This window comes from Canis lupus, chromosome 25 (genome assembly GCF_048164855.1).
Source record: "Canis lupus baileyi chromosome 25, mCanLup2.hap1, whole genome shotgun sequence".
In the NCBI taxonomy this organism is placed as follows: domain Eukaryota; kingdom Metazoa; phylum Chordata; class Mammalia; order Carnivora; family Canidae; genus Canis; species Canis lupus.
The window spans coordinates 7,727,274-7,862,015 of NC_132862.1; the positions used below are offsets into that span (position 1 = coordinate 7,727,274).

The window sequence follows — 134,742 nt, forward strand, 5'->3', positions numbered from 1 at the left end:
TGTTTCTTGTATCTCAAGTCCATTTCTTAGAGCCACCTTTGCTGTAAATTGAATGTTCATATCCTCCCCAATTCATATGTTGAAACCTAAGCCCGAGTGTGATGGTATTTGGATTTGGGGCCTTTGGGAGGTGATTTGGTCATGAGGGTGAAGCCCTCAGGCATGGGATTAGTGCCCTAATAAAGGAACTTCAGAGAGCCCCCTCACCTCTTCACCACAAGAGGTTGTTGAAAGAAGCTTCTAAGAACCAGGAAGCCTGTTCTCACCAGACACTGGATCCACCCGCACCTTGATCTTGGACTTCTCAGCCTATAGAGCCATGAGAAATAAGTGTCTGTTATTTATAAGCCACCCAGTCTATGGAATTCTGTGACAGCAGCCCAAACTGACTAAGATGCATTTTATATTTTCTTGGTTTCTCTGTTTGAATTGCAATGAATGCTAGACTTTCTTAATTTTTATATATCCAATAATGTGTTTATTTTGCCTGCCCACTTAACTAATATTAGTCTGGGTGCAAATTCTAAATCCAAAACTTCAGAATTTAAAAACCTATTATTCCATTGCTATATATGGAACATCTGATGTTAACCTGGTGCAAGTAATCTGTAGCTAAGTATTTTTTTTTTCCTCTGAAGGCTTTTAAGTTTTTCCCTTTGTCCTCGAGTTTTAAAATTTCACAAGTATGTATCTAAATATATTAATTTTTTAGTCATTATTCTTGACACTAACTAGGGTCTTTCTTCAGCTCAGTACATTTTTTACTCTTGTTTCTCAATTATTTCCTTCCTTTTACTCATCCTGTTTTATCCTTTTGGAATTCCAATTAGGTGGCTATTGGGCTTCATAAATACATCTTCCATGTTTCTTAATTTCTCCCCTATTTTTGAAATAAGCAATGGAGAATATTAGTTTAAGGACAAGGTCTCTGGGGTTAGAGTCCTTGGATTTTAATTTCAGCTCTGCTGCCCCAGTAGCTGTGTGATTTTGGGCATGTTACTTAACTTCTCTGTAAATAATAATAGTTCTCAGCTCAGAGAGTTGTTATGAAAATTAAATATGTAACAACTATGGCACTTAGAACAATCTGGCCCATATTAACTACTACTATTATTTCCCACTTTGTTGGCTCTTTACTCATATATTCTAAGAGTTCCTTGAATTTACCTACTGTATCATCAACTTTTCTAGGTGTCCAATTCATTATTCAGACCATTTATTTTTTCATTCAAGCAACTGTATTTTTAATTTTAATTTTTAATTTCAATATTATCTTTCCCATTTTCTGATCGTTCCATATGAATTGCAGCCTGTTCTCATTTTTGGTGGCAAAAACTATTTTGTTTTAAAGTTTTTATTTACATTCCAGTTAGTTAACAGAGAGTGTAATATTGTTTTCAGGAGTACAATATAGTGATTCAACACTTCCATATAACACCCGGTGCTTATTATAGCAAGGACCCTCCTTAATCCCCATCATCCACCCCACCCCGCCCCCCCGCCCCGCACCTTCCACTTCCCCTAATATATATTTTTTTTAAGTGTAAGCTCTTGTTTGTTCACCAAGCCATCTCCTCTTCTCTAGGGTTAGTGTTTCTTTGTTCATCTTGGTTTTTCTCTTTCATGGTGTTGATTTTCTTTAAATGCTCAGTAACTATTGTTTTCCTTTTTATGTTTATGAAGATTGGGAAGTACACATACTGAGCTTGGGGTTCCTTTGTAGTTAGCTGTGTTCAATCTGGCGCCACATTGGTCAGAGTCCAAACAGGAAAACAAAAAACCACACTAACTATTTTAAACATTAATATAGATCAAACTTAATACAGAGATTCTTTGCAAGATTGTTGGAAATTCTGAAGGAGCAAAAGATGGTAGAATCAAGTTACTTGAAGATTAATAACTATAGGAAACTGTGACCATCTCTGAGGCAAAACCTTACCCAAAGGCTAGCTCAGATGTGCTGCTAAGGCTCCTGCTGTTGCCTGAGCAGGAACCCAGTTATTTGAGTGAAAGGGATTATAATGGAAAGGAGGGGAACTGAGTGGGAAAAAATTAGAGAGGGAAACAAACCATGAGAGACTCCTAACTCTGGGAAAAGAACAGCGTTGCAGAAGGGGAGGTGGGTGGGGGGTTGGGGTAACTGGGTGATGGGCACTTGATGGGATGAGCACTAGGTGTTATACTATATGTTGGCAAATCGAACTTCAATAAAAACAAATAAAAAAATAAAATAAATAATTGGGACTGGGGTCTGCAAACTTAAATGCCTACAGGGGCATGGCAAGCCCTGTAATGTATGAAGCCACTGGGCTGGTGAGCATGGAACAGCAAGGGTGGTGGGAACCATGGCTAGCTGGAGAATGCATACCCAACCAAAAGGCATTCTGCATTAATTTTACAAAATATAATACTATTTAATAAGACAGATTTTCAGCTAGATTCTACGTCTATTGGTTTTTCACTCCCCCAAATATTTTAAATATTCACTTTAAAGGAAAACATATTTTCAGATTTACCAGAGGCCTGATGCACGCCTTATTGTTGTAAGTTTACTATTATCTGTGGAGCTGAATATTAGCCACTTGTATTTTACTACATCATCTTGTTAGAATCGTATATCAGAGCATGATTTGGGTAATACTGGGGAAAGCATTCAGTTGTTTTTCTGTTCAGCTCTTTTGAGGGTATAGGAAAACAATTCTGTTCCTTTTAATATTTTATAGTCTGCTTTTCTGTAGTCCTGCCTGACAAACATGAGCTGGAGTATCATTATGTTTTGGATGCCTTCCAGATATGAATATCACTTTTCAGACCGTAAAAGGAGTGACAGGATCCTTGGCAAATGGACTAGAGCTGACCAAACCTCGGAAGGACTGATCTTATGCTGACCGAAACAGTGGAGAAAAGAAAACAAGGAAAAGAAAAATGAATCTGTCATACTGTCATTTGAGTTTTTCCATAGATTATTAAGTTTATGGGGGAAAGGCTCACACCAAGACCAAGCAATTAGCTCCAACATTAGGAGGAAAGAGCATTATGTCAAAGGCAAGCTGTGCTCTGTACATTGTCATTTGCTTTTCTCAAATCAACCACACAAGAAAGGCATTTTAGCCCATGTTACAGATGGAGACTTGAGGCTTAGAGAATTTAAGCACTTGACCAAACAGCTATTAAGTGACGGTGCTGCTATTTAAATATAAATCTGTTTTATTTCAACACTCGGTTCTTTCCTCTACACCATATAATCTCTTTATAAAGTCAGATGTTAGAAATTTCAGAAGATGGTCGGGAAGTTCTCAACAAAGAAGCATTTTTGAGAGCTGTCAATTTTCTGCTAACAACGTACTGAAAAAGTGTTTTAGACATTTTACTGGTTAATTTGCAAGCAGAGCAATAAATGAGTAAACTTATTCCAAATTAATATCTACTTAGAGAGCTGCTGAGCCAAGTCAGGCATTGACCATGACCCGGCAATCTTTGCCTTGTTCCACAAATAGAGCAGTGATGACTCATGAGCACAGAGTTGGTAATAAACCCACTGGCTCACACATGTACCCTGAGCTGTGGTCCCTAGTGACTTAACGGGTCTCTGAATGTTGACAGCCAGCCACATCTAAAATCACAGCTAGGAATAGAAGAGGACTGAGAAATCAGATACTGCTCTCTACTTCCAGAACCCTCCCAGCACATAATGGAAAAACCAGAGTAGGCCTTCAATAGGTGGCTTTAAGTTTAAGTTTTGGGATGGTGGAATTAACCAACCTGAAATGTATTGTTCAAGGGGCAATTGATCCTGTGACTCACAGTAAATAAGATGCCCTTGAAAGCCTGGCAGCTCTCGAACACTGTCTGCTTGTATTCCCTTTTAAGATCAACCTGTTGATACGTTTATGAGCATATAATGGGCACTGCCTAATACCACTAATTGCCACTTAATGTCAATCTTAGACTTATTCTTTCTGTGTGCTTTATGATCCCTTAATTGGTTAATTAGACCAGCATTGGCTGAGTGAGTGAAGGCAGTAAGTTAGTGTTGCCTTCTGTGTCTGCTCTTAAGAGACTAGAAGTCAATAACCGCTGCCCTACAGAGACCACACCTTGCTTTTCCTTTGCCACATCGTGTTTTGGAATTAGATACACCTGGAAAGCCTTTCGTGCTTGTTAATATTAACTCAAAAGGACCTAAATAGCTTCCCAGCATCCTCGCTTGCCTCTGTCTAATCCAAGGTTTCTCCAACTTTGGCATGCGTCAGAATCACCTGCTGGGCTTGTTAAAACACAGACTGCAGGGCTGCACCCTGGCAGCTTCCTAGTCACTAAATCTGAGGGGGAAACCCCAAATTGTGCATTTCTAGTAAGTCCCCAAGTGATTCTAATGCTACCAGCCTGGGGGCCATCCTTTGAGCTCTCCTGCTCCAAAGCTGCCCTAGAACCCAAGGACCTAGCAGAAGCCTATCACGAGACCCGAGCCTGATCAACACTGGAGGTAAAGCCAAACTGTTTTTTCCCCTTAAGTGGGGGTAAGCCACAATGACCCTCTAGTTCAGTGATTCTCAAAGTGCAGTTCCTCAACCGGAAGTATCAATATCACCTGGGAACTTGTTAAGACCACCTGTCTCAGAAATTCTGGAGGCGAAGCCCAGCAATTTGTTCTACAAGCTCCTCGGAGACACTGAAGTGGGACAACCTCTGCTTTAAATCCATTCTCTACAAGGCAGTCAGAGCGAATTTTTTAAATTGAATTTTTTGTTGTGATAACTGTAGATGCACATGCAATTGTAAGGAATGCTATGGGGAGATTTCTTGTCCACTTTGCCCAGCTCCCTCAATAGTAACATTTTGCAAAACTATAGGATAATGTCATAATCAGGATTTTAACATTGAGAGAACGCACCTATTTTATTCAGATTTCAGCAGTTTTACTTATAGTAGTGCGTGTGGTGGGCAGGCACGCATGTGCATATTAAGCCCTATGCAGTTTTATTACTTATGTGTATTCATGCATCAACCACCAAAGACAAGTTCCAACACCATAAAGACCCTTCGGTTTATCCCTTCTAACTGTACCTGCTCTCCTCTAGCACAGCCTGCACCTGGCTTGTCCCTCACCCTTGGCAAACTCTAATCTGTTCCCCATTCCTAAACCTCTCTCACTTCAAAACTGTTAGATAACCGAAATCATACAGTTCGTAACCTTTTGGGACTGGCTTTCTTCACTCAACACCATTAGCTGGGGATGCATCCAAGTCGCGTGTATCAATAGTTTTGTTTCTTTTTATTGCTGGATAGTTTCTAGGGTAAGTATGTACCACAGTCTGTGTAATCATTCCTGTTGAAGGACATCTAGATTGATTCCAGTTTTTTGGCTATGACAAACAAAGTGGCTATGAACATTCATGGAGAGGTTTCTGTGTAAGGATGAGTTTTCATTTCTCTTGGGGTAAAGACTCAAAAATATAATTGCTAGGTGGTACATAGTTGCATGTTTGGTTTTGTGAAAAACTCCCAAACTATTTTTTGGAGTGGTTGTACCAATTACATTCCCCATAGCAAAATGTGAACGATCCAGTTTCTCCGCATCCTTACCAGAATTTGGTATTCTCATTATCTTTTGTTTTAGCTATTCTGTTAGGTATGTAGTAATAGCTCACTGGCATTTTAATATATATTTCCCTAATGGCTAATGATATTGAGGCTTTTTCTGTGTGCTTATTTGCTATCTGTATCTCCCCAGTAAAATGACTACTCGTGTCTTTTGTCTATTTTTTAATCACATTATTTTTTGTTGTTGCTATTTTTACTGTCAAGTTTGAAGAATTCTTTATATATTCTAGATGTGAATCCTGTGTTGGATGTGTAGTTTGCAGATATTTTCCTCCAGTCTTTTCATTCTTTTAGCAGAGGCTTTCACAGAATAAAGTTTTTAATTTTGATAATGTCCAATTTTTTCTTTTATGGAAAAATTGTCCATAGTGAGCTTTAAAATTATTTTAAGACTTTTTAAAAAGTACTCTCTACACCCAACATGGGGCCTGAACTCATAACCGCGAGATCAAGAGTTATATATGATCCACCGACTGAGCCAGCCAGGTGCCCCATGAGGGTATTTTTGTATTGTGGTAAAATATAGGTAACATAGTGACCTTTCAGAACACTTTTCTAGAATGACCTTTCAAAACACAGATCAGATTATGTTGCTTCCCTGTTTAATACCTTTTAATGGTTACCTATTGCCCTTAGGATAAAGCTTAAAATCTCTAATGTGGAGTAAAGCCCTCACTACCCCACTGTGAGGCTACTCTTCTCTGCTCTTTGGCCAGACAGAACTACTTTTAGTTCCTCTAAGATCTCTGTTTTTCTCTCTCTTCTCTCCTCTGGGACCATACTCTCCTATCTTCTTCTCCCCTTTATAAATTCTTTCAGGTTTTAGCTGTTCTACTCTGGTTCCCCTTCTATTTCACAGCATTAGGATCTGTGCTCTCAAAGCACTTATCACATGGACTTAGAAGTGCATGTTTCTCTGTGTTCCCCATTTGCTAAGCTCCTTGAAGGCAACAACTATTATTCATTGCTGTCTGTCCTTTGCTTGTTGAAATGCCTGCCACATTGTATGGCTGGCTAGACCAAAGTCACTAATCCTGGGGACCTGCAGCACTCCTCACAGGACCACCCCTAGGAAAAGAAAAATAAAATCTAAACAAAACCTTAACTCCAAAGTGAATATCACCCACATCATCTCTGATCAACTTTCAGAACATCCTGAAGTAAAAAAAAAAAAAAAAAAAGAACATCCTGAAGTTACAAAGCAGCCTTTATTATTGAGCACTTGTGTGTAGCATGGTATTTTGGCAAAGTGTTTTATAATTAACTCCATTGTTTCTCAAAACCCCGAAGGAGAAATGTTCACCTCCTGTCAGAGATCAGGGAACTGAGCCCAAATAGATCAGAAAACTGCATCTCAAATCACATGGCAAATCATCAGCCCTCACCACAAGTGGTTTTGTCTACTTGGCTTTGACCCTGATGTGTATTGGGGAAATCCATGAAACCCAGGGAACACCCAGAAGGGGTTATCCAATACAACTTTCTTTTTTGGACCATTAACAAAAATCGAATGATGATTATTTTAAATGTGTGTTGAATGTATGAATTGAACAAATAGAAGCCAGCGTTTTAAATGTGGAACTAGCATTCCTTTTTAAAGAGGTAGGCTTATTATGAGTCTTGCTCATCACTGGCTTACTGAATGTTTCCTGGTTTATAGATTAGGTTCCACAGATTAGTATAACCCTTCCTATAGCTTCCATAATACTGAAAGTGGAGAAAAATCTTCACGAATGACAGGAATTAATTCTCTTTATTTTGTACAAATTAATCTGGATATTTTCTTTACCTATTTAGTGGATTTAAAGACAGTCATTGTAACCCACCCACATTGTCAGGTGGACTTGAGCCCTCAATATCAGGTCTTCACAAAGGGAAGAAGGGCCTATTCAAAGGGAATAGTAATTAATTAAAAAAATTCAGGAAGAAGGCTGACTAGCCCATCCCCCATACAGCCTTCTCTATGAGGTGGAAGGTAATGTATTTTGAGAGTCTACTTAGTCTCCCTTGGGGTAGTTGTATTTGGACTGAATAAGGTATTAGACCTCCTTGTCAGACCAAGGCTTGCTTGCTGCTGGATCTCCATCCTTGCATCCCTGCCAGAAGGACAAGACAGAAAGAACAGGCCTGTCTCAAAGTATCAGCCAACCAGTGAGCTAGGTATAACGCAGCCCCAGTCTGCCATGGGCTGAGGTCTTAGCCCCCATCTATATATCCAAGCAGGGCCTGCGCCTCTCTGGGGTGCAGATTCACCCCAGGACTATTGCATGAGGAGCAGAAATTGACCTCTGATAGACATCTTTTCTCCTAAATCCACTCAGTAATATTATAGGCTCAATTTATTTTATCTCGATTATGAAGATAACATTAACTGATGATGAGATTCAAAACATTTTTGTAGTCTGGCTTACTGACCAATACAAAACTCTTGTTCAAGTATTTATTCAACATATACTTACTGAGTACTTCCTTTGTGCCAGGCATTGTGTTTAGCCCTGAGGATAGAGTAGCATAAGCAGGGCCTCTGCCCTCTCGAAGCTTATAATCTAGCAGGGGAAGAGCCTAATATTAAACAGTCATACGAGAGCATACATACATCCTTTAAAGCCAGCCTATGCATGCAGCATCTATTTGTTGTAACACCATTTATATCTGAAACATTTTCCTTCAAAGATACATACACACAGAGCACATTATGTATAAAACACTCTAAAGCAGTGCATTGTGGCTGTGTGTGTTTCCCCCATGCTCAAGGAGAGCCAGTGCAGCCATTGGAGCATCGCCCACCATGCTGCAGAGATCCCCAGCCTGAATGTGTTTCTGAGCAGAAACACTAGGCTGCCTACAACCACATGGAGCTGAATTCCACCAACAACTTGAATGAGCTTGAAAGTGGATTCCTCCCCAGAGTTTCCAGACACCTTTGACTTTGTAGTTCCCAGATCAGAAAACCAACCAGCCGAATCTATCAGATTGCTATGAACTGCAAGACAATAATTAGTGTTGTTTTAAGATGCTGAGTTTGTGATAATTTGTTACAGCAATAGAAAATTAATGAAGGAGTAAGGGCAGGGACACTAATCAAGAAATTATTGCAGAATAGTAACTACATGTTGGTGGCATGAACCACACGACAGTGTGAAAGTGATAAGAAACGGTCAGTTTCTACGTATTTTGAAAGTAGAGCCTGAATGATTTGCTGATATGGTGTATCCTTGGGAGCAGCCGAGGGTGACTATGGGGATTTTTGTCTGAGCAATTGGAAGGCTGAGGTTTCCACTTAGAGTCAACTGTGAATGGAGCAGTTTGCAAAAGTGAATTTAGAGAGGTGGGTAGGAGCTACACTATACAGAGCTTTCTGAGTTATGTTAAGAATTTTGAAAGAGAGTAAGATCCGAAACTTCTCATCACAAGGGAAAAAATTTTTTGTAACTGTATGAGTTGATGGATGTTAACTAAACTTACTGTAGTAATCATTTTGCTATATATATATATTGCATATACATATATGTCAAGTCATTATGTGGTGTATTTATACTTATAAATAAGTGTTGAATGTTAATTATATGTCAATAAAACTAAAAAAGAATTTTTAACATTATCTTAAAAATAAAGTTATTGAATACTTTTAAGTAGACAAAGGCTAAATAATATCTGCATTTAAAAAAGAGCACTCAGGAGCCCTCAGAGTGGGGAAAGATGTAGTCAGGCACATGTACCCAAATGCAAGTAGGTAACGTACACATTTTAAGAACATCAGCAAAGCCAGAGTCTTCCATAGTGAGACAAAGGAGAGTCTCCTATTCATCAGAACAGAATTTCTCTGATGTAAGTAATAAAATAAGAGACTATTTCAGACAGGAAGCCAGGATTGCTTTAAACTAATTTAATTACAATTTTACTAAAATATGTAATAAAATTAAGCATAAACAATGTATAATCGTAGTTCTTATAACACTATGAAAGCAAATAAATTTACAAATTAAACACAGAGAAAAACAGAACTCAGATTTAGAACATTAGTACACTGTTGCAGAAAATACTGTTTTGCAGAACCTAAATTGCCACGGCTTGACTTAATAGTTGAAAGATGCAGTGTCCTTTTTCTCTAAACATCAACAATACAAATGCAAATGCCTGCTCTCTAACATGTTGTAAAAAATGTTATTAACATCGAAGTTTTGCTTGCTAGTTCAAGATTATCAGATGTTATGGTAGTCAACATTTTGCCAATGAACAGTCTTCAAATGGCATTTTTAATGAGGCATAATTTGATATTTCTGTAAAGTTTACATACTGGCATCAAGATGAGATAGCATTGTAATATCTGTAGCATCTTAGAAGTTTTCATTAACATTTAATAGTTTTGTTGAACAGTCACCATTATATGTTTACCTCTCCACTTACTAACAATGAACTATTGTAAATAAATACATATAAAGGTAGAATTTGTGTAACACAGCTGCTTACAACACCACACAGTTCCTTCAAATTTAGCTTGCCTAAATGCAAAGAAGACAAGAAGAAACTAAAACTGCAAAGCTTAGAGAAGAAGAAACAATGCAAATGCAAATGATGTGATTTTGTGCATATACTCAGCAAAAGATGCTTCAGAAAATTGCTAAATAAACTCTCTTATTATTTCTATTAAACTTGCTGGAAATAAAATTTGGCACGTATTTCACATGTTAGCAGTAGTTGAAAAATAAAATTAAAACATACTATTTAAATTAATATAAAAAGCATATAATAATAAAAATGACAAGATAGGCAAGAACTTTCTGGATAAGTGTATAAAACTTAACTGAATGATGTTTAAGGAGGTCTAAGTAAATGGGAAGATAGACCATGTTCACTGATTGGAAAACACAATATTTAAGAAAGGTCAACTCTCTCTAAACTGATTCAGAGAAATACTAATCTTAACCCAACAGGTTTTTCTTTTTTGAAAATTAATAAGCTGGGGCAGCCCGGGTGGTGCAGCGGTTTAGCGCCGCCTGCAGCCCGGGATGTGATCCTGGAGACCCGGGATCGAGTCCCACGTCGGGCCCCCTGCATGGAGCCTGCTTCTCTCTTTGCCTGTGTCTCTGCCTCTCTTTCGCTCTCTCTGAATAAATAAATAAATAAATCTTAAAAAAAAAAAAAAAGAAAATTAATAAGCTGATGTAAATTTTGCATAATGCAAAGAGCCAAAGATCACTAAGACACTTTTGAAAAAAAAAAAAGAAAAAAGAAAAACAGGTGAGGTGACAAGTAGACATCATTTACATAAGGCATTATCAAGCTAAAATAATTAAGACCATAAGGTGTTTGTAGAGGCAGAGAAAAACATAGACCAGTAGAACAAAGTAGACTTCCCAAACAGATGCATTAATAAGTGGGCTATTGAAATAAGATTGAGGTAGTATTGCAGGTCAATAGGGAAATGATGATCTTTTCAATAAGTCATCCTGGGAAATTGACTATCCTTCCAGACAAAAACAAAGTCAGGTGCCTCCCTCACACCATGCATAGAAAATTCTCAGGTAGACTAAACATCTAAATGTGAAAGCCCAAAATCATTAAACTTTATGAAGATAATAAAATAGACTATCTTTAGGACTTCAAGATCAGAAATTATGGATATTAGTCCTAAGTAAATAAAGGTCAACTGTAAATTGTAAACAGAAGTCATGTTGTAAATATTATATAAAGTGCATAAACCATAAAAGATTGATGTACTTAATTAAAGTTGAGAGCTTGGGTTCATCAGAAGATACTCAAAGAGTGAAATGACAATCCACACATGGGAGAGGATATTGATGACACATCAATAAGATGGGAGAGACTAGAGTTTCCTCTTGAGAAGAACCTACATAAAAAGAGATGTGACTGTTAGTAGCTCAAGGTCTTTGGGATGGCAAGATGTGCGCACTCAAGGAGTGCTGTTTTGGATAACCATGGCAAAACTTGTCCGTAACACCTCTGTTAATACAGAAAGGACTCTGGCAAGCACAAAAAGAAACAGCCCCCGGGTGAAAAGGCTGCAGGGGATATGCCACCTGGGGGTTATTTTAATGACGACAAGGAAGTGGAGCAAATGTCCAGGAAAGAAGTCAAAGGTAAGGAAGATTAATGATTATGGTGCAGGAATTCTAGAGGTCACAGGGGTTGGGTAGGAGAGTGAGGAGAGGCTCAGGGTTCAGTTAACAGGCAGGACGTAGAAAACTGTATGGGAAGGAGCCCTCAGGAGATGGTAGGTGACCAGAGATGCCTGCCTACATTGCATGTGACCCTCATAAACTCAACTAGGAGGCATAAAGGAGGAGGTGAGCACCAAGATTTAGTAGGATTGGGCTTTGTCCTTGAAGTAAGCCCAGTGACTATACTGGGAGCCAGGTGAGCCTTCACTGGTGATGGCAGCTACTGTGACCACAGAATGGTCGGAAAAGATGCACAGCAAGTGTGAAGCTGTAGTCTCTCAGTGGGAAAGGGAGTGGGGTCACAGGTGACCCAGGTTATTCTTCCCAGGAATGGGCTTGCATTGTGTATACTTTAAGGGTCCCCTATCTACAAGCTGATAACTACGGTCTTTTCCTTTTCCTCCTTCCCAGGGTGACATAAACTTAATTTTTAAAATATCTCATTTATGTATTGGCGGTTGAGCCACTTAATGTTGAATATGTACATTTAAAAGTATATAAGTAAGGGACGCCTGGGTGGCTCAGTGGTTGAGCTTCTGCCTTTGGCTTAGGGCATGATCTTGGGGTCCTGGGATCAAGTCCCACATCAGGCTCCCTGCATGGAGCCTGCTTCTCGCTCTGCCTGTGTCTCTGCCTCTCTCTTTCTCTCTCTCTCTGTCTCTCATGAATAAATAAATAAAATCTTAAAAAAAATTAAAGTATAAGTAAGCTAATGATTTTCTCTGGGTTAGTAGACCGAGGCTAAACAAGTAGAAACATGTGCTAGTTCTGTTGTTTTGGGGTGGGTGGGAGGACATAATAGGCCCTGTGGTAATGCCCCATAATACAAGAGTACATCTTCATAAAAGACTTCTATATTTTCAGAGGCGCATAATACCATGAAAAGGCTTATGGATGTAACTGGACACGTGTGGCAGCCTTATTGTACCACCAGGGGTTAGTAGCTGTTAAGCAATGAGGCAAACTTTGGTGGCTTTTGACAGAACAGAAACTTAGGGAAAGGAGGGCTGATAGCTCTGGAGCCACGGACAGGATGACTGGCAGGAACGTGCACCTGCCAGATGGGGGCAGATTCTTCTTCGGCACAAAAGGGCCTCCCACAAGCTCTAGGGTAGGGTAATAGATCTCCAAAATGCCCCACTTCCCCCAGGGGGCTGGTCTAAGCCATCAGGACCACCTCCTTGAGCAGGGCAGCCCAGGGGGGGACCAGGCGAGCACAGGCTCTGTCCACACCACCGGCTGTCCTGCAGCTGCTGCGGGAGTTAGGGTCCCCCCACGCAGTCTCCCTGCCCCAGCATTGGGGGGACTCCTGATTTACCCCAAAGGAGGTGAGGAAAGCCAGTCGCTGATATACTCAACTCTAATAATAAGCAGTGTCTGAGCTGCCCAACCAACCCTCAAAGGTGGGGAGTTCTGCAAACGCAGGAAGGGGGGGTGACACGGGGCAAGGGGAACACCGCAGCACGCACTCATAGTTACTGTTTCCTGTCCTTGCTGTTTTCTTTGAACCTTTTATTTGGGCTTCACCCTGGCATTCTAGAACACAGGGGCCATGGTGCCTATCCTGGAGATCTGTGCAAAGTTGAAGGGGGAAGTAGTTTGCAGGAATTGTACCTGCTTCCAGCTACCGATGGGCCTTCTGTTCACACGTGGGGCTGGGAAAGGGGGGGTTGTGTGGCATGGGGAGCCATGGGAACTGGTATGTTAGTTTAAAATGAAAGAGATGCGATGAAGTTTAACTCGATTTCTTATTTATTAACGTCTGACCCTGTCATGTTATCCTAGCTCCACACACGCATGTGGACACTGCTGCATATACACACTTACACACATACAAATGGAAAATACAAATAAGGCATAAAGGTACCGATCTCCATCTTTGCAGCTGTGCTCCGTTCACTTTGCTTCTGTGTCCTCACTTTTAGATTTTTGCCTTCTTCCTTTCTCTTCCCCACCTCACCCCCACTCCATCCCAGTACTGTTGATTCAACGGTGTACCATAGCAACGTGCTTTTCAACCATAAGCCACACGTCCTTGATCCTGGTTCAATTTAATTCAATTTAATAAACATTTATTTGCCTATTATGTGAAACATATGCAGATTTTTTTTTTTTAAAAAACTCAGCAACAAATCTTGTCTCTCCTTGTCTCCCTCCTCACAGCTCGTAACAGATCGAGCTGCCCCAGATAGACATCTCCTGTAAAAACAAACAAAATGAATGGAGGGATTTAGGCAAGATGTGCACAGAATGAGTGAATCCGTTATCTAGAACATATTCGTGAAATACTTCTCTTTGTCACAACCTCTTGTTTTGCTCTTTCATATCTGAAAACGCCCTGATTTAGTACAGCATTCAAGAGGAAACTCCACATACATTTGAAAATTCACTGCAAAGAAGGTAGACCCTGTAGATCAATGAAATAAAGCACTGCTTTCTGCAAGAGAAACATGTGAGGAGATGCCTGTCTTGTTTTTAATTCTCTTTTCCAATATCCAGAAAATATACGCTCGTAGGTTAATGAATGATGTTAAGAAATGTGCACGTAAGATTAAGGGAAAAAAAGTTCCAAGGCACTTATAATTTATAAGACTGTGATTAAAGGGTTGTTGTTTAACAATAGATACCACTGGAGTCACTTTATTGGTTATATATTTGGGGCTTCATCAGGGCTATGGTGCCAATGTCCTGGGAAGGCAATGGTTCTGAGCTTGCCAAAGCCCAGGGGACGAGGGCGGAGTGACTCTTAAGAGTAGGGCCTTAAAGTCTAATTAAGAACCTAATAAGGCCACAGTCATATTGCTTGCATTTATTTATTTATTTATTTATTTATTTATTTATTTATTTATTTTTATCATATTGCTTTTAATCTAAAGGTCTATCCTGTCACTTAACAGTCCTGAAGATAAGGATTGGCTATTCACAGTATGATCACTGTGAATTGAAGATACTTCTGCAAAAGGAGATCCCTGCTGGCAATGCTAAAAGGAGAATGGTGACTAACAGAGTCGAAAGAAAAGGAATTTGCTACACATGTGACATGGATGGCCAGCTTAAAATCAGGCTCTGGGACTTGAGCTTGGAGACATTCAAGCAAAAGGTCTGCGCAGTTCTGTTCCTGTTTCCATGTCCCCCCCCCCTTTCCTGCAACCCTTTTCCCTAACCTTCCTCGTAGCTTTCAAGCCCCCTACCCAGCTCCAGTCCCTTTCCAAGCAAATGACCTTGCCTCCTACCTTTCAGGGAAAGCAGAAGCGCTCAGGGTCGAACTCTCCCAGAGTCCCAACTTCTGCACTGACGCAAGCAAGTGTGTAATTATTTGCTTAATGTCTGCTCATCAATCCTGCTTAGTGGAAAGCTCCCTGAGATCGGGGATGGAGACTGTTCACCAGTGTCCCCAGCACCTAGCAGGTGGTCTACCTGGGGCTCTGGAAGTATCTCTGAATGAATGAATGAATGAACACACTTCTTTCTCCTCATTTATCAGTTTTTGTTTTAAAAACAAAAGCTTTGTTTTTCACATAGTATATTGTCATGGCTAAAAAAACAAAACAAAACAGAATAGTACAGAATCAGATTAAAGGGAACAGTCAAGTCGCCCTTCCTGGGAAATTCCACTGGTTCCTTGTCTCTCCTCCTTGCCAGCCTTTGGCCAAGCTCACTTTCCCTCTGCACTCAGACTTCATCCTCTTGCTGTGAGCTCCTCCTGGAAGCACTTCTCCTCCACGTGGACAAGTCTGGGAGGGGGGCTTGGCAGGGCCTTTACCCAGGGTGGCCAAGAGTTGCAACAGCTAAGGGTGAAGGCAGTAGTGCAGCCAAGGCGAATGGTGGCTGTGTGCCAGACAAGCTAAATCCGTCATCAGATCTTAAGGGTGAGAGCAGGCTAAAGAAAATAAGAGGCAAAGTAAAAGGTCAGGGGAATCCAGCAGGAGGTCAAGAATGCAAATACAAGCCCAGACTAAGAGAGAGGGTCCAGGGCCTTATGGATGAATGGAGAGGGGATATCGAGAATGCATTTTAAAAAAAATTTTGGGGTGTCCTGGGGGCTGATGAGGGCTGGACAAGCACCCTGACGCCTCTTCAGAACTTCAACGAATTAATTGTCCTCTCAAAAAAAAAAAAAATTAATTATCCTCTCTCCCCAGAACACTAATTCCAATTCCTTTCTCAGACTATAAATATGCTAAGCATCTTCACCTAAAAACAAAACAAACAAAAAAGCCTCTCTCTCAACCCTGTCTCCACTTCGCACTACCCCACCCAGTCTCTCCTCTGCCAATTCCAGACAAATTTCTTGAAAGAAGAATGCAAGCTCTCTGTCTGTGTACCTCACCTCCTGCTCCTGGCCTGGCTCAGTTGATTCTGCCTTTAGCCCCACCACTTAGCTGAAAATCATCATTGCCAAAGTCATCCTTGACTCTTGTATTGCTATCATTAGGTACGGAGGACATGGTTTTGTTCCCACCTGAACTGACTCTTTGGAGTTCTGACAGTTGCCTTTTGGTCTCAGAGGTGACCTCAGAGGTCACCCACCCCTCTGCTGGTTCTACCCCTCTGTCTGTGGCTCATCCCTTCCTTTCTTTTGTGAGGCCCTATTTCTCCATTCCTTTTTATCTACAGCTGCCTGTGGACATCAGGTAACAGTAGACAACAGGCTGTCGGAGTCTTCCTATTCTTGAGTGGTTAACATAGCCAAGCTGCCCAGGCACCATACCTGGACCCCAAACCTGCTCTGGATTATTGTCCAGGATTGCTCTCCACTGAGTTTCAATCTTTCATTACCACACCAGCTCACTGCTTCCTTTTACTTACAAGAAAGCATTCTTTCCTGTCATTTTATAATATTGTTATGGTTACAATTCATTGAGCATTTGCTATTTGGGTATTTCGCTTTCGCTAATTTATGCATTCAGTTGTTTCTCTAGTCTGCAAATATTTACCGACTCTTACTATGGTACGGGTGCTGTGGATGTATAATTTTTAGTTATTACAACTCACTTAGAAGGAGCATATTGTTACTTTAGAGGCTGAAACTGAGGCTAGCTGTTGTCCCTCCTGGCTGACACTTAAGAACAGTTAAGGAATTTGGATTCATTGCTCTTTACATTTTACTAAGATACCAAAATATAAGTCTATCTTTCATCAAGCATCTTATGTCAGGAGCTTTCCCTCCTTCACCTTACTATAAAATGGTATTATTTGCTTATGGCCTAATGTTATTTTTGAAACAGTGGAGGGAGAGACCATGACAATGGAAACCCAGAATGCCATAAGTTTGTTTATCGGCACTACCACACTTGTTTCCACTTGATCCAGGCAGGGCGAGACTACCTATAAATTGTGTAGCTTGAGATTCACTTATTTATTCATGTTCTCTTAGATCTTACAATATATTCCTAGGGGATAGGGAGATGGGAAGATCAATTTTAATCAAATAAACAAAAGAGTTTATTATTATATCTGAGAAAAGTCCCAGGATGAAAAGAATATAGTGGAATACAAACTAATATCAAAGAAACTTGACCCAGATTGTGGAGGGTCAGGGAAGCTCCCCTAAGGAAATAATATTGAGATCTAAGTAATGAATAGAACTTAACTCCATAAGTGAGTAAATACATCATAAGGAGGGAACAGCACATGCGAAGACTCTGGGTAAAAGAAGAGGCATATTGCTTTCAAAACCTAGCAACTGGGACATAGAATGAGGGTAACAGAAGAGGCAAAGAGGAACAGTCTGGGCAGCAGACTATGCTGACCATGCACAACTCTTTTTTAGCTTAAGAATCAGAGTCGAGCAGGATGGGGTCTTATCAGATTTGTGTTCTGAAAATCTACTACCATGTGGAGAACCTGCTGGAGGGCCCTAGGAAGGATAGAGAAGAATCAGGAACCTATTGCTATCATGGAAGCAGATGATACTTTGGACTAGGCTGGTGGTCACAGAAGAAGATAGAAGTCAGTTTGATACCTATTTGAGGAGCTAGAATTAGGAGGACATGCTGATGCATTTAGAGAAGTGCTCTGTAGAATAAAGCATCAAGGTGTCTCAGGGGTTGGAAATGCTTAACTGAGCGAATGATGATGCAATTTGCAAAGAAAGGGAAAAGCAGTTAGAGGAAATCATGGGTCTCGTGGATTATGTTAAGATGGAAGGGCTTGTGGCACAACAAGGTGATCTCTGGCTGTACCACTCTGGTATTCCAAAGAGAGACCTAAGTTAAAGATAGGAACTAAGGAGTCATCAGAGTAGTAATCAAAACACGGGCATTAATGGGACAAGTCGAGAAGAACTGCAGAATGAAAAAAAGGTTGGGATAGAGATATCCAGAAAGCCATCATTGAGAAGACTCACTTTCCAGTCATTTAAAAGAAAAACACTTTCAGAAGAAGTTTAGTACCTTCTTGAAATAAAATTTCTCTTGACCGAATTTTAAAATATTACCATCAATAAGAAGATTAAAAAAAAAAAAAAACCAAAAAGCCTACACCTCCTTGGCCCTAAATGAATCTGTAATGTTTTATTTGTTTTTAAAAAAAATTCCAAAGCATGCAAGCTATTGACATTTGGTGAAGTCTAGGGGTGCATACACAGGTGCTTGTTATATGTCTCTGTAATTTTTGTATGAATGACATGTTTCATAATTAAACAAACAGTAACAATAAAATATTCCAGGAACTAAAGACTAAATCAGGCCAAAACATTAAATGCCAGAATCAGTTAAGGGAAAAATAAAGGATTAGAGATATGGCCAAGGTGTCACTTGGCTCCAGTAGGAAAGGTTTAGGCCCTACCTAAGAAGATGTGCTCTAAAAGACTTTGCTGACATATTTTGTAAGAATTTCCAACATTATAGAAACCATAATGAATAAAATCTTGGCTTTATTTATATTTCAGGATAATGAGAAGCAAGAAGTTGGTCAATATTATTTGTGTTGGCTGCACATAAAAGTCATTAGTCTGGTTTAATGAATTGACGGTACCTTTGTGAGCCCTCTATACACAAGAATATACTCAAAATTTGGAAACGAACTATGTCTGAAACAAGACTAGTGATCTTGTTGGTGTCTAATCAGAAATGACTTTGGTATTATAACAGGACAATGAATCCACTGCCTGCCTCCCCAGTACTACCTATTACCACAACCACCACCAACCCTTCCTCTCCACTACCCCCAAGAATGGGTGAGGAAAGAATATAGAAGAATATCACCTTTAAAAACATACTCTGGCCCTTATATTAAGGGATACATGCCCCAGTGATGGACCTTTTCTCGCAAGTACCTAGAAGAATACAAACTCTATTGTTTTGAGAAACTATTCTTGAGAGATGTGGGGACAATTAGAAAAAGAAAGGAGCATAGCTGTAACTCACAAGAGTGGTATATGGAGTGCTACACCCAGTCCTGATTTTTCTACTGTACTGCAGGTTTGCCAACCCCACCTTGGACCATCCTGTTGGACTCATCCTTATGGTGTTCCTCTAGTAGTAAATAACTTCGACTTAGGGAAATGGTTAATAATGACTGGGTCCCCTGAACTACCTGTTGGGGAAAGGGAAGGGCTCTAGGGTAAGGGCAATCCCTGGAGTACTGAAGGGACAGCTGTACCATGAGGGTTTGAAGAAGGAAGCCCTTCTCCATGGTTCATGGGCCTGAGATAGAAGGTCTGTTATTCATGGAGTGATGACTATGAAAGGCTTAATTACTTAAGGAATGTTTTATTAGGTTCCAAAAAATCATAATTAGCATATAGTTGCTTTTCCCTTATATGCTATAGTTCCTTTATATTTTCATCAAACTTCCAGCAAAATCTGATGAACCCACATAACTGTGTGTAATGAATTGTAGAGAGTAAAAAAGAACAGGCTCAATAGGGAAGGATTCCTTCACTTTTTATAGTGGGTTGAATAGTGTCCTCCAATAATCCATGCCACCCTGAAACTTCAGAATGTGATCATTTGGAATAAACCTTTGTAGATATAACTAAGGCAAAGATCTCTAGTTTAGATTATCCTGGATAGGGTGTGCCCTAAATCCAGTGACTAGTGTCCTTTATAAGAGACAGAAAGGAAGAAAACATAGAGATGAAAAAAAAAAAAAAAGACCATGTGAAGACAGAGACAGAGATTAGGGATACCCATTAGCCAAAGAATGTAAAGGACTGCCTGCAGTCGTCAGAAGCTAGGAGAGGAGCATGGAATTCGTTTCAGAAGGAACGAGCCCTGCCAAAACCTTGACGTCAGACCTCTAGCCTCCTGAACTGTGAAAGAATAAATTCTTTGTTTTAAGCTGCCTGGTATGAGACAGGTTGTCACAACAGCCCTAGCAAACTAGCTCATCTCCACAAATGCCCCTGTGAGGGTGGCAACATTTCTTTGACAGGGACTGGAATCCTTCAATTTGGAGCTGTAAAGAGCAGTAAAGTAGACAGTGGCCTGTGACCAAGAGCTCAGAAACAGAGTGGAATATGAGAAGTCAAGTAGACTGCTTAGAAATTGACATAAGTCATGGCGCCTGGGTAGCTTAGTCGATCGAGCATCTGACTCTTGATTTTGGCTCAAGTGATGGTCTCAGGGTTGTCAGGTTGAGCCCCACTGAGCTCTATGCTCACCAGGGAGTCTGCTTGGGATTCTCTCTCTCTTGTTCCCTCTGCACCACCCCCATCCCATGTCTGTTCTCTCTCTGAATAAATAAAATCAGAGAAGAAAGAAAGAAAGAAAGAAAGAAAGAAAGAAAGAAAGAAAGAAAGAAAGAAAGAAAGAAAAAGAGAAATTGACCTAAGTTAAGTCCTCCCACTTCCCCAACAATGCTACTAGAAGGAAGTAATCCAAAGGGAGAGGGAAAACTGATGCTTGAGTTTCAATAGAATTCCCCTTCAGGTACAGGAGTGTCCCTGTTGTCCTCTTCTCTTCCTGTCTTCATCTAATGGCCTTCAGACTTCATGGCAGCAGAGTCATACATCTCACCTGTGTCCACATTCATATTGTGTTGAAGATTATACATAACTTGGGATAAAGCAAGCTTAAATTTCACTTAAGGTCATACAAAACTTCTCGGGTACTGGCAGAAAATGAGCTATCAGGTAAAGTGCTGTTCTTCTGACTTATAACAATAAAACAGCTTTATTGAGATATAATTCTCATACCATGCAATTCACTTCAAGTGTACAATTTAATGGTGTATACTCACATACTTGTACAGCAGTTACCGCAATCCACTTGAGAACATTTTCATCATCCCCAAAAGACACCTCATACCCATTAGCAGTGACTCACATTTTCTCTGCACATTCTTAACCCCGACCCCCATCCACAACTGTTCCCTCACTCACTTTCTCTCCTTTCTGGATGTGGATGTCAAAGCACATAGCCCTGAGAGTAGTTGGCAGCCACCCTTAAGAAGGCGGCTTTAGTATAAAGCTCCTACTGCAGGATGCAACACAGAGACATAGAAAGAAAACCATGATCTCACTAAGCTGCTGAATCACACCAGCCCTGAACTCGACCCTACCTTCTAGATTTAAAAATCATAGAGCAAATAGGGGCCTTTATTATTTAAGCCAACCTGTAAAGTTGCATTTTCTGTTACTTGTAGCTAAAAGCATCTTTGCTGATACAATGACTCATGATGGAAAGGGACAAAGCATAGTAAAAAAAAAAAAAAGACCTAGGATTTGGATTTTGGTTTCTTGTTTGGCAACTATTTCTGATTGTCTGCCAAGGGCCACACGCTTCCACATGCATACTCTGGCCACTTACTATCAGTGTGACAGTAGGCGAAATTACCCCTTTGTACCTCTGCTTCTTCATCTCTAAAGGAAGGGATAATGGGAATAGAGGGGACAGACTTAGTTATTTCTATGAGCCTCTTCCTGCTCTGATGTGTAGACTTTATTTTAAAAATGAGTAAGATCCCTCTAACATTAATTCACTCATCCATTCATTAACTGAAAATAATTGGAAATCTGCAATGGACTGAGATCAAAAGGATAAATAAGGCATGCTCCCTGATGCTAATGAGCCCAGAGTTATTAGGGAGCTAGATATATAAGCAACTTACTATAATGAGTGCCATGAGCGATGCTGAAGATGTAGGTCACAAAGCGTAGCGGTGACTCCAAAGGGAGTGTGGGTCAGGAAGGGTTTCAAAGAGGAAAATCCAACTGGAGCTGAGTCCTGCCAATGCCTAACAAGTTTAGAGGCAGGTGGTGGGAAAGAGAGCAAATTATCTTTATTTGTGTAAATAATAATAATAATATTTAATATGAATATATTATGTGAACATATCTAATAATACAGGAAAGAGAATAGATTTATAGAGTATTAGCTGCAAATGCAAATGTGAGAAAGTAATGGTAATCAATGACAGCAATCAGAACAATAATATTAAAATCTAATGTTTACTGAGTATTTACTACATCAGGCACGATTTTGTTCCATTTTAGGTTTTTGTCTTTCCACCCTCACACAACCCCATGAGGTACACCATTATGATCTCAATTTTTTTTTTTTTTTTTTTTACTATCTCAATTTTATCAAGGAAGCACAGGGCAGTAAAAATGGCTTGCTAGGGTAGTAAATGGTGGAACCAAGCTACGCCCCAGATGGGTTACCCAGAGCCACTGCAGGAGACAGCTGCTCAGAATCCAGTGAGACACTGGATTGGAAGATTCTTTTCAGACTCATAAGGTGTATTTGATCTAACAACCAGTGAAGGGAGAGTAGGTATGTCAAGTATTTAAAAATAGTTGAGATGTGATGGGGTACAAATGTTAAAAGGATGATATCAAAGACGTAGTCATGGGATGAAAGAGGCAGTGATGGGTTCCCCTGGTGGAGTCTGCTGTGTGGACCTTGTAATATGGGACAGTAGAGCTCTTATCTCACAGGGCAGCATCAGGACAAGGTGAACAGCATGGAAAATGTTTGTCCTGGTGCCCAACTCATAGTAAACAGCCAATAAACAAATGTAAATATACATAAGTTCTTGTCTGGGGATGCTATTCAGTGAAATCAGCAGATTTAACTAAAGAAGGTACAGGAAAAGCATTTGGGGAAGGACACAGTGCTCCCCAGAGACAGTTTCATTACTACTACAACTGATTAAGCAGCATTTACAAACTAGGAAACTTATTTTCCACAGGTGTTCTTTCACCTTATTTATCAACAGAACCAAGTCTCTCTCTTTTTAAGATTGTATTGTATTGTATTTTTAAGAGAGAGAGCGAGCGAGTGGGGAGGGACAGAGGGAAAGGGAGAAAGAATCCCATTGAAGGATGAGGGGCTCCATCCCATGACCCTGAGCCCATGACCTGAGTCCAAACCAAGAGTCACACACTAACTGACTAAGTCATCCAGGCTCTCCGCAAGTCTCTTTTTTTTTGCCGTCATATTGTCTTTCTCATTCTAACTTGGCAATCACTAAGCGTAGTGACAAGGTTTTCTCAGATGTAGTTCCATTGCCAACTCACTAAGAAGTCAACAAACTGTATCTGAACTATTTTAAATAAATCTGTTTGATGAAGACACATTCCAGTAAGTGCCCCCTCAAGAAGCAAGAAAAATTATCCCTCTGAACTATAACTGAAACTCTATGTTCTACAGAGAAATATTTGTTCTGTAGAACCGTAGGCTAATGGAAGAGCTTCCTCTAGATTCTCTGTCAACCTTCATCGGTCAGCAAGACCATGCTGCCTTTAATCCCCATCTTTCATGATCCTTCGAGACTCAGGTGTTACTGACTGACTGTGTCTCCCCAAAAGTCATGTGTTGAAATCCTAACCCACAATGTGAAGATAATTACCTCTGGGAGGTGATCAGGTCATGATAGCGGAGACCTCACAAATGGGATTAATGTCCTTATAAAAGGGATCCGAGAGAGGTCACAGGCCCTCTTTCTGCCATAACATATCCCACAGAGAAGTTGGCAGTCTGCAACCAGAAGAGGGGTCTCCCCAGAACCCAACCATGCTAGCACCTTGACCTCAGACTATAGATCTCAGAAATAAATTCCTGTTGTTAACGGGCCACCCAGTCTGTGGCATTTTAGTATAGAAGCCCTCATTAAGGCATCAGGTAAGGACATCTCCTCTCTCTCCCTCCAGCCTCAGGTGAAGTTCCATGTCTGGCTCTGGGTGGCCACATTATACTTAACACATGTCTGTCCCTGCACTAACCCACCCCCCCACCTCCCCCATTAAATTGTGAGCTCCTTCCTCATGCTGATACTCTGGTCATGGTAGAGAGAAGACAGATGTTTGAGAAATAGTCACTGAATGCATAAAAACTTCAACTTTGCACTAAAAAATGAAGTAAATGGGAGCTATCTCATTGAGTTGCTCAGACTCTTCCTTCCCCCCACCCCACACATATTAGTGTATCATTAATACCTCCATGAGCACCGTCACGCAGAAATTTGAGGTGACTACTTGGAACTGCCATCTCCACATTGTTGAGGCATCGTTCACCACAAGGGCCAGGCACTCAGGTAAAGACGTTCCTGATAGAGCTGATCTCCAGATTTCTTGTCAGAGACCGCATGAGAGGAACAGAGAGAGGGGGAGAAATCCTACAGACCATGGATTCTGGTGTGTTTTGTAAGGAGAGCCCACAGAGTGTTGGGTTGGGTTTTTTTTTTAATTTTTAAAAAAGATTTTATTTATTTATTCATGAGAGACACACAGAGAGAGGGAAAGACACAGGCAGAGGGAGAAGAGGGCTCTCTGTGGGGAGCCTGATGTGGGACTTGATCCCAGGGCCCCAGGATCACGCCCTGAGCCTAAGGTAGACGCTCAACCACTGAGCCACCCAGGCATCCCGAGTGCTCTGTTTTTTGTGGCTCCAGTGGCCATGAGTCTTGTCGTTTTGTTCACTGCAGGGCACAGCTGTGCCTACCCTTTAGTGCAGGAGGATAGGGCCTGGGTGTGGACAACAGTGAACATTCAGGGAGATGCCTTAGGAGGGGGTCTGCCCCTGATGGGCACAGAATGTTCACAACAGTGAACATTCAGGGAGATGCCTTAGGGGAGGGTCTGCCCCTGATGGGCACAGAGAGCCAGAAAGTGAGATCTCAGGTACTAGGGGGCCAAGGAGACCCCAAGGACATCCAATGTGAGACCAGGACAGTGGAACTGGCTCTTCCCGCCCTCCTTCTTCAATCTGAGGCACCCCTGGTTCTGCCTTTAACACTAGGGTCCCAGAGAGGAAGGGAGGGCAACTCTCTCTCCCAGACTTGAGATTTGGTGGACTCAGTTTCCTAATGGGAAGACCTTTCTCTCTCAATTTTAGACAGATCACAGCCCCACAAGTGTCCCAATTACGGTGTCAGTTAAGTTGCTAGTTACCATACTTGTGTGTCAGGTGGTAATAGGCAGGCATGGGACCCATTCCGTATGACTTTAAATTAAATTTTAATATCAGATCTTTGTATGTGTTTCCCACAGCAGGAAAAACAGATGATTTGCTAGAAGGACAAAAGTTAGTTAACAAATCATTAGCATCATAAGCACTTCTAATATTCTTCCTTCTTTCCCTACCTCACACAGAGGTAAAAATAACACTTGCCTATAAGCAATTTTTGCCTCAAAGATCATAGGAATGAGAGACAATACTCTTGTTGACATGACAATACAGTGTCATAGGGACACTGAAACACAATGAATTCAATCCTTGGTAGTTGTCCTAAAAGCTTATTAAAAACATGATTATTTTCTCCTGTGCTAGAGCAAATCCCAAGTGTGGGTTTAGCAATTGATAAAGTCACACTTTGGGCTTGGTTGCTATCAATCTAGAAACTTCCAGGTCCCAGCTCCTTCTCCCACCCTACCCCACTAATCATTTCCTGCCAGTAACATATGTGGGCATGGCTTTTATGGCTGGCGGGCAAGAGGCTGAGCTAAAGGAGGAGGAAGAGGATGCTGGGGCTGGTGTGGCCTCTGCTTCCTGCCAGGGCCCAAGGAATAGAGAAGTCCCTTCTTTCCACCACCACCCAACCCATCCGGGCCCTGACAGACACATGGGCATTCTGGAGACCACACTATGAGTGTGGGCCAGGATGTCCTCTGAGCTTTTCCAAGTGGTTCCTTGGACAGCTGTAGTGGAATGGGTGCCGCAGGAGGAAACGAGGAACAGGGTGTTGACTGCGACAGACTACAGTGATTGGTGTGTGGAAATGTGTGAGGTGTCCCCTTTGGACATACTTGGAGGTAACTGGGGCACTTTGAGAGGAAAGGAACCAGCTCCTTCTGTTACTTTGATAGGAGATATATATATGTATACATATGTATATATTGTATATGTGCATTTATGCATACAGTGCATAATACATGTATAAATGTGTATGTGTATATATGTGACATATCATGTAAATAATATAATGTTATGTAACACATGTTATAAAATAGTATATATTATAGTACATATCATACATTATGTATCATATAGTATTATTTAACCTCTACTAAATTTACGCTTATATGGTGTAGATATGATACTATGTCTTAGGATAGATAGGCAATAAATATCTATGAATGAAAAATATCATTTGGGGGATGCTAAAATCTGTCCAATGTTTTTATACATTAGACATGCAGAAGAGACAATGGATGAGTTTATCCTTTTGCTTAATTTCACATTTACTTTCATTATTTTTAAAAGATTTTATTTATTTATTCATGAGAGACACAGAGAGAGAGGCAAAGACACAGGCAGAGGGCGAAGCAGGCTCCATGCAGGGAGCCCGACTTGGGACTGGATCCTGGGACTCGATCCGGGACTCTGGGATCATGCCCTGAGCTAAAGGCAGACGCTCAACCGCTAAGTCACGCAGGCGTCCCTTAATTTCACATTTTAAAAACTCATTATTTAGTCTAATTCCCATAACATAAATTACTGACAAAATTATTTTTTTAAAAAGCACCCCCAGAATGGCATTGTTCTAATGTCTCCTTGTATACTTCTATACTTAGTTATGTACTGTCCTTCACATTCTTTTTTCATTCCTTTTTGTTATTGAAATGGGCAAAAGTTTTGTAAATTAATTTTATTGGCTGTATAAAGCAGCTGCTCTTTATAAGTGAAAGTAGAAATGACAGCTTTTTTTTTTTTTTTTTTGTAACTCCTCAGGGTTCTGTTTTCTTATAATCATTTTCTCATAGGACTGAAACATGAAAAGGTGGCATTCTAGAATGTTTACCCCAGAGTTCAGGGCCATGACTTTCTCGCAGCAGTTAGGGTGCTGTGGCCACCTCCTCTGTACCTCGGCTTTACCAGCACAGCAGGGCCCTCGAGTGCTACCCCTCTTTGGCCTTACGCCTCCCCTTACTCACAGTGGCCCTTTGACTTCCACCTGCAGAAGCCATTTCAGCTCAGTTCAGAGGAACCTTCTATTCAGAGACTCCACCTCGAATCACTGCTGTTCCCAGAGTTCATAGCAAGTTGCTATATTTTTTTCTTCCATCTAAATTCTTCTTTGGGAATCGGCCTTGGACCCTGGCCTCCTTGGAGAGACTGGTGTCCCCCCCAATTCCAGGGTCCTTCTGCTGAGAGAATCCATGACCAAAGTATTTCCTGAATCCCCCAAATCAGGCCTCTCTCCACCCTCCCCATGGCACCGCTTAGAATTTCCTCCTCAGCTACTCCCCTTCCATGGACCCCTTGTTCTTCCACACTATGGTGAGTTGTCCCCAGACCCTTTAGATACTGTATTTGGTCAGCTGGACCTGTCACCTTCCCAACAGAGCCCTCAAATCTGTCTCCTCGGTGGTGAGCCTGGTCTATAACCTCAGTAGCAGCACGAGCCACTTGAGGGATATCTTAAATATGGACTGAACTTGTTAAAATTAGATTCCTGCCCATTCCTGAGATTCTGATTCAACAGACCTGGGGTAGGATTAGGACATTTTTCACAAGTATCCTGTAGAACTCCTACTCAGGTGGCCATGCAAACTATTGATCTGGTCCCAGGCCCCATGCCAGATGGCCCCATCCTGCTGAAGTTCACGGACCAGTATTCTGGAGCAAGCAGCATCCATGAAATTCATATGGACACTGAAACACAATGAATTCAATCTGTTTGGAGCCTAAGTCACTCTCTGACACTAAGCTATGGTCCCAGGAAAGGGAGAGAGCTGGCCTTCCAAATAGACATGCCCCAACCTGGTATAATTTCAGGCATTTCAGGAGATAGTACAACTGTCAAACTTGGCCACACCTTAACACGACCTGAGGTATGTGGTTAAAATATAGAAGCAAAGGCCACAGCCCAACATTACTGAATCAACTTCTCCAGAATGGAGTCTGAGAGTTTCTGTTTTACTCTGTGCTCTAGATAAATCTGGTACAAACCTCTGCACAGACCTGTCAGCGATCTGGGACCATAGGGACACAGAACGTTCCTTTCTGGTATCTGAAATTCAAATTTAGAGGTCCTAGGCCCTTTGGCCTAAAGATTGTTTTATTATTCTGTTAATATTAAACATCATTAAGAAAGAAGCCTACTTCAAGTGCCAGAGAAAAGGAATAATAACATTAAACACTACCATGCTGCTTTTGGGAAGGTATGGAGATATGTTCCTACCATGTCCGAACCAGAACCACGAGGCTGCTTAGTTCTGCATTTCCCCCATACATGTTCCTCATGGGGAGGAACTTTCCACCCCACACCAACGGTTACTCCCATTTATATGAATTATTTTTATAGGTATGACCCCCTCCACTAGATTGCACATTTTCAAAAACAGAGAATGTCTAATTTGTTTGTCTCTTAGACCTTATCCTGCATAGAAGTGTTCAGTAAATCGTTGCTTAATAAACAGAAGAGAGTACTTTAAATTCTCACATCTCAAAGCCAGCAGGTTTATCAGGCCTGTCCTCTGAGCAGGCTTTGATATGGAGAAGGATGAGAAGGTGAGAGCCCTGCCTCACCACCCCACCACCCCCACCACACACACACCAGCACACACATACCTTTCATGGGGCAAGAGAAAGTGGAAGATATATGAGACAGATGCCAAACATTCATCTTTTGAGCCAAGGTCAGCTCCAGAAAGGATGATGCCTCTGAAGGCTGCCATAACAGCTCTTTTCAGGGTTTGCTTTGCAAGGAAGCAGCTCTGTGGGTTTTGCTTAGGTGGTACCTAAAGGCCCTAAACATTCAGTTGCTGATATTTAAATAAGAACAAGCTTCTGATAAATGAGAGAAGGGGCAGTAAGTTTTGATGGGCTGTCCCGAGATTAAGACACTACACCAAGAAGCAAAGTAAGGAGTTTAACTTCCTTTTTGGGCAGAATATACTTTCTTGCCACTTAAGAGATAGGAAATAGGACAGTGGACTGACATAAAGGGACCAGGGGGCAGTCAAAGGAGAATTTGAACAGTGTGCCAAAGTCACATTCTATCCAATTCACTCTTCTTCTTCTAAGACCGATCTGAAGAGGGGTGTGCTTTGGTAAAGAATAGGGACCCTATGTAGTGGGATAATTTTAAAGTGAGAACAAGGGTACAAATAGGCTTCTGAGCAGAAGACTTGGTTTGATGAGGAGACTTGGAATTTATATTTGGAAACCAAGTGTCATGATCACAATGACGAACTTACATATTAGCACATGGGTACATTTATTAGGTAGGATTTTCCCTTTATGTTATAAGTTAAGTTGCTAGCATAAAAATTGGTTACATTAAAAAACACAGAACTCTTATGAATCCAGGAGTCGGTCACAAGAAAAATCCTGGAAGACCATAAATACATGGAGGTTAAATAGCATGCTACTAAACAACGAATGGGTCAAGCAGGAAATAAAAGAAGAAATAAAAGAAAATACGTGGAAACAAATGAAAATGAAAACATAATGGTCTAAAACTTTTGGGATGCAGTAAAAGCAATTCTAGGAGGAAAGATTCCAGCAATGTAGGCCTACCTCAAGAAGCAAGAAAAACCTCAAATAAACAACCTAACCTTGCACCTAAAGGAGCTAGAAAAAAAAAAAAAACAACAAATAAAATGTAAAACCAGCAGAAGGAAGGAAATGATAAAGATTAGAGCAGAAATAAATGATACAAGAACTAAAAAAAAAAACAATAGACCAACAATAGAACAGATCAATGAAATCAGGAGGTGATTCTTTGAAAACAAAATCAATAAAATTGATAAACCTATAGCCAGGCTTATCAAGAAAAAAAAAGAGGGAAGACTCAAATAAAGCTCAAATGAAGAGGAGAAATGACAACACCATGGAAATACAGTCATAACGGAATATTATGAAAACTTACATGCCATCAAACTGGACATCCAAGGAGAAATGGATAAATTTCTAGAAACAAATAAACTACCAAAACGGCAACAGGAAGAAATAGAAAATTTGAACGGACTGATAACCAGCAAATAAATTGAGTCAGTAATCAAAAAACGCCTCCAAAAAACAAAAGTCCACAGCCAGGTGGCTTCACAGATAAATTCTACCAAATATTTAAAGAGTGAATACCTATTCTTCTAAAACTATTCAAAAAATACAAGAAAATGTATTTTTCTTAGAAAATACATTGAGAAAATATTTTCTCAAGAAAATACAAGAAAGAAAATTTCCAAATTCATTCTATGAGGACAGCATTACTCTGATACCAAAATCAGATAAAGGCACCACTAAAAAAAGAGAACTATAGATCAATATTCCTGATAAACATAGATGAAAAAATTCTCAACAAAACACTACCAAACTGAAATCACCAGTACATTAAAAAAAAAAAAAATCATTCACCACGATCCAGTGGAATTTAATTCCCAGGATGCAAGTGTGGTTCAATATTCACAAATCAATCAATGTGATACATTACATCAAGAAGAGAAAGGATAAGAACCATATGATCATGTCCATAGATGCAGAAACAGCACTTGAAAAAGTACAACATATCTGATAAAGGGTTAGTATCCAAAATCTATAAAGAAGTTATAAAACTCAACACCCAATAAAACCAAATACTCCAATTAAAAAATGGGCAGAAGACAAAAATAGACATTTTCCTAAAGAAGACATCCAGATGGCCAACAGACACATGAAAAGATGCTCAACATCACTCATCAGCAGGGAAGTACAAATCAAAACCACAATGAGGGGTGCCTGGGCGGCTCAGTCAGTTAAGCCTCTGCCTTTGGCTCAGGTCACAATCCCAGGGTTGTGGGATTGAACTCCTGCTCCCTGGTCAGCGGGGAGTCGGCTACTCCCTCTGCCCCTCCTTGCCTCCCCCTGCTCATGCTCTCTCTCATTCTATCAAAATTAATTAATTCATTATTTAAAAACCCACAATGAACTACCATCTCACTCCAATCAGAATAGCTACAATCAACACAGAAACAGCAGGTGTTGGAGAGGATGCAGAGAAAGGGGAGCCCTCTTACACTGTTGGTGGGAATGCGAACTGGTGCAGCCCCTCTGGACAACAGTATGGAGGTTCCTCAAAAAGTTAAAAATAAAACTAACCTACAATCCAGTAATTGCACTACTGGGTATTTACTCAAAGAATATAAGAACATTAATTCAAAGGGATACATGCACCCCTATGTTTATAATAGTATTGTTTACAATAGCCAAGGTATGGAAGCAGCCCCAGTGTCCATCATCTGGAGAATGGATAAAGAAGAAGTGGTGTGTGTGTGTGTGTGTGTGTGTGTGTGTGTGTAATGGAATATTATTCATCCAAAAAAAGAATGAAATCTTGCCATTTGCAATAATATGGGTGGAGCTAGGGAGCATAATGCTAAACAAAATGAGCCAGAGAAAGACAAATACCCACATGACCTCACTAATATGTGGGATTTAAGAAACAAAACAAATAAGCAAAGGGGAAAAATAAGAGTCGGACACTTCGAGAAAGACTCAATTACAGAGACCAAACTGATGGTTATCCGAGGGAAGGTAAGTGGGAGGATGAGTTAAACAGGTGGTGGGGATTAAGGAGTAAAGCAAAACAAAATGAAACAAAACCCCCAAAACTCAGAACCTGGGATTGAGGTGTGACTTTGTCCTTTACACATTAAATATTGCAGAATATTGCAACACATCTTTCCTAACGTACTACATGCTGCAATATGTCAACATAAGTTTAAGAAGAAATGCAGGGACTGACTGTAAATCTCACTTCCAAACTGACTTTAGCATTTTTGTTTGTTTAAGGTTCAAAGGAACCTGTGTTTCATGTACCAAATCTTTCTCTAAATGGAGGTCCTCAGTGTCCCATGCTTGAGGCTGATTCCTTATTACCACCCCACTCCCCCATTTTACAGTCAGGCTTTTCACAAGAACCAGAACTTTTTTTGCTCCTGAACTCATCAAAAAGATTCCATCAACCTGGATCTTTCCTTCCGGACAGCAAAGGGAGTAGCCACTGACAACAAACATTCCATGATGTTTACTGCGGTGTGGCTGGCCTGAAGCAGGACAGAAAAATAATCAAAAGCACCGTAATGGGTGGGATGAGAAGCTCTATTATTCTTAAAGAATCAAGCAAAAGGAAAAGTAACTCTGGTTATGTCTAGGTGAATAAAGCACGTCTCTGTGAGATGTGTGGATTCACAGAGGACCAAGTAATAGGCCAGCCAGTCCTTGGCTCTTGCTGGCAGGGAGACCAGAACCAGAATCAGAATCCCACATTTACCTTATTTGGGAGATCAGAGCATGTCTGCCTTGGAGAGAAGTCCTTCTTGCTATTTGAGATGGCTCTGCCCCTCCACCGTCTCAGGAGCACCAGCTCAAACACTGGCATGGCCTTCCCATGGGCATGAAAATGCTAAAGTCACTACTGTCTTAAGAAACAAAAACTTTCCTCAAACTCATCCTCAAGAGTCATTTCCTCAGGCAAGTCTTTCTGTGGGCCCAGTGCATCCTTCCTTCATTGTAGTCTTTGTCATTTTACGTATATTTGTATCACACTTTGATTAAAATAGCTTCTCTCCCCAAATTATACACTCCATGAGGATAGGGATCATGTTTGTTCTGTTTCTGGCACCCAGCTTTAAGGGGGAACCCAATAAGTGTAATTAAATCAGAAGATGAGTAGCTACGGACAGGACTGGGTTTTCTGAGGGAGGAGATGGGGTCACCAGACTTGAATGGAGGGCTACCTGTGGGTAAGCAGAGTCCAGAGGGGAGGAATATTGCAAGTGAAGGTAGCGTTCAGGAGGCTCTGCGTCAGAGCCTTCCTCTCTACAGTCGAATTAGTCGTGATTTCAACCTTCAAACTTCCACTTTGGAATCACCTTCTGAGATGTGCCTCACTCTTCAGAATTTAACGTTACCTACGTAGTCCTGTGGAGGCGGGTGCTGTTGAGGGCTGACCAGGTAGAATTGCCACAAAAGAGAAGGGCCCAGACCTGCTTTGCTCAGAGGCTCATCAGAGAAGGAACTGGAAAAGCACTGCCCTGGGAAGAATAGAAAACAGAATTACCCCTTGCATGGAGTGAGACAGACGATGATCTCAGTAAGACTCCACTTCTCCAATGTCCCATATAGGTTAGGAATATCCTCCTTCCAGAATGAAGTCACATAGCCCCCCAGTAACACCAGGTTACAGTTTTAAGACCAGAGAGTTCCAAAGTCATCTTCACAGTAGTATTTTAACCTGAAATTCTCCGTTTGGTAAAAGTCCATTCTTCAAATTATTACTCAACTTTTCAACCTCTTGAAAAACAGGGAAACACCAGTTGATTTACCCATCCGTTCATTTATTTATTCAGCAAATACATCTTGACAAAACAGCCACAGAATTTACAGTCTCAAGAGGAACCAGGCAAACAAGCGATTATACAATGAGAAAGAATGAAGCAAAAATACAGCATTGGGACAGCCAGATGCTAGAGGACAGTGCACAAGGGAGCGTACAATTCTGACCTCTTCCACACCTCTCTCTCCTACATTTGAAGACAGGAAGCGAAGGGCTTCCATGGAACTTTGCAAGTTTTATTTTGTCTTATTTTGGATTTAGTCTTCTGAAAATTAAGAAGTAGATTCATAATTGTTTCCTGTCCTCCATCTCTTCAGAGGTCAAATAGGAAACTGAGGTTTTGTAGTGGCAGCAAGGGAATAAAAGAACACCCAGAAGCTAGTCATTTGTAGAATGTAGATCACACAGGACGCAAGGATCAAATAGTCTGCCCTCTTGTACTAGGGATGAGGAAACAGGCCCAGGGGAACAGGGTTCTGGGGTAATTATAAGAATTATTCACTAACAAATGATGTGACTACTATCAGCATTTTCCATTTGAAAAGGATATGTGGCCTAAGTGACTTAATTAAGCTTTTTTTTTAACTTTATATATTTATTCATGAGAGACAGAGAGAGAGAGAGAGAGAGGGAGAGAGACAGAGAGACAGAGACACAGACAGAGGGAGAGGCAGGCTCCATGCAGGGACCCCCACGTGGGACTCGATCCCGAGTCTCCAGGATCACACCCTGGGCTGAAGGCAGCGCTTAACCACTGAGCCCCCCAGGCTGCCCTGGGGCAGCTTTAAGCTTTTTTAAACAACTCTATGACTAGGTACAACTGTTATCCTCGAATAACAGATGAGAAAACTGAGGAATAGGGAGGCTAATAATTTGCCTAATTATTATGTAAGTAGTTTTTAGCTAGTAAGTGTCAGAGCTGGAATTCAAACCTAGGATATCTGGTTCTAGAAATCAGAAACCAAGTGTTTAACTTCAAATGGCTGTCTCCTGTACATCTGACATTTGTACAAGTATGTACAATACATTTTTGCACCTATATTTGTACATATAAATGTATTTAACGTGGTAACTGCTATTAAACATGTCTGGCTTTGGGTGATAAGTCTTTTCATTTGGTTTATCCAGACAAAGAAAATATGAAGTTAAGATTGACATGAATAAGTTTTTAACTCTCAGAGGAATGTCACAAAGGGTAAAATCTGCTTTTAGAGTAACTTGGTATCATTTTCTGAAAAGCTGTCATGCTACTGTGTTACCTGGCGATGGCAAATTAATGTCAGTCTCTGTTCAAACACCAGTTGTGCAAAGCACGTCAGAGTAGCAGGTAGCCTGGGAGATTTCATCATTGTCTCTCTGGGCACCAAAACTGGAGCTGGCACCTAATCATGATGCCTCTTGACTTAGGAGGAAAACACTAGGGAAAAGATACAGATTATCCTTAGGGATAAATCACAGGTAATTTTATTTAATGACTCAGGAATAGATAGTGTTTGGTACAATTGGCAAATCGTAGGGCATTCTTCACCCACTCACTCACTCACTCACTCACTCACCCACTGGATATAGACGTGCTGAGTACCTAGGGGTCAGGTGCTATAGCGAATGCCAGGAACACAGATAAGAATAATAGAGACTGGCTGCTGAGGGGCCTAAAGTCTAATGTATTATGATATATTTCCGGAACCCAAATGAGGGCAAGTTTACTCATGGGACAGAATGAGGAGAGCTTTGGGATCTCCTACATCTGAGTCCTAATTCTAATACTGCCTCTTGCAAGCTGCTTAACTCAGTCTCTGTTTTCTCATCTGAAAAGTGGGGATAAAGCATCCACCTCACAAGGTGGTTGTAAGTACTAAATTCCATGTCCAGAACATGCTGGTTTTCTTTTCCCATCCTTCTTTGAACTCCACTTCCCCCACACCATGTCCCCAGCCTGCCAAGGAAAAAGATAACTGGAGTCAAGAAGGGTTTCATTCACTGAAGTGGTGACATTGAGCCGGGGCTTGAAAGATGAATAAAAAGTGAGGATGACAGGCAGAGTCAGTGGCAAGGGCTTCTAGAAGGTGGGCGTGATGCATTCAAAAGCACTAAGGCGTGGAAGACCATGGTGTTGGGGAGTCAGGGGGAAGTGAGTAGTTTAGAATGTGAGCTGTATAGATGGGTATAGTTGATTGCTTCCTTGAGTGGCAAGTTGGAAAAGGAGTGTGATGTCTTGGTGAATATGGCCGGTCAGATGCCTGCATATAATGCCATTTCCAGACCAGACCAACAGAAGTTGACTTCCCTGGGGCTGGTGTTGAATGTTGACCACACAGTGCACTTTCTCTTCCCTGAGCTATCCGCGTGTGACACGTGGGCTCAGCTCTCTCTTTTCACCTCCTGGATGGGACCCACAGTCTGGCTCCTGACTCCCCATATTGGACACTAGACTTGGGTCTTCTAAGATCCTAGATCTAGTTTGATATTTTGTTTTGAGATCCAGTTGCTAGTTGTTTCATCATGTGTGAAACTGAAACGGTGAGTGATCTACTCAGGTATCTTTTTCCTAGTACTAGTGAGAAATAGTAGCCCGTTTAGAGAACGTAACACTAAAACTCATACCATAAATACAATCCTGGGATTACTCAGTTTCTCACATAAATCAAATTAAAATTCATATAAAATAAAGTCATTATACTGACATTAGAATTTATAGAGCCTCATGCAATTATGATAGATAATTGCTTTTATAATAATTATTTTAAAAAATCATAATTTTATGGCTGAGCGTGCCATTCAGGGTTGGTTACACTGAAGGTAGGAAAACAGTTCTCAGTCTTGGAAAAGAAAAAGCTCAGGAGTAAAGGGAGGTGAGCTGTGAGAGAGAATGAATTTGAAACCAGTGGTTCATGCTGAGTCTGTCAATTTATTTGTTCTGTGTCTTTGGGACAAACTACCTAAAGTCTCTGAGTTTCTTTTCTCATTGAATGGGGAAAATAATAATTTTATGGCTGGCTTATTTTAGTATCAAGGGCCATAATATATATTAAGGTGCTTTGTAACCTACAGCCATTTTACTAGTTAAAATAATTATTAAATGGAGAAATAATCCATGTCAAAAGTCTGCTATCAAAGGAAAAAATTTATACAAATTCTACTAAAATCACTGCTATCAAACTACTCAACAATAGTCTGTGAACCAAGGAACTATATACACTGTCATGCAGTGTTAAGTAATAATTGTGTTCCATTTCCTTCATCAGGCATTCATTCATGCTAAAATTTGGTAATGGATATACTCTGGATCATCAGCCCTGAGAGATGTTTCTCCAAAAAGGGCTCACGGTCATGGAGAAATGCTGCAAGCTCCATCCCAGCTTAGAGAGACTGGTTAAAACCTCTGAGGAATCCCACAATAACTTTCAACACAACGTTTTCCAAACCCCATTGGAGCACAGAAGTCTGTTTTCAAGTATTAGCTTTGGTTCAAAAGAATATATTTGGGGAATATTTTTTCATATAGACTTTTCTTAAAAACAACAGTATTCATGACAAAACTAATAACCATTCTAGGTTGATGTGATTTTAGAGCCGAGAGCTTTGATGTGTTAATGTGATTTTGTATTAATATCTGTGCTAATGTGTTCATGTAATTTTAGAGCAGAGAGTTTCAGTCAAGCCAGCTTTGTCAAAATGGTAGTAAATGTTATCTGCCCTGTAAGCTTTTTTCTCAATTGCAAACATTTCATTTTCCTCCATCACTAGGCGAGTTTTTAGTACTGTCTGAAAATAGGAAACCAATGTATCAAGAAATGTTCTCCATTTTTCAGAAGGACAAAATGATTCACGAAGAACTTAGTGATTTGTCCAAGGTCACATAGCTCTTGGATGGTGGCTCTGACATTCAAACTTGAGCTAACTGCTCCGGAGCCAGTGAATGATCTGATGATAAACCAGAATGTGTTTTACACCGTGGTCTTGTAGGTGTATTCACGTTGCTGGTTGGGGCTAATTCTCATTGTTTCAAAGACTGGTTTAGAACAGACATTTGAAGATTGTTGGGAAGATTCAACAGAGACGTCATTGGCTCAAGGTTTGGGTGGTAGCAGGGAAGATAAAGGGGGGTCAGTTGCCTCATACTATCGAGACATGGTTTGGAGCTCTGCTTAAACTCTGCTGGGTGTTAGCTACAAAACATAATACACTTGAACTTTGTTCAGCGCTTCACTGATTCACAGATGAGTGCAACTCATTTTACCTCAACCCACACCTGACGTTAACAGTTTATATAGATGAGTAACCTATTGGACTCCAGCAAATCAGGCAATGAAACACCGTTTTATATCTTTTCTGGACTAAGATATAGATGCCAAGGACTGATTAAATAAGCAGTTCATTAAAAAGTTGAGCAGTTGCACAGTTAACTAGTATCTGTCGTAGAATTGCATGATGCCATCCTCATTTGGTTTTCTCTGGAAATGGCTTTTCACTTTAGAAATCTGAGTTTTTACTCAGCCATTAGAAACGACAAATACCCACCATTTGCTTCGACGTGGATGGAACTGGAGGGTATTATGCTGAGTGAAGTAAGTCAATTGGAGAAGGACAAACATATATGGTCTCATTCATTTGGGGAATATTAAAAATAGTGAAAGGGAATAAAGGGGAAAGGAGAAAAAATAAGTGGGAACTATCAGAAAGGGAGACAGAACATGAGAGACTCTTAACTCTGGGAAACGAACAAGGGGTGATGGAAGGGGAGGTGGGCCGGGGGGTGGCGGTGACTAGGTGAGGGGCACTGAGGGGGGCACTTTACGGGATGAGCACTGGGTGTTATTCTATATGTTGGCAAATTGAACACCAATAAAAAAAAGAAATCTGAATTTTGTCTTTAATATATGTTAGGTTAGGCACAGAGAAATGTACATCTGTCCTGCTCTGTCTACTAATCCTTTCTCAATCCTACCAATTTTGACACTTTAGTAGCTTTTTAAAATACCCTCATGTTTATTAAGTAACAATCAATGGAAAGCGTGATAGTGTAAAAATAACCTAATTTCAGCAAGTTTAAAGGGACTTGAAAATTATTCTGACATATTCTAATTTCTTAGAATGGAAACTTCTTATTACGACAAATGAAAGAGGTATGTCATTATTGGTCAGGCAGCGGATAATCAGCTTTCATAAAACAAGTATTTTTTTATTTTTTATGTTTTTTTAAGGATTTATTTATTTTAGAGGGAGAGAGAGAGAGAGCACAGAGTAAAGGGTGGGGGAAAGGGAGCAAGAATCCTCAAGCGGACTCCCCGCTGAGGAGGGAGCCCTCTGTGGGGTTCATCCGGGGATCCTGAGATTGTGACCTGAGCCAAAACCAAGAAGCAGCTGCTCAACTGACTCAGCCACCCAGGTGCCCCAAAACAAGTATTTTTTAGATACTGAGTTTTATATATGTTTAGGCTCCAAAGTGGTCATTTATTGCATCATCTTTCTGTTGAATTTGCATTGTTGGATGGTTTGAGTACAATCTGGTGTGTACGTATGTACATACGCATGCATGTGAGCTGATAATTTTTTAAGTGTTCCTGGTCATTACGCATTATCTGGGTAATTCTTGTCCTTATCCTGTTTTTGTTTTTGTTTTCTTTTAATGTGCTAAGGTGCCGCTGGTGTTTTTAGTCAATGGGAACCCTGAGTAAGATAAGATGGTTCTAGGCTTTCATGGTATGATTAAACAGTGAGACTTACCATCCTGAATACAGCGATATTGGACATGTCAGAGTTCAGAAAGCAATTCGTATTGTCTGGTGAGTTTGCTGAACTGTGGGGTCAGTTCTCCATTGGAGAATATTTTTTCCCCAAAGAAAGACAAATGAGTACTAAAATAAACAGAGGGTTGTGAACATATTTGTTACACAGGCCTTCTCTGAAACAAAAATTTTGCCTAGCATCAGAAAATAGTTTTACTATTTTACTGTAAACAGTGTCCCTTAAAATGGTAGGCTAATGCCTTTAATAAACAGAATTAAAATTACAGTGCTATTTATTATATCCTAATTCCTTTTCCATAAATACTGAGGGTTGTGTTAAAATTGAAGTCCCTTAAAAAAAATTCCCACCAAGATCCCCACTCATGGTTAAATGCTACCAAGTTATCCTCAACTTCACGGAACATAAAGTGACTTTAACTGTGAACGACACGTTTTTCATTTGTACCCCCTTCCTCAATATTTTTTTTGCCCCTTTATGTCAAGCTCGGGTTTGACATCCATAAACCTGGAGGCAGTTTAGAGTCAACCTACCTGAAAGGCTTTTTTTTTTTTTTTTTTTTTTTACAGACTTCAAAGTGAAGATCAACAGGTAGTCCTGCATAGAGGGCAGATTCGACAAATGCAACCTTGACTAATGAAGACACTTCATCACAAAAACAACAACCAACCAAACAACAACGAAAACCCCAACTCACACCAAGATCTTCTCTGTTTCAGGGACCCAGAAAAGAGGGAGCAGGGGCTGGCGGCTCCCAGGCTTCACTCTGGCAGGACAGCTGGACAAGTCAGCCCACCTGGGAGGATGCTTTTGTTTACATCTCAGGTTGCCGCCTGACGATTGGTGGCTGGGCTGGAAGGGAGGGTCCGCAGGAAACGCGACACTGGGGATGCTGCCCCCTATCACATGATGGAAATTTCCACTCTTTGGAAAGGCGAAAAGAAAAGAAAGGAGGGTCTCTCAATCCACCCTTTTCCGATACTTCCCTTGGGTCCCAATCGGCAGAGGTGGAAAAAGACGCAGGTGAGTGAAACTTTTCTGTTTTCTGCTAGGCTTAGAGACCTGTCAGTGTGCAAACTTGTGGCTGGATCCCAGCCCGGATTGGTGTTTGTGCGTGTGTGTGTGTGTGTGTGTGTGTGTGTGCGTGAGCGCATAGGGACACGCACACGTGTGCAGTCCGGCCTCTCAACCGTCTGGGGCTTAGGTTAGGTATTGAGGCTCTTTGTCACTTGTTTGTTGATTGACCCCAATTCTTATGATTTTCCAAAGGATCGCGCTTTGGATGGGTTACTGCAGGCTGATGACCGGATTGGCTAGAAATGAAGTCAACCGGGGCAGAGTTAGGGGGACCGATTGGGAAGGCTCACGTGTGACTTTGCAAGAGAGGTGGCAGGGTAGCCACCTACCCAAGAGGTTGGCCAGGTAGCCCAATCCCAGGAGGGGGGGGGTGGGGGAGGGCGGGCTGGGGGTTGGCCCCCTCCACCCCCACCCCCCACCCCAGGCCCCAAGCCCCGGGTTCCCTCCCCTTGGATTTCCAGTTGGGTGTCCCGGGACCACCGTCCGCAGCCGTGGCCCCGCCACCAGCCTAACTCGGGTCGGCTTGGGGATCAGTGCTGGCAAGTGCTACCCAAGTTGCGGGCCCGTGTCCTCAGGGCGGGGACATTGGGTGCTGGACCTAAAATAGACCCGCTGTCCCTGACAGCTGGGCTGCCTGGGCCGGGCCAGCCGGTCCCTCGGGTGGGGGGCTGCGGCCCCGGGAGTCCCCGGAGAGGCTCCTTCGGGGGAGGAAGGAGGCGGGAGCTGTGCTGGGTCGGGGCCTGCAGGGGGGCGCGGGGACCGAGACCGCAGCGCCGGGACGGGGACGCCTGGGGCGCTGGACCCAGGGCAGGGCGAGCAGAGGCGCGGAGCGGGAGAGGCAAGTGGGGTCGAGCGCACGGGGTGGGGGGGGGGATAGAGAGCGCGAGGCTGGGGGGGAAACGGGGAGAGGAGAATGAATGAAGGGGGGGAGGGAGCCCGACGCCGGGAGCCCCGGGGGGGGGGGCACGTGGAGCGCGAGAGCGGGGCGCGCGGGGAGCAGCGCAGGGAGCGGGGTGCGCCCCAGCGAGAGGGGGCGCCCCCGGAGAGGCGCACTCGGTTACGGGGAGAGGATGGACTAAACTGGGGAGGCTCGGTCCCCGGTGCGCCCGGGGGTACCTGCCGGGGAGGGGGCAGGAGCTGGGACCTGGGGCGGCTTGGAGAGGCCCCGGACACCCCGAGCCACGCTTCCAAGCACGGTGTTCAGATACCCGGGCCTGGTGTCACCGCAGGATGGGGTGGCCGTTGACGTCCTTCTCTCAGGGCGAAAGTGCATCTCCGCCCGTCTCGGGGGCATCTTAGATTCCGAGAAAAGAGGCGTCAGGGCAGCGGCGGCCGTGCAGGTGCTGCAGGTGCGCGCGTACCTGTCCGCCCGGCGCTGCTCCGCGCCCCTGCACGACCCGCTTTCTTTGTTAAGCACTTGGAGCGCTGGGACCTCGGCTCCTCCGGGGAGGAGGGAGCCCCGACGGCCAGTCCCCCAATTTCCTGGCTTCTCCTAGTCCTTTATTAGACTTAGTTGCTATGAGTGAATTGCCTCATGTTGTAAAAAGCACTTGCTACACCGGGATCACGATTTCCAGGGCCCGGTTCGCTAGGGCTCTCTGGTCTGGGTCTGTTCGGTTATTGCCTTTTTAGGGACACTGACTTCTGGGAGCGGGAGGGTGGGAGGAATTAGCCCCACTGCAGACTAGTCCCCCAAGAGGCACAGAGATGGGTGGACTCTCTCACATGGAGCACAAGAAGTGTGTGCGCACACACACCTGTGTAATAGAGCTTCTGAAGGGCTAAGAGAATCTATAGAAAAATCTATGATCTGGGTAGAAGCTTGTAAGGACAGAGAAACTGAGGAGAATATATATGAACTTTCCAAAGTATTGAATACCACGTGTTCGGAGACAGAAAGCTTTTAGTGGGCTGATTCTGTCACAAAACATTAAAAAGCAGGGAGATGGGTGAAAGGGGACAGATAGTTTTCAAGCCTGCGGCGGTAGATGAGCTCTTCCGTCAGAGTATGTAGTGCTAGGTGCTCCGAGGAGGCTGGTCCCCACTCGATTAATGGTAACAATCACACATATATATCAATTATTACATTTCTTTTATGTTAAATCCTCATAACAACCTCATGGGACAGATTCTATTATTATACTCATTTTACAGAGCAGGACAGAGACATAGACAGTATGAGGAACACAGACGGTCTTTGGAAGCCCTACGTGGTCATTAGTTATTCTTAAATCTAAATGAACAATTCTCTTTCACTTTGTATTTCATCAGAGGCAGAACTGGACAGGTGACTTTTAGGGAGCCAAAGCTGACCGTTTGGCCTGTGACAGACTAATCCTATGCTAAGAAAGCCAACACATGGTCATTTAGCTATAGACTGAATCCCCACAGCCCCAGAACTAGATTTTTTCAATAAGTGACATTTGGGAAATGCATAGTATGCCTATGGTTACCCATCGGTTTATCGAATCCTCAGGCCAAGCATAATAAATAGATCAGATGCAGACTTCTTGGTTAAATGTTTTTCTTCTTTCATGTCATTGCCCTTGTTTGTTTCCTCAGTGTTTTTCAGGAGTCTTTTCCTTTCTCTTCCTCCTTCTCCTTTGTACTGACTTACTGATAATTTCCAAGTATTTTTTTAAAAACAATTTAAGCCTTTTTTTTTCTTTTTTAATTTTAACATACCTGAAGCATTGATTTAAAAAAAAAAAAAAAAAGCCCACAAAGGTTTAATGGGGTTTATGGCCACTTAGGTATTTTTAGATGTATCAAAATAATATGGTCTTTTAAAATGTACTTCATATATCACCTGAAGTCATCTTGCATGCCCCTGCTGCCCTGGTGACATCTTGTAGGAAGGGTATGAGGTGGGAGTAGGGGAGAGACAAAGAAAGGAAAGAACTCTCTACGAGCCAGACTTTACGCTAAGCCCTTTACAAATGTGAAATCTATTTAATGTTCACACACTCCTCCTTGTTATAGGTGTTTGTTATCTCCATTTTACAGAGGAGGAAATTGAAGCACATAGGAACTAAGGAAAGAGACAAGGGTCACCCAGCTAGTAAATGACAGCGCTGGCATCAGAGCTTTAAGCCCCTTCTATGCCAGAGCTCCTGCTTCCAATAGAGCTGGCAGAATGAAAGTTAACTAGGAAAACAAAAACTTAAGGAGGAAAGAGGCTTACGGAGATGTTACACAACACGGTAGGATGTGCCCAATGGGAGGAATGGAACTGCCAAATGTCTTCCCTGTGACTGCTCATCTTCCTCTGGTCTTCCCTCTATTTTTGTAATGACCTAATTCCATTCGTTCATTCCCCAAACAATCACTCAGTATCATTATCTTCCAGGAACCCTGTTAGGGAGTGTCTTTTATCCCTGTTTCCCTAATACCTACCGAAGTCCTGGGCAAATACTAGGTGCCCAAGAAACATTTGTTGAATAAATGAATCAGTCTAGAGGAGGAAAGAATAAGCAAGCAAATGGTTGTACTAACAGCATTTTGAGGGCCAGGAAAAATTCAGATTTGAGCCCCTGAAGCTGGCTTGGGAAGGGGTCAGAGAACATTTCGAGACTTGGTAATGAAGCAGAAATAAAAGTCAGCCAGGCAAAGAAGTGAACAAACTGGGAGAGAATTCAACAGAGACCTGGAGAAAGGAGGAAGGAGAAAGTGGGAGCCACTCTGGGAATTTAGGAGTTCAGAAGTGGGAAGTGGAACTCCCATGAGAGGAGGTTGGGAGGGAGGTGTGGTCTGGGAGGCTCCCAAAGCTCTGGCCCACCCTTGAATTTTCAGAAGTGACCTGTGCTAAGGAGGAACACAATGACTGAATACAGAAATTAGCACCTTTTATTATTTCATCTTTCTATTATACACTCCTCTATTAGAGAACGTTAGTGTTTCAGACTCTTTAACACGTTAGGGTTTTAAACTCTGCACTCAAATGGAAATAGTAGACTTGGCTGTCCTCTGTTTGGGGAAATCAAATTATTTTTCTCATTCTCAAGGGGGATATTCTATTTTAACAAAGATACAATTGACACAATCACAAAAAAATATTCCCAAACAAATGCTTTTCTGTGTTTTTCTGGTTAGGGAGGGGTAGCTGGGGAGAATTTCTCTCCTTATTTTAGTTTTTAGTGGCTTTGTTTATTTTAGTGTGTTACAGAAGAGTCTGGAAGGAAAAAAGCATTTTAAAAAAATGAAGTGAGATCGGGCATGGAGTGACAGTAATGATGTCAACCTCTTAGCTCCAAAGTAGATGTTTATGCCAGTTAAGATTCTGGCTTTTGATAACAGACTTGGAAAATGCAATTCCCAGAGTCTCTTGTTTTTTTTTTTTTTTTTTTTAGAGATCTTTTATACCAGTTTTCCATCCCAGGCTCAGAAGTCTGCATGCCTCTTCACTATTTCCACACTTGTAAAATACTCTCGTAGTTAAACTGTTATTTGGAAGGGAATTCGAACGGTAAATGAAATCCACAAATAATCCAAAACCTAATTTCAGTTAATACACTAAATCCTCCACTTTTTAGCGTTATATCCTTGGGCAAGTTTTTAAATCTTTTTTGAGCTTCATTGTCTTCAGCTATAAAATTGAGATCATACTGGCTCCTGTCTCATGGGATTATTATGAGGATTAAATGAGTTAACACATGTAAAATGCTCAGACTAATGCCTGATTCATAGTGAGCACTCAATGTGGGACAGCCATTACTGTTAATGTCATCACTTGGACACCCAAAGCATTATTTGAAATGTTAACGAATGTCTATAATAGAGGTTCTTTGGTGTTTTCCTCTGTCAAAACAAAAATGAAGGAAACAGAAGAGAGGAAATGAAAAAAGAGATAAATAATACTCACAAAGGACAGTCCAGCCCAGAATAACGTCATTCCCTGTATAAGAAGATTGAAATGTTCCCTTCCTGTTGGCTATTTGCCCCTATTTCTTTTGATCAGTCTAGTGTGTATCCATCATTAAAATACACACCATCTCCAGTTCCCTTGCTTTCTCTCCTTTTTCCCTCCTTGGTCACTCCCGTCTCCATGGTGCCACACACAGTGCCTGGTGCAAACAGATACTCACGCATGTTTGCTGAGTGAATGAAGGAAGGAGCACCTATTGTGTTCTTTATAATAGTGTTTATTCTTCAGTTAAGCGTGTTTTCACTGCAATATTAAAGGCCTTGGCAAAGTGAATTTATGCACTACCGGCAGTCAATACAAATATTTTTCAATTAAATTGTTTATCCAGTGTGCATTATTGCACACAATTAAGCATGCGGGCTGGGGAATCCGGGTGTATGGATACCAATCCCTGTGCCACACAGTTGGGCTTCCTGGATTCCGATCTTGGCTCTCTCACTGGGTGGGACTTCCAGGCTTCCAATTTGGGTCTCCCGCTTTCTACCTGAGCGATCCAGATTGAGCTAGTTACTTAACCTGAGTGCTTCATTCTCTTCAGCTATAAAATGAGGGACACATTTCCTACTTCATGAACATTTTTTTGAGGATAAAATGGAATTATATATGGCTCATGGAGAGCATTAGGAGTGTTTTTTAAACAGTTAAAAGAGTCTTGTTTTCCAATTAGGTGCAATACGAATGCCTACCTTATAAAATTGGTGTGATACCAATGGAACGTAATAAACTCTCAAAAATGTTCCTATTCCTATTGCTTTTATTGCATATCCTTATTTATATTTTTCACAAAGGAGTTAAGGCCGTGATTCGGCTTTTCCATTTTTTTTCTTTCCTTCCTTCTCCGCCTTCCCTTCCCTTCCTTCCTTCCTTTCCCTTCCTTCCCTTCCCTTCCCTTCCTCTCCTTCCTTTCCTCCCTTCCCTTCTTCCCCTTCCCTTCCTTCCTTCCCTTCCCTTTTTCCCTTCCTTCCTTTCTTTCCCTTCCCTTCCTTCCTTCCCTCCTTCCTTTCCTCCTTCCCTCCCTTCTTTCTTCCGTTCCTTTCCTTCCTTCCTTCCTTCCTCCCTTCCCTCCCTTCCTTCCTTCTGTCCCTCCTTTTCCTCCTTCCTTCCCTTCCTTCCTTCCTTCCTTCCTTCCTTCCTTCCTTCCTTCCTTCCTTCCTTCTGTCCTTCCTTTCCTTCTTTCCTTCCTTCCCTCCTTCCTTTCTTTCCCTCCTCCCCATCCTTCCTTCCCTTTCTTTCCTTCCTTCCTCCCCTTCCTTCCTTCTCTATCCATCGAAAGTCGTATTGATCCTACCTGACGCTTCAGGGTCACTTTTCCTCCCCACCCACCCTGGTGTTTGTCCTGTCATTTTGCCTTGCGTCATCCGCGCCTTTTACACCGCATACTCCTCAGGACAAGGACTTTGCTCTTTGTTTTGGCATAATTCTATAACCCCGGGTACACTCCTGGCGCTATAAAAATGTTAAAGAAGAAAAAGAAAAAAAGAGGGGAAAAAAAAAAAAAGGAGGCAATCCCCCAGGAGGCCAGCCCGGCGGGCGGCGGGTGCTGTCCAGCAGCATCTCCATCTCCGGCCGCGCCTGGCGGCTCGGGGCCCGCGTCCTGCTCTGCGGCCGCGCGCGGGGACCTGCGGGGACCTGCGGGGACCCCCGGGGACAGCCCGCGCGCTCCGAGGCTGGCGGCTTCTGCTGGGACTTCGCCAGAGGAACCAGTGAGTGAGTGAGACGTGGCAAGGACCTGGAGGAGGAGGAGGGGTGAGGCAGGGCAGCCGCGGGGCTCTAAGAGGGGTTTCCTGCGTGCGCCTGTGGCCCCCGGGCCGTGGCCTCGGGCTCTGGATCGTCCCCAAAGGGCAGGCGCGTGGGCACGCGGGCGGGATGCGCCTGAGGCCCTATGCGCCAGCCGATCTGGACCTACTAACCGGAGAGCATTTGTGTTTCCAGCCTGGCTTTGGGAGCGTCTGCAAAGCCATCAAATGGGTTGCAGCCCTGCAGACCTGGAGCGATTTTATCTTAGGCCCGAGAACACATCATCCCTGTGTTATTCCTTTTTTGGGTTCTTGAGGCAATGGTGTAGAAACAGCACACTTAAAAATATGACGCTTTGTTGGCATGTGTCACGGTGCTGATTTTAATTATACTTGCAGTACAGAGGAGTCCGTGCTATCCGTGGTGGACTTACATATATTTAAAGTTTTTATTTTGAAGTGATTGTACAGTCACCAGAAGTTGTAAAGGTGGCACAGAGAGGGCCCCCCCCCCTGTCTTTCACCCAGTTTCCTCCAGTGGTTACATTGGGCATGATTTTCATATAAGATCAAAACTCAGACTTTGATGTTGGTACTATATGTGTGTACAAAACGTATGTATCGTTTCCACGTCATTCGATCACACGCGAAGGTTTGTGCAGCCACCAGCACAACCAAGGTACGGAACTTGCATCACTTGAAAGATCCCCCTGCTGGGATTCCTTTACAGCCACACTTGCCTCCTTCCCCCTTCCCCTGACAACAGATGTTTCCCTGCTCTATATTTTAATTGTTTTTGCAAATATTATGTAAGCAGAATCACACTGTGATCTCTTTGAGACTGGTTTTTGTCTCTTTTTGACTGGTTATGCTGAATGCATAACATTCTAGAGGTCTAGAGATACGTTGCTGTATCCAAAGTTGGGTCCTTTTTATCACTGAATAGTATTCCAGTTGCTTCACCACATTTAGTGGTAGCGTTTTTCTTCTTCCCCTTCCCCTTCTCCTTCTTCTCTTCTTCTTCTTTCTTTCTTCTTCTTCTTCTTCTTCTTCTTCTTCTTCTTCTTCTTCTTTCTTCTTCTTCTTCTTCTTCTTCTTCTTCTTCTTCTTCTTCTTCTTCTTCTTCTTCTTCTTCTTCTTCTTCTTCTTCTTCTTCTTCTTCTTCTTCTTCTTCTTCTTCTTCTTCTTCTTCTTCTTCTTCTTCTTCTTCTTCTTCTTCTTCTTCTTTCTTCTTCTTCTTCTTCTTCTTCTTCTTCTTCTTCTTCTTCTTCTTCCTCTTCCTCTTCTTCTCAATTGATATATTTGTCTAGAACTTCAGTTGGATACTGACAGTACTCAGTAAGAGTGTGAGAACAAAATTTGAATGTGTTTTCAACTTCAAAATGACCTTTGTGTGTGATAGGGCCAAAGGATATATAAGCTACGTTTTAATTTAAAGCAGAGACCACCAGAGGAGTGCAGAGGAGAAAAGGAATGTGGCAGAGAAAAGGATGTATTTAGACAGTTAAGATCCAAAACCTGGCACTTTTTAAGATTTCCACACCAATAGGACAATCTATTCTGTGATTCTTATCTTTAGTTAGGGCAACTCAGATTTCTTGAAGCTGATTTTAAAAATGCTTCTGCAATAGGGAATCCCTTGCCAGTCTGTGCAGTCAACATAGCTGATAACTCAAGGACACGGCTGGAAATGACCATGAGTGACTCTAGTTTGAGGAGGGTCACCAGAGTCAAAATAACATCTTTAGCCCCAGGGCAACTGTGGAGGGTCCTGAGACTCTCCTTGGCCACTCACCCCACCCACCAGTGGGAGGAGCATCACCCAGAGTTCACTTAAGTCAGATTTTAAAAGGAGGCTGTGACTCTTCACCCGAACACCCACAAGTGACTTGAACCTGCACTCTCCAAAGGCTGTAACTAGCTAAGGGAAATGCAGCCCTTCTGAATAGTACCTAGAAGAATTAGGCTCAATCCCTGGCTTCAGCCAGTACCTACTGGAGAGTTCTCTCCCCCACTTTGTCCTCCCTGGAGGAGAGAACAAAATATCCACTACTATCTGAAAGTATACTTTGTGTTTTTAGAATTTCACACCTTGGGCTTTCAAAGACATGCTATCAATTCACAAAATAACTATCAGTCTCCAGCCCTGCCTAGATCCAAGTCTAAGTGAAGACATTGGGCTAAGTCACCGTTTTCATGATTTCTGTTACCAGAAAAATATTCCTTATTCCAATCCCTGCCAGGGGATGGAGGGTAGGTAGCAGATGCTTGTTCAAAGCCTACACATATATAGAACTGCCATAAGCAAAATAATGTATAACTCCTTTCATGGGCAAATCAGCTTTCCTGAATCTTTCCAAATGAAACAGCATCTTCGTACTGGGTAATTTATTTTATTTTGTGTAAATGATGGGAGCCATGCCAAGGTTGTGATATGAAGTGCAGACAGAGGCCACTATTCTCAACATTATAGGTTTTGTTTTTTTTTTAAGGGGTGATGAGGCGGGGGTGGTATTTGTCTCTCAAACTTTTTCTTTAAAAAGAAAAAAAAATAGAGCTTTTCTGAAAGAAAAATAGAATAGAAATGCTTCATGTACTGTATCAATGTAGGCAAAACCCAAAAGCTGTACAAGTATTTTCAAAAAATTTTGTAATACTATAGCAATGTCCACACTGAAAAATGACACCAAATATAATGCTTTGCATTATTCTTTATACCAGAAAACTTTATTGAAAAATAAAGTTCAAACTCCTTAACTTGGCAGTCAAGGTCAACATCAGCTGGACTGTACACAAATATCCTACGTGAGCTAAAGTAGACAATAGTTGTTTTGGTATTACTGGAGCCAAACTTCTGATCCCATTTCTTTCTTTCTTTCTTTTTTAAATCAATTAATTAGCATATTGTGTATTATTAGTTTCAGAGGGAGAGTTCAGTAATTTATCAGTTGCATATAACACCCAGTGCTCATCACATCACATGCGCTCCTTAATGTCCATCAGCCAGTTACCCTACCCTCATCAGTCCCTCCAGCAACCCTCAGTTTGTTTCCTATGATTCAAAGTGTCTTATGGTTTGTCTCCCTCTCTGATTTCATCTTGTTTTATTTTTCCCTCCCTTCCCCTATACTCCTCTGTTTTGTTTCTTAAATTCCGCATATGAGTGAAATCAGGTGATAATTGGCTTTCTTTGATTGACTTATTTCACTTAGCATTATACCCTCCAGTTCCACCTATGTCACTGCAAATGGCAAAATTTTATTTTCTGGTGGCTGAGTAATATTCCATTGTGTATATATTTACCTATTCTAGTGTACATGAAAATCTGGGCTCTTTTCCATAATTTTGGCTATTGTGGACATTGCTGCTCTAAGTATTGGGGTGCAGGTGCCCCTTCCATCTGATCCCATTTCTCTAGCCTGGAACCACCCTCTTCTCTCTGAAGTCATATCATTCTTCCTTCATGAAACCTGTTCTCCTTGCCCCAGCTCCCATGCTGAGCTCTCTAGCTGTCTTGAAGACAGGGATCTTGTTATGAATAGTGTCCAATGAAGAGTAGGTACCCAGTGGTGATGGAATGTTGTTAGGAGCTGGGTTCTGCAGTTAGATGTGGGGCTGTGAGTCCTGGCCCACTCACTTGTTCACCAGCTTTGGTCTTTGGGTAAATTACTTAATCTTCTTGAGCATCAGCTGCATCACTTATAAAATGGGGATGATAATATTACCTACCCAAAAGGTGAGGGTATTACTGATACGATACATGTGATATGCTTAGCATAAGGCTGGCTGTAGTGAATATGATTATTACTAATGAGAACATTAAAAATGAGATTTCAGACTTTATAAAATTAACAGGTCTGAATGGAGGATGTAGACTAGAAAACTTGGTTGTTAAAGCTTCTCTGTGTCTCTTGATCATAACTGCTGTCATAAGAAGGGACAGGGTCCCTCTATGCCTATCAACCAGGGAGCCAGTATCTAATCCATACCTACTAAGATGGAGCACAGACTGAAGCAGAGAGAGTATTTTCTTTTTAGATCTAACAAAAATGTGTGTGGCTTGGCACAGATTTTATTTTTGGTAAGAAGTAATCAAATGATGAATAAACTTCTATGAAGCAGGGAACAAATACTAGATATTGGCTTCAAAGAGTAATTAAAATAGTCTCATGATGAGTCCTCTATCCTTGAAGCTATTACAAATACAATCTGTAGCTTTAGAAAAGTGAAAAGTTCAATAAATTAACTGGTTGTTTGATCTGCATAAAACCAAATTAGTAGGTTTTCTGATATTCTCCTACAAATGGTTTCACTGAAGCATAGCTTCAATCCAATCAAGGGCATAACCATTAGTGCTCTCTTGTTTACAATGATGTCTAAACAAACTCTTTTTGTGTTCTGAATTACAGATCTAAAATGATGTGTTCAGACTATAGCATGCGATTACAAACAGAATAGTAATGCTTTAAATAAATAGCAAAGTAGGTTAGATTTGGGTTGAAAGAGGGGGGTCACATATAGATTCTGATTTTATCTTGTTCCTGGGGCCATTTCTTAAATAATTACTCTTTGTCAAGTGATTGGACTCTATGTGTATAAGTATTTCAAAATAACAGTCCCTCAACCTCAAAGATATCCTCAAAAATTTGCTGAAGCACATATGTATGCATGGCTATTCATAAATTTCAGAGACACAGAACAGAAAATTTCTGCTCAAAAGTCTCATTTGTTTAGCTAAGGATATAGAAAAACTCTGTTACACAATTAGAGAGTCCAGTGTTCTGGTTAGGAGGAAATTATACCTGCCATGGCTTGTCAATTTTCAAAGAACTAGAATAAAGCAAGATCCATTTTAAAATCAGAATTTTATTGAATATGATTTAATGTTTTAGCATGCCTTAGGCTTACTAACTATCGTTAACTTCATGTATCAGGGTAAAACTAAAAAATGCTAGGCAATAGAAGTTTCTGGTTGGGGATCCCTGGGTGGCGCAGCGGTTTGGCGCCTGCCTTTGGCCCAGGGCGCGATCCTGGAGACCCAGGATCGAATCCCACATCAGGCTCCCGGTGCATGGAGCCTGCTTCTCCCTCTGCCTGTGTCTCTGCCTCTCTCTCTCTCTCTCTGTGACTATCATAAAAAAAAAAAAAAAAAAAATTTAAAAAAAAAAAAAAAAAGAAGTTTCTGGTTGGTTGAAAGAATCTATAGGTCTTTCTTCTGCTTTTAAACTTTGGGGAGGACTATCAAGAAAAATGTATGTTGAAGTTCTAAACGAGGGAATTTAAACTTTTTTAATATGGAAAATTTCTAATGTATTCCAAATTCTAGTGTAGTACAATGACACTCTGTCTGCACAAAACTTCAACAATTATCAATACTTGTCTGTTATATTTCAACCCTTCCCATGCCTTTCCTCCCTGCTACCCTTACCACAACTATTACAAAATTATTTTGAAGCAAATCCAAGTCATCATATAATTTGATCTGTACATGAGCCATATGTATCTCAGAAAGATAAGTCTTCAAGAATAACCAAATTATCACACCTTAAATAAACCATTTTGTTAATATTATCAAATATCCCAGCAGTGTTCAAATATATCTGATGGTCTCTTTATTTTACCTCTAGCTTGTTTGAATCAGAATCCAAACAGGGCTCATACATTCACTAGCTGATATGGATTCAAACAGACTTTAAGCCTCATCTCTTTTTTCTTCTCTTGCAATTTATTGGATGGTGAAAACAAGCCATTTGTCCTCTGGAATTTCCCATATTCTGGACTTTGTTGAGTTCCAAGACTTTTAAAATGTCATTGCCAAGCATCAATAGTCTGCCTTCTTAAAATCTAACCCTTATGAAGTTGCCTCTCTTTCAAAGAAAAATTATACCTTGTCATTCCTTTGCCTGGTTCCTTGAGGAACTTCCAGCCTATATCTTTCTCAATTTTGTCCAATATTTTTCCTTTTAATACCTATGATTTACCTAATGCTTCTTCTTGAGAACTTGGCCAATCTGGAATGCCCTTCAGTCAGGTTTTAAAATGTGTACTGTCCTCCCCCAAGTGCTTACTCAGCTTTCTCTAATTTATCTCAAGACATCACCAGTAAACACTAGGTTGTTTTGATTTTAAAAATTGTGCCACAAGACTACTTTTTAAAAACTAATTTTTGATTACGGACATACACAAATATATTCTCTAGGAAATTATACACTTGGGATTTGCTTTAACATAATGCGGGAGGGAGAGTGGTGGTTTGGATGTAATAAGATTGGCCATGGTTGATAACTGTTCAAGCTAGATAATGCATCTGTGAGGTTTCACTTTATTATTCTATCTACATTTGTATAAATTTGAAATTTTCCATAATAAGAAATAGAAATGAGAGGTGTCCGGGTGGCTCAGTCGGTTAAGCTCAGGTCATGATCCCAGAGTCTGCTTCTCCCTCTCATTCTGTGTGCGCACTTGTTCTATCTCTTTCTCGCTCACAAATAAACACATAAAATCTTAAAAAAAAAAGAAATAGAAATTATATACATTATATTACCTAAGCTAAATAATGAAACATTTCATTTAGGGGCCTATGTTGTTAATACCTTTGCTACATCATCAGAAAATCATGCCTAAGGAACAATCTACTTGCTTTCCCATTCCATAAGTCTGGCTTGCCTAAAAACAAGACTTTTAAAGTAAAATAAAATCATCATGTAAGTAATATTTAAATAAAAGGGGGACATGGCTTGGAATGACTGAAAATAGGAATCACAGTTGTGTGATTTGTCTAAGTTGCCTTTCTTAAGACTCTATTGTGGCAGAGCTCGTGGACATGCCCTTGTAGTCTACTAACTGCTGACAAAAGACTCCCAGGAGAGGAGTGATTCAAACTATTTGATTATCCCATAAGAAAAAGATTCTAGAATAGATTAGGAAGGTCACACTTACTAGCTCTCCCTGCTACTCTACCAGAAGAACAACATGCAGGTCCTGTTTTCCAAGGTGAAACAGACCTTTTTAGAAACTTATCAGCATTTAACTTTAGTCTGATTGCTCTTTGCTTTGTTCAACTGTTGAAAAGATAAGAAAATTTAACACCTTATGCTTACATTAGCCATACATACTAGGAAATGCTTTTTAAAGAACGTACAGCCTATATTAATAATTTTCTATTGTTTCATTAGCATCATATTTAAATAATACAGTTAAAACTGTGATCAGCCATGCAACTGCAAAATTCATCACACGTATGGACCTGACTTAATCGCATCTTCTCTAAAGTCGGGTGAATTTAGCACCATACAGTACATACAAGTTTCCAGTCAGCCCAGTTGAGGATAATTAAGGGGAAAAGAGTAAGAACTGAGGCTGAAAATGGAAAAGGAAAGAAAAATAGATGCACAGTAAGAAGAAATGCTTTTGTGTGAAGCCTTGGAACACATCAGTGGAACTTAGGGTTCAGGGGAAGGCCTGTTGGGTTCTTGCTTTGACAGGAGGGACCTGCAAACGGTGCACAGAAGGGCTGGCAGCTTGTGCCTTATGATGTAGTTTTCATGTCCCAGATTAGAAATACCTGCTTTGAGAGACAGATGAATAGGCTTGAGAAATATCTACTCATCTAGGCCTAGTAGGTTAATGAAGGCTTCCAGAAGTTTCTCCATCTTAAGCATCTATGTTAATCCTGTATCACACTGGGAGATAACAAGCAGGAGACAATGCCTCTAATTCATAAGATGAAAAAGGCATTAGACCTTATTGGAATAAGGTCATACACTAGAAATGTGCTCTGGTAGATGTGTATTTCTGTACAACAAAGCAGTATGAGCTTGCAATTGTTGGAACTCTGGGAGAGGCTCTGAAGACATTTTAGTGAGCAAAAGGTGAGAAACCTAAATTTAATTGTCTTTGTTAATACCAATTTAAAATATGTAATAACATCATTGGTAATATTTTTTACTTTCTTTTTTTTTTTAATATTTTTTACTTTCATGAGTGCAAAAATGTTGTACAGATTCACACAGTCTTGGCCCCAACCCCATAAACTATATATTCTCCGTAAGCTCTGTAAGCTATTGAGTTACCCAACCTGGAATTCTCCTGTCATAGACTTTAAGAATTTGATCCTCTTGTCTGGTGAGAGGTTATTCTATACTCAGATCCCCCAATGCCTCTGAGCTGTTACTTCCTATATAGTCATTTTTTAAAAATTTTAATCAGAATTGAAATAAAAAGCCAATTGGTGCCCCTTTGTAATTCTTTCAGTAAAGTTATTATATATATATTATATATTTATATTATATATTTTTATATATTTATATATTTGTTATTATATTATATATTATATATATATTTCTGAGTTTATTGATTTGTAAACATTTTAAATTTTGCAAAAAATGTTGAAAAACTATTCAAAAGCCCAAGTGAGTACATTTTTTATTATTCTTTTATGCTCCACCAAAATTAATTGAGAAAAATAAATTTAGGGTAGTACACTTTTGAATAGGAAAAGTGAAAAAATAGTCAGGCGTGATGGGATTTGGGTCACCAAATACACTAATTGAGGCCAAAGAAGCCCCAGTCATCTGCCCATCTGACATACAAAGTATAAATAATATTCTCACAATAAGAAAAGAAGAAATGTTTTACATTTGCTCCTCAGAAATTAGTATAGAGTGTCTGGGTTCTTTTTGTATTCTTTTTAACAAGTAAGCTTCAAACATATATAGAAAATATCAGACAAAATAAAACTAAGGCATATTTACATATCATGTTTTTAGTAAAATGATAGTCATTCGCCCCAATTCTTACATTGCTATGATTATGTCTTCTTTGCCAAAGTCACTATTATGTACATCTAACATATTTTTGAATGTTCCTTTAATAAAAAAAGTTCTCCTTATCTTAGAAACACATATATGCTTTGTGTTGCAGTGGTTGCCATGGCAAGTCTGTATATTTTATTAAATACCAGACCAGAGTAAACAGATATTGCAGCAGACAGAGGTAGTGCTGGAGGCATCAAGACTTTGTCAGCATTTCTGATATAAATATATTTTCTTCAGGGTTTCCTACCTGAAATGTTAACTCTATAACAAGTTAACACAAGACAACGAATGCTAATGCCCAAGTGACTGAATGTTTCAAGGGGCCCTAAAACAGGAAATAAAAAGAAACCATTTCTTCTGGAGATCTGTGACTATTATAAATAACAGAAGTTTGAGACCATTCCTGAAATGTTTATCAGTAGGCCTAAGAATTAAACTTGCCATTTGGTTTGTAGCCAAGAATACTGACTAAAATTTTTGAATTGTGGTTTGGTTGATATAGGAGATAATTCTTCTTCTAAATCAAAAATAGTCTACTGCTCAAGAGTAGGTTCTCATAAAAATTGTAAGTGCATAGGCTATTTTATGTGGCTCACGGTTTTAAAAATATACAACCAACAACAACAATAAATAATATTTATCTAGCTCTTGTTATATCCCAGGTCCTGTTCTAAGCCCTTTACATGTTATTATCGGACTTGCAGAAAAGTAAATAAAGAATACACATACCTTCTTTAATAAGTTATCGTTCTGTGCAAAAATAAGGAAGGTAGGGACCAAAAAATAAAAAGAGGTCTTAATTTACTCATCTACTTAAGATGTAAAATGAGGGTCATCTCCATAGGATTCACAGAGCAGTAGAGAGTGAGATAACCACTCTAACCACTAAGAAGTCTTGAACAATTATTTTTGGCCCAAATCTGGCCAATACAGGCATACTTTCTTATGTATCAGTTGTGCCAATTATTCTCAAATGATTTCAGTGACCACAGCATAGAATAACTAATTGTGATTAGGTGAGTTAATGAGATGCTTTAAAAGAAAATCATATCTTAAACATTTTAGGCGAAAATTCAGGTGCCACAAAACCTCATCTATCTCTGCATACTAAAAATGAATCTATTTATACACCTGAATATTCCTCTTGGGTATATCTAAACATCTGTGATAATGTCTATAATAAAAATTGAATGCTTTCATTTGCTGAAATTCCAGGAAAACAAATCAACAGAGCTCCCAGTTTTTCACTCCAGCTGGAATGATTTAGTTTACTGAAGTCATCATAAGGAGAGTTCTCTAAGACATCTGAAAATGTTTTTCATCTTTTGGCCACATATTTCTCAATCCTTATATTAGTGTAATAAAAATAAGCTGTATTGGATATTTAAGAAATATTTAAATAATGTTTCTTGTAATCCATGTTTTGGACCAGAACATACTGAGTAAAATCCTAGAGAGTCTTCCAACAACTCACTGCCGCCTCATTTTCTCTCCTCTTTCATATTGTAGTTCTTGCTGCTATTGTTTCTTTTCTTAATCTTGCTTTGATTGTTACAATGGGGCACAGAAGTGATAAAAAAAAACACCGTTTACTTAACAAATGCCACAGGAAAACCAGTCTATACATTGGACAGAGACTAATTCAGCAGACTAGCTATTGTTATCCTACCACCAAATAGCAGGACTGATTTTTTTTTAACTAAATTTACCTAAAACAATTTAAAGTGGGTTGTTGAGACCATGAATCTTAGTAGTTTGGGCTGGTACCTAAAGACATCTATATTTACGTAATAAATATACTTTGGTATTATTCTGTTTTGGAAGACAACGGGGACTTGTTCACATCAGTATATTCACACTCGTGTGAGAAGAGCTCAATATGTCAACAACTGGAAGACCAACTATTTAAGAGGGGAAGAGGTGGAAAGAAAATAAATACCAGAGCACACATCACCAGCTGCCATCAGCGGCACACTCATTCACATTTATACCCATTCCACCTAATGGGTTAAAAAAAAAACTGGCTTGTTTCCCAAACAGCGTAAGAATATTTTATAAGAATGTTAAAGATTTTAATCAAGGTTATTTTTAATTTCTGTAAAGAGTTCTGTTTGAAAATATTTGCATGTATGTTTCCTCACGTCTAAATCACAAAGAATGAATTGAACTGGAATTTTTTTTTTAATTTTTATTTATTTATGATAGTCACAGAGAGAGAGAGAGAGAGAGGCAGAGACTCAGGCAGAGGGAGAAGCAGGCTCCATGCACCGGGAGCCCGATGTGGAATTCGATCCCGGGTCTCCAGGATCGCGCCCTGGGCCAAAGGCAGGCGCCAAACCACTGCGCCACCCAGGGATCCCTGAACTGGAATTAATAAAGGATTTGACAGCACAGTCTTTTAGACTTCAATTCAAATTCCAAGCGGTTGCATCCAGGTTAACCTTCCAGTTAGTGAGAAGTAGCATCTATGCATGCTTGTAACACTTTTGTGTATGTAAAAGATGGAAGTTATGGGGTCCTGTTGGAACCAAGAAGCTACCTCAGAGAGCCAGTCATCCATTCGTGTTGCACTCTTATCCATGCACTAATTGATGATGGTGAAAAGGGTCTTGCAACTGAATTAAGGGACAATGATTAAACCAAAACTAGGACTGGCCAAGTTGGGAATTAGTACTAAAATGTCCAGCAATCTCAAATCCTAGAGTGGAAGCAAAATGTAGGCCACTTACTTTGGCATTTGAAAAATGTGTTCTTGGTATATCTTTGGGTCTTCACGTGTTGTCAGTCTCACCAAAAGGAAAAATAACCCAAAGCAAAGCCAAACCAGCCCCCTTCCCACCAAAATCTACAAGTATATTTACATGTTTAAACACTGGCTCTGGGGACAGGTTCAGGGATAAATATGTACCGTGGTACTTTTCAGCTTCACAAGTTGGTTAATGTTAAACAAACACATATTGCAAATCGTGTCTTCTTACGAGGTTGTTTTCTGAGATTCCATGGGTCAGGGTCAAAACCTCCCGTTTTCTAGCTTTTCTACAGTGCTAAATCAATAGTTTAACAAATGGAATAACGGTCTAATTAAACAGTGACAATACCCTTCCAAAGCAACAGTGCTGAAACTATTTCATCATCGGTTTTGCTGTCATATTGCCCTTATAAAACAACAGCAAAAACAAACCAAAACCAAAAAAAATCCAAACACATATGCCTTTTCTGTTTATAATGATTAAATATCCATGATCACAGTTACACCTCACAGTAACCTGGCATAATGGTTTTTGTTAGACCAGTTTTATTTTTTTTTAAGATGTATTTATTTTATTCATGAGAGACAGAGACAGAGAGAGAGAGAGAGAGAGAGAATGGGAGAGACAGGCAGAGAGAAGCAGGCTCCCTATGGGAAGCCCATGTAGGACTTAATCTTGGGACCCCAGGATCATGCTCTAAGCCAAAGACAAATGCTCAACTGCTGAGCCACTCAGGCATCCTTGTTAGACCAGTTTTAAAGAAAAAATCGAGTTCCAGAATATTTACATGACTTCCCTTATTCAACAAAACTATATTAAGTAGGTACCATGCTAGGTTTTAAAGTTGAGACAATTATTTAAATACACGAATACTTACATAATGTTTACTATGTGCCACTCTTCTAAGGCCTTATAAATATTGAACTCGTAATTCCTCACAACAGCAGCGTGAGGTGGGTACTATTATTACCTCCTCTCTACAGTTGAGGAAGCTGAAGGCACAGAAATGGCAAACTGCTTGCCCCAAGTCAGACAGCTAACAAAGGACAGGAATTGGATTTAAGTAGGCAGTCAAGCCCCACAGTCTATATTAGCTGACCCTGTGCTATGCAGAATAAGGTACAGCATCTGCTCCCAAGGACTTCAAAGTCTAACAGTGTAGACAAATGGGCCAGTACAGCTCATAGGAAGCAGAGAGCACAGAGGAGGGAGGATTAAGTCTAACCTGTCTAAAGGCTCTCAGCTGGCAGGGAGCAGAATGGGAGTCAAACGTGAATCTGTGAACTTGGACTCCAGAGTCAACGTGTTATCCATGACACAGGGCAGGCCCATATTTGATAAGAGTTTGGAATGACAGTGAGAAAACAATGCACTTATAGGAAACGGCCTATGAGCCAAAAGATAAAGGCTGGGCTTCTTTGGGGACAGAAAAAGCACTGTGGTTCCTAACAGATATAAATGTAGACAAGGTACAGGTGAGCAGATCTCCCTCTTACCTTCGTCACAGGGAACGCATACCTGCGTAATACAGGTTAAATACATTTAACACGTAACTTAATATATATGTAGTTACCAGCAGAACTCTTCTGTATGGCAAATTAACTGAAAAGCTTCACAGTCATTCTAAGGCTTGTGGTCAATCAGAAGGAAACAGAGTCAGATGTTCCGCTCACAAGTAGGAGGAAAGCCCAGAGACATGGAGACAGTGATGAGCATCATTCAGGGCATATAATAGATACTCAGTGATTACTGCCTCATTGACTTACTGAAAACAGGAGCCAGACAAAAAAGACTAGAGACGATGCATTCTCTGTTGCTCACTTTTTAACTTGGCTGAAAATTTTGATGGGGGGAATGAGTTCAACTGAAACATTTAGAATCAGGATTTTATGTCAATATATCAGTTTTAGGTCCAACAGGTCTCTCCTGGGCAACCATTTTGATATTTCTTTGACCACTATATAAGTCCGACTACCAACTACTTATATTTCTAAGTTTTATAGTCCAAGCAGAGGCAAAAGGAGCTACACAGGAAGCAATAAATAACTGTTTGGCCAGTTTGAACTATAGTTGTGTTTGTAAGTGTGTTCCATGGCACATAGTAGGTCCCCAGTAAGTGAATGGGTGAATTTCATTTGGTCCTTCCAGTGGTCCTTGTTATTTTTTTAATAATAAATTTATTTTTTATTGGTGTTCAATTTACCAACATACAGAATAACACCCAGTGCTCATCCCGTCAAGTGCCCCCCTCAGTGCCCGTCACCCATTCACCCCCACCCCCCGCCCTCCTCCCCTTCCACCACCCCTAGTTCGTTTCCCAGTTTTAGGAGTCTTTATGTGCTGTCTCCCTTTCTGATATTTCTTACCCATTTCTTCTCCCTTCCCCTCTATTCCCTTTTACTATTATTTATATTCCCCAAATGAATGAGACCATATAATGTTTGTCCTTCTCCGATTGACTTACTTCACTCAGCATAATACCCTCCAGTTCCATCCACGTTGAAGCAAATGGTGGGTATTTGTCGTTTCTAATGGCTGAGTAATATTCAGGATTTTATACTTTTTATAAATGAAAAAATGAGGACCCAGAGAGTTTACTTGTTGATAGTGCCCATAGCTATAGTGAAGGAGTTAGAACTTGAACCCAGATCTCCTGAATGGTACCCCAGTCAAGTGTTAGCATGACAAAGGAACAAGAACTTGTTCAGCCATCAGATCCTTTGGGTGTCAGAAGACTTCTGGTGTGGATTGAAAGAGATGAAGGGGGACAGTTACAAGACAAAAGAAGGGAAGCTCCTTTTAGGCCTCCTTTGAAAAAACTAAAGTCTTATGCAAGATTCAAAGGAAATGCCATCAGCCTTTTAAACTCAAGAGCATAAGCAAAATTATTTGAGTTACTGTGGTTGTCTTACACACATGTCAATATCAGATCCCCCCAAATTAAAAAGTATCAGTCTTCAAGTTTTCACTTATCACGTTACACTAGACACTATAGAAAAGGAAGTTGACTATAGATGCTTACAAATTAAAGTATTAATATCACTGGATAAATTACTCATAATTTACTTAAGCATTGATCTTTACTTGGGTGTATTTTAAAATAATTAAATTTAAATATATTGAACTTTAGATTCTAACTTTAAAGATAATCTTCAAATACCTAGGAAAGAATAGAAAGAGTAAAGATTTCTATACCTGAAAATTCAATTCCTGTAAAAGTTGTAATTAGCTCCTTTCTCATGTATTTTACACTATTTGAAGCAAAATACCTCATAAGCCTAAACTTTTCTGTTCTTAGCCAAATTATGCTACTACAATCCTTATGGTCCAATCACAAAGCAGAGGCCCCAACCCACCTGAACACTCTCTCCAAGAATGTAATGCAGGCAAGAATTGCTCCGGGCCACTCTGGTGGTTTTGGGTTTTTTTTTTTTCCTGTTTGCAGTAAATCTTTATTATCACAATTTCTAACACATTTTCCTGAGATATCTCAAGTTTTGATACTGCTTGACTGCTGTTTTTTATGAGCTCATTTGCAACAGAACGACTTTAAAAGATATGGTACCCCAAACCCTGTAATCCCCTCCGAACTCCCCACCCCTCTTCTCCCCCCTTCCCATCACCTGCCTCAAAATCCAGGAATTTGGGCAGCCTGGGAGCTGCCTCTTGCCTCCTTTGTCTTTGCTCCTGCTGTTCCCCTGCTGGTGGTCTCCTCCTCATCCCTCTGCTCCTGGCCAGCTCCTGTTTATTCTTTTAGTTTGAGCTCAGCTGTCACCTCCAGGAAGTCTTGTTCATCCCTTTCAAACAGAGTCGGGAGCCACACTTTTCCTACCCCTCACTTCCTACAGGCATCTCACCCACTACCTTATGGTGTCATAAACAATGGATTCCCTTGGGAGACCAGGGCTTTTGAGAGTGGGTCTTCTTTTCTTACTGTCTCTATTGCCTTAGCTCCTACCACAAAGTACATAGATGTTCAATAATATTTATCGAGTGAATAAATGAAGATGACTTCTTATGCTGTAATAGAAATTGAGTATCTCATAGCATTACGAAAAAAATATTGATGTCTGTTTTTTTCAACAACATTTTGAGATCTATTAGTGTATGTACCTCCTGCTGGTGGGGGAGAAAAATAATCCTTCCTTTCAGAACAAACTGGACATGTATAATTTTGTCTGGACTCTAAATAACTCATAAGTGCCCTTTCAGAATCAAAGATTTTTTTAAGAGAGTTGATTGTTGCTGGTCAAGCACCCAAAATATTCTCACTAAAAATAGACATTTAGCTAGTGGCTAATATCCAGGATTGATTAACATTTGTTGCAGAACCGAGGAGAGAACTATTTGGTTTTGTTGCTTTTGTTTTTAATAAACGTTTACGGTTTCTCTCAGAGGGAAAGTAATCCATAATTTTTAAAGGTTAGTTGCAAATATTGATGGGAGGGGAAAAAAAGATTACCTACATTTTAATAATCAGGAAATAACCACTTATTCATTATTTTGGTAGATGTACTTTCAGGCACTTTTTTCTTTGGATACATATGTTTATGTTATATATTCATAATTTTAAAAACATAGGAATCGTATTACTATTAGATTTTATATCTTGCTTTTAAAACTTATAATTTTCCTGTGCCCTTATTATGCCTTGAATATTCTCTGAACACATGATTGGTAATTATTGCTTTACATTTTTGCAAAGGAACTTAATGCTTCCTTCTGAGCAGAAGGAACTAGTGCAGGATCCATCAAATGAAATAATTATTATAATGTTTCTTGTTGTAACCTCATATATAAGTTCCAATGAGAGGTTTCGGATGCACATATCGAATTAGCGTCCTTAACAGAGATTTTCATTAATTCAACATTTACACAGTACCTATTAAAACCCAGGCATAGGCTAAAATTAATCAAGGTAAACAAGCAAAAGAGATTGTTTACAACTAATCTACATTGCCTGTCTGGACATACTTGAATATATCCCCAAACCTCCTAAACCATCTGACCAAATGTCTCCAATCTGCTGCTAAGTAAGGTCAAGACATTTACTTTAACTGAGTCAATTTTGCTATATTTATTTTTAAAGATTTATTATTTATTTATTTATTTATGAGAGACACACAGAGAGACAGAGAAATAGGCAGGGGGAGAAGCAGGCACCTTGTGGGGAGCCTGATACTGGACTTGATCCCAGGACCCTGAGATCACGACCTGAGCCAAAGGCAGACTCCCAGCCACTGAGTCACCCAGGTGCCCAATTTTCCTATATTAAAAGAAAGATTGATGCTACCAACTTTACACTCAGCCCTCCAGGATTTATAAATTCTCACTCAAGTGACCCATAAAGTACAAAAAGCTCAAGTTGTCTTGTTGCACTGGGCACTGCTAACCCCTGTATTCATCAAAGGATGAATACATCAGCGTACAAGTGCCTTATGAAGAGCTCTGAGGTCCACTGCCCTGTGGTGGAGTTGCTCACAGTTGCTTACAGGAGAGATGAGCATTCCTGGCAGAAACCTGTCCCTCTCTTTTTCTGCTCAGACCTGACTCGGGAAATCCTCTGCATTCCCTAAGAGCAGTCCATTAAGAGTTGTCCCTGAGTCACAGCTCGAGATACTTTGGGGAGTCCAAATTCAAGCAAGAGGGCACCTGGTTTACAATCTCCAATCACTGATGATATTACAAAATCAAAATATGTAGAATTTGTTCTGGTAGAGAATTTGCTTTTATAGGAAAGGGATTGATGGAATATGAAAGAGAGCAATGGAAGTTAATGTGTCGTGCGCCACCCAAAGAATATAATTTTTAAGCCATCCATTGCTATTCATTAGACAGGCAATCAACTCACGCTACCATTGTGTTAATACTGCATTCTGTACAAAGAACTGGAATTAGCAAGGTGATTTCGCTGGAAGTGTTGTTATTATACATCTCCTTCCCAGGGCTGTTTCCTCAAGTAGGCATCATAAAGGGTTGGGATCTTTCTTTAAAGTAAACTTTTAAAAGCTCTAATTTAACATTTAGAATTTTGATATATTATTTAAGTTGTAATCAGGCATAAATAAGCCTCACAGACCTTGTCATTCTTCTTTACCCAGATAGATCTGCATAGGCAGAAACTTGGCATGAACTTTTGATATGTTTTTCTCTGCATCATATCAATGTGGAATCAAGACATAAAATTGAGTTGCTTCAAAGGCAAATGGCAGAGAAAAAATATCAAGACATGAGCTGTCTCCTAACTAAAATTGTGTTTTTTTTGTTTTTTTGTTTTTTTTTTTTTTGTCAGCTGAGGCTCAAAGGAATTTTCTATTTAGGTCTGTAGCAAAGCCAGTAAATTTGTCAACCTGAACCAAACTTGTTTGCTAATTTTGCAACATAGTATTTGACTATTCAAACATTTCCAAAATGCTCCATTGTATAACTGTAAAGGTGCTTTTGGCTGGGTTGACGAGAGGGGCATGCCATCAACTAAGCAATTTCCTCACAATGCATGGGTCATTGCATTTTTCTTGGCCAGGAGGTTTTTAGAGCAGAAAAGCAAGGCCTCCCCCAGGGACACGGGCTGGGAAGCCCTTTGGGGCCTCATATTTGGGAATGTCCTGAATTTAGACTTTTTAAAAGTATCCTCACACTAGGCTAGTGAAAGTCATTTGTATTATATGTGCATTTAGGTGTTAATTTTAAGTAGACATGTTGACAATGTACTACAATTTAGTAGCCCTGTTTTGGATTTAAGTACATTTTCTAATATATTTGGAGCCTCAAAAAAAAAAAAAAATCGAAGTGGCCTAAGATTCCACAGATATCTGAGAGGCTGTGCTGAAGGAGAATTAGAAAAGCATTAATCTTTACTTTGGTGTCTACAATTAACTTGGCATGTGCCTCTTTGGGGTAATATTCAATTTTACCTTTTTTATTCCATATTTTTTATTCTGTAAGCTGAGGTTAGTAATTATATGACTGTGAAAAGAAGTACCTATAGCAACCCCTAAGTTTTCATCACTCTGCAAATGATACAGAGACTACAATGGCACAAGTATGTAAGTACTCAACTCACCTTCAGAATAACATGAAATTCAGTTATTTGAATAATTTGGGAAGAGTTCTGTACCATTTCCATATGGAATTTTCTTTTTCTGCATGTATCCATTTTAAAAGAGATAAAGTGAAGAATTTGGAATGCCAAAGCATGATATCAAAAAAAGATCAATTTCTTTTCAACACTGTAAGCCTGAAAATCAAAATCCAAAGCATAAATCCTATGTCAAAAAGAAGTAATCAAGATCTTGTTTCTAACTGCAGTGGTGCTAAGTATCTTCCATTTTGGGGAATGACTTGGTAGATCAAGTCTACCAAGTCTGATTTACCTACAATACAATAAGAAAATAGTTGGATCAACGTAAGTATCCATATTTGGAAGCACTAGCATTGACTGTAGAATGACAGACATATCATCTTGGAACTTAATCTACTTCCTTAGATTTTGCATTTATGAAGCTAAAGGCTGAAAATGATTAAAAAAAAAAAAAAGTAACTCTTCTTGAGGTGCCTGGGTGGCTCAGTCAGTTAAGCGTCCTACTTTTGTTTTCAGCTGTTGTCGTGATCTCAGGGTTGTGAGACTGAGCCCTCTGTTGGGCTCCATGCCGGGCAGGGAGTCTGCTTGAGATTCTCTCTCTCTCCCTCCATCTGCCCCTGCCATAAACAATGTGTGCGTGCTCTCTGTCTCTGTCTCTCTCAAATAAATAAATAAATCTTTTTTTTTTAAAGTAACTTTCTTGGAAAATAAGTCATCACAAAAAGAATGTAATATAGAAAAGTTAAAGAAACAGAGAAGAAAAGAGATAGAGGACCTAAAGAGAAGTTGAAGTAGGAGCAAAGAAAAGGAAGTGAATGCAGATACAGACACAATATGAAAGTACTAAACATTAGGTAATTTGGTTTCTTAGTCATTACTGTTCTTACCCATCTTCTTCCAATTTGGCTGTATCTAGATCCTATTTCTAAGTACTATTTTGTCCCATAACTAATGTTAGAAATTTTGGTGCAGTCCCGATGAGAACAAGAGGTTATCTTTCCCAGTGTCATTGCAAAATGCCATGATGGTCTGGCTAAGGCATTTTTTTTTTTAATTGTTGACTCATGTTGACTTGATCCAGATGGAACTTTGTCTTTGAGGACATCATTAAAGGTAGAAATTTTAAACAAGACGATCAATGATTTTAAAGATGAGCAAGAAAAATTTTAATTCAGTGCACAGGTGTGATCTGAATTTATTTTGAGCCAACAATTACGTACTTTCAAAAGATAACATTTTGGGATATACACTCTTATGAACTTCTCTGTACTATTCAAAAATTATAACCACAGATGGATGGAAGGGTGCTGAAATGGATGAGTTATCACCATACAGTCTCTTTTAGTATATAAAGGAAAATACTTTATTGCAAGTTTCTTATTTTTCATAGAATAGTCACATGGAATTCATGGACTGTATTGTGAGCCAGTGAAAGTGATAAATAGAAGTAATACTACAAGAAAGAATCAAACTACCACGAACTACTATTTAAATCCTTTTGATCTGCCTTTTCATTTGCCTGAGAATAGAGGACCTAAAGAGAAGTTGAAGTAGGAGCAAAGAAAAGGAAGTGAATGCAGATACAGACACAATATGAAATTATTAAACATTACGTAATTTGGTTTCTTAGTCATTACTTTAGGTCCTCTATCTATTTCATTTCATTTTCATTTCTACCTCTATTCATTTAATTTGTCTGAGAATAACAGCAAAAGTCACCAGAGCCAAGCTACCATTCAGTCTCCTCACCATCCTCCAAGTCCCTACCTCCATCTCCATCCCATCTTCCTACCTACATCTCTTCTTTCTCTGCTGATTTCATGATTGTTTTTTTCAGAAGCTTTCAAGAGATCCTTATCACTAAAATTCTGTGCTTCCTAGACTTTTTGGCTTTCACAGTCTGGACTATTCCATTTTATTCTACTTTTTCCCTGAAAGTGTCTGCTGCAGCCAGACTGGTTCTCACTGTTGCCAGAATATGCGTTAGCTCATCTACAGTTTTTCCCCCAGGATGCCCTTCCCATTTCTCTCTACCTGTTGGGATCTCATGTAGACTTTTAAGGCCTTCCTCAAGGTCTATGGACTTCCTCATGCTTTCTTGGATTGCCTCAGCCTCAGGAGACTCTTTATCTCCTGGAGTCCTGGGGAATACTGTGCAATTCTGCTGACATTAACTGTGCTATAGTCTGGGAAGTAAGACATATCTTACCCTTTGCCCCCGCCACCCCCTCCAAGGACCAAGCCTCATATACTTGCTCCTAGTGGCACTTATATGAATTTCTTATATGAAGGATCAGTTAAAGTGTTTGTCATTTTCTTGCTCAGATTTGCTTCATTATTCACTACCTGCATATTTTTCATTTTATTCATTTTTTTAAGTTGGTACATATTCTGGTTCATTACTTCTTTCTATAGTGGTACTGGAACCAAATCAGAACTAAATAAATATGTTGCATTTGCCATGCTTTAAAAATCAAAAGAGCACAGACCCATTACCAAATGAAGAAATATGCAGAACATTAAACTATAGTGTTTTCTGTGTTTTCCTTATGAATGGAAAGTTACAAGAGTTTTGTCAAGACCAGACCATACATTTTTTATCAATCAACATATCTAAACGTATCAAAAATTAAGGGAAGAAAATAGTCAACAAACAAGTTCCTAAGTTATATTAATTCAGCTGACATTTGTCAAATTAATTTTCATAGGTCTATATTTGATTTTTAAGTGTGTATTAGGAAAGTTTGTGATAAGAATTTTGCAATTAGAATAGGCTCAAGAGAAATATAAGACTTTGTAGAAGTCTTTTAAGTGTACATTTTATTTTAATCTAATATTGCTAGTTTATAATTTAGTATACTTGAAGATCTAAATTATGAAGAAATCTAAACAACATTTTAAGAGAGGTAAAAGTATTTAGACATTTATCTCTATCCTTTTTTATATGGAGATCATAGTATGAAATTCACATATTAGAACCCTTTTCTTCTCAGTTGACCAACTATGAAACAGAATTTTATTAGAATACCGCTATTTAATCTTCTAACAATTAGTGCAGGTTTTTGCTTGCTTCATCTGTTAACTTTGCAAAAAGGAAAAAAAATCTTAAATTGGAAACATCACAATAATGGAAGTTGAAAAGGAATATTCTTTAAATTTTTCTGAAATGAAGATTAACATATTTGTTACAATTTTTTTCCTAGGCCATAATACATTTCATCCAATAAAAGACAAATCTACAGAGTAATTTTGAAAAATAAAGAACAAACTAAGAGACAAATACAAGCAAATACACCATATAAAAGTTAATAAACCAAATGGGCACATTTGAAAAGGAAATAAGAAATGGATAACTGGACATTTTACTTAATATTTAATGCCTTGCATTAGCTTAAGAATTTCTTACTCAAAAGAACAATGTTTAGTTGTGTTTTTATGGAAATTGGGAGTTGACTCACCTGTTGTAATCTAGAATTTCTTCTGATTGGTCATCAGCTTGTTCACTCGTGTCATAAATATTTAAAAGGCAAAGAATGTTTAATTCTGGATTGATTTTTAATCTTTTTCTCACCTAACTTTGATAAATATAACTGATATATTTTCACAATAGCATAAATTATATGCCAATACATTTTAACTCTTTCTCTGATGTTTGAAAAGCCAAGTAGATTTCTTTGAAAAGGACAAATTGTTCATTTAGAAATTCTTTAAAAACTCCAAATAGCGTTTTGCTTACTCAGCACAGTGCCTTTGGAATGGTAGCAGTGGCGGATAGAGCCGATGATTTTCAATCTTGCGGTTCCTTGAGGAGTTGGTGCCATTTGTAAGTGTCTGTCATTCCCATAAAATTTCCTCTGAATAAGCCAGCAATCCAAAGAAAAACAACTCTTCTCTTCTATAATTACTATTTTCTATGCATTCTGATTGTAATGTTTCATTAAACAATCTGACTCCATAACTATTGTTATTGTATTATTATAACTTTGCCTTCAGTTCATAAATCTAGAAATGTTAATTTTCCAAAAGCTTTATCAACCAACCTATAGCATCTTGATACAGAAGGATACCAATCAAGAGAAAACTTTCAGTAAGTATTTTGCTGTATAAAAGCCAAAATTCTAAAAACAAATAGAAATTGGTGTAACCGATGTTTAATCCAAATGTACAACAGTAAACTGAGTTAGCTTCTCTCTATTTTTTTTTTAAGAGCTGACGCAAGTTGGACAGAGGGAGGTGTTGGGGCAAGGTGGTGGTGGTGTGATTGGCTTGTCTCATTCACGCCCACTGGTCTTTAAATCATTGTCTAGGTCCCCAAAGGTTCATATAAGTCAACACTGTTACAGGGGTCTGCCATTCCAAACAATTCCAGAAAGATTGCACAGGACTGGATAAATAATTAAGGTAAAGCTCTTTTTACACGAATAGTTGTAGAGTTAAAATAATGCTTCCTTCCTTCTTTTTATGGTGTAGAATGTTTATTTATTATAATTTAAATATTTGAAAATACTACTTACATTTTTTCTCATTAAAAAAAATGAATTCAGTATAATGTCAGACATTGAAATTATTTACCTAGGTCTTGACTGCAGCTTTCTTTTGCAGATAATTTTAGGTTTGAGTATAAAATCAGGACAGGGGATAATAGAAAAGAGAGACATTTAGTAAAAAAAAAAAAAAAAAAGGAAGGTAACAAGTATTTAGTTATTGACATCTCCTGGTTAATCACTGAGTAAAGGGTGGACACAATTTGTCTTAGAGAAAAATATAAGGTTTTAGAAGTACATTCTCAATGCTGTAACATTAAAGATTGTCTTTATCGTGAAAACAAAAATACTCACAAAAACTAATGAAAGGAGGAACATCCCATTACTGCAGCAGATATGAATAAGCTAAGTGTATGGGCTGCACCATTGTCAAATGAAAAAGAAAAGACTTGTGTCCCCTTGTCTTCTTATGTGTCCATTTTAATGAAGGAGTATTTTTAGAGCAGATTTGCTGGAAGAAACTGGGAAGTTGAATAGAATATAAACATAGTGTTAGATTTGGAAGGACTAGAATCAATTAGAGCTGTACTCCTCAAATTTATCAGTCAGATGGGGGGTGGAAATTCTCAGTGGATTTTAGTATCGCCATCTCTTGGGTACCTTACAGAGCATATCGTGATGATTTTAACTAAACACCTAGCTGACAGCAAAGAGTGTTTCCTAACTCAGTAAGAAAAATATTTAAACTGATGATATATATCACATTCATGGATAGTTGGCTGAAAGTCTGATTTTTGACATACTAAAGATATTTAGGGGTGTTTTCTAGAAAAGAGTACTATTTGTTCTGTAGTCCAAGATCCTCCAACTGTTCAGATTTATATGTAGATGATGTTTAAAGGTTTTTTTGAAAGTCTTTATTTTTTAATCCTTAAATCAGTAAGGTTTTGAGGACCAAACTCTCGAGTTTTCTATAATTACGTTATACAGGATGCTTTGTGGATTACTAAAGTTCTTGTTTTTAATACATGAGTTACTTTAGAGAAAGTAAAATAATTTATTTAAAAAAAAATAATATTACCTCTGAAGGTGGTCCCGTATCTATTATACAGGATGTAGACATTTTAGAAATTGACTGTATCCACAATTTAGGTTCTTAAATATCATGTTTTAATACATGAAGCATGAAGAGTTCACTATGATAATATCCTATGTGGTACATATCTTTCTACATTTCTGGAAACTACTGCTGGGGAAAATAGGAACTGAAATTTATGTGTGAATTTAAGATGTTTAAGATGACTAGAGAATCTAGGTTGCCTTCTAAGAACAGAGCTAGAAATGTTATTTTGCTTATATTTTATATTTACATTTATTTTTTGTTTATATTTATATTTTGTATGTAAAATATAAACAAAATAACATTTTAACATATTCAGATTTAACCTTTATACCTCATCATATGGCTGCTGTAACTCATATGAGCAAGCATTTAATATTCTTAGCAAAAGGAAAAGACCTCAATATAGGGTTATTTCTTTTAACTTTTCTGTTCTCCCTAGATATTATTTCTAATATATTAGAAATATATTATTTCTAAGCTATATCTGAATAAAGGAAATTCTAGAATATTAACACCAGCAATAAGACGTGGTCAGGTAAATACAGTTTTGCTGTCATTGGCAGTATCTTTTCTAAGATGTACCTCAGGCTGAATGATACTGAACGTTTTTACAGAAGCTAATTTCTGTGAAAAATCATGCCACAGACTAACAAACCATCTGACTCTCTGTGTGCAACTAGAATGGCACCATTGGGGAAATTGTTTAAAAGAATTTAATATAAAGTTGATATAAGATTGACTTCGTCTTTAAAGCTGTGTTTGTTTACCTAAGGCACATTTGGGATGTGGATTTAAGTCAGTTCCTAGGATGCAAAGATCATTTGGCTTTTAGAAGTTGTATGACCAGCTACTTCCCACTTACTCAACCAAAAGGTAAATGACATGGGAGGAGATCTACTATCTGAGCCCAGATTTCAGAGTAGATTCATCAGAAATAGGTTGGCATGAAAGAAAGACAGACTAGGATAGTGGGAAGTGCTCTGCCAATGTCCGCTTCCTTTTCACATTCACTTATCAGTAAAATAAATGTTTGCAGTCACTAGGGAAGGTCATAACTTTTGCCTCTTGACTCAAGGACGGTTTTGCTTTCCAGATTTGAGGTTTTTCTTTGGAGTTGAACCACCTAAGTAAGTTCTGAGATTTCTGAGATTTCTGAGAATCTCCTATCCTACATTTCTTGGGTACGTCTTCAAAGAATAAGACATCATGTTTAAGAACTAGAATTTGGATATAAATTAGGACATTTAGATAGCTCTTAACGAATATGAAGAAACAAAGCCTTCTAACAATGATAGTATTCTAAATACCTTTGTTTCAAGTTCTGATTTATCTTCATGCATAAGTGAATCAAAGCAACAGTGCAGATGACCAGTGCATTGAAGGTCTCTTCATATCACAAAGAAACTTCGCTTCATCGAAGAGCAAAGCTAGACTATACAAAGTTCTGTCAAACCAAATTTGCTTTTTCTTTTAGAATAATTTTGGACAATCCTTGTGGAACAAAGCTGTTCTTCCTCCTGGTGGCCAGAGGGAAATATTTCCATTTCACTTAGAAATACTAACCTATAATGGTAATACAAGAATGCATACTTGTATCTATGAAGGGGAGCATATAGAGTGGCCATGGTCGTAGTCGACTATCACACCAGGCACTGTGCCACGTGCTGGGAATCATGTAACGTTTACAAACCCAGCACTCTTCCCACCTTCGTGAAGCTCTCTACCTAGTGGAAGAGATGGTCATTTATCAAATAATTACACAACTTAAAACCTAAGTACAACGTGTGATAAACATATGAAGGAGAGGAGAACATGGTACGAGAGCATATAACGGATGATCGAGTTTATATGATGGTGGTAGCTGGCCCCCTGGCATTTAAAGATTTTCGGGTTCCTTTTACCTTGGGAGACACCTAGGTTTAAGAATATGGAGAAGATTTTAAAAATATAATAAAATTCTTTTTTAAAAAAAGAATGTGGAGAAGAACATTCCAGGCAGAGAGAACAGTATGTTAATGGGTCCCAAAGTGGCAAGGAAAATTTTAAAAAGCCTAGTTTATCCAGTGAGAAAGGGGAGGTGTGGTTCAATATGGACCTAAAAAGGTGTGTGTGGGTTAGAGTATGTGGACCCTGAAAGCATATTAGGAAATTTGACTTTATTCTAAAAAGTGATGAAAAAAATCATTTTAGGGCCTTCAGCAGATAGTCATTTGGAGTTATTGGTCATGGAGACAGAAGTGAATGAGTTGTTTTTTTTTAAAGATTTTATTTACCTATTCATGAGAGACACAAGAGAGAGGCAGAGATGTAGGCAGAGGGAGAAGCAGGCTCCTCACAAGAAGCCCGATGTGGGACTCGATTCTGGGACTGGGAACACGCCCTGAGCCGAAGGCAGACGCTCAACCGCTAAGCCACCCAGGTGGCCCATTTTTAAATGTTGAAAGGATTGATTGGACTTGGTGATAGACTGGACATAGGTAGGGAGATTCAGGATGGAGAGTGAGAAGTGTCGATACCTATAGCCAGATTCCTCCCACCAGCAATTCGGTTAATGAAGGTGATGGATAGCCATAGAAGAATCTCCGCCTATGAACATTTAATTCTATTATAATGTTACATTTAATATATCATATATATTACATGTAATATATTATTATATTTTTCAATCGAAGTGTATGCCAACATCATTCTTTTCTAGCCTACCCATGCAAAGATTCATCAATTTTTCATTAAGTAGCTGTTTAGAGAAAAAAATGTAAATTATGTTATAATAGAATAGTTCATTCAAAATCTGTTTTTCTCTACCAAACAGTTCATTGGGTGCAGGGATTCTATCTTTTTGTCTTTTTAAAAATATTTTATTTATTTATTTATTTATTTATTTATTTATTTATTTATTTATTTATTCAGAGAGAGAGAGTGCGAGTGCGGGGAGGGGCAGAGGGACAGAGAGAGAGAATCTCAAGGAAACTTCATGCTGAGCGCCAAGGCTGATGTGGGCCTTGATCTGATAATCCTGAGATCATGACCTGAACCAAAACCAAGAGTCAGTTGCTGAACTGACTGAGCCACCCAGGTGCCCCGTGGGATTGTCTTAGTCATGCTCCATATTTTATAATTTTTGCCTCCTATTTCATTTTCAGTATTTGTTGAATGAATAAATACCAGTATAAAATATTCCCACGCTTAAGTATAATCGTGCTAATAAATTTTAATAGTTATGATACAGTCTGAATGTCTCAAGGTATGTATGTACTTTGTGCTGTAGGCAAATGGTACAGAATATCTAGTTTCTCATAATATTCTAATTCCTCTTAAATTTTGCTTATGGCTATTGTTTCCTTAAAATAGGTCAATAATGGAATCTTCAGAGCTAAAGATATAAGCTATGAAATGTGTTCCAACTTTTACGCGAAGAAGCCCCTTGGCCAGGGCCAACATTAGGATTTGGGGCTGAAATCTTAAACACTGTTTTATACTTCATGGGCTATATCATGTCATCTTCCAAAGAGAATGTAATGTTTTATATCTGGCATAAACAGCATAAGATTAGGTCCCAATTTCCTTATTTGAGAAGTGTACCCACCTTGCTTACATTTTTTGTGAGTTTTGAGAATTGTAAAGTCCTCTTTTATAAAAGTTGTATATATGCATATAAAATACTATATGGCTTGCATGCAGATAAAGACAGCAATTAAATTCTAATTATTAAAAGAAAGAAGGGGGGGTGTCTGGGTGGCTCAGTCTGTTAAGTGTCTGCCTTTGCCTCAGGCCATTATCCCAGAGTCCTGGGATCAAGCCCCTAGTTGGGTTCTGCACTCAGCAGGGAGTCTGCTTCTCCTTCTCCCTCTCCCTCTGCCCCTCCCTAACCTCTCTATGCTCTTTTGCTCTCTCTCAAGTAAATAAATAAAATCTTTAAAAATAAATAAATAAAAATTTTAAAAAGAAGAGGAATTTAAATTTACTACTACATACCAAACTATGAAATGCATAATATCATTTAAATCCCTGGGAGCCTGGGGTGGCTCAGTCAGTTAAGCATCTGACTGTGGCTCAGGTCATGATCTCAGGGTCCAGGGCTCGAACCCCACATTGGGCTTTATGCTCCGTGGAGAATCTGCTTGTCCTTCTCTTTCTTCCTCTGCCCCTACTTCCCCACCCCACTTGTGTGTTCTCTGTCTCTCTCTCTTGCAAATAAATGAAATGGTTTTTAAAAATATATCATTTAAATCCTTGAATGCTGCCTTGTAGTAAATGGTATTACCCTCATTTTACATATGGTAAGACAAAAAAGTCAGATTTATACCCAGTTATATTTATCACCAGAGCCAGAGTTTCTGTTCCCTGTAGGCTTTAGTTCTCTGTGGTGGAGACAGCAGAACAGAGGTGGCATAGCAGAGAGGCCAATTTACCTCTCTGTGCCTCCATGACTTCATCTGTAAAATGGGAATAGAACCAAAATAGTACCTATCTCAGAGGACTGCTGTGAGGATTAAATGAGTTAATAGATGTGAAGCTCTGTAACAGTATCTGGCAGGTAGGTACGTAGTGAGCACCACCATATTGGCTATATTTTTCAATACCAGGTTAGCCTGCCTTAATATGAATGAGATCAGTGAGGCTCCTTTGAATAAGTATGAAGTGAAATGGTATTTAACTGAAGCCCCCAGGCCTACTGCCATGTATATTCCTGTAACCCTCTAGAGGGGTTAATAAACTAAAGCATGGAATGCAGAGCATTCCAGGCACCATGGCTCAGGTGTGCAAATGGCCTGAGGCAGTAGAACCTGGAGAGTTCCTGAAATTACAAGAGAGCTAATATAGCTAGAACATTGAGGTAGAGTGGAGAGGAGACCAGAAAAGAGGGTGAGCCATGCAGAACTGCATGGACATGTTGAGAACTTAGACTTTCTCCTAAAAACAAGGGAAAGACATGAAAGGGTCTAAGCAAATAAATATGATCTAAATTTTGTTTTCAAAGGATCATTCTGAAAAATAAAATAAAATTTAAAAGGATCATTCTGGCTGTTGTGTGAAGAGTGAATTGTGGGGGACAGGAGGCAACAGTTGACAGGGCAAGAAAAATGATGGTAGCTTGGACAAGAGTGCTGGTGGCAGAAATGGAAGATAGTAGATTAACGAGAATATACTTTGATTACTCATAAAATTCAACCTGACTTTGTAAAGGACTGGATATGGGGGTAAGAAAAGAAAATTTATAATAGAAGATTCATGCTTCTCAGATGGTAACAATATTGTTTGGATAGGAAACATTGGAAGAAGAAGAAACTGTTACAAATTGGATTTTGGACATGTTAAATTTAAGATATGCAAGCATATACATCAGTTAGGACACTGGACATATGCAGCTGAGGCTCAGAGAAGCCTGGGCCAAAGATGGAACTTGTGATATAAAGCCTTGGGAGTAGATGGGAAGAATGGGGGATTGGGACCTAGTGTTGAGGAATTCAAGCAATGAAGCATTAAACAAAATAGTACTTTTTAAAAAATATTTTATTTATTTGGACATTGCAGTCTGTTTGGGCTGCCATCTTTGCTCAGAGGATAAGGCTGTGACTTAGTCTGTAAAGAAAGCCCAACTTTACAAAAGGCATTAGGGCCTCCACAGCAGACAAAGAGGGGATTACAAGCAGGAACAGAAGCTCCACCCAAGAGGAAAATCCGTGACAGCATTTTGCTCCTATAGAAACCTCTCTGAAAGTGCCAGCTGCCATCTGGGAGTTGGGTTCTCCAGGATGCTCCACACATAGACATCTTCAGAGAAGCCACTTACAGAACCTACAAGGGAGCAACCCATTAATGAAGTGGGCCTGCAAGATTTAAGAGAATCCCCAAGTACTACCTAAGTTAACCAACATACTCTTCATTCATAAAGATGAACAGAAAACCTAGAATCCCTAAGAACTTAAGGAAAACCAGGAAGCATGAGAAGCACCAAGATGAACAAACAGAATTAACTCCAGAAAAAAAAAAAAAAAACTAATTTACAGAACAAAAGGAGCTTTTGAAAACTTCTAGTCAATGTCCTTGGGAAGAGTTGAGAAAATATTGCATCTGTAAAATAGAAAGGTTAAGATGAAAAAAGAGGAAGATTAAAACCAAGTTATTACAAATTAAAAACATGATGGTGAAAAGCAATTAGTAGACACATTGAAAAATAAAATAGATCTAGCTTAAAAGTAAACCATGCTATACATGGACTATGACTCAGCCATAAAAAAAATGAAATTGGGATGCCCAGGTGGCTCAGTGATTGGGCAGCTGCCTTCAGCTCAGGGCATGATCCTGGAGTCTTGGGATTGAGTCCCACATCAGGTTCCCCACAGGGAGCCTGCTTCTCCCTCTGCCTGTGTCTCTGCCTCTCTCTCTCTCTCTGTCATAAATAAATAAATAAATAAATAAATAAATAAATAAATAAAATTGTGCCATTTGCAACGACATGGATGAAGCTAGATAATATATTCTGCTAAATGAAATACATGAAATACATCAGTTAGAGAAAGACATATATCATGTCATTTTACTCGTGTGGAATTTAAGAAACAAAACAAATGAGCAAAGGGGGAGAAAAGAGAAAGAAGCAAAACAAGAAACAGACTCTTAATGATAGAGAACAAACTGGTGGTTTCCAAAGGGAAGGTGGAAGGGGTCTGGGGGAAACAGGTGATGGCGATGAAGGAGGGCTTGTCATGATGAGCACCAGCTGATGTACGCAAGCGCTGAATCACTATACTGTACACCTGAAGCTAGTATTTTACTATATGTTAACACCCTGGCACTTAAATAAAAATAAAAAAAAACAAAGTAAACTATGTTTTTCTACTCTACTCAATACTTTTTCAAAGTTTGAGGGCAAAGTAAATTTTTTTTTTCCAACATGAAATAACTCAGAAATTCTGTTTACAAACATGGACACATTGTATGAAAGGAGTCATTCAAGGTGGATTCCAGCACAATGCAAAATGAATTGAAGGAAAGTAGATGCAATGATGTTCAGAAGACATTGGCAGCTGAGTGAGACCCAGAGCGTGGAGGAGAAAACCATTTAGAAAGTAAAAATATGGAAAATTCCCTTGCAAAGTTTTCCTAACAGAGGACTTCTCTATCATTTATTATGTAGTCAAATATACCACGTGACTTTTGGAGCATATCATTTACACAATCGTAACATTGTAAATGTTGATAGTTGTCTTTAAGCGTTCAAAAACAATTGATAGAAAATTATGAGAGATGTCATTGTTTTACAGAATAGTATGAAAGTATCATGCATGTTAACATTGTAGAAGTATTTCATTAACTAAAACGATTAGGAGCTGTGAGAAGGACAGTTGGGACTTATGCTAATTTCCTCATACAGATCTAGAATTGATAAACCATGTCAGAGAAGTTTTAGTGAATAGTTTAAATTTAGAAAAACTAACTTTAGGGATGCCTAGGTGGCTCTGTGGTTGAGTGTCTGCCTTTGACTTAGGGCCTGATCTTAGGATCCAGGATCGAGTCCCACATCGGGCTCCTTGCATGGAGCCTGCTTCTCCCTCTGCCTGTGTCTCTGCCTCTCTCTGTGTGTCTCTCATGAATAAATAAATAAATCTTTAAAAAACAAAAACAAAAATAAAAGGAAAGAAAGAAAGAAAAACTAACTTTAAATAAAGAACTACAAATAGAAACAGTAATTGATAGTTCCTGCTCTTAGGTGAAACTGGTCTGTGTGATGGTAAGAGAAATGTTACTCATTTAATACAAGTTTTTATTTTTTTCTTTAACCATATGCTTATTTTCTATCCTCTCTGTTGGCTTTTATAATTTTTCTCTTTATCTTTGATGTTATATATATAGTACCTCGTACCAATGAATTTATTCCTCGTATTAATGGAGTACTATGTGCTTTTTTTTTTTTTTTTTTTTTAATCCTGAGAGCTACTATCTTTTTTTGGTTCTGGACAATTCTCTGCCATTATTTCTTTCTATTTTGCTTCTCCCTGGCCTCGTACTTTCTTCATATTAGGAGGCCTAGTAGAGTATGCTAAGCTTCTTATTCTTGCTCTCCCCATTCCCACATCTCTTAACTTCATATTTGTCTTTCTTTACCTATTTGTGATATAATTTGAGTGATTTCCATAGATCTTTCAGTTTCATGACTCTCCCTTCAGCTGAGTACTCTTTATTTCAATGACTACTTTTTTTTAGTATTTAGAATTCCTTTTTTGACTCTTTTTCAAACCAGCCCGATCTTCTTTTACACTCTTCTTATTTTATGGATGTTATTTCTTATATCAAATTTCCTATTAGTTTTTATTATATAGTTTTAAAGTCACTATTAGTTTGCTTTGGTTCTTGTTACTCAGGTATGCATCTTATTTCTTACGCTTACTGACACTCACCCTGAGTTTCCATGTGTGTTTTGTGTCTTTTGTAATTCGGGGCTGTGACCTCATCAAGTGTGAGTTGCCTTCTGCAGATTTGCTGTCAGGGCACCGGATTGGGTAGGCATTCCCACGTGGTTGTTTTAGATTTGCCAGAGGATTTGTGGATTTCATTTCTAGAGCAATTTTCATGTCGGTTTCTGTGCTCAGGATTTTCTTACCAAATGGGTAGTGCATATTCCAGAACCACACCTTCCAAGAGTGATAGTATTACTCCCACTATAACACTTCAACAAGAATTGACCAATTCTGGTAGTAAAATTTGAGAAGAAATTGTATCAACCACCCATTATGGAGTCATAGCTTTTTTTTTTTTTTTTTTTTTTAATCACAATGTCAGTCCACCCCTTTCCATGTTACAGTTGAGGAAAATGAGTTAAAAAAAAAAAGAAAAGTTAACTTGTATTGGGATCCAATGAATTAAAAGCCTAACAGAACCTAAAAATTGAGCCTCTTTGTTGTTAAAATGCATTTTAATTTTATATGGATGATGACAGATGCTGGTTCAAAGATAAACCTGGACTACCTTTTGTTATATTCTTAACTTTGGTTTCATGATCCAAGTGCCTGGAAAGCAGTTCCCCTAGCAAGAGCCTCCCCTGTGTTGCATGTTATCAGGTATTCTGGTGATGTGAAATCTTTCATACCCAATTAGCAAATTCAAGCAGTAATTGTTACTTCTAGTAGAGATACTGTTAGATTCTGCTTTGCCAGGTCTTTGTCAACAGTTTTACTTTCATCTTCCCTTCTTTTAAAATCAGGCAATTTGCTTACAAATAGGAAACCTTTTTGCAAATCACTTCTAGGTCTTTTTCTTTCTTTTTCTTCCCACAATGCCTAGCAAAGCACCTGCCATGTTCAGATACATAGGCACTTTATAAATATCTGCTGATTCAGCAATTTGTTAGTGACTTTCTTTCTCTTTGATTTTTCATTTTTGTATTGGGTAAAGGAAACATGCCAGACATAAATTTTTATAGGACATTTTCAGGAGCTTACTTTCTTTCCATGTTTCTATAGAGACCATATGCAAAGTATGTGATTCATATTCATTTATCTAATTTAAAGAAAATTATGATTTATTTCATATTCTGCTTCCAGAAAAGAGTGTTCTGAACATCACCCTGACGTCGAAGAACCTGAAGCTGAAGGAGCTTGTGTGTGGACAAGAGGCCCTGGCAGCTCAAATGGATCCTATGGAGCTGAGAAATGTCAACATCGAACCAGATGAGGAGGAGAGTGTCAGTGGAGAAAGTGCTCAAGATAGCTACACCGGGATGGGAAACTTAGAAAAGGCAGCAATGAGCAGGTATGGGATTAAAAATGACCAGGTTCCATGGAAAAATGTCAGGTTTATGGATGTGTAAAACAAGGGTTTTGTCAGGAAGAATTGGATTCATTACTTACTTGCGAGATAACAATGGCATCGATGCTCACACATCAACTCTCTGATCCTAAAGTTCATTATTATATCATTACTATATGTCAGTCTGATTTAGATTGTGTGTGACTAATTTAGAATTGAGGTTACAATGTTCTTGTCCCCATTAATACAGAACATTTTAAGTTATATTAGCTAATCATTTCTTTTACCTTTTGGACTATATTCCCTCCGACTCCTCTTCCTTTGACTGCCCTGTAAATGTTGCTGCATCTCCAGAATTCTGTAGGGATTCCTTGGTCACTAAAAGTGACCAGTGACCAAGCTCATTCACAACTATCAGGGTTTCACTCACTGAACGTGTGCCACATCTTCAGCCTGTTAGACTTCTCAACTTCGTTTCAGAGCACTAAATCCAACTGTCAACTGCACATCTTTACAGGGTGACTCATGTGTCTGAATTGCCTTATTTATAAAGTCAAACTTGTGGTGTCTAATATTGAACTCTGATATTTCTCTTCAAAATCTACTCCTCCTCCAGTACTTGCCACCATGGTGGAAGTCACCACTATCCTGTAGCAAGTCAGTGAAAAGACCCTGACTGTCAATCTTGAATCATCCCTTCCCCCAACTACACATCCAGTGTTCGATTATATCTAGTTGGTTCTACCTCTTTAATGTTAAAAATCCACCCTCTTCTCTGTACCCATTCTACTGCCATCTTTCTTTAGGAGCATATCATCTGTCACCTATCTATTAAAACAGCCCTTCCTGTCCTTGGTCTCCCTATCTTACATTTTGCTCTCCTCCAACTAGCTCTTCCCATCCCTGAAAAAGTAATCATTTACAATTGCAAAGTGACTCGGATTCTCCTTTGGTAAAAGGTGGTTCCCTATTAGCTGTAAGACAAAAATGGGGCTATACATTGCTTGGCATATAAGGCCTTTCATGATCTGTCCCTGACCTGGCTCTCCTGTCCATCTCTTGCTCTGCTCCCTTTTTGTAGGAAAGCCTTGTTGAGCCACTCCCAGCTCCCTGTACCTTCACTCATTCAGCTCCATCTGCCTAGAATGCCCTCTTCTTGTGTCACCCACTCACCTTCCCCTTTCTCTATTGATACCATTCATCCTCCAAAACACGGATCAAAATCAGAACTCCCATGAAGCCCTCCCTTGAGTAGAAATGACCATTTCCTTCTTTGTGTGTCCTCTCTCAATCTTTATTCCACTACCAACAGGGTAATGGCATCTGTGGCCCCAGCACGTATCACACTGCCTGGAACATAGTAGGTGCACATAGTCATTTGATAAAGTAAATTAATTTCTCATGAAATGGCATAGAACACAGATGATGGCATAAAACATAGAACACATAAGACACTGAGATGGAATTTTTTTACTAAAGCTAGACCTGAAGTAGAGAATATTACCCTCAGACAAGGACATCTCATTTCATTTCACATCATCCAGGAAAGATCATCAGGAGGAGCACTATTCTTCCTCCACGGAGCCAGTGCAGTTGACTTCCGTGCTGTTGGACTAGAGAGACAATGGAGATGTAGATCGTGGTATTTTCTAGGTTGAGCAACTCTCGAGAGGGCACAGTGAGGCAGAACACAGGGCTTTGGAATCTACAGAGTGGTTGCCTGAGTTTGGAGAAGATACTTATCTTCTGTGAGCCTCGGTGAAAAATGTGGAATGACAAACTAGCACCTACTTTTCTGAGGATTACATGAATGCCTGAAAGAGAGCTGATACCCAGTAAACTCTGGTTCTTTTACCTCCACTTTGTTACTGGGGTAAAATGACCAACTCTGAGGGCTCTTGTTTCCGAGAAGGCTGCACACAGATATGAACTCCTGCAGAGGTGGCCAGGCTGAAGGGGACGCCATCTCGAGAACAGTCCTACAGGGTCATTCAACTTGGTCCTCTTAAAGCCGCAACAGAAAGATAGGAATGCTTTTGTTAAGATTCGTACAATGTGTTCTGGACGGCTTACAGTGATTGAGCTTTTAACTCCTGACTCAAACACAGGTCATCTTTTTGCAATCTTATAATCACTTTTAAAAGATGGGTTTTGCTTATGTTTGGTTTGGATTGATGCCTTAAGTATAAATTTCTAGGAAATTGAACATAATTCACTCATTTGGAGTCATTATACTTATATTTTCAATACATGCTGGGTTTGGTATCAAAACATTTAAGACATTCAAAACATGTCTCATACATTTTATCCAGTCTTCTCATGTTGTAGAATTCATCTCATGCCAAAATAAAAACATGTGAATGCCTCGAGAGAGAATTTATTTACTTTCACATTTTAAATTTTAAAAACTACTCATGGACTAAAGGATTCTAATTTATTGATTGAGATTTTTTAAAAAAAAATAGACTGTTGGCCTTCCAGAGTTTAAAATCCAGATGACACTTTTGTTTTATAGTCCTTAGGCCTGTTTTAGGCTCCATTTCATCTCTTTGTCTATTTCCAACTATGAACATTATGTACCAGTCTCCACACAGCAAGTATATTAACTACAGACCATTAAAATAAAGCACAAAAAGGGAGCAGAGGGTGATAGGGGTTAGTACAGGAATGGAAGAAAGCATCAGAGGGCATTATGCTTCCTAGGAGGAAGAGGGGAACGCCAGGAAATGTTCCCAACTTGTACACAGTGAACATCTAGAAAAGCAAATAAAGCCTAGTAATTTTGTCTGCTGGTTCTACCTACACTTTAAAAATTGTTCTGTACTCTCCCAAAGTAACCTTGTTATCCCTCTTTCTCACAAGATATTTTCAGGATTAGCTGCTGTTATAAAGGATAATTTGTACAGATCTCCTATAATTACTAGTCAAGCATTTTAGAAATGTGGTTCTACTAGATCCATATCCTCAAAACCCCTGGCTTATAACCACAGGACCCATGTATTGTATGACGCTGTGCAGTGTCCAGCCTCTGCCCAAGTAGGCGACAGTCACAATGTTTGCAGATAGTGACAGTGTAATGTCCTGTTTCCTTCCCAGCTCCTCTACCAATTCATAGGTTTCTTTAATGTTTTTCTTAGTTTCTCATTATCTAAACAACCCAAGTATATTTTCAGAGTAGTTAAAATCTACACACTCACAAAAACAACCAAACACAACACAGAGCTGCCATTGAACTACATTCCAGCAAGGGATATGTGATTAAGCAAGTAGTGTCAAGAAAAGAAGAAAACATGAGCTATGGGGTCTTGCCTGGGACTGCACGGTGCCATGGAAGACCCTAGACTTGGGCATGCTACTTCGTCCTTCTGAGCCCGGGTCACCTCATCTTTAGAGTAGGGGCATGAACATTCCTCTCCTCGGGATATTTGAGCATCAAATGAGATGGGGATCACATGCCTAGGCACTTAGTATTTATTGATTAATACAATCATCTGATCATGGTGCAGTAGTATTGAGAAACCTCAATCGCCACTTTGTACCTTTTCTTTTGGAGGGCCCAAGATGAAAACAGAATTAGCTGTAATTATTCTCGTTTTTGCATAGTTCATGAGGGAAAGAAGAAATGTGGCTTAAAAAAATGTTTTCTTCCTTCACAACTTTTTTTCTCCTTCCCAAAGGATATTCATAAATGGAGCTCAATTGTTGGTCTGGAAGGAGCACTGGTGTGAAGGAAGAGAAGAAAGGAAAAAAAAAACAGTTTCAAATGCCTTGATTTTCCTCCTTGATTCGGTTACGTGGATCACCTGAAACATAAATATAATTCAGAGCATTTACTTCGATGTTTTTGCTTTATTTTCTTTTTTGTATGTGCATCCAGTCAATTTACTAATGAAGATGCTGAAAGTCAGAAATTCCTGACAAATGGATTTTTAGGGGAAAAGAAGCTGGCAGATTATGATGATGAACATGTAAGTGAATCTCTGCTTTCGGGTAGTAAACAGGACTTGAGGGTGCTTGATCTACCTAGTCTCTGTGGGAAAACAATGTGACTGAAATTTTCCAAGCCTTGATCAGCACATTCTCTGTTTATTCAGGCCCTTACTGGAATAAGGACTTGTTTTTCCTGTTCGCCATATGGCTACATAAATCATTTATGAAATTCATTTGTTTTTTGGAGAAATCATTCTAACCCAAATGTAATCTGCAATCAGACATGCTTTCCCTTCTTTACGTTATTCAACCTGTCTTTTCTATTTTTTTCCTGAGACCCCTTGCTGAAACCAAGCATTCCTTTGAAAATTATATACTTTTATTGAACTAACAGCTTTTATTCGTTGTGATTTTATCTTATTCTTTGATTTTGAGCTGTAACCTCCTCCAGTAAAGATAATAGTAGAATAAGAATAATTTGGAAAAGGTTCATCCTTTGGCAAATATTTGCTTAAAATGTGCCCTTTTTTTTCTTTAAGCACCCTGGAACCACCTCCTTTGGAATGTCTTCATTCAACCTGAGTAATGCCATCATGGGCAGTGGAATCTTGGGCCTGTCCTACGCCATGGCCAACACGGGGATCATACTTTTTATGTAAGCATATCTGCTTCAACGCCCATGCACACCTGGTGTTCTTTCAATTAACCATCTCTATTAACAATCTCAAGTTTGATCTTTGTGAACAAGAATGATCTGAGAAAGTATTAGCATATTCTCTGGCTTATAGACAGCAATCCGAGGACTAATCAGTAGACTAATCCTGGTGCTTGTTCAACCAACTGTCCCCACCAAATGGCAGAAAGGATATGTGGTCAACCACCCAAAGTACTGGAGCAGCCCTACCAGTTCACAGAAATCATTTTACAGGGTGATTCACCGTAAAAAGATCTTTCCCAGAAGCAGATACAACTGTTTCACACTGTGAAGAAAAGGATCCCATCCCAAGTCAAGCATACAGAGTCCTGTGTGCTCTGGTTCCATCTTGGGCCCCATCCCCTACACCCTCTAGATGCTTGATACAATGGGCACACTGGCCTTCTCTCCATCACAGAAGGTGCCTTATTCCCTGCTCATCACAGAGCCTTTACACGTGGTCCTAGAATTCTTTTTCCTTTCTTCTTCATCTAGTTAGTTAACTCCTCATAGCACAGCTTATCATCACCTAAGTTATGCCTTCGCTGACCTCCATGACTGGCACAAACACCTCATTAGACACTCCCCACAATTCTAATATTTTAGGGTAGTTGTCCAGTTTGGTTAGTATGCATCTCCCTTGCTAGACTGTAATCTCCAGAGGACTGAGCCCATGTCTGTTTTGACTCACTGTATGTCTGTATCCCCAAGACCTAGTATAGTGCTTGGCACAGAAATATTTGCAGAGTGGCCAATGTTTATTCCTAAACCTAGGTACTTGGTCAAATGTTGCCTAAGGGCAGCAGCATCCCATAGCTGACCTGGAGGGTAGATGTCATCGTCTATGACAGACAGCCACAGATGTTTGTGTGCATTATGTACAGCCTGGTATTTTCCAAGACACAGTTGGCAGTAGTGGAATTCTCCACAGGAATACAGTCTAATATTAGTCAGGCATCAGTGTGAATGCAGATTGCCATCCCTAATGCAATGCTGGTGCATTAAATAACTGTCTAAGAATGCAATGCTTATGTTATAAATATATGCTATTTATGTTTTGAACATCATTTATGATTAGATAATCACACAGCTATTTGAGGGATAAGAATCAGGCAGGACTATAAATATTTATATCGTGTTAGTGCTCTGATCTGTTGTAGGTATAATATTTTTTAGCAGAACGGATTTTTATATCAACCACTTTTTTAGGTCATGTTTGAAATAAGGTAGTTTTTTCATTCTTTGATTCTTAATGGCTTAGAGATATATTCATACACACAGTCGTGTACTTTTGTAATATGCACTAAGACAGACTGTCTTCTCCTTATTAATTATACAAACCATTACAATTAGGGTAATACCATCGATCACTGATGAATAGAAGTAAGAGGCTCTTACCCCCATCCTAGGGCCACAAGATTATTTTCATGGGAGGAAAATATTCCACTTTTAAAACCGAAGGCCTCATTTCAGGCCTAAACATTTAAGGGATTAAACTGTCCAGAGCAATTAAACTGTTAGACATCACAGGGCGTGCTCTGTGTATCCAAGGAGCAAGACTGAATTCGGCCATTTCCCTTAATTCACAGTGAATGACACAGGATTTCATTGGTTTTACTTTTAGTATTTCGCCCAAAGCAAGTATGTGGTTAGAATACAGGGGAGGCTCATTATTTTTCCAGGAAACAAAATTATGTAATCTGAATTACATCTTTAAAAACAGGTAAGTTCATGAGGCGTATGGAAACATATATGAGTAAGTCATTAGTTAGACAGTTTTGATAAATGTATTTTGTAGAAATACAAGAGCACAAAATAGCTAGAGTATATATAAACATTTGGAACTTGTGGCCCAAATGTACATTTGCAACATTGACTTCATCAGGAATTACCAAAGAATTAGATCAATTGTGGGGAAAATGTTTAATGTGTTCTGAGGGTGTAAAATAAAGAATAAGTGTTTTTTGTTTTTGGGGTTTTTTTAGATTTCAAATGAAGTTTAGTATTGTTCCTTTATTCATTATAGAGATGCTTTTATCTACACTCTTAATTTTGCTTTCCAATTCTTTTGTTTGGAGAAACACCAATCACTATATATACATAAAGAATCTGTACATGCCTGAGGACATGCCAGAAATGATTCTTTCTGAACACATACCAAAAAAGTCATTTTACTGTACCCTACACTTCCCTTCTCTCTTCTCTCTAGTATACAGGCAACTACCTGACCCTCTGGCTCACAAAGTATCTTGTCATTTAATGTGCAGGATCAGTAGTAATACAGTTAGACTCTTCATGCTTTGGCTTCTCTATTTCTAGATTTTACCTTAAGGCTTAGCCAAGCTGTCAAATAGTCTTGCGATTATAAATGTTGCTGAGAATAGCACATAAATATGATGGACATATAGCCATATGCTGAATAAGTAGATACAGTACTTGCTAATTTTGTTATACATTTAACATCTAAGTTATGGACCAGATTCTACTAGTGGGTAACATTTAAAAAAAAAAAAAAAAAAAGAACATTAAGAACTTCCGGTGGTATGTTTCAGCACATAAAATATAGCAAATTCCAGTTCTGTGACAGTAAAGGGTGTGTGTGGGGTTCAGAAAAGAATTTCTCAGCTTCCCAAAAATCCACATACTTTTAGAAAGTTAATGATTGAAAGGACCAATGCAATAATTTATTATGACATCTAACATGAATATGCCTTATTTATTATAGAAATTTATTTTCTACTCTCTATTCCCTTCCCAGAATCATGCTGCTTGCTGTAGCAATATTATCACTCTACTCAGTTCACCTTTTATTAAAGACCGCCAAGGAAGGAGGTATGCTACACCCTAAGTCCAAAATGTTCTATCTTGATTCTTGTTGAAGTATAGTTCAGTCTATAGGTCTATAACTAGAGGAGGATTTTAGTCAATTTCACATTTCATTTTCTTCTGACCCCAATGACATGGCCTCTCAATGTTTTTAGTAATTTGGGCATCTAAGAGAAGTGAAAGGCAACTGGCTCAGATTCAAGCCAAATAGGAAAAAGGACTCTTGATGGATGACAGAAATAACAGTTCTGACTTGCTGTGCAGAGCGAAGATGAATGAAGCCATTGCTTCTTGTCTGGAGAACATTTAACATATTTTGTATTGGCTTTTGAGATTGCATCTTTGGGGTTTATGATTCCTATGTGGTGTTTATGTACATATTTGAGACTCCAGTGTACAATTATAGAAATATTTTAGTCATTAAAACAATCCTTTTAAAGCGTTTTTTGTTTTGTTTTATTTGTTTTTTTTGTTTTTTATTTTTTATTATAGGGTCTTTAATTTATGAAAAACTAGGGGAAAAGGCATTTGGATGGCCCGGGAAAATCGGAGCTTTTGTTTCCATTACGATGCAGAACATTGGAGGTAAGGGCATATAGTTTTACTACTACTTAAACTTTCTAAAAAATGCTCAATAAATCAGAAAACTCTTACAGTAATGAACAAGCACTTTACATGCAGAAAAACAGCTGGTTTGTATTCAGAAATTTTAAAAATAAGGATTCTTAAGTAGATTTGCTGTCCTTCTTTGAAAATAACAACATCTAAGAAAATACTAAGTAAAATATAGAATAAAAGCTTTTTTTATTTCAAATGCTACTATGGCTTTAATTTAAATGTAAAAAAATTAAGGCGTTAGTGCTTATTCCTGTCATTGACAGAACAGTTGATGTATGACTGAGTTTATTTCATAAACCTGAAAATAAAGTATGTGAAAGGCAGAGCCAAATATGGGAGATCCTTGAGACAGCCTATATAGAGCCAGCCCACTGGAGTATCTCCTAAGAAGCTAGGTAGGCACCACAAGTCTGATAATAAAACCACAAATTCCTTGTTTCTATAAATTTTTAGGATTCCTACTAAATATAATTTTCAGAATAGAACCTATAAATTCACATGTTTAATAGTGTTTCAGGTGATATGTTTCCCCATCAGCTTCACTGGTCCTAATGGAGTCTTTGACCCTCAGAAGGCATCCACATCCACAATTTCTGTGTCCTACTGCCTATGTCCTCTTGCCTGGCCTGGAATCTATCATCACACAGGGGTGTTTACTTCATCTCCTCCTCTCCAGTCCCCAAACCTGTCATTCTACTCTTCTCTTCTTTCTTCTCTCAATGAACAAGCAGCATCCAGTTTCTTCGGCCAGAAATTGTGGGTGTAATGTACTATATGTTGGCTAATTGAATTTAAATTAAAAAAATTTTTTTCAAACCCTTAAGTAGAGAATAGACTTTTGGAATCTGATGCACCTAAATTTGAGTGTTTCTTTCACTGTCTGTGACTTAACTCCTCTAAGTCTATTTTTTCCATCTATTGAAAATGAAATATTCCATTTCACAAGGTCATTGTAAAGATGAAATCAGATAACATATGGCACATAATAAGGGTTCAGTACATCCTTTCCACCCCAGTTCTCGGATTCAATGTCTCTAGAGCCCTACTGATTATTTTTTAAATGGACATTTTTATAATTATAAGGCAAATATATGCTAATTGTGAAAACCTAAAGCATTACATAAATACATATATTATAAAGAAATGTTTATGTAAGTCACCATTAGAAATAACTACTCCAAGGTTTTCCTCTATGCAAAATTTAATAAGTATATTGTTACTGATAAAATTGGATCATTTTATAATACCGATTTGCAGCTTCCTTTTTTTTTTTTTGACAATATGCCTTGAATGAATTTGCATATTATTCTTTTAAATAGCTTTTGGATTTTCCGTTGTACAAATGTACCATAATGGGTTTACTGAATCCCTATTGATGTTGGAGTGTTTCCAGTTTTTCACTATTACTAACAATTGCTGCAATAAATAAATTTATACAGAGATCTTGCAAAGAGGTAACCCTTCTTAAATAAAATCACTGGAGCTATCTAGGATTGCTGGAATGCGGCAATTCTTTTAATAACCTTATCCAACCATACCTGTTCCTGCTAATGGTTGGTTGGTAAGCAGATAAATACAAATCATTAAGATATGCCTGGATTTTATTAATTTATTTCCACGTTTGTATATATTAAGACTATAGGCCCGCGTAGAATTTGGCAGTAATACAGGATTGCTTCATACATTTTACTGGTTTGGGGCCACAAGCTTATAAGCTCTCCATCCCCCATCAAATAGACTGCTTTACATTTGGTTCAAATCTTCAGTCTTTTCAAGACTTAAAAATGTCAGGCATTTAATAGGATCACCTCATAGCTGATCTAATTTATTTGTTTGGGTACCTGAAATAACTGGACATACACAGAGTTAGCCCTAGACCCAGTGAGCTGAAGGGCAACAGCACCGTCTGTTGCTCAAAGTGCAGCTTCCATTATGCTTCTAAAAAATGGAGTGAGCTATAATATGGTCTCTCAGTCAAGATGCACACACATGAAGGAAATACGGCTGTAAGGGAATAAAACAAAATTTCATATACCATTCCTAAAACTGTTCTCACTTTGGTTATTCTATGTGATTAGTAGCTATATTAGCCTAAGAGAAATCACTTGTATTTCTGTATTTAGCAACTCCACATTTAGAACGTTTAATTTTCTCAATCCCCTGAAAAATTAACATTTACCACAGATGTTTCAACATTAGCAGAATAATGTTGACATTACCCAGACAGGCCCGGATCATTCTAAATTTTCGAAGACCAAACACATTAACAGTGGTGACATCACTGAAAGTCAGCAATTAATAGCTCTAAAATTGAATGGTACCTCACTGAGCCAGTTAATCAGAAATATCTCCTCTGTTTGCGCTCTGTAAGATTTAGCTTTAGCCAAGGTCTTTGTAAAGATTAACCAAATAATATTTACAGAAGACACATCAGGTATTGTAAAAATCATTTCACTTCACAATAGAGAGGAAACACTGGCCTTATATTTGGGATGTGGTCTGTTGTTTTCAATCTGTGAGATCTTGGACATGTCATGTAAGCTTTCAAACCTTTATATCCTCAGCTGTGGAATGAAAATAACCTACATCTTGCTGTTTTACGTGGCTTTTCAGCTGATCAAATGGACTAGTCTGCACGACTAAACAATCTAGGGAATTGTCATCACTCTTATTACTATTGTTGGAGGTTAAAGAAATACTTCGAAACTATTAATAGTACAATTTGCAACTTAGCTGCTTTCCATGCCTATGAGCAAAAATTCACTAGACGCATATAGCACGCACTTAAACATTGCAATACAAAACTTGTCAGTTGTATTTTTAATTTAAATTAATAAAATGAATTTTATTTTTAACTCACTGGACCATGTGTCAAATTTGCATTATACTTCGCAGCATGGATAAACTTGGGAAAGAGGTGTTGCATAAATCCCTACAACTTCAGGCAACATTCATTATATGTTATGAATATGCATACATACACATTTTCCCAGGGAGAGGGTTTTATAGATTATATCAGCAGATTTTTCAGAAGAGTACATGATCACACATATATCACTTATGTGGATGCTCAAGGACTTTTGCCATGTTGTGTAATTTCTTATCTGGTCAAAGGGAGACTGGGATATAGAGAAAACAAATTCACTGACCAAGGTGGGAGAAGATGGCATCTCTCACATTCTTTTATCAACCTACTCAGCCTCCAGTTTAGATGATCAGTGCTCTGAGGCTTTGCATGCCCCTCAGGGAGGGTAAACACAGAGGACTAGACTAGCGCCCTCCTGGGGAAGCCAGAGTGGCACACAGTCTACAGGGCACTGGCCTGCAGTTCCGGCCTCTCTCCTCTGGCCCAAGCCTTTTGTTGCCAGGCCCCTGCCCAAGTGATGGATCCTAAAACAGGCGCTCAGTACAGGCCATGATGACTTATAACTAATTAGGGGGGAACTTTGAAAGAGCAACTTCACTGAAAACCTCAGAGCTGGATTAAAAACAGAATCAGCATTACTGTTAGCAGAGGTCCATGTGCAAGAGGGCCAAATATCTATTTTTGAAAAGAACTTGGAAGCAGTACAAAATACACTGGTGGCTTTTCTTTCCGTTTGGGGGATTAGATGCTCATCTTACCAGAAGACTGAATGTCCCAAATGCCGGGACTTCTCACAACTTGCCTGTGACTTTAGTGCTATTTACACCACTAAGCTATCACGTTTTCCATTTTAGCAATGTCGAGCTACCTCTTTATCATTAAATATGAACTACCTGAAGTAATCAGAGCATTCATGGGACTTGAAGAAAATACTGGGTATGTCTTATGTCCTCTCTGTAACATCTGTTAACTCATTCTACTTGGTCTTTTCTGATCCTGATTTTTTTTTTGTTGTTGAGAATGAGGGGTGGGGGGTGCACAGCAGAGGGAAAGGGAGAGAATCTAAAGCAGGTTCCACACCCACTGCGGAGCCCAAAGCAGGGCTTGGTCTCACAACACTGAGATCATGAATCAAATGTCTTACACTTAACCGACTAAGCCACCCAGGCGCACCCTAATATCCTTGCCACTCTTTCTTCTTCAGAGAATGGTACCTCAATGGCAACTACCTCGTCATATTTGTGTCTCTTGGAATCATTCTTCCACTTTCTCTCCTTAAAAATTTAGGTAAAGTCATTTTTAATTTTTATTTTAATTTCATATTCTAAAAGGTAAGCTAATTGTAGATACCGTATTCACCTTCCAGAATTTCTCTGCTAACTTTTAGGTTACCTTGGTTATACCAGTGGATTTTCTCTTACCTGCATGGTGTTTTTTGTCAGTGTGGTAAGTGATTTATTGACACAATCCCTGTAGGTTGGTGAGCACGAGACACTTAGTCCCTGAATTAGTGTCCTCATTTTTATTCAAGCATTTCACTAGCATGAAATATTTCTTGCATCACAAGCCATTTTCTTATATTCTAATTTGGAATGAGGAAAGGACAGTCATGAGTTTAAAAATAGTTGAGTTAGAATGTCAAGGCCATAGCTAATAGCATGTTCTGAGCACACTGGATGTATATTTGGACAAAAGGAATCCTTCAAGCAGTAATGTCACAACGACTTAACATTTAGAAAGGTGGAGGAGGAAGTGAAGAGTCCCAGAAGAGAAATGAGTAGGCTATAGAATTATCCATATCTACATCAATCTGCCATTTTCTCCTGCACATTCCACCCATGAAAAGAGAGTGACCCCAGTGGAATTAAAGGAGAAATCCTTCTCCCCACAGCCCCCACTCTCTACCAAAAGGGAGTTTTCTTTTTTGTAATATCATGGATGCCAAAACATATACAGCATTTCCCCAAAAAGGCAAAAGAAGAGAGGAGAATTTTTGATAACCCACATTATATTAGTTTGAAAAACTAAAAGATATGACATGGAAGGAAATGATCATCTTTCTCAGAAGAATATGAACGATGCTTAGGATGGGTTCATGCAAAATACTGCTCTGTTGACTCTCAGGAGCAACCATTGTTCCAAGTCTTTCCTTAGAGCAGAGGCTAGTCCATTTTCCCTTAGTCTAAAGGAATCCTCAGCAGAGGCCCCTCACCTCTAACACATAAATCACATATATGGATTTTTGTTTCATTGTTTTCCTTAAAAGGCTGATGATTTCTTTCTTTCTTTCTTTCTTTCTTTCTTTCTTTCTTTCTTTCTTTTTTTTTTTCTTTTTTTTTTTTTTATGACTGGGCCTAGGTGATTTACAAGAAATTCCAAATACCCTGCCCTCTGCCCGTTCTGGATCACAATGTTGGAAATCTGACATTCAACAATACCCTTCCAGTGCACATGGTAATGTTACCTAACAACTCTGAGAGTAGTGGTGTGAACTTCATGATGGATTACACCCACCAGAATCCTGCAGGGCTAGATGAGAACCAGGCCAAGGGCTCTCTTCATGGCAGTGGAGTAGAGTATGAAGCCCACAGTGACGACAAGTGCCAACCCAAATACTTTGTATTCAACTCCCGGGTGAGTGATGAGCCTAATATATAGCTGAATCTTTATTTTATAAGTTGAGATGGTTTGTGATTGTCATCTGTGTCAGATGCTACACAGGTGTTGTTACCTTTGTTTTTCAGACGGCCTACGCAATCCCTATCCTAGCATTTGCTTTTGTGTGCCACCCCGAGGTCCTACCCATCTACAGTGAACTTAAAGAGTAAGGCAACCATCATCTTAGCATTTTAATTTGTTTTGCAAATATGCTCATGTGTTCAAAGGTGCTTTATACAGAAGCACGGTTAATGGTTTTCTCTTCATTGGACGTTTGTGGTACATATCACTCATCAGTAATGTACTTTAACCAAAAAGTGTGAGTCACCCCCTTCATTGCACTACCTTATCTGCTTCCTTCACTCCTAGTTCTCCATCCTAATGGTCCACAAGAGGGGTTTCGGGCAGGAGGAAGAAGAGCCAATGGCTAGAAGAATTTTGGCTGGCATGAGGAATTTGAATTTGAATTTCGCTGGGAATGATGTCACCTCAACAGGAAATGACCACACCCATGAAGACTAAAAATTATGGTTAAGGTGGCCTTGCTAAGCCATTGATGTCACTTGTGGTCAGTCCCTAACCTTGTCTAGAAGACATTCACCACGGGGATGTGCCAAAATCTGGCCTTCATTGTCTTATCTGTACAATGGAAACACTGGCTAGACAATCTTGTTTCTTTTAGCTGAAATTCTATGATTCATTAAGTCTTTTCCCTTTGAGGCTGTTGACATCTTACTTAGGTATGAAGTACGCCTGAGCCCATTACCACAGTTTTTCCCTTTACATTTAGAGAAGGGTGTCCTATAATAATTCCCAATTTATTTAGCCCAGAAATCAATGACCCCACTCTTTATTATCCACAAATAGTGGTAACTTGCTTCATAAATTCTGATTTACCTTATAAGAAATTTTTGGAATACTTTCAATTATTTTGATGTCTTTGGTTTACTTGGAAAATCACATGTAGCAGTTACTCTATGCTTGGTTTTAGCCAAAGATCAAGAAGTGATAGCAGCCATTTCTGGGGCCTGATAATTGACTTTAAGCATCTGGGTGCCCTCCAGAATGGTTTCCAGAAGCTGTCCAGGCTTCCTGGTAGTCTGGACTCATGAAAGCTGTTTTGCTGATTCTAGTAGGTTTGTATCCTCAGTAAATCCATCTTACTATGAAATATGAAAGCTTTCTACAGTGAGAGTCAGTTTGATCTTTATCTTAATTACATTCTTGAATATCAGTAGACAAGTATATTTATGAACACAAAATAAACTAGTCTTCTAGGAAAATGATTGTCTCTAAGACTGAAGGAATAGTGTTTAAGAAATATGGAAATGGGGTGCCTGAGTGCCTTAGTTGGTTAAGCATCCAACTCTTGATTTTAGCTCAGGTCATGATCTCAGGGTCATGAGATTGACCCCTGCATCAGGCTCTACACTCAGCATGGGACTCTGCTTGAGATTCTCTCTTGCCCACTCCCTCTGCTCCTTCCTCAGCTTGTGTTCTTTCTCTCTCTCTCAAATAAATACATCAAAAAAAAAAAAAAAGGAAAAATGGAAACAAATCCTCCACAGCTCTCTCATACAAATCTAAATAAGCTATGTTTCTGTACCAGAAATGTGGGTTTATAATAGCAACACAGGCATACATTCTTTCACTATTTTTTTTAATTTAATTATAAAAAGTGATGCTTTCATAAGTTAAAAAAAAAAAAAAAAAGACATAAAGCTTGGTGTTTTCTTTTCAGTCGGTCCCGGAGGAAGATGCAAACAGTGTCAAATATTTCCATCACGGGGATGCTCATCATGTACCTGCTTGCTGCCCTCTTTGGTTACCTAACCTTCTATGGTAGGTCACTCTGTCGGTCATTTTCTTTGTGCAAATCCTAGTAGGACTGATCATTAACCCAAGTAGGTATAATTCTTTTAATTGCCCTCTATAAGCAGCATGATCTATAATATAATCAATTAACATGCTATTTTAGTCTTGTCACTGTGATCTATGGAAATGGAACCTAAACTAGACTGGCTAACAAGTTACAACAATTTGTGAATTCACGCATATTTATAAAAATCAGCCTATTATTTTCCCTAAAGGATAGATTATATTTCTTTCACTTGACTCCCTAGGCCATCTCAAGCTAGAAGCAATGACAATGAGTCCAATCGTGTACTGTGAAACTCTTGATAGAATAACTAGCTACCAAGCAAGTGGTAGGAAAAGTACAAAGTCTTGGAGTTGGAACCTGCTTTTGTTGACAGTCCAGTGGAATCGGGGGGCTTGGAGCACTAGGCGATTTTTCTGGCTTATCCCATTCTATTCTGTGACAGTGAATGGTTTCCTGGAAAAGAAGACAATGCAGAATGCCTTTCAATCTGGGAATGTACTAGCAAAAACAAAGGAAGGTGACTATGGACACATTAGATTATGCCTAAGACAATTTCTCTGTGGCATCTTAATGGATACACACAAGAAATAGGATTGTTACTGCCTTTCATGAAGCATGGCCCTATAGATATATTTCAGGGACTCTAACATTGACCTGTCGCTGCTAATTGATGTTAGCAACATAGATAGATCTTTCATATAATGCTCTCTAACTTTTTAGTTTAGTTTTTTTTTTTCCCCTGATGCAGTAAATTTAATTGATTGCATGACAAATTGTGGAGGAAAAGACTGGGGAGGAGTCACCACTTACTTGGGTTTTTCTCTGTTTGGCTAATACTTGGCTATTAACCAACACTCACTTTAGATTGGGCATTAAACTTTGTTGGATTGTGAATTATAAAAGTCAGATCAGTACCAGTGAAGGTATTTTTACCCCCCTTTGTCTGCTCTGGAGGGGAGTAAAAAGAAAAAAAAATCAAACTACATCTGGTTCTATAAGCATCTCCATGTCATCTGTGTCTAGAATTCTGAATGAATAAGATTTCTAGGTGGGTGGCATCTTAATCTTAGATCAATAGTCATTGGGAGACCCTGTAAAAATCATGCTAATTCATCTTTACATGTTACTTATGCCGACTCTAATAGGTTTCATAAGTCAAACAAAAGTTTGAAAAAAAATCCCCAAAAGGGGCATTTGGGTGGCTCAGATGGTTAAGGGTTTGCCTTTGGCTCATGTCATGATCCAGGTCTTAGAATCAAGCCCCACATTGGGCTACCAGCTCAGCAGGGAGTCTGCTTCTCCCTCTCCCTCTCCCCCTGCTTTTGCTCCCTTTGTCTTTCTCTATCAAACGAATAAATAAAAACTCTTTTTAAAAATATCCCCAGAAGTATGTGTATCAGTGTCATGATAGAGTCATAATTGTTGAACTTGAAAAAATGTTAGAGTTCATTTGTCCTAAGGTTTCTATACGAGGTTCAGAGAAGCTAGGTCAAGACTCACTTGGCAGGTGGGAATGGAAGGGGGTTGGCAGGATGTGAGGTACAGGCTGGTGGGGCTTGGGCCTTTCATCCCCTTCAACCAGAGCACCTCAGCCTGTCACTTCTTTTGTGAGGCTTCCAAATAGCTGGGATGGACTTCTCACGAAGCAAATGAGCTAGAGTCACCTTCATAATTTTATTCTAGTTTCTGCAACTTTATAAGCTTCAGGGTTCCTTTGTTCATTTGAAGAGAGGTCACACAACTAACTATTAAGCTCAGAGACAGGATTAAAACAGATGTCTAGATTCCCACACCTGGGTTTTTATTTTTTTATCCCATTGTACTATGTTCCTTTTCTAAAATGTTGCTGTTGTTATTGACTTGACAATAGCAAGTGAACCCAGTCTCTTTTTCCTCTTTGTAGGAGAAGTTGAAGATGAATTACTGCATGCTTACAGCAAAGTATACACATTTGACACCCCTCTCCTCATGGTACGCCTGGCGGTCCTTGTGGCAGTGACATTAACAGTGCCCATTGTCCTGTTCCCAGTAAGTACCTGAAGTTTTGATGAAATAATCCTGCTTAACCTCTTAAATTAGTACATATGTTCTGATTTGATGTGGATTTAATTATAATGTGACTTTGCAATTGCAGTACGTGAAGATGTTATTTTTGTATAGCACTGTGGAGCCATTTAAAATGGATAATTTAATATGTAGCTACAACAAATACTTTTAGATGTTAAACACTTTTAAAATATAGGGGGCAAAAAGTCACAAAGTATATTTCTATATTTTCCAGCTTTATTGAGATGAAAATTCATTGTTAAGCTCAAATTCGAAAAGTGGATCCTGGGTTTCTATCTTGTGGGTTTGTAGAAATGAGTAGGATTTCACAGAGCTACTGAAACATGAAAGCAAAACTACATTACTTTTCAATTCATTGCATTTTCACCAGTTTTGAAGGTATTTAATTCCCCCCACCTTTGGTTTGTTGAGTTGCAGTGACACTCGAAAGTCACTTAATCTGATTCCTTGAAGACCAATGAGAAGGGGAATCCTCTTAAGGAAATTACATGCTAGAGCTAAATTTCTTGAAAAACAGTTATATTATCCATCATATATCTTTTTTACGATCCCTAAAACTGATATACGCTCTACCAGACTCATACTGGGATCTCCCCTTCCTGGCATTTGCCTTTGGCGTCACTTGTTCTGAGATCACAGAGCAGGGCTGGTTGAAGAGATTTGGGCCGCGTGAGTTAAAACCACCACCTATGGATAAACACAGGTCTACCTTCTCCTGCCAACTCTTCTCCTTTCATAAACACTGAATTTACTCATTCATTTTAGGGGGAAAAATAAGCGACATGGTAACCAGCACCATCCTGTACAGAATGTTCCATACAGGGCCCAGCATGTGAGGACTACTCCTATAATGACACTGTGGTCACTTTAAATGCAGCTTGTGTGCCAAAATATTTTTTGACACATTCCTTTTTCATGAGTGCATGAAATCGGATCCTTATTACCAGGAGGGCTAATATTTTACTCTTAAATAATATCTTGCCTCTCATATGTCTCCAAGTATTTCAAATGACATGCACACAGCTTTAGCCTAAAATCAGCTCCATCATGGGTACAAGGCACAAGACAGCTGTAGACAGAAAGTGTACCAGAGGGTAAAATTTCCAAGCAAACAGTGTCTCTGAGGAAAGAATGTTGAAAGCCCTTTTTTTCTGTGTAAAGATATCACTCATTAATTTTTGGCGCACAATATGCACTCACATCATTATTGAATCAAAGTAATTTATAAAAGAAATCTGTTACGTGCTTCTGTATTGTTTTATTCATAAACCCTAAATATAGCGCTTTCATGTTGTGATCTCAGATTAATGGACTTGGCCTTGGTCTTGTAGTTAGTCAGTCACAGTTGACTCATGCAGTGCTCACAGCAGGACACGGATGGCTGGGGTCAAGATAATGGGAAGTGGAAGTTAGCCTTTCATTTACTGATGGTAATTTCACTTCAACATTTAAAACCTAGATCTCCCCATAGAAGTTCTTTCTCTAAAAAAAAATAAAATAAAATAAAACAATAAATTAAAAAAAAAAGTTCTTTCTCTCATGACAATTAAGACACTGGTATAACTCTGACTATCAGGAAACATCTCCCATTTGATGGCCCTTAGTATCAAAACTGACTATGAGAACCAAATTTCAGAAAAACTGTTTGTTATCCTTAACAGTTTTTTCACCCAACATTAGCATTTATGAAACATTTGCACATAATTCTGTCTTTGACCTTACAATGTTACATTGAGATGAACTATGTAAGGGTCCACCTTGTCCCCTGGATTAAAAGTCCTGGAGGTTAGGGATGTGCATGGTGACTGGCTCAGGAGATCAACAATGGTTGCCAAGAGAAATGGTCTCCGAATGAATCTTGCCTATTCTTAGGAGGACAAACTGCCTTTTCTGGCAAAAGCACAGGCTGTTCCCCTTGAACATTTGCCATGAACTTCAGTTTGGGTGAGGATCTGGGCTAAATGAACCAAGCCGCCATGGGTATGATGGAGGACATAAAAGTGAACATGGAGGAGAAAAAAGCCTCCTTGCCCCAGTCAAAACCACAAGGCTGCCTTCAAACACTTTCCCCCTAAGGTGAGAGAAGTTGTTAGTGTTTGTTCCTTATGATTTACAGCCACATTTTCAACATGCCCAACACTGAGTCACACACAGCAGGGTTCTCCCGGTGGTTTCTTTGAATTAAGAAACTCTTGACCAATAAGAAGTTTATTTACTTTGCTTTGACATCCCCACATACCAATAATAAAAAAAATAAAAATAAAACCTAATCTATTAGGATTAAAACCTCTCAAGTTTAGGAATAATTTTATATTCTACTTCTTTCAACAAATGTCAAGTGTCTCTTTTTCTTAGAAGTCCAAGAAGAGACGACAAGGGTGTTGCTGTTCTTGGGTGGTTGGATGGATTTTTCTTTGATGATTCCATTTATTTTCTTTATTTTCTCCAGTTAGGTCAGTGTTTCCCTTCTTAATAAAAGACACATATTGAGTGCAAAAATGATTATCGAACAAATGAATAAATGAAGTGAATTACTTTTTCACTCGTATCCCAACATTTCTGTTTCCATCGTTGGGGTGGGGTGGTACGGGCAGGGCTGTCCATTACGGTGCTGTACCTCCTTCCCAAAGACTATTAATACCATTTTCAGCTTGTACTTCCCTTTATGCAGTAAAGTTCACACATCACCATGAAAAACAGAAAACCAGATAATCCTGATGAGTTTATCAAGAACACAGACTCACATTCCATTTGCCACATCTTAAAAAAAAACCCAAAGATCACATCTCAGATTCTCTAGCTGCTTCTATTTTATCTTCTGATAGTGAAATCATTCTTTACATTTATGCTGCCTTCAGACCCCCTCTTAGATATAGACATAGAAATATGGCAGATGTTGCCATGGACTGGAATAGAGTAGTGATCCCCAGATACTCCAGTGATCCGCAGATATTTCCAACACTCTTGTCCTAAGCAATCTTAGAAAGTGAAGCTGTGATTCACTTCTAAACAATAGGATTGATTTTTTTTTTAAGAGTTCAGACCTAAAGTTCCCACTTTCTACTCTGCCCCTCATTGGGTCCCCAGAGTAGAACATAGCCCCCTCCCCAACCCCCCAACAGATTCCTATTCCAAACACTCTCTCTGGAAATAACAGATGTTTTTTTCTAGAGCTGCCCAGGACCTTTCCAGAATCATACTGGGTCAGAGGCCATGGCTGTTGCTATGGACTTCCTCCCCCCCTCCATGCACAGCATCTGACCCACATTTCCAGGTTCTTATCAGTTTGTGTCAGTAGAGAAAAGGCACTTAGATAAGTGGAACAGGAGGCAGTGCTTTGTGGGTAACAGGGTGACATAGGGTAAACAGAACTGCTGAGGACCTATTGATCCAGGCTCACCTCCCAAGGTGGCATTTTAACATAGAATGACCAGCAGTTTTCTTCTACTCCTTTCCACCACCGCCTCCCACCAGCAGCAGCCTGCTATCTCCCTGTGGGCCCTCTTATCCTTCCTAGGAATGCACTGGCAATTCCGTATGCCTTCAGTTCGGTTTGGGATTTTGTTATTCTTTATTTGCTGTGAGGAGCAAGTTTTCACCACTCGTTCTGACCTCGATTCCTGTAAACCTTCTGTACTCTTACATCATCAGGCCAAACCTCGGTCTTTCTGGGAGCCATGAGACCTTAGCAAACTGCATTCACTCTCAGGGACCCTGTACGAATAGGTTTACCTCTAACTCAACCTATTGAATAAAGGAGTATTATTTTAACAAAAGGCAAAATCCCATACGTATCACCTCTGCCTGTGAATAACCTGCATCCTACTTGTTCGCTCTATAAATTTAGCACTTTCAGACAAATAGATCCTTAAGCCATGTGGATGTGCCAGAGAAAGCTCATATTTGAGCTTAATAAGACCAGTTTGGACGATACTGAGGAAGCACGAACTGTGGATCATTATGTAGAATGTATGGGCAGCTGGGGGAAATGTAATCAAACCATTTGCTTCCTTCAAGCCTACTTTTCAGAGCGAGTTTCGTAATTTTCACTAATCCAATTTTTAAAATCCTTTACAAAGTCACCCTTAAACCATTTCCAGAGACTATCTGGTTTGCCATTCTGGAAATGAAATTGCTTTTGAAACCTAAACAGATGGCTTTAATTTCGGGGGGAGTGGTATGAAAGGAATGTCACATTAGACACTGTAAGCAATCCGGCTCGAAGTTTTTGTCGTTCCTACATGTGTTTCTAACTGTATTTTACATTTTCTGTCTTAAATGAGTTCCCATCTCTCCACCAGAGTCTTCAGAAGTAAAATTTTAAGTGAAAAATCAATCCCGGCATTTCTAAGAATGTGAAGTCCTAGCCTACCTAAAGTGCTCACTTATTGAAAAGCCAAGAGACTAATTCCACTAAGTCAAAAAGTATCCTCTAAAAGATTCCAAAGATAAGAGTATTTTCTACTTTGTTAAGCTGTTCAAACATGCAGGGCATTCCCTCTGCCCACAAGGATCTTTTGATCCGGTTACAGCACAGTAACTTGAAAGGCTGCTACAGATGGAGCCTCTCTTGACTCTTCACCTACTTATTGTAGCTGCTGAAATAGGGCTGAAGTCTATAAGGCTCCTGAAGGGAGGGAAGGGGTTTGTTCCGTTCAGTTTGATTCAACATTTATTGAGTGCCTGCTGCGTGCAAGACACCGAATGGAAACTTTAAAGAATGTTAAAACTATTAGGTCCTACTCTTTGCTTCTTGTACATTTATAATCTAGAATTGGGAAGGGGGGAGGGAAAAGGGAAAAAAAAAAAAGAGAGGAGTAAATACCAAGAATACCATCTTTTAAAAAAACATTATGTGGCAAAAATGCTAAATACAATGAATGCCAAGTTTAAAAAAAAAAACAGATTTGTAAAAATTCTGTTCATGAGCAGTATATAAATCAACGCAATGCTTGCCCTTAATACTTAATCCAGTCTAAAAGATGTGTTTAGGAATCAACAAGGATTTTACCCTGAATTCTGTGTCTTACCTGTTATTTTATATCTTTCTGAGACAATTTTGAAGAAAAAAATCTGAAAGCTGAGGTGAGCACAAGGAAAATACCCTCTCAAACAAATGTCAGAATCAAGGTTGCACAATAATATTAATGTACTTAATAACCAACGTGTACCCTTAAAAATGGGTAAGATGGTAAATGTTCTGCATTTTTTGCCACGGTACTGAAAGTTTGAAAGCTAAATCAGCGCCGAGATATTTTCTGAGAGGAAAAGGAAAAAACACAGAAGATGCTTTAGAGTGACAAGGATATCTGAAATTGTAGTTAAAATCAACTTTGAACTTTCTTGTTGCAGATTCGTACATCAGTGACCACACTCTTATTTCCCAAAAGACCCTTCAGTTGGATAAGACATTTCTTAATTGCAGCCATACTTCTTGCACTCAATAATGTTCTGGTCATCCTTGTGCCAACTATAAAATACATCTTTGGATTCATAGGTAAGTTTGAGAAAAGCTTTTATTTAGTCAACTCAAGCTGATACCTCCTTAAATGGCAGACAGGGAGCTGGTGGATGGGAGGGCAGGGATCCCTGGTCCATCTTAGGCTCATGGGATTCTTATTAGCCCAACAGGACTCCAGCTGGCCACCTCCCCTCCCTTGCGGGTGACTCGGGAAGTTATTCATAGGATCAGAAAAAAACCTTAGAGGTCATCTAGTCCAGCTGCCTTTTCTGACAGATGAGGAAATTGAGCCCACAGAAGTCATCTACAGCTTCTCCACCATCCCCCATCCAAAAGTCGAACATTCCTATGAGACCTTTTGTAAGCCTAAAAGGCATAAACCAAAGCAATTTACCATCCATTTATATGGGAAAATATTTGAGCATCCCAGACATAAAAAAATAAACTCCTTGGGCTTTCCTGATACCTTAGGATACGTATTGGTAACAAATGCAGAAAATACATGGAGATAAAACACAGATATTCAGACATCGTTCAAAAGCTATGACAGCTTACTGCTGAGTTGGAGGGCAGCTCCCAGGCAAAGAATCTGGTGACTCAGTCTCACAGCTCAGGGTGGGCTCCCCTCTATTCATGCTTACTGTGCAGCAAATTCTGAATGCTATTTTCACTTGTTGCCCTTTTTTTTTTTTTGAAAGGCAAAAATCCTCCTCAGATTCCAATTAGCAAAAATAGGTACTAATCTAGGTCTTCCCCAAAGCAAACTGGCATAACATGAACTTTCAAAATTGGAGAATATCAGTGACTTGGAATAGATCTGTGACTTAGATTTAGGTCTTAAATCTGAATCAAAAAGTGAGGAAGATAGATTTTACCCTCAGGATGCTTCCTCAAGTCTGTCAGGATCTGCTGAGCATTGACGGCCACCTTTGGAGGTGAAGGAGATTGGTCTCATAAAGCATATCCTCCTGACTGTGTAGCCTAATAATTTAGTATTCATCTCCTGATTTGAGGGATTACTCAAATATTAAATATACTATAAAATTTTTTAAAGATTAGGTGTAAGCAACTTGGAAAGTTTAAAGTGGATAAGAAGGGTGTGTGATGAGTTCAGCTTCCTTAATGGGTGTTATATTTTCAATTTCCTATGAATTGTTAATAGGCTGCCTTTTTGTTATTTATTGTGTGCTATGTGCACATGCTATACAACTGTGATGTTAGGGATATTTTAATTTTCTCATAAACATATCATCTTTGCATAAGCAACAAAGATGAGTGAATATATATTAGTTTTTAGTGCAAAGATTAGAGGAATGATAGATTTAGTTTCTTTTTGTTTTTTTAAGATTTTATTTACTTATTTATGAGAGATTCAGAGAGAAAGGCAGAGACATAGACAGAGAGAGAAGCAGCCTCCCTGTAGAGAGCCTGACCCGGAACTCGATCCCAGGGACTCCAGAATCATGACCTGAGTCAAAGGCAGATGCTCAACCACTGAGCCACCCAGGTGCCCTGGATTTGGTTCTTTAAAGTGCAAGACCTTGAGTCTCTGCCTTGCTGAATAAGACATTGACCTGTGCTTCTCTCCTCAGGGGCTTCTTCTGCCACTATGCTGATCTTCATTCTTCCAGCAGTGTTTTATCTTAAACTTGTCAAGAAAGAACCTTTCAGGTCACCACAGAAGGTTGGGGTAAGTAAGGTTTGCAATTCCCCCCATTATAAGTTGCTCTTCGGCTACTTACAGTAAAGCAGAAAATACATGTGATTCAAAAAATTGATGAACAAGAACCAAACATCAGAGATGAGCTGGAACTGTAATGGAGAGAAACAGGGGTGGATTTCGGGTATGGTGAGGATTCCTGGATTTCTTCCTTCCATATTGTCAAAGATCTCGTGTTGAGTTCTTTCTATTTGCCCAACACTAATGGAGTTTTCCGCAGGCATGCATGTATACCAGTTTCCACCACCAAGACCATAGCACTGTCTACGGGAAATTTTGTGGGAAGGTATTAGGTTCCCTAGCAGTGTTAAGAAATAATTTAAACACTTTAGTCATATCCGTTAGGTGTGTAAGGCCAAAAGAAAAGATGCTGCTTTGTTTCCCCCTCCATAATACCCTGGTGTGGACGGAGATCCAGGACAGAACCACTCCTTTTCCAGTTGACCTCTCTAGATACAAAATATAATCTGATTAAACTAGAGCATAGTTATTTTCCAAAATGATTCTATGGAAACATATGCCAGAAATAATTGTTTTTCTGATAATTAAATATTATCAATGACTTTTTAATAAAGTCTGACACTTAATGCTTAAAAACAATGCCTCTTGCCGAGTTACACTGAATTTTTCTGGAGAGTCATTCACCCCTCAAGGCTGTTCAGGGACTTCAGGAACTTGGTATCAAAAGCTCCTCCCATCATCTCACCCCCGAATTCCTACCCTCTTCGGTCCATCTTGCTTGGACTTTCACAGCAGTGTGACCTTGGCAGATTACTAGTCCTGTTTGTGACCCATTCTGAGTTTGACCAGACATAAAAATGAGTACAATTCTCTCCTAGATCCTTTCTAGTGAAAAAAATTTTTTAGCTGTTGTTGCTCCCTCATAAATAGAATGAGGAGGTTGGGCTAAGTGGTAATATATAAGGCCTCTTCTAGTGTGTGTACACACACACACACACACATACACACACGCTTTTTAAAAGAAATGTACAACATAGATTAGGCTCTTGTTCTTATTTGTTTGCTTTATAAAATTTAATCCTATTAAATATACTATGATATGCCCTTTTAGGACCGGTCCTTTTTCACCTAAAACATTGCGAGTACACTCAATATCATTAGATCTTTTCTGTCACTTGATTTTTACAGGATTACAGGATATTCCATTATTTCAATGTATCAAATCAACCATTTCTTGGGTTCTAAATTCACTGAACTGCTAGGAACAGACATCTGAGCTAAAAGCATAATACAATTCAATATGCCAATCAGATCGCTGCCCAGTTGTTATAAGTAAACAACTTATAAGAGCAAACCGTGCTAAACATGGTTTCTGTGTCCCCTAACAAGTTCTCTCTGACTTACAGGCTTTAATTTTCCTTGTGGTTGGAATCATCTTCATGATTGGAAGCATGGCTCTCATTATAATTGACTGGATTTACAATCCCCCAAATTCCAAGCATCACTAACCCAAGGAAAAATACTTTTTCTATTGGAAATGGTTGCAAATCATGCTGCAAGAGACGTTTGAGTTCTATTGATTGGAATGTTATTCATAGGAAATAACAGGAAGATTCCAAAGATGTTTATAGTAACATCACCAGGCACCTGCAGAAGAGGAAAGGCATCATTTTTGTCAAGAATGGCTGTTTATATGTTTAAAATCTGTGGTGCGCATTTCTACCCAGGTTTTCCTAGAGCAGTGTGAGAGGATGTATTTTTGCTGTTGTACAAGCAGAATAAGGGTAGCTGCATGTAATGGTCATCAGATAATACCCTTCCTCCCCTCGTCAAAGTACCAAATACTTGTATTCTGAGAACATCAAACAAAAATGCCCTGGTGGCAAAGCTATCACTGCTTAATGCGTTCCCCCAATCCAGCACCAAATTCTCTGGGTTTATTTAATAACAGAGGCAAAAGGCAGGTCTTCTGAACTGTCCATGAATAATCAGACGGCAGGCTAGAACATCTTATTCTCAACAGTAAAGGAATATTTTGCCCATTTTGTTTGTGACGTGGAAATAGTGACTTCTTCCTTCAATAGATTTTTGGTAAATGTTAAAACAGCTTACTAAACACAGGCATACCTCGTTTTATTGCGCTTTGCTTTATTGTGCTCAGCAGATACTGAAGTTTTGTTTTTGTTTTTGTTTTTCTACAAATTGGTTTGCAGCCACCTTGCCTTAAGCACCATTTTTTCCCACAACGTCTGCCCTTTGTGTCTCTGTGTCACATTTTGGTAATTCTCACAGGACTTTGGACTTTTTCATTATTATATTTGTTATGGTGATCTGTGATCAGTGATTAAGACTTGCTGAAAGCTCAGATATGGTTAGCATTTTTTAGCAATAAAGTATTTCAATTAAGGTATGTACATTTTTTTAGACATAATAGTATTACACACTTAGTAGACTATGGTGTAGCCATAACTTGTATATGCACCGGGAAACCAAAAAAAAAAATCTATTTGACTTGCTTTATTGTAATGTCTGCTTTATTGTGGTGGTCTGGAACCGTACCTGCGATCTCCGGGGTATGCCTGCATGTCTTATGAACTGTCCCTGTAAGGTACATACATGAATGAACAGACACCAGGCTAGAACACCTTAGTGTCAACAGTAAAGGAATGTTTTGCCCATTCTGTTTGTGACATTGAATGAATGCCTTCTTCGTTCAATATTTTTTTTGATAAACGTTAAAACATCTTACTAAACAGAGAGAGGGGCTTTATTTAAATTATAGAGCAACAACAAAAATAATGCTTATTGCTAAACTGCCTGTTCTGGAAGCATCTGCTTTTCAATATTATTCCTAGTCCTCTTGTCATGCTTTTGTCATTGAACAATGCTCTCCCTCTCGTCTTCCATTGTCATTCAGAATTTTTAGATAGACCACGATTCGTGTGGAGCTACATTACCCAGTATTGTTTGATACATTTTTATTTGATAAACATTCAGTGCAGGAAACTGTGATTGCTTATATGTTTATGTATATAATCTTATTCTGTAGTCATCAGAATTTTAACGTATGGTACATTTGATTTTTATTTTTTACATGTGTAGTTTTCTCTCTTCACAGTCAAAACGTTTATATTATTGAGGGTGGGGCAGGGAATTAAGTTGATGGGCTCAAAAATCCATTTGTATGGATCTGTCTATTAGGAATATTTTAAATTTGAAACCTAAGTTATATATAGTTCAGTAATGCTCTTCAATGTTTACAATGATAACACAATCATCTACAAGAAAATAAGTTCCTTATTTGCAAATAATTATCAATACTGAGGTTATTCTTTTAACTTAGCATGTCTAAGATAGGATTTAGTTCATTTTGGCTTGCACGGGAGTATGCTGACATTCATTTGCCATTTAACACTATGTTAAATGGTTCTCCACAAAACCGGAAGTGCTAACACTACAGAGAGAAGCAAACTATTATTCTTGCTCACTTCTACAACACGCTTACATGAAATGGATTTAAAAACCAGCACTCACTGCCCAGAATTTCTGGAATGTGCCACCTTTTTTTACCCCCAAATCAGTAGCAAGAACATTTATTGCATATTTTTATATTTTAGTATAAAGCCAAGTATGAAATACAACTATCATTTAAGTATAATATTAAATCGTATTTCAATAGTTGCTTTAAAATGTGCCTTAAGAAAATACACATTTGTTTTATGTAGTGTTTTCTGGAGGTATAATACTGTCAAATGGTGCACTTTGTTATGGAAATTGAGCATTACTAGAAACTATCATAACTTTTGAGTCATTATTATTGGAAAATATTTGCCAGATAGCATCTTCAAGATACGTTTCCATTTACATTCACCTAAAGAGTGTACCAAAATAGAAAGTGGAAAAAGGCACCTTCTATGTGTTTAAAAAAAAAGTTTAATCTGAATGTATTTAAATGTAAATATCAAAGATTAATTTTAAAAATTGGGAAAGCATAAAATCTGTATATATTTTGAATGTTTTACACCTTTGAAATAACTAACTTGAAAATATCAACCTCTGTAATTATACAGATATTCAAGAGCAATACTACAGTGCCAAATAATGAAGCACCATTTTTTTTCTCATGGCCATTTTCAGGATTAGAGCTCATATAGACTGCAGGGCAGACTTACATATCGTATCTTGTACTGGTTAATTTAACCCCATTTATGAACAGATGAAAATTTTATTTTCTTATTTCATTTATAAGATGGTTCAATGTACTGGGAGGCTTTTTTTATTACAGAAAGTGTATATTGGTATATAATAAATGAACTTTTCAAATGATTATGATTTGAATTTCTTTCTATTCTTGAAGGCTATAAATTATTTGCATGTGAAAAACATTTTAAGTCTAAATATTGTCTTTTGTCTATTGGTATATGTTCCATTTTCATTGTTACTCTTGACACGTAACTAACATTTGTAGCTGTCAAAAAAAAATAGTTGCCATCTTATTTTGGCAAAATACACAGCTAATCTAAGTCATTTTCATTTATATCATCACATATATACCTCCTAGAATGGATGTGGGAAAATGTGTTCTTTATGGCTAATTAGGGAGAATTCGCTTGGGATGGAAAAAGAATAGAAGAAATATGAAAATAGTAAAATAAAGACATGGAAGATCTGAAAGAAAGAAAGCAACATGGGAGTGCAGAGGATTGGGTAGAAATCAACAGTTGGTGGGAGAGACAAGACCTGTGCTAAGTGGTGTGTTTGACTTTCTAAGAAACTTCCAGGTAGTTCTCTGAAGTGTTTCTACCATTTTCATTTCACTCAGAATATATACGAGCTCCAGTTGTTCCAAAGCTTTGCCAACCCCAGGCATTGTACTTTATAGCCTTTCAAGTGGGTGGGAAATGGTATTTCTTTGGGATTTTCATTTCCATTTTCATTTTCCTGGTGATGAGTATTGAAAATTCTCCATGTGTTTAATGGCCATTCAGGTTTCCTTTTATGAAGTGTGCATTCAAATCCTTCACCCATTTTAAGAATTAGGTTGTCTGTCTTTTTATTGTGGATTTGTCAGTTCTTTATACATTCTAGACACACGTCCTTTGTCAGATGGCAAACACCTTTTTCGATCTATGACATGCCTACTCATTTGCCTAAAGGTATCTTAATTCTATCTTTCTGGGGCCTGTCTTTATAGCTTGAGGCTCTGCAATTCCTGTCTTATGGAGATAAAATTAATTAGGATGGTATTGTTATAATTAACGCTAAGATTTTCAAATGTGGAGAGTAAGTTTTCTTTTTCTCTTTTTTGGGGGGGTGAAGGTGGGTAGTATGTTTTCTTGTCTTGTAGTGAGCTTTATTGAATATAGTTCTTGTTTTGTTATAGGTAATTGACTAAGAATAACCTTTGCCTAGTCACTTTGACTCTTGGTTAGGAGACCTAGTACTACTTAGATAGTCCCAGGACATCAAAAACCCTTTCTGGCTGCTTGTAATCAACTTCATTAGTTTTTTCAGCCCTTTCTTATAGGCACGTACAGATGAAACAGGAGAAATCACTTCATGTGGTTCTTATTAACCAGCTTGGAAGTCATGCCATTTCCTCTAGATTCTGTGTTTCCATTCACGTGCAGAAGCAGTTTTGCAGAGCCTATGCTTCTATGGCATGTACTCTTGTGACTGTCTTTTCCCAGAAAATATTGGGTACTAATTATTCAGTAGACCATATTGAAGAAACTGCCTGGAAAATAAAATCAGTTTAGAGCCTTTCTTCACACCACACACCAAAGTGGACAAACGCAATAAGGCAATATAGAAGCAATGGCATTTTAGGAAGAACAACGTGACAGCTGCCTGGGGAAGTAAGACGCAGTGGAGGAAATTACAAGGGCAATGATGGACCGTTGATCATATAGCAGTGCATGAAAGAGCAATTAACAAAACACCAACTCCTATAAAATATAGACCAATACATCCTTAATGTATGAATGAATGGATAATAAAAACCAATAAGGGAACTACTAAGAAACTAATAGAAGAATGGGCAATGGACATGAGATCACAGAAGGAAAAAATACATAGTTTGACCTCACTAGGAGTCAAAGACCTGCAAGTAAAAACACAAGTACAGGGACGCCTGGGTGGCTGAACCATTGAGTGTCTGCCTTCAGCTCAGGGCATGATCCCAAAGTCCCGAGATGGAGTCCCGCATTGGGTTTCCTATGGTGAGCCTGCTTCTCCCTCTGCCTGTGTCTCTGCCTTTCTCTCTCTCTGTGTCTCTCATGAATAAATAAAGTCTTAAAAAAAAGAACTACACAAGTACAATTGTTTTGTCTGTCATATTACTAAGAAAGAAAAGGTAATCATTTGTGCTGGTGAGGGTAGGGAGCTGAACATTCATTCAACGTTGGTGGCAGAAATCTTGACTCAGCTTCCCTGGAAACCATGCTGGCAACACTTAAAGATACCTAAGGATGTGTGTAGCCGGCAGAAGAGCTCCCCACAAAGATCTAATCAGATGAGCGCTTAAAATCAGAGAACTTTCTTCACCTGAAGTCAGAAAGAGTCAAAGCATGAAAAGGACTCAAACTGCCGCTGGTGGCTTAAAGATAGAAGAGACCATGTGGAAACAGAAGGAAAGGAGTTTTGCCGACTTAAATGAGCCAAGAAAATGGTTCTCCTCCTGAGTCTCCAGCTAGGAGCCCAGAGCACCAACACTTCAATCTGAAGCTCAAGAGACCTTAAGCAAAGTACTCTGCTGAGCCAGCCAGACTTCTGACCTCCAGATCTGTAAGTAATAAAGGAGCATTGTTGTAAGCTGCTAAGTTTGTGAAATTTGTTACAGCAATAGAAAACTAGGAAACGCAACGTTCATGTCTTTTGATCCACTAACCTTTTTTTAAAAGACTTTATCTATTTAACACAGAGGGAGAGTGAGAGGGAGAAACAGATTCCCCACTGAGCAGGGATCCTGATGCAGGGCTTGATCCCAGGACCCTGAGATCATGAACTGAGCTGAAGGCAGATGTTTAACTGACGGAGTCACCCAAGTGCCCCACAATAATTCTTTTCTAAGAATCTATTCCGAGGAAGAAATCAGAGAAGTAAATTCACTTCTGTCTATAATGTAGACATATATGTATGCTCATATAATGAGCTACATTTTTTAAGCATTCCAAATGTCCAAAACTGTGGAATGATTGAATAAATTCTAGGACCTTCATAGGCTGGAATAGGACATAGTGATTAAAAATGTTTTTGAATAATCACCAAAAAAATGAAAAACTATGGTATGACATTAAAGTGGAAAAAAAAACAAAATAAATGCTTTATTATACCAATTTTACATATTAAAAATGCATAGAATAGAAAGATAGGAAATAGGAAGAAAAGGAAATAGACATATATGATAAAAGATATCATAGGTAGCAAGGTAATAACTGATGTTAGTCTTCATCTCTTAATATTTGTCATTTTCTAAATTTCCTACAGAGGTTATGTATTTTTTATAGTTGTATTTTTTATAGTTGTAAAAAAAGAACTTAGAGAAACATTTTTCTATCACTTTATATTTTCTGGGAAAAAATAAAACGTGCTGCCAATTTCTATACATTTTTGTATTTTCAGCTGACTCTAAAGGCAGAATTGGATGAGAGTACAATTCACAATTGGGGAATAGTTATTGGTGACTGAAGCAGAAGTTGGAAGGATGGGGCAGACCTTTGCCAGAGGTGGAACATGAAAAGGACTTAAACAAGATGATATAGCATAGCCAGTAGACCAGGATTTCAAATCCATGGTTTGGGCAAGTCATTTAACTTTATTGAGCTTCAGTTTTTTCATTTCCGTTGGTATAATTTCTGTGTAATGCAATCGCCAAGATGATTTAGATTGTGATCACTGGAAATCAGAAAGTCCTTATAGCACAGTCATATCTCTACAACAAATGCTTGACAGTCAATAAATCAGAGGTCATTGGGGAGCTCCAAAGCATATCTTGCAACAATGATTTCTGCAGCGTGATCCTGAAAATGAGTTAGATTCAGTCAAATGTTTCTGGGGACTACTCCACCTTGCCACTCAGGTTGAATAAATTAACGGATAAACATTTATTCAGTGAAGACCATGCATCAGATACTGTCCTAAGCACAAAAATACAAATTAGTCTTTGTCTATTAAGGAGCTTACAGTATAGAGGAAGGGGCACATGTATACAAATAGTTATAATATAAAATGGAAAATGCTCTACTATATACCATATATATCCATATGCCATGGAGCCTCTAAGGGGAATGCCCAGGTCAAGCTTGGGGAGAGTAGTCAGATTTCTAGCAGCAGATGCCCGTTGCATTGAATTCTAAAGGAGACATTGAAGTTGTCAGGAAAAAAGATGAAGAAGCACAGCAGCATACACAAAAAAAATGATTCCTCCATTGGCTTTGCACTCCACACATACACACCCATATGTATGCATACACTTTTCACATAATCTGTATTAGATTCCTTTTGCTCCTATAACAAATTACCACACACTTAGTAATTTAAAACACATTTCATTATCTTATGAGAAGCTCCAACAGGAATCGGTACAAGCCCCAACAAAATCATAAAGCAAGTAGACCAAATAAAACAACAAAGATTCTTAAAATTAAACTGATTAGTACTACAGCCACAAAGTAGGCCAAGATCTATGTGCCAAATCTAAAGAGTGACCACTTGCTACAATGAGATTTTAATAGAAAATTTCATACACAATTGAAAATCACCCACCATACCGAGAACCAAGAAAATTACAACCTGAACAAGATAATCAACTGACATGAACACGGAGAGGAATTAGATGTTCAAATACCTAGCAAGAATTTTAAAGTAGCCATCTTGAAAATGCTTCAACTATAAATTGTCTTGAACCAAATGAAAAAATAGAACATTCCAGCAAAGAAACTAAAGTTTATAAAAAGAACCAACTGGAAGTTATAAGCTGAAAAATGTAATAAGAGAAATTTAAAGAAAAATTCATTGGATGTGCTCAGTAGAATGGAAATGGAGAATAGAATCAACATACCTAAGTATTAATAGAATCCATCCAATTTGAACAAAAAGTAGGAAAGAGACTAGAAAAGGAAAGAATAGAACAGAACTGGGCTCTAGACCCATGGGACAAAAACAAAGTCAACATTTGTATTATCAGAGTCCCAGAAGGAAAAGAGATGAATTAAAGCTAAAAGACAATTTGAAGAAATAATGGCTGAGAACTTCCCAAATTTGTTGAGAGATACCAAGCTACATACTTAAAAAGCTCAGTGAATTCTCAAAAAGAAAACCCAAAGAATCCATGCAAATAATCATCAAAATTTCTGAAAACTAAAGATAAGGAAAAAATCTTGAAAGCATCCTGCAAGAAACACAGTACCTATAGGGGAACTCTCACTTGAGTGTCTGAGGATTTCTTATCAAAACACATGGAGTTACAAAGAACCAGCACATTTTTTTAAGTGCTGAGAGAAAAGTTTCAACAGTAAATTCTATATCCAGCAGAACTATCCTTCAAGAATAAAGCAGAAACAACAATGTTCTCAGAAAAAGGAAAACCAGGTGAATGGTTCCAGGCCTACCCATAATGATGCACTAAAGAACGTTTTTCAAACAGAAAATGACAAAAAAAAATTAGAAAATCAGGAAAGAACAAAGGAAAGACCAGAAATATGGGTACATACAATAGACTATCCTTTTCTTCATGAGCTTCATAAATACATTTTATGATTAAAACAAACATTATCATCTAATACTCAACGCAATGATTTTTTTAAGTGGGAAAAGTAAAAGGCACTTATGGAAATGAGGTTTTCACAATTTGCTCCGGATGGTAATATGTCAATACCAGTAGACTGTGTGATAAGTCATATATGTATCCTACAATACTCAGAGCAACTGCTACAAAAACTATACAAAGAGATACACTGAGAAATGCTATAACTAAACATGAATTTCTCAAAAATGTTTAAACAACCCACTGGAAGCCTAAGAAAGAGAAACAGGAATGAGAACCAGGAAAAACAAAGAGACAATAATAAAATGGCAGACTTAAGCAATAACATCAATAATTACCTTAAATGTAAATGGTCTAAGTAGACCAATAAAAATAGATTAAAAGAATAAATAAAAATCATGACCCAACTAACTATACATTGATAAGACACTCACTTCAAATTCACTGACACAGGTAGTTTGGAAGTAAGACATACATGCAAAAAATAAAAAATAAAAAGGTAGATGTGGCTATATTCACATTGGATAAAGTAGACTTCTGCGAAAAGATAATTATTAGAGATATAAAGGTGTTCCTTTGGTCCTTTTATTATGTACCTGCCAGGGGCAATCCACCAGGAAGACATACTAACCCTAAATTTACACACACACCAAAAAGCAGAGCCTCAAAAGACATGAAATGAAAACTGACCAGAGAAAGATAAATCTGCAATTTAGTTGCAGACTTCCACACCCAATTCTCAGAAACTGATAGAACTACTAGACAGAAAATCAACAAAGATAAAGAACATATGAGGAATACAATCAACCAAAAGATTCTAATTGATACATATAGAATGCTCCACCCCAGTGGCACAGTTTCCCCCACCCCCATCCCCACAAGCAGGCAGGGAACACTTACCAAGGTAGATCATACCCTGGGTGATAAAACCACCTTTGCACCGGCCTTTCTAGTCTCTAAGTCCTAAGTCTGGCTCAGGCAGTGTGTAGCTCTAGCAATAAGGCGACTACACAGCCATCTTTACCCTTAGTTGGACATTCAGGATAAGTGTCCCTAAGCTGAAGTTTTTCTACCAGCCCTGGGAAGTACAGGGAGCAGGACAGAAACCCAGTTCTTCCCTGTCCATCATGGCTCAGCTTCCCTGGCACTGGATCACAGAGCATTTTATCAGGATCACTTGTGAATAAGCTACTCAAGAATGATTATTTTATGCTCTGGTTGCTGGTATTCTCAAAGGAAAATTTGTGCTCCAGAAAGTGATAGGCATATTTATTTTATTACTGCCAGCTTTAGAACTTAAAATTTTGGAAAGTCATCCAGTTTTACTAGGTAAGAGATTGTCTAAACCTGGTCTGCAGCCCAAAACTCTGTTCCCAGATGGGTAATCAGCATTTCCTTCAACCTGTGCAAACTCAGCAATTTGAGGAGAACTAAAACCAGTTGCCATTTTGCATTTAGCTCTTTTCCTAAAAGTATACATCTTGGCCAGCTGCTGAAGTCCAGCCATTGCTGGAGGAGTATAGCTGCTGCTAAGATGGCAATAATCTCGCTGTGTAGGAAAATGAAAAGAAAATGGACTATTTTGTCAAATAATTTACCTGTGAAGGATGTTCATCACATGGTTCATTTTCAATATAATTCCTGCTGTGAGATGAAGTGCTGTTTAGTAGAGCTTTATGAAAGTATTTGGGCTACTTGTTTAGATCCACTGGGGTAGTCCAGTTGGCTTGTGCTGGCTTGCTAGGGCTGCAACTCTCTTAATAACTCCATTCAGTGAGATCATGTTGGCAGCATGAAACTGATGGGGCATCTTTACACCATGAGAATTGGCAAATCGGGCAAATCAGGGGGTTTCCTTTTAGTTTTGTTTTGTTTTATTGGTAAAGCCAGTTGTTAAAGACTTAGCAGCAGTCTAGTTTTTTAGACCCCTCTGTAGGTTCCTGTAATAACCTCCCTCTATCGTACTTAATGCATATTATACTTGCTGGTTCCTTGTCTATATATAGTCCAGCAGACTACAGGTTCTATAAGCGCAGACTCAGCCCATCTCATTCACTACTGGTGCATCCAGCATCTTGTGTAGTATCTGGCTACATGGTCCTCACCACGTATTTTTGAATGGATAGTTTCCTCTTGTCCCCCTCTGCCTACCTGATATCTGACATGGCCACCAACTATGGCCCAGACAAAACATGGTTAAAGACACCTCTGTTCCAGGCAATGAACACCTCTTCAGAGGCTCAAAGCCAAGCTCTGGGCAGCATCTGTGAATGGAGAGCTCAGGCCCTCCAGGGTGACATTCCCTTTTTATCCCCAGCCAGTTTTTAAGAGGGTGGAAGAGGTGAAGCACTTAGAAAACTATGAAGTGTGACTCAAAAGCAAGGCTCTGAAAAACACTTCACCCACTTATTAATGCCTGAACTTGCCCTAAGAGATAAATTATTTCTTGCCACGATCAGAGAGAGAGATAAAATATAAATGTCCTGTTAGAATGGTCTATCTGTTTTAAATTCTCAATTAAAGTAAAAAAATCCTATAAAATCTTCCCTTAAAAGCAAGCTTTGATATAGGAGTGGGCAAAAGAACCAAGAGCCGGAGGATATTAATTGCCTGAAATAAGGGAAGGAAAATGGTATTCAGTCTACAAAGATGGTTGCTGTCAATCCCACCAGCACCAGCTCTGCCCATATGCTTGCCACTTGTCCCATCAAGAGATGAAGTGCCCTTGAATTTGGCTGGTCTTGAGACTTGATCTGACCAAAAACATGTAGATGAAATGATCCTATGCCAGTTCTTTAAGAGGCCTGGGAGTTTCTACTTCCACACTCTCAGGGTGAGTTGGTATTAAGAGTTTGCTACATATCTTTGCAGACCTTTGTCATAGACAAAACTATAAAACTGTTTTGTATCATTTTTAAACATAAATTTATATACTATATTTATTCTATAACTTTTTAAGAGTATAATTTTTTGAAATTTTCATTGATTCACGTAGATTGGGTTTATTGCCTTAACTAAGATAACCCCACTGTTTAATATAGCATACTTAACTATTCCTCAAGTCATAGTCATTTATTGTTTGCAATTCTTTCATTATTACAAAAATTCTGCAGATCATAATTCACATCTACCTATATACATTAGCAGGTGTTTCTCTAGCTGGGCCAAATAGCACATACAACTTTAATAGAAGCTGTCAAATTATTCTCCAAAATAACTATCAATTTATTCTTCTACTGGTAGTATAAGACAATATTCATCTCCTTATAATTTGATAACTCCTTAATATTGTCATTATTTATTAGTCGCCTTTATGATGGGGAAATACAGTATTTTGTTTTAATTAATCTGAAGTTTATACATATTCAGAAATATGTTTGTAACCACTGTTTCATCACTGGAAAGTTGCTTGTTTATATCCTTTACAATTTTTTTAGAATTGTTTTTCTATTAATCTATATTAACAGTTTCTTACACACACTCTGCTAATGTGAGTTTAAAATAACTTGAACATAATCTACCAGAATTGAGACAGGAATAGAAAATTTGAACCAACTAATTACCAGCAATGAAATTAAATCAGTAATCAAAAAACTACCCTCACCAAAAAAAAGTCTAGGACCAGAGGGCTTCAAGGTGAATTCTACCAAACATTCAGAGAGTTAATCCCTATTCTCAAACTATTCAAAAAATACAAGAGGAAAGAAAACTTCGAAATTCACTCTATGTAGCCAGTATCACCCTGATTCCAAAACCAGATAAAGACATCACAATAAAGGAGAACTACAAGACAATCTCTCTGATGAACATAGATGCAAAAATCCTCAACAAAATGTTAGCAAACCAAGTCCAACCATACATTAAACGTCAGACACATGATCAAGTGAGATTTATTTTTGGGATACAAGGGTGGTTTGATATTTGCAAAACAATCGACATAATAGGTCACATCCATATGAGAAAGGATAAAAATCATATGATCATTTCAATAGATGTAGAAAAAGAATTTGACAGACTACAACACCCATTCATGATAAAACACCCTCTGTAAGTAGGTGTAGAAGGAACATATCTCAACATAATAAAAGCCTTATATGAAAAACCCACAGCCAACATCATATCCAATGGGGAAAAACAGAGCTTTTTCCCTAAGGTCAGGGGAAGATGCCTTCCTCTCACCACTCCTATTTATTTTTTTATTTTTTAAAGATTTTATTTATTTATTCATGAGAGGCACAGAGGGAGAGGCAGAGACACAGGCAGAGGGAGAAGCAGGCTCCATGCAGGGGGCCTGACATGGGACTCGATCCTGGGTCTCCAGGATCATGTCCTGGACTGAAGGCAGCGCTAAACTGCTGAGCCACCCAGGGATCCCCTCACCACTCCTATTTAATATAGTACTGGAAGTGCTAGTGACAGAAATTAGACAAAATAAAGAAATAAAAGGCATCCAAATTGGTAAGAAGTAAAACTCTCAGTATTTGCAGGTGACATGATACTATATACAGAAGACCCAAAAGATTCCACTAAAAAACTACTAGAACTGATCAATGAATTCAGGAAAGTCACAGGATACAAAATGAATGTACAAAAGTCTGTTACATTTCTATACATTAATAATGAAGCAGCAGAAAGTGAAATTAAGAAAATAATCCGATTTACAAATGCACCAAAACAATAAAAAATCTAGGAATAAATTTAGCCAAAGAAGTGAAAGAAATGTATTCTGAAAACTATAAAATAAAGGTGAAAGAAGTTGAAGACAACATAAAGAAATGGACAGACATTCCATGCTCACAGTTTGGAAGAGCAAGTATTGTTAAAATATCCATACTACCCAAAGCAATCTACAGATTTAGTGCAATCCCTATCAAAATACCAATACAGAACTAGAACAAACAATCCTAAAATGTTTACAGAATCACAAAAGACCTCAAATAGCCAAAGTAAGCTTGAAAAAAAAAAAAAACTGGAGGTGTCACAATTCCAGATTTCAAGTTTATTACGAAGTGATAGTAATTAAAATAGTGTGGCATAAAAATAAACACATAGATCAATGGAATAAACAGAAAACCCAGAAATAAACTCACAATTAGATGGTCAGTTAAATCTTTGACAAAGGAGGAATGAACGTATGATGGGAAAAAAGACTGTCTCTTCAAAAAATGGTGCTGGGAAAAATGAATAGCCACAGATAAAAGAATGAGACTGGACCACTTTCTTTCACCATACACAGAAATAAGCTCAAAATGGATTAAAGACCTAAATGTGAGGCCTGAAATGTTAAAAATCCTTAAAGAGAGCACAGGCAGTAATCTGACATCTGCTTTAGCAACATTTTTCTGGATGTGTCTGAGGCAAGAGAAATAAAATCAAAAATAAACTATTGGGACTGTATTAAACTAAAAAGCTTCTGCCCAGCAAAAGGAACAGTCAACAAAGCTAAAGGTAACCTACTGAATGGGAGAAGGCATTTGCAAATGACAGATCTGATAAAGGGTTGGTATCCAAAATATATAATGAGCTGAATCATTTCAATACCCAAAAAACTAATAATCCAAGTAAAAACTGGACAAAAGACATGAACAGATACTTCTCCAAAGAAGACATACAGATGAGCAATAGACACGTACACACATACATGTACACACGTACACACACGTACATGTATACGCACACACATACACATACACATGTACACGTACATATGTACAGGTATACACGTACATGTAATGCGTACACATGAGACATTAACTCAACCAACCCCCCGTTTCCCCCATAAACTTATAATGTTTACAATATACCTATTCGTGTCCCACCAAACCCCCAAAACAGGACTAAGTAAATGTAACGTACATAAGGTATTTCAACTTCACATGGTCATCCTGTCACTCAAGTTAATCTAACAAAACAACCTCAATGCTTAAATCTGCAATCTATCTATAGGTAGGACTTCCTTGACTTCACCCCTCCCTTCAATACACAATAAATTCACACTTCTATTCCCACAACATAATACACACTATCATAAGACTATCAGTTAACGTAGCTTAATTAATAAAGCAAGGCACTGAAAGTGCCCAGGTGAGCCATAAGACTCCATAAACACAAGGGTGTGGTCCTAGGCCTCCTGTGAGTCCTTAGTAAGATTACACGTGCAAGTCTCCACACCCCAGTGAGAACGCCCCCAGCATCACTAGCAGTTCAAGGAGCGGGGGGTCAAGCACACTTTATTATTTTATTTTTTAAGATTGTATTTTATTTATTCATGAGAGACACAGTGAGAGAGCAAGAGAGGTAGAGACACAGGCAGAGGGAGAAGCAGGCTCCACGCAGGGAGCTCATGGTGGGACTCGATCCCGGGTCTCCGGGGTCTCGCCCTGGGCCGAAGGCAGGTGCTACATGGTGGGCCACCCATGTAGCACCCTCAAGCCCACTCTAAAGTAGCTCCTGACACCTTGCTAAGCCACAGCCCCACTAAGCTCTACTAAAGAGGGTTGGTGAATTTCGTGCCAGCACCGCGGTCATACGATTGACCCAAACTAATAGGCCCACGGCGTAAAGCGTGTTTAAGATGATATTATACTACAGTTAAAAGTTAACTAAGTCATAAAAAGCTACAGTTACCATAAAATAAACTAAGAAAGTGACTTTAAAACTTCTGACTACACGATAGCTAAGATCCAAACTGGGATTAGATACCCTACTATGCTCAGCCCTAAACGTAAATCATTCCATTAACAAAATAATTCGCCAGAAAACTACTAGCAACAGCTTAAAACTCAAAGGCCTTGGCGGTGCTTTATACCCCTCCAGAGGAGCCTGTTCTATAATCGATAAACCCCAATAAACCTCCCCATCCCTGGCTAATACAGTCTACACACTGCCATCTTCGGCAAACCCTCCAAAGGAAGAGTAGTACACACAATCGTGTCGCATAAAAATGTTAGGTCAAGGTGTAACTCATGAGATGGGAAGAAATGGGCTACATTTCCTATTTTAAGAACAACTTTACGAAAGTTTCTATGAAATGAAAAACTGAAGGAGCATTTAGTAGTCCAGAAGAGAGAGCTTAATTGAATAGGGCCATGAAGCATGCACACACCGCCCGTCACCCCCCTCAAGTAAAAACTCCATGCATATTAACGACAGTAAAACACAAGAGGAGATAAGTCATAACAAGGTAAGCATACCAGAAGGTGTGCTTGGATCAACCAAAGTGTAGCTTAACTAAAGCATCTGGCTTACACCCAGATTTCATGCACTATGACCGCTTTGAACAAAAGCTAGCCCAACAAACTTCAAACTAAAGTACATTAGTTTGAAGCACATTAGTTTATTATTAAACTAATTAATAGTGTAATAAATCACTGTATTATTAAAGTACATTAGTTTATCACTCTGAAACAAAACATTTAGTTGAATCACAAAGGTATAGGAGGTAGAAATTTTAATTGGAGCTATGAGATAGTACCATAAGGGAATGATGAAAAACATTTTAAAAGTACAAAACAGCAAGGATTACCCGTTTTACCTTTTGTATAATTAATTAGCTAGAAATAGCTTAACAAAAAGAACTTAAACTAAGCCCCCCAGAAACCAGACGAGCTACCTATGAACAATCTACAGGATCAACTCATCTATGTCGCAAAATAGTGAGAAGATTTATAGGTAGCGGTGAAAAGCCTAACAAGCCTGGTGATAGATAGCTGGTTACCCGAAAACAGAATTTTAGTTCAACTTTAAATTTACCTAAAAAAACCCTATAATTTTAATGTAAATTTAAAATATAATCTAAAAAGGTACAGCTTTTTAGAAAAGGGATACAACCTTAGAGAGTAAATATCAATATTACCATAGTTGGCCTAAAAGCAGCCATCAATTGAGAAAGCGTTCAAGCTCAACAATCAATCTCACTTGATTCCAACAATATTCAATCAACTCCTAATTTTATACTGGGTTAATCTATTTAAATATAGAAACAACAATGCTAATATGAGTAACAAAAATTATTTCTCCCTGCATAAGCTTATATTAGAAACAGATAATCCACTGATAGTTAACAAGATAAAATTAATCCAAAAATAAAATACTTATCAATTCCATTGTTAACCCAACACAGGGATGCATCCACAGAAAGATTGAAAGAAGTAAAAGGAACTCGGCAAACACAAACCCCGCCTGTTTACCAAAAACATCACCTCCAGCATCTCCAGTATTGGAGGCACTGCCTGCCTAGTGACATCTGTTCAACGGCCATGGTATCCTGACCGTGCAAAGGTAGCATAATCATTTGTTCTCTGAATAAGGACTTGTATGAATGGCTACACGAGGGTTTAACTGTCTCTTACTTCCAATCAGTGAAATTGACCTTCTGGTGAAGAGGTGGGAATAAAACAATAAGAGGAGAAGACCCTATGGAGCCTTAATTAATTAACCCAAATACATGGATATAACTAAGCTACTAGGCATAATGTATCACCATTTTTATGGGTTAACAATTTAGGTTGGGGTGATCTCGGAAAATAAAAAAACTCCCGAGTGATAAAAATCTAGACTGACCTGTCAAAATACTATATAATTTATTGATCCAATAATTTTTGATCAATGGAATAAGTTACCCTAGGGATAACAGCGCAATCCTATTCAAGAGTCCATATCGATAATAGGGTTTATGACCTCGATGTTGGATCAGGACATCCTAATGGTGCAGTAGCTATTAAGGGTTTGTTCAACGATTAAAGTCCTACGTGATCTGAGTTCAGACCGGAGTAATCCAGGTCGGTTTCTATCTATTTAATAATTTCTCCCAGTACGAACGGACAAGAGAAATAAGGCCCACTTTACAAAAGTGCCTTAAAACTAATAGATGGAATAATCTCAGTCTAACCAGTTTATTTCCCCATTAGCCCAAGAAAGAGTCTTGAAAAGCTGCTCAACATCACTCAAAGAAATGCAAATCAAAACTACAATGAAATATCGCCTCATACCTGTCAGAACGGATAAGATAAAAACTGCAAGAAACAATGAGCGTTGATGAGAATGTAGAGAAAAAGGAACCCTCTTGCACTGTTGATGGAAAAGTAAACTGGTGTAGCGACTCTGGACAACAGTATGGAGGCTCCTCAAAACAAAAACAAAAACAAAAACAAAAACAAAACAAAAAAACAAAAATAGAACTACTCTATAGTTCAGTATTCACACTACTGGGTACTCAAAGAATACAAAAACACTGGGGGCCTGGGGGGCTCAGTGATTGAGCATCTGCCTTTGGCTCAGGTCATGATCCCAGGTCCTGGGATCAAGTCCCACATCAGGCTCCCTGCGAAGAGCCTGCTTCTCCCTCTGTCTGTGTCTGTCTCTGTCCCTTATGAATAAACAAATAAAATCTTTTTTTAAAAATACAAAAACACTAATCCAAAGGGCTACATGCACCCCTATGTTTATAGCAGCATTATCTACAATAACCAAACTATGGAAACAGCCCCAATGTCCAACAACCAACATATATATATACAATGGAATATTATTCATCCATAAAAAAATGAAATCTTGCCATTTGCTATGACGTAGGTGGAGCTAGACAGTATAATGCTAAGTGAAATAAGTCAGAGAAAGACAAATACCATATGACCTCACTCCTATGAACAGCAGCATGAAGAGTTGTCCTGCAATAGGGAGGACAATTAAGTCTAAGTTTAGCTTTTAGCAAGTTAGGCAAATGGTTATATAAAAAAGAAAAGCAGGTCAAAAAAGCAGGAATTTAAGGAACCAAACAAGCAAAGGGAAAGAGACAAACCAAGAAACAGACCCTTTATTTTTTTTGTTTTTACTTGAGAGAGAGAGAGCACGCATAAGTGGGGTGGGGGCAGGGGCAGAGGGAAAAGGAGAAGCAGACTCTTGCTGAGTAGGGAGCCCTGCTCAGGGCTCAGTCCCAGGATCCTGGGATCATGACCAGAGCCAAAGGCAGATGCTTAATTGACCTAGCCAGCCAAGCACCCTAAAAGACTGACTCTTAACTGATGGTTACCAGAAGGGAGGTGGGTCAGGGGACAGGTGAAATGGAGGATGGGGGGGTTGGAGAGGAAGACCTGCATACAAACATTTCTTGAAGCCCAGAGCAATGAATCTGTATTACAATGTACGGTCTAGGATTTTGTGGATTTAAAAATGCTTCATCAAGTCTACCTGTATTTTCATGGTTGTAACTAAAATATTTTGACAATTAAAAGTGACCTGAACAAAGGCTTCTGATCTCGCATATCTTAGTATAGGTAGTAATTTAGCCACCTGATTTGATTACAAGGGATAATATATTTGTGAAAAAAAGTATTAATAATGAGAAGATAGGAGGATAGAAAACTATGTAAGCAACACCCTTCTAAAATAAAAGGTTACTTTTCTTTTTAAAAAGGCTACTTTTAAAATAGTTTTCTGGAGGTTTTAAAAACCATTGTGTAAGGAAAATCTCCCATTCCAAATAAAGTTACAGCTTAAAAATTCTTAAATTCTTAAATTCTTTAAAAAAAAATCTATTTTTGTTTTCATGATTTTCCATCAAATGATCACATTAGTATCTCCTAATTTTCATACATTAGTTAGTTCCTTGGAACTTGGATATTTTATGACTTCTCCTTAATGTTTAGTGTGGTGTTATTACCATGAAATGGGAACCGTGCACTGAGAACAGCAGCATGAAGAGTTGTCCTGCAATAGGGAGGACAATTAAGTCTAAGTTTAGCTTTTAGCAAGTTAGGCAAATGGTTATATAAAAAAGAAAAGCAGGTCAAAACAATTTCTTCTTTTTTCTGATTTCAGTGTTTATGAAGCACAGAATCAAAAAAATTTTTTGTATGATCCAAGTTCTCCAAGATAAAATGTCTAAGTCAAGATAGCAGGGTCAAAATAGAGGTGTAAAAATAGCAAGACCAAATCATCTGCTCATTTTTATTATTTTTAAGTTTTTATTTTAATTCCAGTTAGTTAATACATAGTATTGTATTAGCTTCAGGTGTATGGTATAATGATTCAGCCCTTCCATACATTACCCATACGGTGCTCGTCACAAGTGCCCTCCTTCATCCCCATCACTTATTCCCCCCATCTCCCCTTCCCTCTCTAGTAACCATCACTTTGTTCTCAGTAGTTAAGAGTCTGTTTCTTGTTCTGTCTCTCTCTCTTTTCCTTTGCTCATTTATTTCTTAAATTCTTATTTCATACGAGTGAAATGATATGTCTTTCTCCGACTTATTTCACTTAGTATTATTCTCTCTAGCTCCATCCACGTTGTTGCAAATGGCAAGATTTTACTCTTTCTTATGGCTGAATATTCAATTGTGTTTATTTATATACATCGCCTCTTTATTATCCATTCATCAATTGATAAACACTTGGGCTGTTTCCATAATTTGACTATCGTAAATAATGCTGCTATAAACATAGAGGTGCACGTATCCTGTTGAATTAGTGTTTTGTAACTTTTGTGTTAATATCCAGTAGTGCCATTGCTGGATCATAGGTTAGTTCTATTTTTAATTTTTTTGAGGAACCTCCATACTGTTTTCCACAGTAGCTGCACCAGCTTGCATTCCCACCAACAGTGCATGAGCATTCCTTTTTCTCTACACCCTCACCAACATCTATTCAAAACAACTTCTTGTTGCTGATTTCATTATGATTAATACCTACCTTGTGTATTTTTAGCTTTTCACAGCACATTCACATATACAACATAACCTTCAAAACACGCTCATAACTTCATGAACTACACATAGGTTTCCACAAGAAATTTATCTCCCAAGCATTATTTGACTCCCCAAAAGTTTTGTAGGAATGTGATCTACCGATGAAACTTGCATTGCTGAATCTCTAATTGTTCCCCACTCACCTTCAGAACATGGACTTTACTGTGTAACAGTTGGCATTTGTCTGACCTGTTGACATCTCATGTGTGCACCCTGCCCTTTCAAAAGCCCCAAAGAAGAAAAAAAAAAGCCCCAGAGATTCAAGCTCTCTACTATCCTTGCTGCTGTGAAACAGCTGTTAGACTAGGGTCTGATACCAGGCACTTACAGCTACAGCCAAATTTCAGCCAATTGTTTCCTTCTTCCTGGAGTAGTTCAGTAGTTCTATGTAATGCTTCTCTCAAATTGATTTAAAGCTCTGTTTATTATTATTATTATTATTATTATTATTATTATTATTAAAAACATATAAAGTTTACCATCTTAACCATTTTTTTAAAATTATAGCCTTAACTATAAGCAACTTGCTATAAAATAGATCTGTAGAATTTCATCTTATAAAACTAAACCTCTATATCCATTAAACAACTCTTTCCCCCTTCACACAATCCCTGGCTACTGCCACTCTACTTTGCTTTTAAGGTTTCCATACTTTAGATGCTACTTTAAATATAAGAGGAATTATGCAGCATGTCTCTTTTTATGACTGGCCTATTTCACTTATTATAATGTCCTCAAGTGTCATCCATGTTGTGGGATATGACAGGATTTCCTTCAATAGGAATTAGAATTTAGAAAAATCATAAGATCGGAGACACCATTAGAAAGGATAAACAGAAGCTTTACAGTCACTTTTACCAACTATAAAGTCCATACAGTTCAGAATGGGCAAACCCTCCATGGGATTAAAATAGTTGAATTGGTATTACTTAAAGCTCAAAATGGATGGACTACTTATTTCTCTCTCCAAAATATCAGAACAACATCAACAAAACCCCATAGAACCACTGAAAAACCAAAAGCTAGGTCATCAGCAGACCAAAATATTAAGGAATTTCTGAATGAATAATATGAAGCAAATGGACTTGAATATTGGCAAAACCTGACAGAGTGTGGAAATCCACTTTCCAGCCATTGCCAATAGCATTTACTCCCAGTCTACCGTTCAAAGAATACCTCTCAGAATAATGGAGTTTACTTTCAGAGAATGCCCAGCATGAGCCCTGGAGGTAGAGAGAGGAGAAAGGTAAGGCCCCAGATCATTTCCACCCTCACTGTGGACATAGAGCCCTCTACCCCAAAGATGGGCTTCTCTGGCATTCAGAAGAAGCCCACCCATCACACAAACCTACCCAATAGAGAGCCAGGTCCCAATATTTGAGGGGGAAAAGCCAATAAATAGAATAAGTAGAAGGACTGTCCTCAAGGGAAGCATAATTAATGCAAGAAAACTAAAATCTTAAAAATAAAACCTTTAAGGTCTGAAAATTCAAGAAAATCATAGCCATTAAATGAGAAAGGGATAGTATGGAATTTAAGCATGGGAATACTAAATAACTCCTGGAAGGCTTGCTGAAATAAACACTCAGTAGAAGAATTGAATAGAAGGCGAGAGAGGACAAGAGACATTCTGAGCAACCCAGAAGTTGAGCGAAGGACTTTTCCAAGAACAGTTCAAAAAAGAAATGAAACTATGAAGGAGTTAATAAACATGGAGCTACATCCAGAGATCTAGTATTTACCCACTAAGGTGAGTGGGTAAATAAAATCAAATAATGGAAGAAATTTCCATATGCTGAAGAAGGACATGCGTATGTTTTATGCAAATATTAAGAAACAACACCTTTGTGATTTTTATGAATTCCAAGGATAAAAAAAGTGTTACAAACTTTCAAAAACAGAGAAAGGGGGTGAAAGGAAAGGAAAAATTACAAAGGAGTTAGAGCGAATCTGGCGCCAGACTTCTGACTAGCAAATGGAAAAGCCAGAAAGTCATAAAGGAATAGCGAAAATACTCTGAGGAGAAAGGATCTGGAAACTTTTTCCAGCCAAATTAGCATTCAACTATGAAGGCAAAATGAAGAGGATTTTGAGCATGCAAGCAATTTAGAAATTTTGCCACCCACATAACCTTCTGAAAATACTACTCAAAATAAAAATGCAATCCAAGAAAGAAAGGACACAAGGAATAGAACAAGACTAGAAGAAATGAACAAGTAACCAGTACAGCATATAATTAAGAGAAATAATTTCTTATAGGACAACTGTAATATGCATTGAAATTGTTCAGCAAAGTGTCTCAACACAGAAAATATAATGTAGAGGTACCTGGGGGGCTCACCCGGTTGAGCATCTGCCTTTGGCGCAGGTCATGATCCTGGGGTCCTGGGATCAAGCTTCTCCCTCTCCCTCTACTCTTCCCCCTGCTTGTGCTCTCTGGCTCTCTCTCTCTCTCTCTCTGTCTCTCTCTCTCTGTCAAATAAATTAATTAAATATTTTTTAAAAAGAAAATGTAATTTAAAAACAATCTGGAACAACAGTTGCAGCAGCTAGGAGATGGAGAGGAAGGTGGGGGGAGGGTGGGTAAAGAGGAGCTAATGAATGCCAATTCTCTTGTACAGTTTTAAGGGAAGGCCAGAGGGAGGACACAGCAATCAGAAAGGTATGGATCAGTGGGAAGGAGGGGCCCCCATTGTCACTGAAGTTTCCATTAAGGTCCCAATTCAACTAGCATGAATCCCCACAATTTATCAGGACTCCAGAAACTCTACAGAGCATGAGCAGATGCTGTGTATCCTGCGTAACTTTTTCCTGACCTCTTGTTTAAAAATAAACTCTATCATCCATAAAATTTATCATCCAAACCTAGACATGCTTGAGATTGAATGGGACAATTAACTGGATTAATGTACAACAATATGCATAACCCAGGACTGTCCTGGAAAATGGAGATATGTGGACATCCTACCCACAAGGTAGTCATCGGTCAGTTACACTGACTATGCTGGATGCAATACACTCGAGTTGGAGAAAACAGCTGGATCCTTGCTTGGCTGCAAGTCATTTATGGGTATCAACATTGTTGAAGAACTTACACTCTGAAGTATATACCTCCCTGTAAGGGACAAGGTTTGCAAACATCAGGACATATCCTTGAATCAAGCTCTTTTAATGGCTCTTCTTGTTGAGAGTCTCCCACTCTGCCATCCTGTTTACTCGTAAGGTACATCTAACAAAGCAGGTGCCAAATTTGAGGTCTGTTGCAATGCTTGTTTAAAATAGTCATTTCCTCACATTCAAACGCTGAGGGGCAGAGATTGTAAAACACTCCTTTGAAGGGACTTAAGAGATAGTACTGCGCTGAGTGAAATAAGTCAATCAGAGAAAGACAACTATCATATGGTTTCACTCATATTTGAAATATAAGAAAGTGCAGAGGATCACAGGGTAAGGGAGGGAAAACTGAGTGGGAGGTCATCAGAGAGGGAGAAAAACTATGAGAGACTCTTAACTATAGGAAACAAACTGAGGGTTGCTGGAGAGGAGGGGGGTCGGGGGACGGGGTAACTGGATGATGGGCATTAAGGAGGGCATGTGATGTGATGAGCACGAGGTGCTACATGCAACTAATAAATTATTGAACACTACATCTGAAACTAAGTATGTACTATATGTTGACTAATTGAATTTAAATTAAAAAAGAGAAATAATATTGCTATCTCAGAGGTGGAGAGCTCTGCACACGGTGTCCATCTGGGCTGGTCACAGCTAAGGAAAACATAAGCAAGCACGTGCGGACAAAAAGACCATCAAACAGCCTTTTTAAATCCAACTGTGCTTGAAGTGCAGGAAAACAAAGCAGATAACAGCTGTAAGAACCCCAGGTGAGCCAGAATTTCCCACTGACAACCCCCTGCCTCTTCATCCCACAAGTCTTAAATGACATCTCTACCTGCAAGGTTTTCCCAGATAGGCTTCCCAGGATGTGGGCTCTGAATGCAGGTTCTAGAACATCTTTCAGACTTGAAAGTGTTTATTCTGTCAGTGTATCCCTATTTTCTTACTGCTTTCAAGGCCTTTAAAAAAACCATTTGGGATATAATTAAAATTGTCCCAAATAAACTTGTGTGATGAATAGGGGTATATTTCCTTTTCAGTCATTCCTGGGTTCTTCTGGAAAACTCATATCCAATTTTGTTAAGCAGAAGTACAAGTAAGCATGAAACCAGGTGTAAAAAGAAATGCAAAATTGAGCATCTACAGCAACTGGGTTGTTTTTATTTATAGTATTTAGATTTAATGACATGCAGTGAGACCTGATGTTCAGCATCAGAATATTCTCGACATTTATGGAGTGATAGGATCTTTGCTGTACTAACACTGAATCATCCTCTAGTGTTCCTCTCTCAAGAGCAAGATTTAGTTTAAATTGACCCATCTTGCATCACAGCCAAAGTGGTTTAATTCCTGAAGTTTTAAGAGAACATCACTATAAAGCATGGTGGGCCCTGGAGTATGCCTAAGATAGGTCCATTTTTAATTAGTGAATTAAGTTAGTAAATAAAAGTGAATATTTCAAACAATGCTTACTGTATGCCTGGAATTGTTTTTAAATGCTTTACAAATATTAACTCATCATAGTGAAGTCAAAGACTCTAAAAAAAAAAAAAGAATACCAAGTATTTCTAATAATGTAAAAACCTTATTTTTAAAGGCAAGAAAGGGAGACAAAGAAGGAAGAGAAAAGCAAGAAAGGAAACCAGGAAATTGAGAAACAAAGATGAGGACAGAAAGTGGAATTGTTTTCAGTGGGAAATTGAAATAATTGCTGAAGGGAGGTCATGATGAGAGAGACCCTCTGAAAAGTTGCTCGTTGAAAACTAATCCCCTTCCAGCATTGGTAACTTGGGAAAACTTTTTGTAAGAGCACAACACTGGTGGCACAAAAAATAAAAATAAAAATAAAATAGATATATATAAAGGTATGTTTCTACTCTGGCCTGATTCTTCAGATTGCCCCTACCCTGGAGCTTGCCTTTCACCTCTGGGGAGCAATGCCAGGCCAGCAACAATAAAAACAGCATGGGCACATCTGGGTGGCTCAGTCAGTTAAGTGTTTGCCTTTGGCTCAGGTCATGATCTCAGGGTCCTGGGATGGAGCCCCATGTTGGGCTCTCTGCTCAGAGGGAAGTCTGCTTCTCCCTCTCCCTCTGCCTTTCTCCTCCTCTGCCCATGTTCTCTATAATAAATAAGTAAAATCTTTAAAAAAAAAAAAAAAAAGCATTCATTGAGCATTACCCATGTTACCAGCAAATGCACAAAGCATATCATGTGCATTTTAGTCCTGTGTCACAATCAACAGATAAGCCCACTCATCTCTCTGCCCTTCCAGATGATGTTGATGTCATCAGACAACAGATCTGCTCTGCATAGTCAGGAAATAGAGGATGAAAAGTGAAAAACTGTATTTCCCAGACTCCTTTATAGTTCAGCCAGTTACATAGCTTAGGCTAAGCGGATACACCTGCATGAAATTTGGAAGATTCAAATTCTAGTCTATGTAGAAAAATAGAAGCTGTACTCTATTGCTTCTGGGAAACAGTGCCATAGGGTATTTCTGTGTGAGACACAGAAGAAGCTTGTTCTCTGGACCATCCTTAGCTTTATGGGTGTTGAGAGAGAAGGAGCAGAAGATTTATTTACCTGGTCCACATCATGGCAGAGATCAGGGGTGGGAGGGTTTCTGGAACCAGCAATTGTGGAGGAGCTTCCTACATCCCCAGCTTCCTAGTACTGGCAGAGGCACAAGCTCACTCACTTTGCAAACGAGTTCTGCAGTACGGTTTTGGGAGTCATTCCTAGAAACTCAGCCTAGACACTGCTGTGTCACCTCTCAAAGTTTTACAAGCATCTAATTCCCTAACTAAATCTCTCCTTAAACTGGCTTGAATGGATTCTGCTACCTAACACTGAGCTTACACTGAGGTACCTTGACTGACTGAGACTGGTTATCGGAATTGGATGCGTGGCTAGATAGTGAAGATCCATTTGCTCTTAAATAATGGAATACTTATAATTCACAACTAGCAGTGGCAAAGTAGCTACTTAAACTATCATTTTCAGCCTTATGGAGAACGTGCTTGTTGAGGAAATGATTTTGGCATATGAGGGCTACTTCCATAACACAATATGAAATACGAGTGCTGAGTGGTAAAGGCTTTTAACTACACTTCAGAACTTAAAGAAAATTTCAGGCTTAGTGTCCTAAGTGTTTAGATAAAGACATAGAGAACCAGGGAGTTTCTCAGGGTTACCCTGAAAAAAAATCAGAGTAAAAATTTTTTAGGTAACCCTTAAAAAATCTCTTAAGAATGATATAGCTAGTAGATAAAACATATTGATTAATAAAACAGATAAATTGATATATAGATAAAAATCAGATGCAGAGTGTCATCATGGGGGCTGAAGAATTAAGTCAACAATGTATTTCACGTGAAACAGCACTGACTGAGAAAGAGTGGAACCATGAGAATTAGAATGGTAACATTTGGGAGGAATAAGGATTCTGAATTCCCCAAACTCTAGTAATCATCCTTTGAGAGCAGAATCAGCCTGCCTGACACTGTTCTTGTTCCAAGTCTCTTCAGGCTCCACCTATACCACCTCTCATTGCCTTTAGAGTTTTAATTATAACCCAGCATCCCCCAGGAGACCAATTAGAAAGTCAAATCCAGGAGGAGAATGCTCACATGCCAAAAAAGTAACAAAACTTTGCTAATTAATTTTCCATATTGCTACATAACATACCAACCCAAAACTTAGCAGCTTAAAGCAACAGCAGTTTTATCTAGCTCATGAGTCCAGTTATCAACTTGGGCTGAGAAGGCCTGGGTGGTCCTTCTGGTCTGGGTCAGGTTCAGTTATTCATGTCTGAGTTCACTCACATGTCTGGGATCTTAAGTGGATGGCGGCAGACTATTTGTACAATCTCAAATTCGCCAACAGGCTGGCTTGGGTTCATTCATGAGCTAGTGGAATGGTTCCCACTGTCAAAGCAGAAGCTACAAAGCCTCTTGGAGCCTAAATTCAGGACTTGAGCAACATGGCTTTCTCCATGTTCTATTGGTTAAAGCTGGTCAGAAGCCTCTCATTTTCAAGAAGTGGAGAAATAGACTCTACTTTTTAATGGAATGGGGCAAGTCATTTGCAGCCCTTTTTTCAACCTACCACATATGGGTAGTGATGACAATAAAGCTAAGCTGGCAGAAAAAATAAGAAAATGGATTCTGATGGTACCAGAGCAGACCAAGGTGGGGTGGGGGTGGGGATATCATTATGTCAGCTGAATGTAAGGATATTAGTGCACTTAGAAATTTAAGGATATATTAGCTAGAGTAGCTAGAAATGATTTTAATTCTTTGCTTGGTTGATTATCTCAAAATGTGAATTACTGGCTATACTTTGAGATGTGAAAATGAATCAGTGTAACATAGAAGAAGCACAAAATAACGAAAAAGGGTTGAAAACCAGATCAATAATTACAATCCAGGGGCCAGGAATAGAATT

General features: G+C 38.9%; 1 protein-coding gene and 1 long non-coding RNA gene across 4 annotated transcripts; one reads left to right on the forward strand and one right to left on the reverse strand.

Moving 5' to 3' along the window:
• Nucleotides 1-13,520: 13,520 nt before the first annotated feature.
• On the reverse strand, nt 13,521-33,189 carry LOC140617210 (uncharacterized). Its single transcript, XR_012017415.1, has 3 exons — nt 32,430-33,189; nt 21,843-21,968; nt 13,521-15,666 (listed from the first exon to the last, which is right to left on the reverse strand). It is a non-coding gene; the product is annotated as an uncharacterized lncRNA (long non-coding RNA).
• On the forward strand, nt 25,762-109,993 carry SLC38A4 (solute carrier family 38 member 4). 3 transcript variants are annotated; one of them, XM_072798210.1, is made up of 17 exons: nt 25,762-25,986; nt 39,812-40,265; nt 80,779-80,986; nt 84,861-84,951; nt 85,453-85,568; nt 88,366-88,439; nt 88,926-89,018; nt 92,772-92,853; nt 93,122-93,204; nt 93,305-93,363; nt 94,276-94,551; nt 94,662-94,741; nt 96,317-96,417; nt 98,361-98,485; nt 103,877-104,021; nt 105,578-105,675; nt 107,073-109,993. In XM_072798210.1, exons 3-17 carry the CDS (start codon nt 80,865-80,867, stop codon nt 107,172-107,174), a joined length of 1,647 nt encoding a protein of 548 aa, XP_072654311.1. In that variant the 5' UTR covers nt 25,762-25,986; nt 39,812-40,265; nt 80,779-80,864; the 3' UTR covers nt 107,175-109,993. The 3 variants fall into 3 exon arrangements, with proteins under 3 accessions (XP_072654311.1, XP_072654312.1, XP_072654310.1); XM_072798211.1 differs by lacking the exons at nt 25,762-25,986; nt 39,812-40,265 and adding an exon at nt 41,039-41,157; XM_072798209.1 differs by lacking the exons at nt 25,762-25,986; nt 39,812-40,265 and adding an exon at nt 69,932-70,027.
• The last annotated feature ends 24,749 nt before the right edge of the window (nt 109,994-134,742 follow it).

Bases quoted from the DNA above. Each gene is read 5' to 3' on its own strand.
- SLC38A4 (XM_072798210.1), top strand. From the start codon at position 80,865: ATGGATCCTATGGAGCTGAGAAATGTCAACATCGAACCAGATGAGGAG. The intron at 93,364-94,275 runs GTAAGTGATTTA...GACTGGGCCTAG, and splicing joins TGGTGTTTTTTGTCAGTGTG to GTGATTTACAAGAAATTCCA. The intron at 104,022-105,577 runs GTAAGTTTGAGA...TTCTCTCCTCAG, and splicing joins ATACATCTTTGGATTCATAG to GGGCTTCTTCTGCCACTATG.